At 40.2% G+C, this 106,981-nt stretch overlaps 1 protein-coding gene, 1 long non-coding RNA gene and 1 pseudogene across 5 annotated transcripts; 1 reads left to right on the top strand and 2 right to left on the bottom strand.

Moving 5' to 3' along the window:
• Positions 1 to 762: 762 nt before the first annotated feature.
• LOC124864119 (trinucleotide repeat-containing gene 6A protein-like) lies at positions 763 to 48,522 on the bottom strand. 4 transcript variants are annotated; one of them, XM_047358754.1, is made up of 27 exons: positions 48,203 to 48,522; positions 46,761 to 46,812; positions 37,246 to 37,346; positions 26,417 to 26,727; positions 25,634 to 25,681; positions 18,951 to 20,921; positions 18,667 to 18,838; positions 16,480 to 16,946; positions 16,224 to 16,355; positions 15,669 to 15,821; positions 13,707 to 13,895; positions 13,435 to 13,595; positions 13,191 to 13,268; positions 12,143 to 12,292; positions 11,420 to 11,563; positions 11,049 to 11,162; positions 10,156 to 10,263; positions 9,967 to 10,044; positions 9,675 to 9,849; positions 8,842 to 8,988; positions 8,424 to 8,594; positions 8,201 to 8,341; positions 7,991 to 8,098; positions 7,622 to 7,852; positions 7,207 to 7,277; positions 6,975 to 7,114; positions 763 to 5,983 (listed from the first exon to the last, which is right to left on the bottom strand). In XM_047358754.1, the coding sequence occupies exons 5-27, from the start codon at positions 25,677 to 25,679 to the stop codon at positions 5,635 to 5,637; spliced, it is 5,496 nt and encodes a 1,831-aa protein (XP_047214710.1). In that variant the 5' UTR covers positions 25,680 to 25,681; positions 26,417 to 26,727; positions 37,246 to 37,346; positions 46,761 to 46,812; positions 48,203 to 48,522; the 3' UTR covers positions 763 to 5,634. The 4 variants fall into 4 exon arrangements, with proteins under 4 accessions (XP_047214710.1, XP_047214709.1, XP_047214711.1 ...); XM_047358753.1 differs by having other exon boundaries at positions 26,424 to 26,727; XM_047358755.1 differs by lacking the exon at positions 11,420 to 11,563 and having other exon boundaries at positions 26,424 to 26,727.
• LOC124864122 lies at positions 47,941 to 86,491 on the top strand. The gene is made up of 3 exons (XR_007037265.1): positions 47,941 to 48,289; positions 53,703 to 53,906; positions 86,129 to 86,491. It is a non-coding gene; the product is annotated as an uncharacterized LOC124864122 (long non-coding RNA).
• Positions 77,378 to 100,176, bottom strand: LOC124864121 (annotated as a pseudogene).
• Between the last annotated feature and the right edge of the window lie 6,805 nt (positions 100,177 to 106,981).

Raw genomic sequence — 106,981 nt, 5'->3', positions numbered from 1 at the left:
ACTAAACCAAGAGTCTGGAGAAGCAGAATCCCAATTCCTTCAGGTCCAGTGTGAAGTTTCCACAGTCAGTGAGGATTTGATGATCCATACAATCTCCAGGTTTTGGTTCACCATGTTTTATCAAGTCAAAGAATCACGAGCTTCCCTCAGCAGGACCACAGTGACTGCCTCCAAGCCATGAGAAAGGAGCTTGTGCAAACTTGGACATAATTTTCAGAAGGGCTGATGTTTCTGTATTAAAAAGCATTATTAATGCCAGTGCGTAATATTATTTTTCTGAATTTATGGTTTACAGCTCAAGAAGACAATCTAATAATGAGCAGAATAAGATATTTTTAATAACATATCACACTGAGTGAAATTAATCCAAGTTTCACTTTGAGCTGAATTACTGAAATAAATGAACTGTTCGATATTCCAATTTATTGAAATGCACCTAGGAAATACTTCAAATGGAGTAGACCTCAACTGACTCCATTAATACAGAGGAGCAGACTGTTCCAGACGGTGTAGGAACCCTGGAAATAAAGACACTGAGCTGAGCTTTTTCCTCACTGTTAGTCTTTTATTGAGGGTTGTACCCAAGTTATACAGCTTTGTATGCTGGCTGCAGGAGCCAGAAGGTTACAAACAGTAATCAGTATATGAGTACAGCCAACAGAAGACCTACTAACTACTACTCTACACCTTAATACAGATTCTCATAAGAACACTAAAATCTGGAAAATTAAAAGGAAAAAAAAAAAACAGAACAAACCAAGCAAGAAAGGAAGGAGGATAAAAAGATTAAATGAACCCAAACATATAGAGGAGACATTCATTATTAGAGCACACTGGAGTTGGTTTTCTATACCATGTAATATCAGGCGACTTCGTTTTTTTTTTTCTGTCAATTTATACCCATACAATTAAAGATTGTCCTTCAAAAAGTGCAGATTCCACAGAAGTTAAAATCCTTTGATGAGCCGAGGAAGACATTTGGAAAATGAAAAACAAGGTACTTCCTGTTCGTGGTGTTGGAAAGGATGGCGTCCTCTCAATGATTATAGACACTGTGTACGATTATATTTTCATATATATTATATATAGTTTCAACAGTCTCCCCAAAGCAATGTGCATAATAGGTTTTAAAGGTGATCCAACTACACACTGTGGATTGATAGAATCTATATAAAAAGCCTTGTGGTCATTGTAAAATTTGCAGTTTCACCGGCCAAGCTGGGAAAATAAATGGACTTTTGCAAATCTTAACCTGTCCTCTCCTGCTACAACTGGGCCGACGCCTGCTAGGTAATAAAGGTTTATCAGGGTTTTTTTCTTTTTTTTGTTTTTTACAATATTAGAAGCAGTACAATTCAAAGATGGCACGTGTTTGAGGAACGTTATTGGGAATCCCATCTCAGCTGCTTTTCTACAAAGGGCTAGGGAATTTTTTTAAATTCGATTTTATGTTTTTTTTTAAAATATAATTTAAAGAAAAAACAATAAAACCCAAGGTGGACATGGAAGCCTGGGTTTAACGCTCCACTGCATAGTCTCTCTGAGGAACACCCGCCCTGAAAACCCACCCGCCACCCTAAACCCATCCCACCCATATTTTTGTGCTGGTTAGACTAAAGCTTTTCAGGGTTTCTACATGTGTGGTCATACTAAGTGTAAAACAAAGACAGCAGATTCTCACAGTTTTTATATTGGTTTTTTTCTTCTATATAAAAAATAGCCTTAGCACTTTTGATAGACTGTAGGAGCTGTTGGGTGTGTATTATAATATAATGTAGCATTTAGTCACAGGATAGTTAAGAGAAACACGAGTCACATTATTTGTACTTTAAATATTCAAAAAGTAGTAGAGTATCACCAGCAAACCTCCCTCCTCTCCCACCAATCTCCTTCCTTCTCCCCTCCCCTCTTCTGGCCCTGTCATGAAGCTGCTTGGCAGCTTTGGGGATTGTACATTGCTCATGGTGGTTTTCCTCACATCATCCTTTTGCAAATGTATTTTTTTTTTCTTCAAGCATTTAAACATTGTCCAGCTTTTTAAATACACATATGCACATGTACAGCTAAAAAAAAAAAACAACTATAAGTCAATCCCTTTCCTTCCCTAACTCCCCTCCCTCTTTGATTTGGCATGATAAGATCACTCACACATACATGCGTCTTCACACATACCAACAGTGGATTTAACAAGACAGAAATATAGCACAACTCTGCTGGGAATAAAAATAACATTGTTACTCAAGCATTTTACAGACATTGCTTGTCCCTTCTCTAACAGAGCAGCAATGCTACCTCCTGGGCTGATCAGAGATCAGTTGTCGTCCCACTAACGTTTAAGGTAAGGATACTAAAGTAGGACAAAACCACCCTTAAATCAGCGCTGAAAAAAAAAAAAGGGACATTGCTAAAAATCAGAATGAACAAAGTGATTTTGAACTAGCAGAATGTGAATATGGACAGATCCGGGTTGACTTGCTCCTTTTTCAGACAGTTTTTGGATCCTCTCTCCTGTAACTGAGCTTAGCTTAAAAGGAAAACCTATTTTCAGTCAGGAGCATCTCCTGCCATAATCACCAAACATGGTCAGAACACCCTTCTTGCTCATTAACCCCCCCAATCCAACAACCACGAGGAGCAGCTGCAAATGTTGATCTCTCCCATGCAGAGGAGACTTTGCTGAAGACGCTGAATGGGACAGAGGAGTCAAACCGGACCTTCGCTAAGCCTTTTTTTTAAAAAACCGTTTCAGCTACAATCTTGCAAGGAAAAACTGGGCAGCATCATCTTTAGTCGCAGCTCACGCACACAATAGTTACCCTGTTAATAGATTAACACCTGAAGACACCAAACTAAATCCTCGCCACATGTCTGACCCCCGACTCTGGCATTTCCTCCAATTCGCCCTAGTGCAAAATCCAAGGCTCCTCAGTTTAATCTGTCAACTTAAGTTAACTTAAAAAACAAAAACAGTTCAGATGTTCCATTTGATAACTTCAAGACAAAAAGCAAACACAAATAAGATATATATTTATATTTTATATATATATATATATAGTTTAAGCAAAGATGTGGAATTAGGTAAACTAATATTTTGTATGACTGAATTATTTGGTAGAGAGCGTTCAATACTGACACAAACCACTGTCAAGTCTGGCTAATACTCAAGGTTTATTCACTACATACGCCTCAAAGTTGTTATGTATATATTCATGGTGAAAATAAAAAAATGCACCAAAGCCAATGCTTGTATTACTTCTGAAATAAATTAAAAACCCTATATCGGTGTCGGGGGAGGGGAATAAATGTGTGCACGCCAACACACACGCATAACAGGCTGAACACAGGAAGAGGAAAAAAGAAAAAAAAAAGGACACGAGAAAAGAAAATTAAGGTCCATGGCTTCGCTAATGCTGATCTCTCGCCCAACGTGCTCTGAAGCTTTCGCTTGTCGCGCTCCATTGTGCATCGTAGTAACTCAACAATCACTGGTATATAGGTCAATTTAATATTAACCAAAGTATTTATTTAATCAACATTTACACTCACACTGTTCTCTTTCACACACAAACAAATTCATGACGTCAGAAACTTCAGATGAGTACCCCACCCTTCCCTGACCCAAAGGAGGGGAAGAGAAAAACCAAATAAAAACAGTACAACAATACAATCATATTCTATTTGTAAACAGGTAGAAGCCACTTGACTTGTTGCATCTTCGGACACATTTAGGATCAAGGCAATGAAATGTGGACGACTTTTGCACTGTTAAAATATCTTCAACCAAAATGTGTACGTTTTTCTTTTTTAAACACCATTTGTGGCAATGATTAAAAACAACCAAAAAAAAAAAAAAAAAGAGAACATGTAGTCGTACTTAATGAAACCTTTTAAACATTTTTGAGAGACGGAACAAAAATGAAAAGAAAACCTCTCGGCAGGCCTTGTGAATGCGAGAGGCTACAGTATGCATAGATACAGATCTTGCCTTTTCTCTTGGTTTTTAAAAGTGACGAAACAGAACATTTTACACTCACGATTAAAACAGTCCCCCAAAGTTTTTACAACTATGGAGTGGAGGGGGGAGAGGGGGAGGGCTGGGATAATTTCCAGTCTCTCCTCCGTCCATTCCACTTCCTTTACTGAAAAATGCTCCACCTCCCTCAAAACAAGACAGCATATTGAAAGCAGTGTGTGAACTTCTCCAGCTTTAAAGCAGTTATTTGGCAGAGAAAAAAAAAGACCATTACAAAGTTTGTTTTCAGTGCTAGAAGTTGGATTTTTCTTTCCTACAAGGAGTAGTAGTTTTTTTGTTGTTTTTGTTTTAAATTCAACTACAATAGGCAAGGGGGGAATTGGCTTGATTTCCTGAGAACCATTGCAGGTTATTTAGGAGACAAAAGGAATAGTTTAAATAACCAACGCCATGGCCAAAAAAAAAACACTGATCCGAATTCCCAGAGTTACAACGCAACATCTTCATCCTCAAGAGTTTTTTTTGTTGTTGTTTTTTTTTCTATTTCTTTTTATAATTTTTATATACACTTTTTTGGTTTTGAATTTTTTTTGTAATTTTCATTTTAGTTTATCTTCTCTTTAAAATGAAGAATGAACACACGTTCTGCCTCCTAAGTCTTGTAAACAAGAGGTTGCAGTGTGGCACCTCCAAAAACATTGAAAGCCTATTCTGAAAGTGCTGTTCCCTCCCTGCCCCGCTAGGGGGCAACAGGGAGGGCTTGCTAGATTGGCCCCGCCCACTTTCTTGGAGCGGGAGGGGCTTGCTAGTCCCAGCTGCGGCTACAGTCCTTTGCACTGCAGAGCTCAACTTTCTTTAGTTTTAAAACAAAAATTGGTGCAATACTTTTTAAATGTCACTTTTTCTATCACCAGATAATCATCCTAAGTCAGGTTTTATTCTTTTAACTATCTGTTGATCTTGAACTCCACAACAACGCAGTAAGGTAGGCGTGCCAAGGCAGAGAGGAGCGCACACATACTCATTCACAATGCAATCATATACACACAAAGTACTCGTGCGCGCGCACACACGTACGATAAGGACCTCAATGAGTAAACAGCTACACTGGAAAAACTGGCTGCTCCCTCTATATTGCAGATTATATATACTGAGAAAAAAACCACATTCAGTGCAAAGTTAAAAAAAAGCTCATTCTCCAACATTGTCAGCAAACAAAATGCAAAAAAAAAAAAAAAAAAAAACTAAATGAAATGAAATGAAATTGTTGAAAATAAACGAGTTGGAATTCAAATAAACATGATGAATGAAACAAAATATATATAATAATAATAATAATGAACTTGACTGAAGCTTTTTTCGGTCTGAAAGAGCACTACCTGGAAGCAAATATCCATCCGTTCACATTATAGAATTGGCCTGCATTATTCAAGTATTCCGACTGATATGTTTTTGGGCTAAAACAAAGTGGACATATGTGCAGAAAGAGAAACGTAACTTGTATTCCACAGGGGAGACCCCGTTTTGTTGAATATCTTGTAAGTGAGAAAGAGTCCAACTAGTGCCATTGCATTTCTAACTGTTTACTTTCCATTTTCTTTAGCTGATTATTGATAATTCTCTACTGACCCTTCTTCCAGCCTGTCTGACACACAGGAAGTTCACATGGAGCCTCCGGCCCCCGTCAGGTGATCCACTGGGAGGAAGGAGCTGATTGAAGAGGGGCTGCTGAGCCTCCCTGGCTCACTGCCGCCAGGGTTTCCCCACAGGCTACTGGAATAGTTGGGCCCGCCCCAGAGAGAAGATCTGTGCAGGTCGCCGCTTTTCCACTGGTTCGGTTCAGAAGCGCGGCTGGGAAAGGGGTGAGACTGATCCATTCTGCTTTGAGAAGAACCAATGGCCTGCCAGCCAGAGGAAGGAGTGGCCAATGACTGCCCTTGTGCAAAGAAGCGGCTAATTTCCTCCTCGCTGGCAAACTCAGCCAGTATAGTAGTGTTCCCCAAAACACACCTGTAGAGACACAGAAGATAAGTGCATGTTTGCTCCAACACAACATCATAAATAAAGTAGAGTTGTTAAAAACATTTGAGTATTTCATGTCAGCTGAAATCAAGCTTGGGTGCAAGCCCTCTCATTTATACCAGTTTACAAAAAAGGTCCTCCTACAGCCAATAGCAACGATTTATTTGGAGTAAACAGTTTATAAACCAGCTTGTTATCAATGATCTAACTGCAGTGTGAAACCATTGACTGACTGGTTAACCTCTAGGGGAAATGCTACAAGCTGAGCTAAAAAGGTGAAAAGGAAGGATGCATACAGAAGCGCTAAAACATATGAGGTAAAGAGCTAGTTATTATTTAAGAACATACAGCAGGTATACGGTTTTTTTTTTAAGCATTTTAAAAGATAAAGCTGTGTAGATAAAGGCTGAATTCCAAGAATTTAAATGAAATTGTTAAAAGGAAAAGGTGCAGATTCAGACAATAGAAAACCAATAAGTGTCAGTCTTCCAATTCTACACACTGATGTGTTGAAATATTTAAACATCTTAAACTTTTTCATATTTAGTCATAGCAACCACAAACCTGCACAATACATTTTACCAGGATTTTATTTAGGCTAAAGGACGTAAAATGAAGCCTTTTGCAACCTCTGAAGGGTTTTCTTCCTGTATTTAACTCTAGTTTCTTATTAACTCTGACCAGGTTCCCACAGCATGATGCTGCCGTCACCATGTTTTACCAAGGAGATGGTGTATTTTGGGTATTGTGCACTTTTCTACTCATGACCCATCTCCCCTCTACTTGCCACCCAATGCAATACAGTGTGATTGCAAAGTGAGCATTTGTTAAAAAAAAAAAGAAGAGAGAAAGGTTTTGATAATGTAGATAATCAGGTTTAACAATCATTTCTAAAAAGTCTGTGGCCGAGTGGTTAGCCTTGAATCAGGCCTAAAATAATTTATCCTATTCCGTCTGTGTTGGCGTCTGATTCCCTTACATGTGCAGGCTCTTCTGGGCCTTGGCGGCTTCATCCTTTGAGCTGTAGCAAACCACGGCGTTTCCATGTGGCAGGTTGAGGTGGAATGTGATCAGAGGGCCATGCTGCATGCACAGAGTCCTCAATGTGGAGCCGTCAATCTACGAAACCAAAATAAGCATTTAAGTTAAATTTTGTTCACTTGGAGAATGGTATACCTTTTTATTTGTGCAGCTTTTGTTAGGATTTATACCTGAGGAGTGAGATTTTTCAGAACAAGCCATTGGGTTCTCCCTGAGCTGCTGCTGTCACCCCAACTGGAGCCTGCCAATCAAAGTATGTCATTCAAAATGTCCAAAAAAGTCTAAATAAAGTTTTATTTGGATATGAATAAAACATAATTTACATGGTTACTTAAGATCAAACATCTACAAGGCAAATGTCCTACTGTTCAAAAACAATAATCTTAAAATACTTAAATAATTATGAAGACCAAGTAGTGACAGTATACATATTAGAAGACAAGATCTTTTTTTTTTTCCCCCTGAAGATCAGATTTCTTTATGGTCAAACTCATCTGTGACTGACTAGACACGGTAACTCTGTATTTTGGTGGTGTCTGTTCTGTATCCCAAAAAATAAATCCCAAATACTCCATGTTGTCTCACCAGGTGTGTATCTAGACTCAGTAGAGGTCCAGCCCCCAAGCCTCAGGGCAGAGCCATCCCAGTCAGAGGAGGCAGGGCTGGGCTTCTGGCTAGTGAGGCCAGGTGGTGGTCTGGAGGGGGCTGCTACTGGCAGCGGTTTAGAAGACAGGGGGACCTTCCAAAGCTCATGGGCTAAAGAGGAGTTGGACACAGACCCGCCGCCAGGAGACCACTTTGACTCACTGGGTCTAGCTGCAATGGAAGAGAGTTTAATTTTGTTTAAGAATCAAGAAACGATTGCTGTCTTATCCAAGAAAAGAGTATATTTAAAGAAAAACATCTGTTAGATCCATAAAAGGAAGACATAATGAGTTTGGATCTGAAACACACCTGAAGTGCTTTGTGCTGTACTGGTGAGGGAACCGCTGTGGCTGGAGGCACGAATGGATGACCAGGCACTGTTAGAAGGCATCGTGGTGTTCAGTGATGAGGATGGCCCTGGGAAACAACAGCTACATGTTTTCAGATTGTGTCATCCTATTTACTGAACTTTGCATCATATCTACTATTTGACTAGTTCAATACATTTGTGTGACCTACCGATGTTCCTGTCCCCAAGGAGGTCTGTGTCGCGGACGGTGTTGATGGAAAGGTTGTTGATGACACTACCAGGGGTCACATAAGGGTCAGTCTCAGGGTCGATGTTGGGGTAACCTTTCCAAGGCTCCCCGGGCCGGAACTCTGCAGATAGTTGAACGCAATAATTAGCCGTCATCCTAAATAAACTATTCCAAAGGGTTTCCTAAACTGATGGTGCATTTACCTGGGGGCCAAGTGACAGTATTTCCATGGGGAGGGGGGGAGTTGGCATGGGGTGGCCAGCCATCACCCACTGAGCCCATTGATTGACCAGGAGGACTCAGGGGTGACGGGCCAGGAGACAGGAAATCATAGAAGGGAGAGTCGTCCAGACGGAGTCCAGACGACATAGCACCTGTAGGATAAGCAACACAGGCTTACAGACGCACTCACAAACAAGACAAGGAGATGGTGGTTCTTCAAAATCAGTGCATGTACTATAAATTCTCTCTTTGGGGAGTAAAAATAAATAAATAATCTGAAGGTTTCAGACATTGTCAGTACAATAATGTTTAATATCCATGGCTACAGTAAGAGAATTAAAGGAATTCAATCTGCCCTACTACTGTGTAATTACAAAAAGCACTTAAGGCATCATGTACCAGGTTTGCTGTTCTGCTCCAGGGTGTCAGCAGCCCAAAGTTTCTTCAGTCTGGACTGGGGTGGCTCTTTGTAGCTCACAGCTCCTCCACCAGTACTTCCACCCCCAACACCCATGTCCAGGGTTACATTCTGATTAGAGTTCAAGCCTGGTTGCAAGAGATGGAGGCAGAGGTCAGCAACAGTAACATCACCTTAATAAAACACAGTGGTTTGTAAAAGTATTCACACCTTTTAAACATTCACATTTTTCACGTCAGATATGTTTCAGCTATTCTGCAATCACACATATGTTGAAGCAAGTCCCAACAATGGCTCAAGATCAGTCAAATTGGAAGAAGAGTAATCTGTGACAGATTAATAAATGGATTTAGGTCTGGAACTCACATGGGACTTTGAATGTAGGAAATAAAGTAGAATTTTTGGTCTCATCTGACCAGAGCACCTTTTCTCCACATGCTTGTTGTGTCTCTTTTAAGGTAATTTGCCAATTGGCTTACTTTTAACAATGGCTTTCTTCTTGCCACTCCTACTTAAAGGCCAGAATTGTAGAAGGAATAATAAAAGGCTGTCCTATAGACAGATTCTTCCACCTGAGCTGTGGATCTCTGCAGCTTCTCCAGAATTATCATGGACCACTTCGCTGCTTTTGCGATTAATGCACTCCTTACCTGACCTGTCACAGTTTAGATGGACGTCTAATGTCTTGGTGCGCAAAAACAATGAATAAATAAAAAACCCCAAAATGTGAAAACATTAAGGTTTTTTACTTTATCTGAAATCAGAGAAACAGGGTCGGATAATTTAGAAGAATGACTAGCAGTGGTCAACATGCCAAATGAGAAGTTGCTGAAGGATCCGATAGCGGAAGCATCCTTCTGCAGGTCAGGGGTATTTTGGGACAAGTAGCTATCAGGGTATGTTTTGAGTTGCGAGGCCTGCTTCAACAGGGAGGGATCCAGGTGCTTCGGTGGTTGCATCATTGATGGAGACGAACCAATAGGACGCGTCTGTGGAGAGAAAAAGGAAGGTTAGAGAAATCCAGGAGGAGCAACTTTAAGACATTCTACTTAAATCTGGTGGAACCTGGCTTGATTTTCAGAAATGTCTTGGACTCTAACTCCCACCTGCTCAGTCGGACGACCCACAGGCATGGCTCTCTGGCTTTGAACTTTTTGCTGTTGCTGATGCTGAAGGAGAAGACGCTGCAGACAGATGATGCAGTCAAGATTGTAATTCATCGCAGAACAACAGTCAAACTAATCCTGTAATAACAGTTTGTGCATTTTAACTTGTGCAAGTCTCCACATCTGTACCTGTATCTGGTTGAGCTGGGAGAGTTGGTTGAGGACAGCCACCTGCTGACCAAACAGAGGGTTCAAACCACCATTAGCTCCTGGGTACTTCAACAAAGATGGAGGGACCTGGACCAAAAAAAACAAGACGCAGGTTTAAGTTTAAAAGCCTGTCTGCCAGGGGGCAACAAGATCTCATGGCATGAGATGAGATATAAGCACAGTTAGCCAGCTTGAAGAGAAGTATTAAGTTAAAGTAAAGGGCCACTTTACAGTTTGTGCTTAGTTTGAAATCTGAAGCACGCGAGAGATAAAACCTGAGCTGGATAACGCTACATGAACACAGGTTCTTTACAACACAGATTTATAAAACCTTTATTCCATTTGTGAAAACCAAAACATTACATTTTCAACGCTTTTTGATACTGGGATTAGAATCGGACAAGCAATAAAGCGGATATTTATGGACTGGTCAAAGCTCGCCTTAATTTTTTTATGCTGCAAACAAATTCTTCAAAACACATTTTGTGAAACCTTTATTATATTTGCCAAACAAATGCTTTTGTTTTCCCCCTAATTTGTTAGAACGTCATATTTTTTATGAACCAAATCTTTTCTGTTGTCTCGTCAGCGGGATGTATTAGTTTACCAAGTTTGACATTTGGTGTCAGTTTTTCCTCATTTCAAGCAATAAACTAAAAGAATTAAATAGATTTATACTCATATTTATCATTTTACAAAAACAAGAGGAAAATACAAATTTTTGGCAGGTTAATTTTTAATGATTAGTTATTACTGTAGGGCTCTTTTCTAAATCAGAAAATTTTTTAAAGAAAAATTGCAGCCAAAAGCTCAATAAGCAGTCAGTATGAATGTTTATACTGCTACTGTAGTATTTTGTTGGTTTGTACTACCTGAGAGGGCAAGATGGTTGGAGGCACTTGGTTGCGAAGATTGGGCTGAGGTTGGGACTGGGGGCCTCCTCGGCCCTGTGCTACGCTGCTGCCACCCGACATTGGGTTTACATTCTGAGGGAGAAAAAAAAACACACAATAAAAGAAAAATATAATACTTTACACGATCTACTTAAAACTTTCATTACAAATGATCATTAAGTCACACAATAACATTAACAGTTTGAGGTCTGATCTTTAATGAAGGTCCGGAATTTGTTGAACAATCACCCACAACACCAGCCATGTAATATGCAGACAAAACAGATCTAAAAAATTTAAAAAAAAAGCTTAAACAGAAGAAAACCACCTCATCATCCTTCCACACTCACCTGCGGAGCAGCCCCAGAACTAGAGTGGGAAGGGAATGGTCCAGAGTTGAAACAGGGGATAGGCTGAGCAGAATTGCTAGAGGAAAGGCTCATGCTTTGATTGGAGGAGAACTCATCAGAAGCAGGGCTATCATAAGCAGAAAGCTGCAGAAACAAAGGCCGGGTGCGCGCAGCAAATGGACGCAAGCACAGAGGGACAGGAAGTACATCAGCAGCCAAATGAGCACAGAGAGGAAATGAGAAAAGAAACAAAGTAATTAATTTTGCATAAAGAGAAGGAGGTTGATAGAGAAAACTTTTGGAAACAAGGGTGCAAGACAAAGCAAAGCAAAAATAGATTTAGAAGAAAAAGTAGAACACAAGCAGCGTGGAAAACAAAACGTTTGCACACAGTAGCAAATAGACCTGAAAAGTTAAGCTAGACAAAAAGGAATGAATCTAGCAGCAATCGTGTCGATGCCAACGCCTTACAGGAGGCGGTATATCAAGTCAAATCTGATTATTTTCAAATACTTGCAACAATTACAAGTAATGCTGGGTAGCAACTGAGTCCACACATTTCAAACTAACAACATTTACAGAACAAGTTAAAAAATACAGCAGATCAACTGAAGACATGCAGTGTGTCAGAACAACCACTGAGGGGCACTGCAACTCAAAGAAGACAAAAGTTAACCAGACATACCTCACACTAAAGGCTTGGTAACTAAACAAGCTGCGTACCTTGTCAAAGTAAGGACGCTCAACGACATGGTGTCGAGAAATCGGGTTCTTCCCCATGACTCCATTGTAGTCTCCCATACTGCTCATGTCCATCCGTTTGTCCGTCCCCATGCCGGCTCCTGGCTTCATAGAATCATCAGGAGAGTCTCTCTGTCAGTTTAGAGGCAAAAAGATTTAGCAGTGAGTAAAAGTGTTTCAGACTCTGTTCATAGTTCAATCAAAATATCACAAAACTGTTTTTTTCCTTCACTGATTACATTCAGAAAGATTGTATGCCTCTCGACTCTGAGATTCAAACCTCGTTTTCCAAATGAAAAATGAAAATGTACTTTCATCTGAAAAGAGGACTTCAGGCCACTGAGCAACGGTTCAGTCCCTTATCTCCTTGGCAAAGGTAAGACACTTTTGACATAATCTCGGGTGTTAGGACAATAAATGCGATGGTTGTTGTAAATGTGTGTGGCAGCTCTAACAGCAGTCTACGAGTTGTGTGCCACAATTTTTTTAATGGGCTTTGCTTCACATTTCCATCAAAGTTGTGTTTATTTCTTCCAAACTTTTTTCTACCACAACTTTTCTTTTCACCAAACTTTCCATTTATAGGCTAGGAAACAGCTTTCTGAACCAGCTTCTTTGTCAGTGACATTTTGTGGCATACTCTGCTGACGGATGACTGTCTGGAGTGATTGTGTACAGCATCTCTGGGTTAAGGTTTAACTGGGGCAATATTCTAATTTTACAACAACAAAAAAAACCAAACAAAACACACTTCTGGGTTTTCATTAACTATCAGTCCTAATCGTCCATATATGCAAGTTTCTCTGTAACGAATTACCAAAATAAATAAACTTTTCAAATTTCCTGAAATGCACCTGTATATTAAACCCATTTTGACTCATCTCCTCAGTGTCCAAGTTGTACTAATACTGTGTGATTATTTAACATGGATTAAGATTATTTTACACTAGCTATGAGATCAAGTCAAGAATTTTCAGGCATTCAAAAAGAAACTAACACTGAACTCTGAACAGAATGGGAAGAGGCTTACAGAGAAGGACATGCTGTTGAACTGGTTGATGAAAGGTTTCATCCAAGGATTGTCTTGTTTGTTGACTGGTTTGTTCATCTAAAACAGATTAATACATGTCCCATGTCAAATTGTCAACAAAACGGTAATAAAAAAAAAAAAAAACACAGATTAATAAATTATGTGACCATTCTGAGAATAAAGCATCAAAAGATGAAAGTATTTTGGCCATTTTTAATAAACTTGTGTGTTTAATTCTACAGACCTTGTTGGGACCTTTTTGCTTGTAGTTCCAAGTGTTCTGGTCATGAGATCTGTTGTCTTGTTGGTTGTTGCTCCACATCCCAATCTCTACCTCCTCTTCCTGATCCCACCTGTTGCCCTTGGACACGTCCTCTCTACCCCACGTCTCCATGGGCTTAGGACCTGGAGATAAAAGGGAAAGACGAATAGATGTAGTAACCAGAAACAAACACTTAATGCACAGTATGGTACATGTATACTGCAAAAACCTGTCACAAGTGTAAGAAAACTTACCAGACTTATGCTGGCTGCCCCATCCTGACCCAGACTCTCTGACGTCCTTGCTTGGTCCATCCCAGCCAGTGCAGGTGTCCACGGGCTTCCCCCAGGCAGATGTCCCATTGTCCACTGTCACAGGTGGACCAGCTGAAGGCTCCCCCCAGGAGGAAGAATCCTTTTGCTTGGAATAGGACTCACCCCAACCTGCCAAAGAGGAGGAGGATCTCATATGAACCACTGCATTATTTCTGAGTCCTCTAGAGTAGCTCAGACATTGTTGGTATTTAGAAGGATCTATCTTTGGCTAAACACGGGTAACCTTTGCAATCAGTAAAACCTCTGTGGTCAAGGCAGCATTTTTATTCTGTTTGGACCAATAAATGAAACTAAGGCAGGGTTTTGCTGATCATTTAAATATCTAGCTTTTACATGTATGGGTTCAAAAGGTTCTTGTTACAGCTGACCACACAGGCCAGCAACGTCCTCCTTTCACTGCAGAGGTTCAGGAGGATGCCAGGGATACCTTTGTACAAAAATAGGACTGACCACGGGATAGCCAGAGGTTCCAAAGATCCCCTGCTAAACGTGCATGCAGTTGTAGACTTGTATAAACCTACAAGTATAAAGGCGTATTTTAATATCGCTCCAGACAATTAACATGCTGTGTGAGCAAGGTTTTATCTGCCTATATGCACCACGGCTGCAAGATATAAGAAAACATATGCAATAATGTTAGTAAATGTCAAGATAACGCTATTTAGCTAATGAAATAACTTGTTTGTAGTTTCTTAAGGACTTAACTACATTACCTCTATTTTACCTAACAAAATATTTTGAGTGTGCATTAAACTAGTGTCACCCACATTACATTATAAGCATAGAGAGCCTGAAGGCATGGAATTAACACTGGTAGCAAACATTTTTTTGTTGTCCAAGCAGTTCCTTATGATATGCATATTGCCTACAGTGATATTGTAAGGTACGATATATTGTTCAGCCTGAATATGCACGCCTCGTAGCAGATAAATCACGATTACAAAGTGAGAATCAACCATTTAGATTGTTAAACAATAAAATAAATACAAACAAACATCAGAAAAGCTTGCTTCATTCTTTTGTAAAGAGCCATGCTAATGTATTCTACTCATCTTATAGCTTGTCAGTAACTTTTAACAGCTTCCCTTATCCATGCTGGGGAAAAATAATCCCCACAGCATCATGCTGCCACCACCACCGGGTTTCACTTTTTACAATTTTATTTGTAAGAAATGTTGGTGACCATTTATTTTTTATTTATTTATTTTTTACCACTTCACAATTATGCAATACTTTGTGTTGGTCTTTTCCACATAATAAAAAAATATCATTGATGTTTAGGGATGCTTGCAAAACAATGAGGCTGTAGTAGCTGGTTCACTGAATAATCTCAACAGCCCCATTCCTGCATTTCTCTTTCTCAGGCCCTTTCTACAGAATAGCTTCCTTACGTTGAAAACATTCCCATTACTAAACACAGAAGTCCTCCTCCTCTGCCATTCATCTTCTCTCTTGCTCGTTTCTACTTCAACTCAACAAAGTGTATGTGCAGAATTGGTGGGTGAACCAAAAAAGAAAGAGGTGAATGAGAGAAGAAAATTGACGCTCTTAGCATTCCAAAGGGATGACCCAACTAGGATCAGAAAAAGCTCAGCACAGGCGACACAGTAGTAGGACTGAGAAATAGTTTCTATTGGTTTAGTTCTAACCCATGCATCTCTGAAAACCATGCATGTTGTTGTATGTATTTGTGAATATCTGCACATCTACAAATAATGTCTTTTAAAACAGAGATTTGGTGCAGAACTTTGTTTGTTCTTAACCCTTCGGAATGGGGTTATGGAATGTAAGGCTGTCTATCACATTTGAGGGTTTGCCTCTTGATTATTGAAACGGAAATTTAAAAACTTTATATGTGCGTGTTCACATATTCCAACCTACCTGAACCAGAGGTTTTGTCTTGGTTGTGATGCTGCACAGGCGGCATGGAGTTGTGTGCAGGGTGGGGTTTATTCTGAGAGGGTGGGCCCATGGCTTCCTGGTCTGACTGTGTCGTCCTGTTCCACATATTGACAGAGCCTCCGCTGTATTTACCTGTGAAAAGTAGTACATTTTGTTTTAGGCACAAATATGCAGGCACATTTTGGACATTTTTTTTTTCTCAAAAGATCATACTCAGATGCACATTTCTTTTTAATAACAGTACACTATTGGTTTTCTTGTGCTTTAAATTTACTCTTTCCTGTACAATCTCCTATTCCTTATTTTCTGTTATCACATTTTACCTTGTTTGAATCTGCTTGCTTCCATTTTTTTGGCACTTTGCTTCTGAAACACCTGAATTTCTCCACTCGACAATAAAGGGAATTTCTATTTCTATTCTACAATATTTTTAGTGATCAGTTTATAGCTTTTAGATTCCTTCTAATGTAACCCTATAATTGTTTTTCTTGGGTAAGCATAGGTCTTGTTAAAGAAAGTTCAATATGCCTTTACCAGGATCTCCCCAAGCTGCAGTTCCATCATCGATTTCCATCCTCCGACGGATGGACTCAGGAGAAGGCTCCTCCCACCCAGTTGCAACTTCCTCCTTCAGTCCTACTGGAGGCATTGGGCCTCCAAGCCAGCCTGAAATATCAACAATTTACTTGCATTAGTTTGCTTATTGCTCTAATAATGATATAACTCTATATAATAATATTGCTCTAAGACTTTGATCAATTCTAACAACAATATAACCTGTTATTCCTACCTGTGGATTTGCTGGAACCTGGATTTCCCCTGGATATGTTGGATTCAGGACCTTTAACCCATTCATTAGAAGGTTTAGTGTTGGATTCCCCCCAATTCTGAGCTCCATGGTTGTTCTTCCCCGGCTCACCCCAGCCTTGACTGCTACTTTGAGGGTTGGGTTTGTGTACAGAGTCTCCCCAGTTGGAGCCAGGGTTTGGAGTGCTCTGGTCAGGAGTATTTGATCCTCCACTGCCTACCCAGGTGTTGCTGCTGCTGGTGTTGGTGGTTCGGCTCGGCTCACTCCAACATCCAGAGCCGGACCGGTCGCTGTCCCAGCCCACTGAGCCGGCACCTTTCTGAGGTTCCCCACAGTGGTTGCTGACTCCTGTTCTGGTACAGTCACTGCTGCCCCATCCTTCACTACCGTTTCCACTATTTGTCCCCCAGCCATGCTGCATTTTGGGTGTATTAGTCCATGTCATTGACCTAAGGAAGAAATTGGTTGATGAATTGCAAATCCACAGAACAATATATAAAATCTAAGCATTCACAGGAAAATAGAAGGCAAAAGATGGTTACTGGTATGAGGTCTAAATGGTTTTGGTTTAAAACAATAGTTTTGAAAACAACGTTCCTATTGATTAACAAGCTTTTAACCAGAGATCCTGGTTAAAAAGGGACAAAGTTTCTTATGGAGCAAAAAGTGATGAAGCACTGCCTCTCCCTCACCTTATACTGCACAATGATGGTCAGCTGGCTACAAGAAGGCTCCTATGACATTTATCCCTCTTGTTAAGATAACATTGTTGTGAAACTGCAGTTGGCCAGCTACAAGCAGGATGCCTGCCCCATTGGCTACCAGAGTATATAGCCTTACTAATTAACCAGCTAATATTAGCTTGTTATACTTGTGCATATCCATAAGTAAAATAAACAGTAAGGCAAAAAATTATGAGCAATAAGCAACTGAAAACTAAACAACTGTAATAATCAACATATTTTAGCAACAGTAAGAATAAACGTTGCTAAACTGCTTTATTTAAAAGGAAATTAAGGCTACGTTCACAGTGCAGGTCTTAATGCTCAATTCCGATTTTTTGGTGAAATCCGATTTTTTTGCGTGGTCGTGATCTCCTGTGTGAACGCATTCATACAACTCATGTGTCCCGCATGCACAGTAGACGATGCAATGACGTCACATGAACGTGCTTAGTGTTTGCGGAAGTAAATAAATGTTGGACTGTATCTTGCGAGTTTTAAGTTGTTTTCCAACCGGAGCCAGCACATTAACAACCATGTCCGCCATGGTTGTTGTTTTTCTTCCCGTTTCCGCATAGCAGGACCCAGAGTAGTGACGTTTGTCGAGTATCAATGGCGTACAGGTCGGATGAATGCGACCTGGCCGTACAGACACAGGTTTGAAAAGATCAGATACGTATCGGATTTAGGACCACATATCCAAGTGGCCTGGGTCACATTTGAAAAACTGGATCTGTGTCGTTCAGACTGTCATGAAAAGTTTGGATACAGGTCGCATACAGGCAAAAAAATCAGATTTGGGTCACTTCAAGCTGCAGTGTGAACTAATTAACCTAACCTAAATTGTGTTAAACAGTTTTAGTATTTGTTATACTGTGTATTAAATATTTTTAATCAAGCTTATCCTATTGTGATATTCTCATATTATCCCATGCTTAACACCACTGTTTTAAGGTATGATGTAACTGGTTAAACTCAAAAACAGAAGCAACAATTAACACTGATGCTAACATAAGGTTTAAGCAACCTTATTGTGAACAATATTAAACATTTTCTCCACTTTTTTTTTTTTACACAGGTATAACAAGCTGATAACAGCTGGTTAATATGTCTGGCTTATCTGGTCCAAAGCCAGCCTGCAGTCAACTGCTTATCAGATATTCTGCTCATAAGATTGCGAACGATGACTGCCACTCATTTTGTTCCTTTCAGCCAGCTCATCAGCAGTGCATAGCAACAGGTGGCCTAGTTGCAAGTGCTGCAAAGCTTTATGGTTTGTACATTCACTGAAAATATAGGTTATTTTAGTATTTTCTCTGGCCCGTGATAAATCAGCCGTTAAACCTTAAGAAGAAGAATTCAAGGAACCCTGAAACCAACTTGGTCAGCTCTGACTGTGGTAGTCGGCCCATGTCTGGATATGGCTGAAAACTGTGGCATTAATTACCTGTCATCTTTAACGTTGTTGTTCCAGGTGTTACTGCTGTTACCACCCTTGTAACTGGATCCATCATCCCAGCCACTTCCTCCTTTACTGTCCCAACCGGATGTTTGTTTCTGATCTCCCCAGCCAGAACCTCCACTATCAGGGCCTGAGCTGCTTGGCCCAACTCCCCAACCTGCAGGTACATCCAAGATACAGTGATTAACTTTCAGGCTTTTTGGTTTTATAGCGGAAACAGTTTTACGTCAGGTGTTCCAGATTAAAGACCAGCTTTTTAAAGTTCCTACCTCCAGAGGTCTGGGAGGGAGCTGCCGTTGTTACTGCGCCCCAGTTGGAACCTCTGCTGCTTTGCTTTCTGTCATCCCCTTTAGGACCCTGATTATTTATAGGAGAATTGACATCCCAAGCGGTGTTCTGCCGTATGGGCGTTTGTCCCCATCCAGTGTTGGAAAGAACCCTTGGGTCTACATCGGCCTGAGTTGAGGCTGATATTATTGACGTGGTATGGTTAACTTTCCTGCGGTTTCCTCCTCTAGGCTGGTTGATGTCTCTGTCTGAACTGGATCGACCACCAGAGCTTTCGCAACTTCCTTCACTTCTTCCGGAGCGGCCCCGGCCTCCAGTGACGCCTCCTAGGCCATGACTTCCACCGCCTGCTCCTCCCATCCCCATGGCATCGTCCTCAAGGCTTTTCCACCCATTGTTGGGAGAACTTCTTTTCTGAATTCCTGCATCTGTACTGTTGTTACCAGTAGTTGCTGATCCCCACTCTCCATTTGACATCTTGCTGTTAGAGGTGGAAGAAGACGATGACGAGGAAGAAGAGGATGCGCTGCTCCCCCAGGGGTGAGGAATCCCTGCTGGAGGGCCCATAGTAGTTTGATTTCCATTTCCTGGCGCTTGGCCTATAGGGCCTGGGATTTGATTAGAGCCAACACTCCAGGACAAATTACTTTGAGGCTGGTTTGGGGTATTGGTGGGCCCTTGGTCCCACCGTTGGGCCCCAGTGTTATTGTGGTTATTATTACTCTTAAAAGCAGCACTAGAGGAGATCTGGGGGTTCACAGTGTCTACATTAAGGGGGGCTTTGTCTACAGGATAGGTAGCTGCACCCCAAGGCGTACCAAAAGCCCCAGTACCCAGTAGTGATTCTTCTTGAGGGTTCTGGGGAGCTAATGAGGGGTTTCCATTGGCCTGTGGCACTCCATTTCCTCCTCCAATGGAGCCCCAGGAGCGATCCTCGCTGAGTAGGGGTGAGGCGGTAGAGTCTGGTGGAATAGAGGTCATTGTGGTGTTAGTAGTAGTAGTATTCATCATGATAGTGTTATTTGGTCCATTGGGTTCAGTGTTAAGGTTGGTAGGCTGCAGACTACCATTTCCACTGTTGCTGCCTCCTAACACCTTGCTGCTCGATGTACCATTGTTCACCTCAGTGTCTTCCATCATACTGCTGCTGTCTGGAGCTGCCATGCCACCCCAGCCCATTAAGGGCCCCTGTTGAGGAACCACACCCAATTTGGAAGTCATCCCCTGAGCCTGCGAAGGCCTTTGGCCTTGGCACAACAGGTTTAGGGTTGGATTCTCTGGCCAGGCACCATGGTTGGCATTTGGGTTTAAAATGTTTGGGTTTGACCCTTCATTTATATAAGAGTTGCTTCCACCAATGGTGTTCATGTTGTTGCCTGACTGGGAGCCCCATACACCACTGCTGCCAACTAGCTTGTTGTTGTGGTTACTCATATTATTGCTGCCAATACTGCTGGACCCAGCCATGGAGTAGTGTGAAGACCTGGTGATATTTTCATTATTTGCATTGCTTAAGGTTCCTATGCCTCCAAGCTGACAAATGTTGCCATCTGCATTCACACCAACCATCCTGGTGGATGTCAGAAAGGAGGGGGAAGAAGCTGTAGAGGACACGGAGGAAGAAGTGTTGGCTGACATCATCATCACTGTAGCTGCAGCAAGGCCAAGGTTCTTCTCTGAACCAACTGAAGAGCTAGAATCTGCATCCATGCATTCTGATGCCAATTCTGGATCTGACCCTGAACCACAGCCAGAGGAAGATGAGGAGCAAGAAAATGAAGAGGAGGAGGGAGGCCAGACAGAGGAGCTGGGTGAACAAGTGTTATTGGATTTGTCAGAACGTCCGTCAACTAGGACTTTGCCCCAGTTGCTGTTACTGTCGCTGCTGCACGGGGAGCTAGTGGACCAGGGGGAGGGCTCATACTGCGAATCCAAGCCAGGATGCTCCAAACCTGAGAAGAACAGAAAGAATGCTACATTTATTAAAAAAGGAAATAATACCTAATGTTAAGAAGTGGCATTGAAATATGTACTAAGCTAATCTATTCAAGACAGTAGGGGCTCCTAATCATTAAACCAATAAAGCACTCTGCTTTATTGTCTTCCATAGATGCCTCTGGGTCAAAAACAGACATTAAAATTCCAATAAGGACATGCAATGCATACCTACTAAGTGTTACAATGTACTAGTACTATATACACATTTCTATAGCAAGGGGAAAAAAACTAAACAAATACAGGTCCTTCTCAAAAAATTAGCATATTGTGATAAAGTTCATTATTTTCTATAATGTAATGATGAAAATTTAACATTCATATATTTTAGATTCATTGCACACTAACTGAAATATTTCAGGTCTTTTATTGTCTTAATACGGATGATTTTGGCATACAGCTCATGAAAACCCAAAATTCCTATCTCACAAAATTAGCATATTTCATCCGACCAATAAAAGAAAAGTGTTTTTAATACAAAAAACGTCAACCTTCAAATAATCATGTACAGTTATGCACTCAATACTTGGTCGGGAATCCTTTGGCAGAAATGACTGCTTCAATGCGGCGTGGCATGGAGGCAATCAGCCTGTGGCACTGCTGAGGTCTTAGGGAGGCCCAGGATGCTTCGATAGCGGCCTTTAGCTCATCCAGAGTGTTGGGTCTTGAGTCTCTCAACGTTCTCTTCACAATATCCCACAGATTCTCTATGGGGTTCAGGTCAGGAGAGTTGGCAGGCCAATTGAGCACAGTGATACCATGGTCAGTAAACCATTTACCAGTGGTTTTGGCACTGTGAGCAGGTGCCAGGTCGTGCTGAAAAATGAAATCTTCATCTCCATAAAGCTTTTCAGCAGATGGAAGCAAGAAGTGCTCCAAAATCTCCTGATAGCTAGCTGCATTGACCCTGCCCTTGATAAAACACAGTGGACCAACACCAGCAGCTGACACGGTACCCCAGACCATCACTGACTGCGGGTACTTGACACTGGACTTCTGGCATTTCCTTCTCCCCAGTCTTCCTCCAGACTCTGGCACTTTGATTTCCGAATGACATGCAAAATTTGCTTTCATCCGGAAAAAAGTACTTTGGACCACTGAGCAACAGTCCAGTGCTGCTTCTCTGTAGCCTAGGTCTGGGGAATGCGGCACCTGTAGCCCATTTCCTGCACACGCCTGTGCACGGTGGCTCTGGATGTTTCTACTCCAGACTCAGTCCAGAGCTGTATGCCAAAATCATCCGTATTAAGACAATGAAAGACCTGAAATATTTCAGTTAGTGTGCAATGAATCTAAAATATATGAATGTTAAATTTTCTTCATGACATTATGGAAAATAATGAACTTTATCACAATATGCTAATTTTTTGAGAAGGACCTGTATGTAGCCTCTTTCATTAAAGCATTGGGCCATTTTGCTGCAAAGACGAGTCCCGGTCCAAACTGTCTCTGGCCATTCATAAACTGCCACTTGAGACAGCAAAAGTAACACTTAAGACACTCTAGTCAAATTGTGCAGTTAGAGCTATATTTCCTCCAGACTCATCTTCTGCCACCACTTGTTGGATAGAGGTTGATTTTTGACACATCTGTTAAAAATAAGAATAGAGTGAAGTCTGTCTGTAACGATAGCACAGAAGTCAACACCATTCATCTTGATGCCAGAACTGGTTTGCAAAGGATCTACACTAAAATCTACTTAAACCTTCCATAGGACCATTCCAGGGTGGTCACCAAATCTCTTAAAAGCACAGAGGACTAACAGCATATGATTTCATTCTCCTTTGCTACCTCGCTACTTTCAGAAAACCCACAAAGACAGCTACATTTCCAACTAATTTCTAGCTCAGTTCTTCAAATGTGTCCAGAGATTCTGTTTAAAACAACACTATTAGGGTAGCTTAGTAAAAGATGTGCATCAAGCAATTGCTCCCCAGGCTTCAGTTAGTAACAGTTGGTATATATTAATGTGATACAGAGCTGTTTAACTATGCTACAAACTCAACGATCTTTTCCTGACAACTGATGCTAAATCAAAATCTTCAAGCCAAAACAAGATCAACCAGATCGTCCATTATGGCACACAGCACAAAAGAAACAGACCTCCAATAATACTACAAACATCAGCTGGGTGGATGGTTTTAATTTAACTCCTCATTCACAATCTTATGTTTTGTTATTCTCTCCAAGCTTTAATATGCCAACTGTCCAGAACGTTATTTGCTGCCAAAACTAGGCCTGGACACAGCTGCCACCATTTTGTCTCCACAGCAGGACTCAAAAGCATGCCAAAACGATTCAGTGAGGCAGGCAGGCAGGCGACTGGCTGCTGCTGAAGAGGAGTTGGAGGGCATAGGAAGGATGGCAACTGAGTGGGGAAAGAGAAGGCAGAAGTTGGCAAGGCAGGGGAGGTGAAGGCATCTAAGACTAAGTTCACACTGCAGCTTGAAGTGACCCAAATCTGATTTTTTTGCCTGTATGCGACCTGTATCCAAACTTTTCATGACAGTCTGAACGACACAGATCCAGTTTTTCAAATGTGACCCAGGCCACTTGGATATGTGGTCCTAAATCCGATACGTATCTGATCTTTTCAAACCTGTGTCTGTACGGCCGGGTCGCATTCATCAGACCTGTACGCCATTGATACTCGACAAACGTCACTACTCTGGGTCCTGCTATGCGGAAACGGGAAGAAAAACAACAACCATGGCGGACATGGTTGTTAATGTGCTGGCTCCGGTTGGAAAACAACTTAAAACTCGCAAGATACAGTCCAACATTTATTTACTTCCGCAAACACTAAGCACGTTTCATGTGACGTCATTGCATCGTCTACTGCGCATGCGGGACACATGAGTTGTATGAATGCGTTCACACAGGAGATCACTACAAGTCACAAATATTTGGAAATGTGAACAACCACGCAAAAAAATCGGATTTCACCAAAAAAATCAGAATTGAGCATTAAGACCTGCACTGTGAACGTAGCCTTAGATCATCAGTATTCAGATCTGGCATAGTTTTTAAATTAGATTTCACAGACTATATCCAATTATGCCTTTCTAACCATTAAAACACACCCATTGTGTCTCTGAGGTGACTCCCTAAATCTTCAGGAGGTATATTTACTGTAGTAATTCTGTCAAATTACATCAGTATTTCATTCTCATAGTGGGAAACAAATGTTTGTTACTAAAAGCGAAGTTTAATGAACCCTGATAATTTGACACTAGTGTAATAAAAGCAGTCAAGAGGATTTTTAATGCAACAACTAAGCTGTTTTTAAATCATAATGCAAATGAGAGGGGTAGTCCGTTTTAATAATTACCATCATGAAAACTCAGTTAGAAATGTCATTTTAGAATGAAATGACTTATAAAACCATATTTGGTGATAGCGCTTTTAAAGACTTCAGCTTTGGGGATTGTTCATTTAATGCAGATGCTTCAAGGACAACCAGGAGTCAATTAAATCAAACAGAGGTAGTTTTAACCATGAAAGAGAACAAAGTTAAAATTTGTTTTTTTTTTTTAACTTTATAACAGAGCAAGGAAAGCTTTAATATGCGGAAAAAAACGATCTGGGTAGTTCTCCACCTGTTATATCACGTAGATTTCTTGCACTCCTCCTATAGTAACCAAGGGACTGGTTATACCTGGCAGGACTGCAGGGTAATAATACAAGGCTCTTTGCCTCAAGCAGTTTAATGAAATATCAAGACAGCAAGTAACTTGAGGCAACTTCCTGTAAACCTTCACAATAAAAGCATTAATGAAAATACTACACACACCGACCTTAGAAAAAGCTGATAAACAAAATTCAGTTTCTTTCCGTTTGTAAAAGAAATAAAGGCTTGTGGGTTAACCGAGTGTCCAGACTGCAGGGCAGCTGCCAACCTAGTCAACTCTTGTAAAAACTCAACTCTGGGTGCATCTTTAGTGAAATATTTCCGATATTTACAAATCTGTTGTGGTTGTCCAAAGTAAATTGTGCACAGGTGGAAGTTAGGGCATAGGTTAGTTTTCCTTTTATTTTAACCTCTTCTCACGATAGAACCTTATATGTAAAAGATGTTTTGACTTTTAAACAAATTTTTGAGTTACATTACATCACACTAATACAATAATGTAACAGGGGTTATTCTACTGACTTTTAATCACCTGATTTTAAGCACATTTTAACAAAACTGTGATTTTACTGATGAACGTGGCAAATTTGCACATAATCATGATACAGAATTTTCATACATTGGCTGTTTTTGATGGCGAAGAAGTTCCCAAACCACAGACCGTTTAATGAAGCCGTGCCAAGTTTTCTAGCTGGTGTAGAAAGCCAACAGGACTGGCTACAAGTCAACTAAACACTCCTGGCCGTCTAGATAAGGTTTGCCTTTTTATTTTTTCCATTTAGCGTTCTCCACTTTCTCAAAAAACAGGTCTTGGTTTGCACATCTTACAGTGTTTGCCAGATCTTTCCTTGCACCCTTCAACAATCACTTCCTCGCTTATATATCTCCATAACACCGATAAGAATTGAACACAATGCATCCTCTGTCAAGGTCAAGAACCAGTCCTACAATTTTTAGGCAAACAGTCATCATAGGGCACTACAGGGAAGAAGGGCATGCAGATACAGAGTTCAGAAAGAAGTCATGATGTTGTGTCACCTGTTTGATTAGGGGAATGGCTGACGGAATCCCGAATGGGAGCCATGCCTGGAAACAGAGAGGAAGGAAAGGATCAGACTTTAAGGTGGGATAGAGGCAGAAAACAGAAAAGATGTTAGAAACAGCTGAAGCTCAAATGAAACTCAATGAGAATCAAGAAATGCAGAGAGGCAATGTCAGGAACATTTAAGAGAAGAAAGGCTTGCAGATAAGAATATTAGTTACTTTATGCAGCTAAATTTCCAGTCATCTTTAGTCAGGTTTTATGAGTAAAACACATTTTCAGTTCTGATAAATTACGTTTCTCTGCAAATCAAGTTTTATTATAAACATCATAAAACTTAAATTTTTTTATATTTGTGAATTAGAAAGTTACACGTTCAGTGCAAAATGCTCAAATCAATAAAAGCAAATTGTACCTCAAAGTTCACAAGCTAAATGCTTAGAATAGACACTGTCTACGTCAAGTGTCGATAGCTATGAATTAAGTACATACATTATTATTACTATGCAATTATGAGTAGGTATTACTCTAAAGCAACAGAAGGCTCGTGAAAATTAGTACAATTCCCCAATACTAATGTCTAATAGTAGAACAAAAGTAAGAAAAAGTATTTAGTGAGTTTGAGCTAAAGGAGACATGCATTAGCATTTGGATTCATTTTAATAAATCTGAATGCTAATACATGTCTCCTTTAAGAATGATATCTCTAGCAAACAATGGAGTTACGAAGCATGGTGTCACTGTAAGAAAAGTTCACTAAAAGCTCATTTGCTTCTCACCGTTTACCTTTGAAAGTCACTGGTGGCTGCAGCTCCTGGCAGGACAAGAGGGCGTCCCCGACTTCAGCGGAGAACAGGCGACCTTTGGTTTCCAGGTCGACAACGGGGAGGTCAGTGGTCAAAGATTGGTTAAGCACAGTTTCAAGGGTGTGAGGTGATGAGGCAGAGCTTGTCAGAGCAGGCAGCAGGCCGATCAGCCCCCCTTGGCATTGCTGGGGACTGTGTGTATGTGGGGGGGGTGGGGGTATATGGATGGGGAGGGGAATGCGGTTTTGATTAGGGTCTCTGTCTTGACCAGGTATGCTGTGGCACTGCAAAAACAAGGGAGAAAAACATTGTTTAAACCACATCTATATCCGTAACCTCTTCAACTAATCAGATTCACCAGATACTTCCCTCAGCTAATTCCGCCATCTCTGAATCACCCAAAGCATTTTAAACATCTATCATAAACTTGCGTTTTATTATTGAGATTTCCCTTTGAAATTATTTTGTCGATAACATGCATGAAAACATGCGGAAAAATAAGATGAAATCTTTGGGATTAATAAAGTATTTTTTTATTGAATTGAAATAGAGTCTAAAAAGCAGCAGACTGGCAAACGTTGAAATCTGAACACAAGTTTTCAAAATATTTAAACACTGAAAACCCTGTCCTTATAGCATATTTGATGACCTTTCAGGAATGATCATCGTTACACATCGCTGTTAAACTATCAGACCAAGAGAGAGGAATTAAGGCAACATCAACAGGAGTTAAAGAAAAAAGCTAAACATAAAATGTCATCTTCAGCACAGTTTGAAAATACAAACAAAAAAAGGACTGGAAATACCATCGGCGTGAACAATCTGCATCACCAATCTATATATGGGCTGAGAAGATGAAGAATAACTATGATCTGAAGATGAAGAAGGAATGTAGCAGACAGTTACAAAACTGGCAAAGCTGGATGAACAATGCATGACTGTGCAAGCCTGTAGGAAAGCACTGAAAGGCTTTCAGACTCTTACAGCTCATTTTTAACCAATGCAACTCTTTTCACTCAATGTTGCCATTTCTGCTGCATTTTAATACAAAAAAGCTACAAATATCAACCAACAAACATTTACATGTTCTACATGAACATGAAATCATCATCTCATTACAAAATTCAGTCCTCTTTTCTGCATTATTTATTTTCATACAGAGACAAAATGGGGTTTTCCTAGGTCCAAAAAGATGTACTAGTTCGTTTCCCTCCTCTTGGACTATAACATATAAAACAAATCTGTGCAACTTTATACTGATATAAACGGAAAAAAGATCTACACATTAACAAAAACATATGTGCAATCTTTTCTCTCTTCACATTTCTGGAAAAGGCTCCTCTTTTTGTTACCATGTGCTAAATTACACAATTATTACACCTTTTTTTCCCATTCTCCTGAATAGAAATAAACATTCTGCACAGACGGGGAATGCTTCAGAGCAGGTTCCATCATGTTTACAACAAAGCAGTATGCTCTGGGAGGATTTCAGGGAAATACTTCAAGGGCAGCAATCCGATCACTGAAATGGAAACAAGTTTTGGCACAGAGCTTCAAGCTTCAGGCTACGAGAACACGAAAATAGCCCTAGCTCATACTAACTCTGAAGTGTAAAGGTTCTGTTACTCAGAAGGGCAACGAACATAAAAATGATTGGAATATCTATTAGGAAGAACAGCTAGCATGCAACGGCCCCTGATGTAATTCAGCTACCCCTAAAATTAGTTACTCATTGGGCAACATGTAACTCCGATATTTAGGACTGCATCTGGAGTTTCTGTTCAGCCAAAATGAGTCAGTATTGCTATGTCATGCATCTGAGGGTGTGCAGCAGAACAAGTTCAACAAGGAAACACTGATACCAGCTGAAGTAACAGGTTGGTGGAGTCCATCTGCAGGATCAGACATTGACCGAGGAAGCTGAAGGACATAGAACCACCAGCACTTTGACCTTTGACTTGGATTATAAAAGTCAGGCAACCTTAACCACGTTAAACAAACAAAAGCAACCTCAAAAACGTCCCAGCAGAGTTTAATGTCTATCGGATTATTCAAAATCAAGTTAGACTAAAATTCTCAAGTTGTATATGTTGCCATTATTGGAGAGGCAGGATTGCAACCAAAAACATACAGATTTTACAAAGCTGGAACACAGAGCTCAACTAAATACTGCAAGTCTTATAGGCATCGCTGATTCTATCTGTAGCCTTCAGATTTTAACCCAATCTCAGATTGCCCTTTGAGACAATCGCTTCAAAGCTGTCAACACTGTAATGGCCATGCCAAAGCAGCACAAACATTTCAAGCTAATCATTTCTAATAGAACAAAAATCACAGAATAAAACACGGAGAAAAAAAAGGGACACGCTGCTGAAATCAGCTGTAGAAAGACATCTCTTCAGTCTTAAAAGAAAAAAAAAAAGACGTCTATTTTTGCCTTACTGCCTTTATTTCTTTTTAGACCACAGGTTAAAAAAGGCATGTTAATTTTTTTTTGCCTATTTGGAGAACACAGACCTATTTATACATTTGCAGTTCAAAAAGCAACCAGTATGTCCTTTGGCCAACATAGGAGAACAAACAAACCCATGTGGACAACCACCAAGTGTGCAGCTGCAACACAGCACAGCTGTTTACGACTAACAAAGCTTAAAAACTGCAATATCCAGCCATTTATAGAAAATATAGTAATTCTGGTTAATACAGTGTGGGAAATCATAACCAGTGGAACAAAACCAAGATCTTAACTCGGGCAAATCACTAGTAAATCTGAATGAGTCTCCAGAGTCAAGACATTCACTCTGCAACTCTGGAAATATTATTTAACAAATAAAAAACAAAAATTAACTTGACCAGGCAGTCATGCAAAATGCATAAAGGAAGGGCAAACTCCGGGCCAAACGTTGGAATTTTATTAAAAGAGCTTTTAGCCGTAGGAGCGCCATGAAGGACAATTTTTCATAATTTTGAAACCGTAGTTCTTTAAAAAGCGTGGTGTACCCTAAGACCAGTAACTACAACACAACAAATCTGTTGAACCATATAGCATTAAAACAGGGATCTATTGCCAAACTACAGAATGTGACCAGAACTTATTTCTTATATCTCACCAAAGCGTAGATAAATGGATAGGATCGTTCAGTAGCGGCGCTGTAATCTGACCTAATTTGTTTGATCAAAATAACTTATTAGTTGTAACTATTATTGATTAATTAATTTATTTTCCAATATAAAATTTTTGTAGGCATCAGAGAAGCCTTTTAAAACAATTCATGGTTCTTTAAATGTAAGAGAGCCGTTGTTTCCCCACCATTGTGTTTGATTTATCGGTTACCATGACACCACAGATCTATTTAAAGCTACCTGCTTTCTGGACAAAGAAAAATGACATTTAACATTTCCATCAAAGCACCGCACAGCAAGCCAAGAAAAGCTTGCAAGAATCTTTGAAACAAATCTACTCGCTCTTAAGCGTATTGTTAGGAAATGTCTTACAAATAGGGAATAACTATCCAGTTAGTTTAGCCATCTGTACATGCTTGAAAACCATAAGACTACTCATTAAAAAACCTCCGACATCAAATAGTGGACATAGTAATTTAACATTTTAAAATGTTTTTCTTTTTGAGAACAATCAACTTAAATATGTTTCCTGGTGCTTAATCAGCTCTAGTTATGATGGCGATGTTCTAAAACCACTCCCCATTCCTCTGGGCTTGTCCGAGCAAGATTACATCAGTGTCAGGAGCAGTCTCCCTCGACAAAGCAAATACCTTTTAGCACAAACTCATATTTTAAGATGACAGAATTGCTGGGGAAGTGCAAGAAAACGGATTAATTGAAGGAACATGACATTTAAGAAAATGCAAAGAAGAGCATGGGAGGCCGAACAGAACGGGGACGATTTGAGCACAAGCAGAGTTTATGTCCCAGACGCGACTGTGGGGCTGCAGTAGGTCTGTAATTCTATCAAAACAGCATGACGTGCAGTTACATGTGTAGCTTGGCCGTGTGCAGGACCAGATAAGAACACTTGTCGTAGTTCACTACTGTGACAGCAGCTTTGGGAGGGGGCTCAAGAGGCACCCACACAGAGTTGTCCAAACAGGGGAAATGTGCGCAGAAGTACAGGCCTCGGGTCTCTGGGGATGAGTCATCCACTTGTTTTAACAGTAACCTGCCCACCCACATTTCTGCTTTATCTCCTTCGTCAAAAGTTTAGAATTAGTCAATGTTAATGTTTGTTTTTCCTTCTTGAGATATTTTGAACACTGGAGTGAGTGAATCCCTTTTTTCCCCCTTCTCATACTGTTCCAAGCAAGTCCATTTTCAGCCTATTTTGACATAAATGCAGAAGTTAAAAGTCTGTCCAGGAAACACCTATAGGGCTACACATGCAGTTTTCCTATAGTGGGACCATACAGTCTTCACTAGGGCTGAAACAATTCATTGGATTAACTGATTATTGTCAACTAATTTAGTAAGAGAATAATCTTTAACTGGAGTATACAGAAAAGATGTAAAACATGCTATTTACTAAAAGAACAACCCACCCAGAGCAGTAGCTGGGTCAAAACTGTACAAAAAAATATCCTATTAAGCGACTTTTGTCGACAGTTTAATCGATTAGCAAAATAATCATTAGTTGAAGCCCTAGTCTTCACTATGCAGTACAGTACCTATATTCATTTTACAGCATAAACCTTTTCTGGAAATGGCTGCTTGAAGACTGCTGTGCCTGCTTTATCATGTGAACCTGTGTTAAAACTTTACATTATAATTACAGAGAATATCATATGGAGAAATGCTCATGCATTATAGCTACAGACAGGTGACAAAAAGAAAAAAGAAAAGCAACAGGAGGGTTTAAAAACTCTTTAAGGTCAGAGAAAGTTTTCCGGCCTAAAGTAGTCATGACAGTTTCCTTTTAACAGTAGACGACTCAGTGGAAACTAGGAGCAATACAAATGGAAACCACCACCGCATGACATGGCAACGTACACCAGCAGTCTGAGTAAACACATCTACTACTGCGTCAGGAATACTGCAACACCAATCAGTGTGAAGCAACAAAGAAAAATATTTCAGGTTTGTTTAATTGTTCAATGTGAGCATGCATTTTTCTTCCTTACTGTGTTTTGAGTGTTTGAATGTTTTGAGTCTGACACAGAGTTTAATGTTGAAAAATTACCATAAAATAATTTCATGTATGCCAAGATATTCTTTATATCCAATATTTATAAAAAATCCTAAACAACTAACGTAAAGTTATGCATATAACTACTGTTCCCTGAAGGAGAGTAACGAAGTACAACACATGAGTATGGGATATCACGCCCTGCGTGTCCTGGCTGAAGCCACCTCTAATCATGCCTCCTAGGCAAATGATGTGATGACGACAGGTGACAGGCCCCGCCTGCACTATATACCTGTCCGTCATCATCGTCATTACTCAGTTCGATAGCCGCTATTCACCGAGCCCAGCTGAGCAGCGGGGCAGCAATGTGTTGTACTTCGTTACTCTCCTTCAGGGAACAGTAGTTATATGCATAACTTTACGTTCCCTTTCAGTCGATTCACTCAGTACAACACATGAGTATGGGACATATATAAACGCCCCGCAGAGCAGCCATCAAACCTGGATCATACACTGCATACTAGTGCAGCACTTCAGACCCAGCAGAAAGAACAGAGTGAGCCACAGAAGGGGTTGTCACATCCAAACGATAAAACTTTACAAATGTGTGCGGCGAAGACCAGCTGGCTGCAGCACAAATGTCACTCATGGGCACCCCTCTAAATAGTGCCCAGGAGGTCGCTATGCCCCTGGTGGAGTGAGCCCTCACACCACATGGCATTGGGAGACCCCTGTTGCTGTAAGCCAGAGAAATAGCCTCCACAATCCAGTGGGAGAGTCTTTGTCTGGACAGAGCTTTCCCCCTTGCTGGGTTAGCAATACACACAAACAGTTGATCACACAACCTCACAGACTGAGTACGGTCAACGTAACTACGCAGTGCACGTAAAGGGCACAGGAAGTGTAACCTCCTTTGTTCCTCAGATGCAAAAGGAGGTGGACAAAAACTCGAAAGCTCCATAGTCATGGAGCTGTAGTCCGAAGGTATAACCTTAGGAAGATAAGATGCATTGGGTCGCAAGGTGACATTGGAACCATCAGGTGAAATGTGTATGCAGGTAGGATTTACAGACAAAGCATGGAGGTCTCCAACTCGCTTTGCAGTTGTCAGAGCAAGAAGCAGAGCAAGCTTATATGAAAGGAACTTCACATCTACTGACTCCAAAGGTTCAAATGGAGGGTCACAAAGAGCTTCTAGTACCAATGTGAGATCCCAGGAAGGAAAACTGGGTTTAATCACAGGTCTGAGTCTACGAACCCCCTTTAAGAAGCGTACAGCCAGAGGATGAGCACCTGGTGTGACTCCATTAAAACCAATATGGCAGGCAGAAATGGCAGCCAAGTAGACCTTAATTGTGGAAAAGGAAAGACCTTTATCCAGCAGATCCTGTAAAAACATTAAAACTTCCACCATAGAGCACTGAAATGGAACAATGTGCTTGTCCTCACACCACTGCTCAAAAGCTCACCATTTATAAGCGTATAAGCCTCTAGTGGAGGATGCTCTTGCATTCTGTATTGTTGCCACCACATCAGGGGGGAGGCCTTTGGCTAATAAGCTGGACTTCTCAGCAGGTAAGCATGCAGCTTCCACATCTCTGGGTGTGGATGAAATATCTCCCCCCCTGCCTGAGTGAGGAGATCCCGGCAAACGGGGAGTTGCCACGGCTCTGCTGCCAGCAGGCTGATTATCTCGGAATACCATGACTTTGCAGGCCAACGGGGTACTACCAAAATTAGGGACAGGCCCTGTTTGCGCACCCTCTCTAGTACAGGTAGTATCATTTCCACTGGGGGGAATGCATACAGGAGTACATTGGGCCATGGATGGGCCAGGGCCATCCACTCCCAGCGGAGCATCCTGATCTGTTATGGAAAAGAACAGAGGACAGTGGGTGTTGGCTCTGGTGGCAAAAAGATCTACTGCTGCTGTCCCAAACAGACACCATATTTGTGCCACCACGGAAGGGTGAAGCCTCCACTCTCTCACCCGAGGTCCGCCTCTGGAGAGCAAATCTGCACCCAGATTCAGACGTCCCGGGACGTGAGTAGCTCTGATAGACAGAAAATGTATGCTGCACCACTGTAAGAGGGTGTGAGATAGTTTCAGGAGAGGAAGTGAACGAGTCTCTCCCTGTCTGTTTATGTATGAAATCACAGCGGTGTTGTCTGTCCTGACCAGAACATGTTGGTTTAACAGAACCTGGCAGAAATGTTGCAGAGCCAGCAGAACCGCTAAGAGCTCCAGGTAGTTTATGTGGAGTTTGGATTGTACTAGTGTCCAAACCCCCTTCACGGCCATGCCATCGCACAACGCGCCCCACCCCCTCAGGGAGGCATCCGTGGATACCACCTTGCGAAAGGTTACTCTCCCTATTGGCGAACCTCGGCACAACAGTCCTGGTTCCCGCCAAGGGCTGAGAGCCGACATACAGGCAGTGGTTATCGTTAGCTTTCTGCTGCGGTGACGCCATGCACACAACCGGTGAGAGCGGGTCCACCGCTGGAATGGGCGCATCTTCAGTAGACCGAGCGGTACTACTGCAATCATAGATGCCATCATACCCATCAGCATATTTCCAGACCGAGAAATGAAAATTGCTGACTTGGGATCAGCGAGCTTTTCTGAGAGTTTACCAAAAATCCTAGGGCTTGAATGTGCGACAGAACCCGAGACAGCTGCACTGTCGCCTGTTCTCTGGAACTGGCTATTAAAGCCCAGTCGTCCAGATAAGTTAAAATGCGGACCCCTGTCTCTCTGAGAGGTGCTAGCGCTGCTTCTACACATTTTGTAAATGTGCGAGGCGCTAGAGACAGACCGAAAGGCAGTACGAGGTACTCGTACGCCTTGCCTTCGAAGGCGAATCTCAGAAACTGTCTGTGGTCCGGGTGTATAGCTACGTGAAAGTAAGCGTCTGTCAGGTCGATCGTGGCGAACCAATCGCCCGGGCTGATAGCACTCAGAAGCTGCTTGAGTGTTAACATTTTGAACTTGTATGTTCGGAGATATTTGTTCAGAACTCTCAAGTCCAGGATTGGACGAAGCCCGCCCCCTTTTTTCGGAACAACAAAATAACGGCTGTACCAACCTCTGTTCATGTCCGACTCGGGAACCGCACGGATAGCTCCTTTTGCCAACAGTGTATTTATCTCCTCTCTCAGAACCTCTGCTGCTTGGGCCATTACTGCCGTGTTTACCACGCCAACATAGTGGGGTGGTCTCCGGCGAAACTGTAAACGGTAACCCATAGCAACGGTCCTCTCCACCCAAGGATGGAGTGCGCATGCGCGCCACATATGGAGACGTGAAGCCAGGCGACTGGCCTGCGGCACTGTTGGTGGAACGGTGCTGCCCTCTCCCGATGTGCGAGAGAGGTGCAGCCTCATTTGGCTGTTGCCTGCAGCTCTTTGATTTTGACTTTTTTCATAGAAAAAACTGTCTTTATTGAAACATTTGGAGCATCCATACAAACATTTGGAACAACTGCAGTGCTCAGAAACACATTCAACGCACCCAAACTGGGGGCTTTTAGTGCAAATATATTTGTTGGGAAATTGTGCTTGGGAGACTGTGCGGGGGAAACGCAGCGCCTCTTGGGACTGGGATCCCGAACAACACCAGCAAAACCTCTTTTGGACGGCACCCGCCGACAACTGGCAAACATGTCTCCCTGCTCCCGAAACTCCTGAGTCCCGAGTCCCACAGCTAGGAGGACTGTGTTTTCTTCTTTCGGGACGTCGAGTCCCTCTGGAGCCCCGGAGGAGGACCCCTGCTCCAGGACGTCTTTCGGGGAGCTTGGCTGTGGTTTTGTGGCTGTGCCGTCTGAGGGTTCAAGCTCACGGGTCGCGTCATCCTCTTCGCTGGGGGTGGCGGTACAGCTGGTTTGCGAGTGCCCGAGCTGGATTTGGGTCTCACATCTCGCCTGGGGATGATACTGCGCAGTGCTTCGGTCTGCTTTTTCCTCTGCTCGAATTTCGCCTGTATGGCGTCGAGAGATTGTCCAAACAGCCCGTCAGCTACCACCGGTTCATCCAGGTAGACGGCTCTATCCCTATCCGGGATGTCAGAGAGCGTCAGCCACAGGTGCCTTTGGGCAACCACCGTCGATGCCATCCCTCTGCCCAGTGATAGCGCTGCACAGCAGGATACACGGAGGATGTAGTCAGCGGGGATTCTCACCTCATTCAAGAGTGGCATCACAGGACTCTCCGGCGGTGTTGTGGCTCCAAGCTCCGCCAAGCGCATAGCTTGGTATGTTTGCAGCATGGTAATGGAGCTCAGGGCACGAGCGGTGGTGGCTTGAGCCTTGTAGATTTTCTCCAATTGAGCAGCGGAGAACCTACAGTGCTTAGACGGAAGCGATGTTGGACCACCCACACCGTGATTTTGGGATGGGGCCAGATATGCTGCCAAAGACGCTTCCATAGGCGGAAGATTCACCAGTCCGGCTTTTTCGGCGCCTTCCAGGTCCAGATACTGTCCATAACCCGGTACCGTGACGCAGGTGGACAGTGGTTTGTTCCATGAAGACGTCAACTCAGAGATAAAGTCTGGGAACATGGGTAGATGATGCTTGACTGCGGCCGGCTCCGAGGAGAGATAAAACCCCACGAATCGCGATGGCTTCTCCGCAGGAGGTGGGGATGGCCATTCCACGTCCAGTGTATCAGCTGCACGGCGGCAAAGAGAGAAGAAAGACGTGTCGCCCGGGTCTTTTGGCGCAGCAGCGGCAGCCTGACTCGGCAGAGACTCATCCTCATCATCAGACAGACTATGAACATCCAAAACGATGTCCAGTACGTCCTCTTCTCCCTGAAGGGGTTCTAGCTGAAGCTGAGACCGAGCACCTGCATTATCGGCTAACCCATCAATATACTCCATATGGTCTGCCCAGCTGGAAGCGGGGACTTCGACCGAAAAGCCGTCCTCGTCAGAATCGGACGAAACTGGGTTTCCCGCCTTGGAGAGCAGTGGGTCTCGCCGTGAGACAGCAGCCTCTCCCAGCACCTTTTCGAGGAATTTAACCCGCCTCTCCAGGGTCGAGCAACGAAGCTGGCGACAGAACGCACGTGCTTCGGGCTCCGCCAACGCTCTGCGAGCGTGAACGATCCCGAGACAGACGGGACAAGCCTCATGCTGATCCTTCTCAGCGAGAAGCCGCACCCCTGAGGACAGGGACGAATAGATGACTTCTGCTTCGCTTGTGTTGGCTTTGTGCTCATCCCGAACCACAAAGCCAGACCGAACTGCTTGAAATCAGCGCTTCGCGGGCAGACACGCTTACCAGCAGGCAGCAGTGACTAACTCCAACAAAAGCAGTTGAACTAATTCCAAGTAGCCCTTTGAAAAGAGACACAGAGCTAACCAGCAGCAGCTAGCTAGCCTGACTCAAAGAGGTGTTCTTAGCGAGGTGAAGAGCGTAAGAACTGAGTAATGACGATGATGACGGACAGGTATATAGTGCAGGCGGGGCCTGTCACCTGTCGTCATCACATCATTTGCCTAGGAGGCGTGATTAGAGGTGGCTTCAGCCAGGACACGCAGGGCGTGATATCCCATACTCATGTGTTGTACTGAGTGAATCGACTGAAAGGGAACTGTATACGCTCCCAGTGACAGACATGTGAAATTCTCCCCCCACTTCAACTACAACAGTCTTCTTACCTTTTGTCCAGTCCTGTATCTTACTGGATTCCTTCCTTTTCAAACCAGCCGTCTCTCTCTCTCTCTTCCATCCACTGTTCTTCCCTCTATGGGTGCGTTCCCTGCAGATGACAATGACAAGCTTACTCTCCCACACTTTGAGCCTTATTAGCATTTGAGATTCGCTTTTATTGTAGTTGTGCTGGCTTTAGTTGTTAAATTATTTAGTTCAGTGCTTGGTGTCTTGACTATTTCATAACTAAATTATTATTGACGGGCGCAATTATGTCATCAAAAAGAAAAAATCTTGGTGCCGAAAACATGGCAAAGTCAGACAGCAATTTGGTGCCCAAAAAGAATGCTAAGTTGGTTATTTGGGCATATTTTAGGTTCTATCCAAATGCTAACGGTGAGCCTCAAGACCGAACACAGCCTATTTGCACATTATGCAAATTATGTGTACCTGCGAAGGATAGGCAAACCACAAATTTATTCGCGCACATTCGAGTCCATCACCCCGCCGAGGCCGCAAAACTGCCTCCAACCAGCAGCGCTGCAGGTGCTTCTGGGGGACAGCCACGGGGGCAGCCCACAATATCAGCAGCTTTTGCTAAATCAACTAAATACAGGCCAGGCAGCGAAAGATGGACCAAGTGTACAACAGCTGTTGCAAGATTTCTGGCGAAGGAGTGCGTCCCATTTCAGGCGGTTGAAAGAGAAAGTTTCCAAAAAATGTTGACTACACTGGATGCGCAGTATAAACCGCCTGGGAGGAAATATTTCTCGGAGACTGCTGTGCCAAAACTGTATGAACAGCTGAGAGGGGAAACAGTTAATGAATTAAAAGAGGCCAACTTCATTGCTTTGACTACGGATATGTGGTCAAGCATTAACATGTCTCCTTATATGTCCATAACTGCGCACTATGTCTCAAAAGACTGGACATTAAAATCCAAATGTCTCGAGACAGCTTTTACCCCAGAGAGTCACACCGCGGCGGTGCTAGCTGAAGCACTCCAGGATGGGTTGCAAGCATGGGGAATAGGAGAAGAGAAAGTCGTCTGCATTACAAGCGACAACGAAGCCAACATCGTTGCAGCTGTTCGTAATTTTAAGTGGCCATGGATCAGTTGTTTCGGGCATAATTTGAACTTAGCCGTCAACAATGCCTTGAATAAAGAAAAAAACAAAACGGACCGGGCTTTCGGAGTGTGTCGCCAAATAAATGGAGCCTTTTCACACAGTTGGCAAAGGCGACAGCAACTCAGGAAAGAGCAAGAGCAACAGGGGATAAAGAAACCGCTTTCTTTAATAACTGTAAGTATTAACATATAGCCGTTATCCCACCAAGCGATAAACTCAGTTTCAATCATATGTTTTCTGTTAAAAATGTACAATTTCATCACTAGCTTAGTGTTGCCACTGTATTATTACCAATAATAACATAACATAGATTGGAGGATAGTTTTATCGGTGTCTGCATACAAACATACACACAGAAGACAGCGCATTTAGAAAGTAACAATACGCACATTGCTTTTACTCAACCTTTAACTGCCCTTTGCCCATTATATTTTCTGTTATAAAACAGGATTGTGCAACGCGCTGGGGCAGCAAATATGCCATGACAGAGAGGATCCTCACCCTGCTACCTCACATCAGAAGGGTTTTTGCTGATGACACGAGTGGGCGCAGACTACCAACCATTAGCTGGCAAGATGTAAGCGTGCTGGAGGCTTTCACAGAAGGCCTGAAGTCTGTATCTGAATTTACAGACATCTTGTCAAGTGAGCGTGACGTCACCATCTCATCGCTGCTGCCTCTGCTTCACTTGAATAAAGATACTCTCAAGGAAAAAGAGAGCGATGCCAAACTGACTGCAGCCATTAAACAAACGATCCTGGAGCAACTTGACAGTAGATATGACAACGACAAGATCATCCAGTTAATGCGCACAGCTGCCCTCCTTGACCCGCGGTACAAAGCTACTCACGTGGGCAGTATTGACCTGGACTACATCAGAACCCAGCTGGAGGATGAGATGGTGCTGTTCTGGAAGCAGACTACTTCCGGACCACCTGTGACTGTGCGGGACTCTACGGATGACGACGATGCACCTCCTTTCTCCCAGTCTCAGCCAAGCAAAAAGAAGAAAACACTTGGCAGTCTCCTTGGCACAATAAGACCTGCTTCTGTTGCAACTCCTGAGCAGCGAGCGCAGGCGGAAATGGCGAATTACCTCCAAGAAGAGGTAGTTGATGGAGAAACCAACGCTCTTGAATGGTGGAAAAGGAACAAAAGCCGCTTACCCTTAATGGCAAAAATTGCACAGAAATATTTGTGCATTCCTGCGACCAGCACGCCATCGGAGCGCATTTTCAGTAAAGCAGGGAATGTTGTAACCCGGTACCGCAGTCTGCTAAAGCCAGATAAAGTTAACATGCTTGTTTTTTTGTCAAATAATTTGTAAAAGTAGGTCATATATTTATTTTCATTTGTTTATCATACGCAGGCTGCAATGTTCTATTGTTTAATGTTTTAAGCTTTAAGTTCATTTGAAATAATTTCTTATGAAAGGCAAACCTAAGTAGGCGTCATATTTGAAGTGATTTTATTTTGTGGTAACATTCACATTTTCTAAGAAATTCTACCGTTTAAGCTTTTTTGTTTGTACACATTATTTATTAAAGCCAGTTTATTTCACACTGTAACTCTCGATTTGTAATAAAGTTACTTGTTCAAATGTATGCCTGTCATGGTTTATTCGTTTTGTGACTATATGTGTATACAGCACCATCGGCACCACTTGTGGCGCACAGAGTATATAGCACAAGAAGATGACGAGCGGAGATACGAAGAGGAGCCGCGTTGGCGCTTACTCCAAGAAAAATGAAAGGAAAAAAGAGAAAGGCGTATTTTATTCCCTCTATTGCACAGATCACGGGGATGATGATTAAAACATTTTAAATTACAGAGAAGCGCGCATATAAAATTGATTTTACATCCCCAGCACGGCATTAAATTAATTAATAAAGATCGCCCTTTGAAAAAATAAATCATGATCCAACCCTTCAATCGCCGATAGACGATCCAATCGATAATCACGCCATCCCTATCTATAACCACTTTTGCCACAACAACCCACTCAGAGCAATAATTAGGCAAAAATCGGGTAAAAAAATATTTACATTTGCATTTAAATTGAAAAACCTTCTTTGTCTGCAGTTATGCTCTATCCAAAACTCCTCAAGTGGCACAGCTTTAGCTTCACCTGATTCAAGTTTTGGACAAAAAAAATGTCCTGTTAAGCACCTTTGGCTATCCGATTATTAATCGATTATTTCAAAAAATAGTCCACAGATTAAATCGATAAGCAAAATAATCATTCGTTGCAGTCCTAAAAGAGAAATTGGAAAAATAACAGTAATTCTGAGTTTAGTGCTGAAACAAAAAAAAAACAAACAAAAAACACTAGTTTAAATTAATTAGTTGGGGTAAATAAAGACTCCATATATTGTAAATATATACGACTAAAATAAATGGGTTTTATGGTTTTCTGACTGTTTTTTGTGGATTATTGGCTACAACTACTATAAGGGCAATGTTTTAGTAGTTTATAGGAACAGTAAGACTTTATTTTAAATAAAGTCTTATATTAATAAATAAAATGTTATATTGCCTATTTTTGTCATGAAGGTAGAACATTAAACATACATTTCATACTTTAATGAGTCTTTATTTAGATTTTATTGTTTGACATGCAATAAAAGGCTAAAATGGCTCCAAGATAAATTAAAAGGAAACGAAAAACAAAACTGCCTTTGATTTTTAATAGAAAAGTTGTTTAATGAGGATGGAAAAACCGTGGTTAGTGGCAGCTTTAATTCAAAATGCCAAGAAAACAGACAGGTGTATCCCGACCTTATATGACATCTACCTTTAAGTGGCCCATAAGGTTCTGTTTCTCCCGGTGTGAGTGATAAAGTCTAGATGTTGTGGCTCCGGTGTGTGTGCCATTTAGTGAAACAACTCAGACGTCCCAACCACATTAATTATTATTTGGAATCATTTTAAAATTCTGTGCAATTGCACATCAGCTAATTGAAAACAGACTGTAAAAAATTTTATATATATATATATATATAATAAATCAGGAGTATTTTATTTCAGAATGCATCTATAATATCAAATACATTTTTAAAACACCCTTAACCTGAAAACTGAGCAGCAGCCTTAAACATCATAATAGAAAACTATTTGCCACTGTGATATAAACCCAGTCTGTAGCATAATGCATGGGTTCTGCTAACCTACCAAGTGGTGCATTCTCCATTAAATCCTTGCACTGCTCTACCATAAAGGAAGATCATAATCTGGATGCTATTTGAAAAGGGTTGAAAATAGATGCGGACAGTGTTTATTATACCAAGGTGGTGCAAACAAAACTACTCACATGGAAAGCACATTTAAAGCTCTCAACTAGGAGCATGTTTGTGCCTGTTGGAGGTTATTGCTGGTCTGCCAAGATCCAGACTGGGAAGTCTCACTGAAGCTTAAAAGTGGCAAAAGCTATTCTGGTCAACATGTTTTCAATAATAGTAGAAATCATCTCTTTGCCTTCCGACATAATTCAGCTAGTTACATGTTTTTTGCCTTTATTAACAACCCACATCTGAATAGTCCCCAAGCATGTACTTCCAACCATCAGGAGCTTCAGCAAATGGTTTCACATTAGAACACATGGGGAGCCCCCCTAGTGTGCATACATACACAACAGGCAGCATGTGTTAATGAATGGGTCATCAATCAGCCTTCCGCCAACAAGTACAGTTGAAAGAAGCAAAGCAGAGGAGGCAATAAACCAGTAGAGAATGGGGAAATTTACTTTTTTTTCCCTATTCTACAGCCAGTTTTAATGATTGGCATGATGTTCTAAATTAAAGATCCAGTTTTTTTTATGATAAAATCTGTTTTGATAGAAACTGAAAGAAATTAAAATAGTTAACAATTAATAAGATTCATTTTCCAAAACTGACATAGCCTAAACAGATTTCCCCTGTGGAACATTAAGTAAAAAAAAAAAAAAAAAGTATACTTTCCCAACTAGCAATATATTGATACACAAAATCCACTTTATTGTAGTGTTTATGCCTGTAAAAGTGTTTCAGTCCAGGAAGAGAATAATACCCATTAACACCCAGTGCTGGTCTCAATCTCTTCTACATTGTGTAAAAGGGCTCCACGAACTTCCTGACAGGCAACGTGTATTGTCTGTTTAACTACATTTTAAAGACCACCTTTATCATTGTTATCATCATTGTTAAATGATAAATTATTGTTTTATCGCACAGCGCTATGAACACTACAGTTCAACAGAAAAATATTAAAAGAAGCCTTTCTTGTCAGGCTCAACCGATTACACCTAGCCTTCCTCAGGCATATTTACTTTTCACTTGTTTATTTACCCACACATTAAAAAGGAAGAGAATATTCCTTTAAAATGCACGTCTTCTAGTGCTGTCGGAGGATTTCATTCATCCGCACTAAGTATAACACAGTTAAATCACAGCAATGTTTTTCAATAAAACAAAGCAACTTTCCTCAACTTTGAATAATTCAACTTGAGTTTACATCAGACCACTAAGACTGTTAAAATAAACAGGTAGCTATTTGGAGAGAAATAAACAATACATAGTTTGACAAGTTCTAACTAGGATGGATGTGTGACCTACAATAACCACATCCCAATGTAGATATTCCAGTCATCGGGAAAGATGCTAAATCCCCATTTGGATCTAAACCACAAAATAACACCGACAGAGTTTTGTTGTCATTATGCTACACACAATGCATTGCATTGCTGAAGAGAAACTGGTATTTCCTTTCCAATATTTAAAATGATATTTGGTGTTCAGAGAACCAATAAACCCAGAAAATGACTTCCATATTTTCTAGGAGACAGAAAAAGCCCTGCTGGACAGACTGATATGAACACATATGCAAGATGACAGATTCAAAGATACCTGAATAGAGCAGTTACCTTGAACTATAGATACAACATATCTAGCCTTCAGAGAAAATACCCAGAAATTTGGCACAACAGCTGCTCGCACAGGGCTCTCATAAGAAGCTGACAAGTATGAACAGCAGGGGAGCTATTGAGCAAGTTGCTCTGTGCAAATGAGACAAAAGCTGCAGAACAGAAAATGAGAGATTAGGAAGTGCTGCTATGGTAACAGACGCAGAGTTAAGCATTGCATAACTTTAAAAGTTCTCAGATCACATATATGTGAAATAATGCATCACTTCTTCACCCATTTCTTTTCTTAATTTAAATGAAACGCACCAGGAATCACTTGGAAGCCGACCAGACCAAAGTCACACCTGCCCAAATAAAGAGCACTATCCAAGGAAACAAAGCCTGTTTGAAGTGGACCAAACAGCCCTAGCGTGAAAGCGCCCTTAAATATTTACAAATCAACACCCGTCCCTGATTAACACACATCTCTGAGTGGCTGCGTGGCTAATTTGCACATCATTTGCATTGATTTGCATTAGTGTGTTCTCACAGAGCCTAAACAGTGGAGGCTTCCACCCAGGACAGACATTCCTCCATCAACGGATGATACATATTTTGTCACAACAAACCACCAAATACCAAAGGCTTTTATGAATTTGTAACATGTGACGTTTCCAGGTGAGCTAATCGGTATCTGCTTGGTGGAATCAGAATAAGGGCAGTTCATTTCAGGTCAAGGTAATTGAAGAAAGGAAACATGATACTACAGATGGAAAAACAAACAAATAAATAAATAAAGAGAGAGAGAGAGATAGATAGAAAGAAAGAAAGAACACTGCTGCTTTCAGAGGAGTTAATACATTCTTTTAGATTTAGCATTTAATTTTAACACAAAAAAATTATAAATTTTTAATAGGAGAATCCACATAAAAGTAGATTGCAAAGAATACAAACACATTCTGTGAGATGCAAAAGTGCAGCAGAAGAAAACAAATAAGAAAAAGTGTAAAGTCTTGGCAAAACATTGCTTATTTTTTTCCCCAAAAAGGTGTCCAAGGTGCTGCTGTGATTCCACTACCAGAGACGCTGCAGAGCAAGACGACTCGACAACTTGCTTATGCAAAACTGTCTTTCTGTGGCTCACATCCTGTCTGAGCATGCATGGGTAAACTGCATCAAATTCTCAATTTCTGTGACTTGTTTCAATCTCACAAGCACCTGGGTGTGGTTTGTTGCTCAGAGGGACCATGACCAACTATTTGACTCTCATAGCCACAATGCAGTAAAGCTGCTTATCTTGGCCATTTATGACACTGCAATATCAAAATATAAACATGACATTATCAGCCTGGTGCAATTAGGTTTTTAGAATAATCTAACAGTAAATTAAAAAAACCTAATCTAGAAAACTGTCATGAACCATTGAGCAAAAAAGCTCCCACGTTTTTTTTTTTTTTTTTTTAAGTTTAAACGTTTCGATTTTTTATAATTTTGCATGTTAGATTAGATTATTAATACCTGGAGGGATTGTTTTTTTTCATAGTAGAGTAAAACAATCTGTGCAAACAGAATATAAAACATGATAGAAATATAAAAAACTTAAAAAATTAAAGAAACTATTGGAAACTACAAGTTAGAACAATAAAATGTAAAGTTTAGGTACAGTATCTATAAGAAGCAATCAAAAGAATAAACTGAAGTGCACAAATGCAACAGGGACACTTTTTGGGTAAAACAATCACAAAAAGCAAAAAGAAAAAACGAATTCTGTGTATAAAATTCCCTTCATGTAAAAATGAATACTTTAATGTTATTGCACAAGTATTATCTCCACATAAGTGTAACAGGCTAACATGCCATTTCTTTAATCACATTGCGATGTTGCAACTCCACAGTTCTGACACTGTTGTATGAATACAAGATTATTAGTACATTTAAAATAACCATTGCAACAATGCAGCTGAGCTCAGGGAACAGTAATCCAAGACTGAGAAAAGAAGTGAAAGCTAAAACATTTTAGCACCCTGTTATATTAATAGCACTGTGTCTCCCAACACAGTGGAGCATACTTTCATTCATCTGGAAAGTATGCTCCAGTGCCGGGAAACTATGAAACCCAAAGTAGCTCAGCAATCAAACAAACCTGCATTACAAGATTTACTTAACAAAACAATTTTGCCTGTTAAAATGCCCAGACTAGACCAACAGTTCAACTTCATCTCAAGCAATAAAAAACACATAAATATCAAAAACTCGCTCAGGAAACTGAGAACATAGAGACGATTCATGAAGTAATCTAGGCTCTTAAACACAGAAAGACTAAACTGTTTGGTTGTGAATGAGATGATGATCCACAGCTCCATTGTGTGCCTGCGTGTGGAGCACAAAGAGCTGCACAAACACCCCTCCACACAAAACATTGGGATTCTGGCTTCTCATTTACCAATTTTAAAACAGCAAAGCTTACTCAGCACAAGCAGCCTAGACCAACCCAGACCCACCAATTCAATTCAAACGGAACTGCATGTGCTAGCATAAGCAGGGGTTGCCCATCCCATCCCACCCCAGACACAAACACATACCGCTGTGATGGAACAAAGAAAAGTTCTTCACCACCTAAAGAGAAATGGCTAGAAAGAGGATGCAAGTTTTTGCCTGTTACTATAATGCACATGTACTCATTTAACATCCACCTGACATATAAACTGAAACAAATTTCAGCGCTTTATGGAAGTTTATAATTTTTGTTTCCCTCCTGAACTTCCAATAGGTGCTGGTCATTTTGTGTTTTTGCCCTTTCAGATGTTTGTAGTTTTGCTCAACATGTTTTGGTTATAAGGTGGAGCCATCTGTTTCATACCCAGTCTGACACTCCACAAGTTAAAGTAGTGTTACATAAGCCACTCTAGGGCTGAAACAAATAATCAGATTAATTGGCATTAATCAAATATTGAAATAATCGTCAACTGATTTAGTAATTGAATAATCGTTAATTGGAGTATACAGACTCTAAAACATGCCATTTATTTGTCAATATGCTCTATCCAGAACTCCTCAAGGGGTACAGCTTTAGCTTCCCCTGGTTCAAATTCTGTAAAAAATCTCCTATTAAGCACTTTTTGCTATCTGATTATTAATCGATTCATCACAAAAATAGCCGATTGATTAACCGATTAGCAAAATAATTGTTATTTGCAGTCTTAATCTACTCATCGTCTGTGGAGTTTTTACTAATTCAGATACCATGGTGCATAGATACAAAATGGTTTGTTTACAGTAATAAAAAAGCAACACACAAGTACAAAAGTAGGGATTAAAAGGGGAAATTACAAACAAAATGCTAACATTTGTGAGCTATAGATATCTGAGTACAAGAAAAATGAAGAAAATGTAGGTTAACATCTATAAAATAGTTTGTTTCTGTATCGCTACCAAAAATAATATATCCTCCACCAGGAGTGCTGATTTAAACCTGCTACACTAATGTGGAAGTGTGTGTTAAGGATGGCACACCAACCTGTTAAGATGCTTCAGTTTCTTTGGTGGCAACAGCTTTCGATTCCAAATCTCTGAAATAAATAGAAATAATAAAACATTACTCTTTTAAAAATCTAAAACAACGCTACCACAAACAAACAAAAATGTGTCGTAAAGTTAAATCTTTCCTGATTGCATAAAAATACTGCCTTACTGTGATTAAAAGCCTGTAAGCAAAATGCATGCAAATGGATTTGGCTAAGATTGAGCAACAAGGTATAAAAACACTCATCTCAGTAAACACTGAGATAGTTGTTCTATATGTGAAACGTGAAGATACATTCTCTACAATCCTTTTCAGCCGGAAAAATGTTTCAAGAAGTTATGTGGAAATGCAGGTTTGAACAGCATAACAGGAAAACTCACAACCCAGATCTGTTAAAGGCCTGCGACCGTGAAAGCAATCAGCATACGAAAAAAATGAAAAGATAGAGTGAGTAGGTCAAAGTTACTCGAGTCCTGATCGGCCATTATCTCAGCTGTTGCCCGAGTTAGAGCTTAACCAACATGGCTTCTCCCGAGGATGGGGTTTGTTCAGTGCGTTTAAATGCTACACTCTTCACACAGTATTAATGTACTTTGATGCACGTTAATTACAATTGCAATGGTTGCTACATTTAGGGTTGTTTGCTGGTTAGTGAATATTTTTTAGCTGAATATGACTGAATAGGTACAGGAGCGGGGGTCGGACATTTAGCTGCACATTGCAAGACGTTATCAGCCGACAGAGGGCGTTAAATGCAGATTTAAAAAAGAAAAACATATCCCGCAAGTTAATCATTTTAAACACAAAATCTGTGTACAAAACGTAAACAAACTAAATGAAAAAAACGAGTTTACTTTTACACAACCGTGTTTACAACCCAAGTAGCAAAGATGTGAAACAACAGTCCACTGTAACTGCGTCGTCAAATTAGCATAGCCGCTAATGCTAGAAGCGGCTACCCGATTGAACCGGTGTTATTTCAAACGCAGCCATTGCAGATTCAATTCAATTAAAAAGGAGATTATATTGGATCCATATAAAACAATTTACATGTGAATAAATTCGAAATTTGCAAAAATAGTGTTTTAAAATGCAGAAAAACTTCTGAGAAATGTTCGCACAGCTGTCGAACAAGGGTTAAACTAATACCAACTGGCGCAAGGTTAACGTTAAGATGCCGTTTTATATAAGTGTTTACCCAGAAGATCTAATTTCTGCTTTCCTCTTTATGAAAACTTAACTTTGATTTATTTTACGCGTTTATAAACTGCACAGCAACTAAGCCATCTCGCCATAGGCGTTCAGTACATGAGCTCGCTGGGTTAAAACAGTCATGGCTAACTAAACAACAGCGACCCCCGTCTCTCTGCTCCGCACTCCTCCTGTGCACCAGCTCGACAGAAAGAGACCAAAAAACACCGTAAAAGCAAGCTCACCTCTTTGAAGAATAAAGTGCAACAAAGTGGAAAGGAAAGCCGATTGTAAGGCTAAAGAAATTCAACGCGTTTGCAGCATCTACGAGGGTAAGCATACATCCTGCGTGATCGCCATTTTATTTTTTCGCAGCTCGCTTGTGCTCTGCTTTCCCCTCCGAGCTCTGCGTTTACTTCAGCGGGCAAAGTGTGTGTGTTGTGCTGGAGGAGGGGCAGGAAACATATAACCACTTCCTCTCATTGAGAAGTGAAACACAATTAAAAGTCGCCAAATGGTATCGAGAGACAAACTAGACTAAAAAGGAATGCAAATTTCTGGTAAGGACCCGAAGTCTCTTTAAGAGGCCTATGTGGAAATGAAGCTACTTCTTTAAAAAGCAACACTTTTAAAACAACACACATATAGTTACCACAACACACAATTCCTAGCGCAAATTATACAAATAACAGCAGACCATTATATATATTTTTAATGATGATAATAATGTTGAGGGAAATGCTGTATTTTGAACATAACAAACACAAAAAACTCAATACAAAGAAAAAACAAGTATTTTAAATGTAATAATAATAATATGGTTTAACGGTTTTTACAAAGAAATGCAATAGAAAATTCAATTTTTATATTGCTTTTATTCATAGTAAAAAGCAGGTATTTCTGTTGCTGCTGGTGTTTCAATTTTGATACAAAGAAAAAATATTGATTAAAAAATAACTGCAAGTCCTAATGGCACAGATCTATTTGTCATTCTGCTCTCTTCATAAAATAACACAAGTATAACAAGATATCAGCTAATTAATTAGTTGGGATATTTCAATTCAATTCAGTTTTATTTATATAGCGCCAATTCACAACACATGTTGTCTCAAGGCACTTCACAACAGTCAGGTTCATACATTCCTATTAATCCTAACAATTGAACAGTGCAGTCAGTTAGTTATTTATTCAAATTGGATAAAAAGTTTTTCTATCTAAGGAAACCCAGCAGATTGCATCCAGTCAGTGACTTGTAGCATTCCCTCCTCCCGGATGAGCATGTAGAGACAGTGGACAGTCACTGGCGTTGACTTTGCAGCAATCCCTCATACTGAGCATGCATGTAGCGACAGTGGAGAGGAAAAACTCCCTTTTAACAGGAAGAAACCTCCAGCAGAACCAGGCTCAGTGTGAGCGGCCATCTGCCACGACCGACTGGGGGTTTGAGAGAAAGAACAGAGCAGAGACACAAAAAGAACACAGAAGCACTGATCCAGGAGTACTTTCTATGGGAAGGAAAAGTAAATGTTAATGGATGTAGCTCCTTTAGTCGTTTCACCTAGAAAGAAAGAACAGATCAACTCTGAGCCAGTTTTCAAGGTTAGAGTCTGAAAGAGAGCACATATAATTAGTTACAGTAAAAGCTCAGTCAATTTCCATGTCTAGGAGAGAGAAAGGGTTAAACACTAAAAGACAGGGCCATTTGGGTCATCGGTAGAGGTTGAGCATTAAGTTGTTGCCAGCAGAAGCTCAGACAATGCCCCTCTCCAGAAAGGTGTCACAGGCAGACACAGAGCCAGGCCAGGTGTAGCTTCTAGGAAGAGAAAAGAGAGAACAAGGTTAAAAGCTGAAATAACAGCAAACAATGCAAAATTGGAGAGTAGTGTGAGAATGTAGCGAAGAGGGTGAAAGTGGTCGTTATGTCCTCCAGCAGCCTAAGCCTATAGCAGCATAACTACACAGATAGTTTCAGTTCAGATTATTTAGTTAAACGGCACTTATTTACAACAATGCCGTCTCAAGGCACCCCACAAAGGGTCCCACTGCTGGTCATTGTTATACTAAAAGCCACAATGATTGGGAGACCTCCCTCTGTCAGACTGATTATAACCATTGGAAAAGAGAAGAGGTCATACAGGTAGCAGAAATGGAGGGTGTTTGCACCTCAACCATAACTGAGCCGGTTTATGCTAAACCTGACTCCCCCTTACTCCAACCAACAGGAAGGGAAGAAGACGGAGGTAAAATATAAGGAAGATAGCTCAGGATAAACTAAGCCACTCTAACTATAAGCTTTATCAAAAAGGAAAGTTTTAAGCCTAGCCTTAAAAGTAGACAGGGTGTCTGCCTCATGGACTAAAGCTGGGAGCTGGTTCCACGGGAGAGGAGCCTGATAACTAAAGGATCTGCCTCCCATTCTACTTCTAGAGACTCTAGGAACCACCAGTATTTGCTCACGTACCTAGCCTGTAGTCGGTTGCTTGGCAGACATGCCAAACGACATGCCAATCTTAGCTATAATAGTTTCAGCTAGTTACAGCTGTAAGTGTTGTAGACACTTGGATATCTCCTGCTCTCATTGGATAAAATGTCATTAAGATGTCGATCTAGACAGATCAACATTTTGTCACAGAAAATGTAAATAACTATCAATTCCAAAATAAATTGTATTGTAGCATCTAAAGCTCAGAACTGCCTATACAGAAAGCTTCAATTATCAAACAGAATGCACCTCTTGCACTTTCAAAAATATTATATTTGATATTTTCTGGAAAAGCCAACAATTATTTAGATGTTGACAGTTTAAAGTAGTTTGTCTTTTTTGCAATTGAGGTGATTCTACTATGTAGAAGGGTGGAGTGGTAAAAATCCAAAACAATTTCTGACCTGCAAAATTGTTTATTAAGAAGTCTTCCTGACTGGGCTGATTTAATTTACATGTTCATATCAAACATAAAATATTTAGCTAATTACTAATGATGTATTACTGGTAAAACAAACTTTACATCTGTTCACCTGACTTGTGGGATAGTTATAGTACCTTTGGGGTCCCTTTGTTGATTTGCATTTGCTTAGTTTGCTTATGTCTTGGGCCGACTCTGGCATTGATCATAACCAAAACAACAAAATCAAAGAAACAGGTTTCTGTATATCGTGGTTTGAGTTAGCTTTAGAGATATGTTAAAGAGCTCTGCCATCTGAGTGAAACTTGAAACAGAGCCGCTTAGGAGTAAACTGAGGGGGTTTAAGCATCTGATCCAGATGCCCATTGACTGCCTCCCTTTTCCAGGCTCATACAAACATGAGGAGATCCCTGGGCAGACCCAGAACTTGTTGAGGGGACTATATATCTCTCCTGGTCTGGAAATGCTTTGGGATGTCTCAGGCTGAACTGGGGACACCATAGAAAGGAATATCTGGTGTTCCCTTCTGGAAACTGTCAGGCCCATGAACTAAATGTCAGATAAGCGGAAGACAATAGATGAACATTTTGGCGCCATATCGTTGACTCATTCCATTTTCTTAAAATGTGTTGTGCTATTTGAAATTTAGTTGTGCTTTTGTGTTTTACTGTACTATCTCATGTTCGGTATTGTGGTGCTTTGGACCAGAGTGCAAACACAAACACAAGAAATGCAAAAGTTGCAGAAAATAAATATAATCGATACTAGATACTTAAGAATTCATTATGATGCTGCAGCCAATGATTTTAAAAGAATCTTCGAGCACAGTTGCGGCCAACATTATTTAGATTTGTGGATAATACACATACTATTTCCAGATATGACCGATGGCGTTCCAAAGCTTTCCACTGCCAAGAACAGATTTCTTGGGAAGATAGCTAAACCCTTTATTTATAAAAAAAAGACATTCCTTGGCTTCAAAGTATGCATGCTGGAAAAAAGGAATGTCAAAAATCTGCCACACAATTACAAATAAACCTTGAGAGATTTTTTTAAATCTCTCCTTTGATCACAAGCTCCTCTCTGATATCTGTGTTTGGCTTTTAGTGTTGTGTAAGAAAGAAATTGATAAAAAGACACGAGAAATGCAGAAACAACAGAGAAACAAATAGAGTTTGTGGAATCTGCAAACCTTTTACCACTGAGACAATGCCTGCTGCTGCTGCTGCCTACAGGAGAGAACAGCAGTGTGAGTGTGTGTGTGGACAACAACGACCATTGACCCAGCAATGGTAAAAACAACCCCCAACCTTGTTCGCAAATTACCTCTTATCTGTGTGTGTTTGATTGTGAGGAAGAGCGAGAGGCAGGGTTTGCCTGCTGCCAAGTAATTGTTTTATTTGACCAAGCTTCAAAGACACAAATTAGATTATGTAGTGTATGAAAAAGGTGTTTGCAAGAAAGACTTAAAAAAATATATAGTTAGTTAGATTGATGACAAATTTGTTAAAAATCTAGAATTCAGATGTAATTGACCCAAAAATAAGTAGTTAAAATAACCCATATGAATTATGCTTTATAAAAAAAACAACTAATTAAACAGTTGTTACTTCCTTGTTCTGGTTTATTTTTTCAAGCAGTTGGATCTTCCACGTAGAGTAGCATTTTAGTTTTAGGCATGGCTCAAATAAATCACAACCGAGGGTTAAGGTTGGGTCAGACGTTTATATAAACCAAAGTTACTATATCTTTAAAAAAATTAGGAATCCCTGATTATGCCACGACGTTGCTAGCTTTTGACAGGTTAATTCACAACATATGAGTTAATTAAAAGCACATCTGTGCAAGTATTTATTACCTGAAAAATCCAAGAAATAAGCCAAGATATCAGGAACTGAATTTTGGAAGCCTCACAAGTGTAGTTGAAACAACTTCTAGATGCCTGAAGGTGTTATGTTTATCTTTTAAAATAATTCTGTGCATGTATAAGTAACATGGGAATGTTCTGCCATCATACCATTGAAACTGTGCGCATCAACCCCAAAACAAATACAAACACCTTTTGAAGATGTTGTCAGAAACTGCGAGAGTGTTATAATCCACAGTGAAATTAATCCTGTAGAAACATGGGCTAAAGTGCCCCTTAGAGATAAAGAAGATATTACTCCAACTTCTTCATAAAAAGACAGATTACAGTTTGCAAATGCAGCCAGGGACAAAGATCTTAATTTTTCATGGACATGTAGTGTGGTCTGATGAAACTAAAATTGAAGCATTTGGCTATTTTGGTCATCATTATATTTGAAAGGAAATAGAAGAAAGCTTGTAAACAAGAGAACACAGTCCTAACTGTAAAGCACGGGAGAGACACGTCATGTTGTGTGGATGTTTTACTGTATTAAAGGCTAGTGCACGTCACAAAACAGATGGCATTATGAGTGCAAGGGCTACTCCTCGTGGGACCCGGCTGGGCCAAGCCTGAACGAGAGATGCAAGGCCATCCCCAGAGCAAGTATTGGAGTACCCAGCCTTCTTGGCACACCTGCTGGGGGTGCCGGAAAGTGCTCCCCTTGGAGACTCTCTAGGGTCTTTCAGCAGGAGGACTTCAATGTCCATGTGGGAAATGAAAGTGACAGAGGGGTATGATTGGGAGGAATAGTCTCCCTGACATGAACCGGACTGGTACTTCGTTATTGAACATCTGTGTCCGTCAAAGATAGTCCATAACGAACACTATGTTCAGGCATAAAGGTGTTAATCAGTGCATTTGGCACCAGAATATCTTGGGCATGACTATGTAGTCGTGTCTTCTGACCTTCAGCTGCATGTCTTGGACTCTCAGGTGATGAGTTGGATCTGCTGGCAGAAAAGGAAGCCTGACAGACTCTGCAGGCCCAAGCATCTAGTGAGGGTCTGCTGGGATCATCTGGATGTATTCAACTCCCACCTCTAGGAGATCTTTTACAGATTCCCGGGGAGGCTGGAGACGTTGAGCCCGAGTTGGACAATGTTCTCTACCTATATTGTCGATGCGGCTGCCCATAAGGTAGGGAAGCTCTATTGTTGATTGTTCTCTACCTCTGTTGTACCCTGATACCCTGATACTATCATCAGATGCCCACTAATTTCATAGTTGTAAAAATATCACTACGCAAATATCATTTGTAAGTTTTTGTTTAGTTTTTTTGTAAATAATTTTTATCTTATCTGGGATGTTTTTTGTATGCTGCACATACAGTAGCTAGAAAAGAAAGCATGATGCGCTGACATGATTACTAATCATTTGGGGGCACACTGACATGCACATGCAAACAAAAGTCAAAGCTTACAAGTCAACCAGGAAACAAAATGTCGCATTTTGAGTGAGTGTTCTCTACTTATAAAAGACACAAGGGTTAATGTGTTTTTTTCATACCCTCAAAACAGCTATATTACTTGTTAGCAAGTCATCTTTTGCCAAAACCAGCTTCAATTTTGGATTGGTTACAAATCAGTGTTTCACAAACAACCAACCCCCTACCTTCAGATCCTCCGCCTGCACTAAAGATCTCTGAGGAAGATGTAAATAGGCTCTTTCAGCGCATGAAAACAAAGAAAGCTGGAGGACCTGATAATGTCTCCCCATCATGCCTGAAAGGCTTTGCAAATAAACTCGCTCTGATGTTCAACAAGTCACTGGAGACGTGTGAGGTCCCCTCCTGTTTCAAACGATCCACCATTATCCCGGTGCCCAAGAAACCCACCATCGTAGGATTAAATGACTACTGGCCTATAGCCCTGACGTCTGTGATCATGAAATCCTTTGAGCGGCTGGTGTTGAAGCACCTGAAAGACATCACAGGCCCCCTGCTGGACCCCCTACAGTTTGCTTACCCACTCCTCTTCTCCCTCTATACAAATGACTGCACCTCAGTGGACTGGTCCGTGAAACTTCTGAAGTTTACAGATTCAATTCAATTTAATTTATTTTATTTATATAGCGCCAATTCACCTCACCATCCTCAACAACACCGTGTCGGCTGTGGACCACTTCAGGTTCTTAGGAACCACCATCTCTGAGGACCTGAGATGGTCTTCACACACAGACACTGTTCAGAAGAAGGTCCAGCAGAGACTGTACTTCCTGAGGCAACTCAAGAAGTTCAACCTTCCACAGGAGCTGCTGGTCATCTTCTACACTGCCATCATTCAGTCTGTCCTGTCTTCATCCATCTCAGTGTGGTTTGGCTCATCCACAAAACAGGACAGGTCCAGACTGCAACGAATAATCAGGAATGCAGAGAGAATAATCAGGACTGACCTTCCCTCCATCCAGGACTTATACAGGTCTAGGGTCAGGAAAAGAGCTGCTAAAATCTCTGCAGACTCCACACACCCTGCACATAAACTGTTCAGAGTTTAATCTTCAGGCCGCCGCTGCAGAGCACTGTTCACTAAAATCAGCCGCCAGAGAGACAGTTTCTTCCCCCAGGCTATTTCTCTGTTGAACATTTAATAGAAAACCAAACAACAGCATACAAATGTTGCAAATGCACCTTTTTATTCATATATGTGTATATTTGTATATTGTATATATGTATACTCTTTATTGCAAAAAACAAAAACCAGAGAGCAAAGTGTACCGGAGTCAAATTCCTTGTTTGTATGTACAAACGTGGCAATAAAGCTGATTCTGATTCTGATTCTCCAGTGAGTGCCCACTTGTATTAGGGCTGACTGGTATATTGTAGAAATATGGAAAATATGGAAAAAAAATGCAGATACCCACATATATCAATTTTGGCAGCCAGAGTTAAAGACTGGATTAAACATGACAAAAGAACAAGAAAACCACACAGAAATAGAGAAAATTAAACAGCTTAATGACAAATGGTACATTAGGCAACATTAGGTCTCTGAATATTCAATTTAACCAATAGAAAGATATTCTTTAGAGAATGATAAACAGTTTTATTGGGATCAGAGTCTTTGGTAATGGTCTTTGATGAGGCAGTCACCGGGATAGGTAGGGCAGTGTATACACAGCAAGTTGGCAATTAATCATTAACTCATTTAAAGCCACACATGCTTACTACACACTCAACGGGCGGAAATTAACCCGGTTACCTGGACAAACAATTACACAGGATAGAAGCATATATCCATAGTTACTGGAAGCCAGATGAACCCATACATGACAAAAATAACCAATTGCAGAAACATAAAAAGGCAGATTTTGGTTTGATGAACCTCAGCTGCTTTTCTTTGCAAGAAGCTCAGATAGATTTTAAAGGCCCTACATCTCTTAGCAAAAGTTGAGCTGTACGCTCTCTTGCAGCCCTTTATTGTGCACAAATTCCTAGATGTTATTTTTGTTGTAGTTTGCAATTTAGCCATTATATAACACTAAATCCTGCACTGTCAAACGTTTATGTGTGGCCTTAAATATTTGTATTTATGCATCAGCCTCTATGGATGAAAAACAAAAGAGCACATTTTCCCATAAAGTTTTTCCTATATGGAATGTTATCATCTGTAAAAGTATGTTTCGGTAGGTAAAACTTAAGCTGTGCCCACTCTTGCAGCGCTGTGTGCAGCATACTAATTCTGCACAATTTCCCAGATGATGTGTTGGTTTAGTTTGCAGTTTAACAGCTGGATGGCACACATTTAGCCCTTGATGCATGGTGCGAAATGTTTAATGTGTGTGCGTCCACCTCTATGGCTGCAAAACATACTCAGACAGTCCACATGAAACCAGGTTTGAGAGTTTCCGCAAAACTCTCATGAAGCGGCTGCGAAACCGACTACATTTGCAACAGGCTCCCAGGGTGGTAAAGTTCAAAGTCATGCACCAGCTACAAACCTGTGAGCCTCCCTACCATCTCCCTCAACATGCATGCGCTTCCGCCTCTCTGCCTGCTCAGATGCTTTTCTCCTAAGCTCCCTGCTTGCTTGCATTCTTTTACTCCTAACTTTTGATCTCTTAGCAAAAATTATGGAAATATTGGACTAAAACTACTTCTTACCAGTGAGTCCCAAGGATTGTTATTATTATTTTTTTTATCCCAAAGGATTATGATGTTTTTATAATCGAACTTGAAAGAAGGACAAGTTGAGGCCAGCTAATCAGCACAAAATGCCTCCCTTCACCACAGAGGACTTCAACAAACCTTTACAGAAATTGGCTGTTTTGGAGGTGAAAATCCATTGACTAGAAGTGAATGTGGAGGTGAACATGGGGTACAACGATGATTCAACTCTGCCTGTGATCCCAAACAGTGACAGCCAGCTCAACAACTCAGCCGGCAATCAGAACACTGAGAATAAACCTACCGGCAGACCACCCTGGCATGTTTTAGGCGCATACCCAAAAAATCAGGGTGGATGACTCACTGGAAGATCTCAGCAATTAAATAAAATAGAATGGCCAGAATTACAGAGAAATGCCCCCGTTTCCCCTGGGAAAAGGAGACTTCGACAGCAAGCTGCTGTCACAACAACTGATAGGAGTGAGACAGCTGGAAATAATGGAATTCCCTCCAAAACAGATTTGCTCCACTACAGAATGAAAACCAGGAAAATGATCCATCTTCTGAGAATAATAAAAGGTTTGAGAACAACCTTCCTTCTAAACAGTCTTCTCCTAAATTGCCAGAGAAAAAGAGCCCCACCGGACCAAGAACCCTAATAGTGGGCAACACAGCTGTGGATGGGATTAAAAACTTCTGCAACAAGAAAAACACAGAAGTTATGATTGGTACCAGTAACGTGGTGTCCAATATTTCAGAGAATATTCTTGCAATCACAAAAGAGCGCCCGACCCTCGAACCCCTTATCATACACTGTGGAGCCATGGATGACGTGGCTAAGAAAAAATCAGAAAGACTGAAGGAGGATTTCACTCGTCTTCTGAATATTGTTGGAGGTCTCAATATCAAGGTGTTTCTCAGCGGACCCTTTGCACCAATTTTCTGTGGAGATGAGGTTTTTTCCAGACTTCTGATGATTAATAAGTGGTTGAAAAAAACATGTGCCACCAACATCTTCCAAATGCCGCAGACCTCCACCACCTCCTAATCTATCTCCTCCTAATCAGGACCTTCAAATCACTTCTCTGTGATACAGTCTGGGCCCCAGTGGTAATTCTATCAGAAATGAGCGTAAGTGTAAAAAGTATTTCTGGGAAAATTTGAGTCTTTTGAATATTTGGCTCTCCAGGTAAAGAGCCCGGTCCGAACCATGTTCTTGAATATTTACAGGCCTCCTAAGTCCAAAACAAACTTTTTCAGTGATTTTAATGAGCTTTTATGATATGTGTTGATTATGACTGTTTAATTATTGTGGGAGACATCAACATTCACATGGACAATCCTGAAGACAGAAGTACAATAGATCTATGTGACACTCTTAGAAATGTTGGTTTGACTCAACATGTTAAACAGCAAACGCACAAACAGGGACATATTTTGGACTTGATCATCACTAAAGGTCTAAACATTTCCAAGGTGTCTGTAACTGATGTTGCTCTATCTGACCACTTTTCTGTTATTTTTGTAAGCATCATCCCCAATGACTCAGTTTGCCAAAGAGACATAATAAGAAAACGCATCTTTAAGGACGGTGCTGCTGAAACCTTTAACCAGAATTACTCTGCTACCTCCACTTTGCCCTCTAACACTATAGATGAGCTGGTAGAGAACTTTCATTCTAAAATCTCGGACATAAATGCAGACTGCGGAAAAACCACAGTGCTGGTATTATTGGACCTTAGTGCAACATTTGACACTGTTGATCACTCCATTTTATTAGAGCGCCTGGAAAACCGGGTCGGCCTTTCTGGTACATCACTCAATTAGTTTAAATCCTACTTGAACGACGGGGACTTTTTTGTGTCAGTAGGTAACTTTACATCAGAGACCACAAAAATCACAGGTGGCATTCCCCAAGGGTCCATCTTAGGGCCCCTTCTATTCAATATCTACATGCTCCCCCTAACTCAGATTTTAATAAACAAGAACGTAAGTTATCATAACTATGCAGACGACACACAGCTATATGGTACGATGTCACCAGGTGACTATGAACCCATTCAAGCGCTGTGTAAATGCTTAGAAGAAATCAATGCATGGATGTGCCAAAAATTTCTTCAGCTGAATCAAAACAAAACTGAAGTAATAATCTTTGGACCAAAGGAAGAGCGTTTAAAAGTTAGCACACAGCTTCAGTTAATACAGCTAGAAACCACCAGTCAGGCTCGAAACCTGGGTGTAGTCATGGACTCAGACCTGAACCTTCAGAGCCACATAAAGACAGTAACAAGGTCGGCTGTCTATCACCTAAAGAATATCTCCAGGATTAAAGGACTAATGTCTCAGCAGGACCTTGAAAAATTAATTCATGCGTTCATCTTTAGTAGAATTGATTACTGCAACGGTGTCTTCACAGGTCTGCCTAAAAGTCGCTCAGACAGCTGCAGTTAGTTCTAGTCCTCACTAGAACTAAGAAAGTGGAGCACATCACCCCGGTTCTAAAGTCCCTACACTGGTTCCCTGTAGCTCAGAGAATAGAGTTTAAAATACTTCTGTTAGTCTATAAATCACTGAATGGCTTAGCACCAAAATACATTACAGACTTGTTGTCAGTGTATCAACCACCCAGACCTGTGATTTTTATTTATTTCTTTACCTCTGTCACTGCGTTACTTAATGGTGTGTGATAAGTATTACAACGCCTAATTTGGCACCTCCAGCTTCGGGCGGTTTCATCTTTACGGTCAGCCTTTTCTGTGCGGCTACCATCCATGTGGACATAGTCTAATTCACTTCTGCAGGTTGTTCTAATACATTTTAAACCCCCTACTTGTGTGGCTCTCTGTAAAAGAATGTTTCTGTAAGTAAAGCTTGAGCCTTGCCCACTCTTGCAGCTCCAAGTGCACTACGCACATTATGTAACAACTCCATCATTGTGTTGTTTGTAGTTTACAGTTTACCCACTAGTTATCACTACATCAAGCACATTGAACCTTTAATAGCAAAACAAGTACAGACAGGACTGTGTAAATATTTTGCATTCATGTGTCCATCCCTTAAAAAAAGGGGGAATTATTTCCATCTGGAGATGTAAACAATGATTTTATTTTTTTTTCTGCCAGTGGTTTCTCTGATATATGCCAAAAAAAACCCAGAAGGATGACAATGATTTGGGTGTCAGCAGATTTAAGTGTCATTAGGTGCTTGAGCCGAATGCCCTAGTTCTGGAGTGAAAATAGGGAAAGTGAGGCAAGTGAGTGAAGTTAGTGAGAGAAGATAAAATGAATCAGGGAGATTACGTAAAGGGGGTGCATGAGGAGGACTGGCTGATAGACAGAAGAAGGTCAGAAAAAAGATTTGCATGTCAAGTAGTGATAGGCTTGTCCTGAGTACAGACGTGCGCTGTCATAAGCTGCAGCATTCACAGTGTGGCCTTGTGTGCATGTTGCTTGTGCATAAAGTGTCATATTACATTTCTACTGGTGTCTTCAGTCAGATTACAGCATTTTAGAGGCTTCTTTTATTTCTGTCAGTGTAAGTGCATTAATTATATAACTTGTGTCAAATGAGTTTTAAATATTACAAAAATACAAGTTATCCTTTTGCAAAAACACAATATAGGACCCTTTCTTTCTTATTGAGGATAAAATCAGCTTACTTTTTTCCATTGTTAACCATGAAATAACAGTAATTACCTGGTTCATTTAAATACACATTGACATTCATGAGGTGCTTTGCATTGACCATTTGTGGTCTAATGTGAGGTAAGGTAAGGTAAGTTTATTTATATAGCGCTTTTCAGTAATGAGACACTCAAAGCGCTGTACATACAATTACAATACAATCACAAAGAAAATAAACACAGATACAGACACAGAAAAATAAATGAAATGATACTACAATCCTTCTAAGAAATCTAAAAATCTATGAATCCTTCTGAGAAATCTAAAAATCTCTGGCCAACATTACAATGATACAGATAACATTAATAATCTTTTGGGTTTTACTGATAAGAGCTGGTTTTAAACCAATCTTTCTAAAGAGGTAATTATATCATTAAGTCCTCTATGTAGGGGAAAGCATCTTGTGCTAAGAGAGAATGATCCTTGGGTTTGCTGGTATAAACACAGTTGTAGTCCAACAATGACAGTCATTTGCATCCATTGAAATTTAACTAAGCAATCACTGAGTTCTAACCAAGGAAGCTGAGTCACTGGTGTGAAAACAGCTTTTGTTCAATTTTTTAAGAAACTAGTATTATTTTCCTTTCACTGGTAAATCTAAAAATCTATGAAAAGGAGAATAAATGAAGAAATGAAATCCACATTTAGGTAAAAATAAGGAGCATGGGAAAGCAACACACACAAGCAAAGATTTTGCAGGGGCATGGTGGACTCGTGAGGGTGCCAATATTTAAGTATGATCATGTGTGCAAAGAATTAGACTATCAACACTGACGAAGGGGCCATTGTCCTTGAAAAAGAGATGGGAGTTTTATCAAACAGCCATACAGTTCAGTTCACAGATGAGGTGGGTTGCTGGGGCAGAGTGTCATGTTTACAGAACATCCAGGATAAATGTTTTGATAAGAAGCCTGTGAAGGCCATATCGGGGCCCCTGAATTAGACAAACAAGAAATGTTTTGGTTCAGGCCGGCTGTGATTTTCCGCCTGCCTTCAAAGTCTTACTGGCATTCTCAATTTCAAATCCAAATAGCCAAATTTCTGGTACTTTCAGTAGATCCTGAGCAAATAACTTTCTCCAAGATTAAATCATATCACCTTTGAGTCTGGGAAACGCAGCCAGCCTGCGATCCTGTTCAAGGATCGCATCCAGCTTGCGATTCTGCTCTCTTAACATATCAGTCTGAGTGCTGAAAGCTCTAAAGATCCCTTCAAACATCCCAGGCAGCTTTGGAGTGCTTTGAACAGCTGCCGATGTTTTACAAATCTTTCGATAAGCCAGGTAACCGCCAAACAAACTCCAAAAAGCAGAAATCCTGTTATCAGAAATCCAATCATGTACAAATCTTCCACGTCCTCGACTGACATTGTTGTCAGGCACACAATCTTCCACTGCTGCCAGGAATCCATTGCGTATCCGGAGAAGAACGTCCCGTCTGGACAAGAGGGTTCGCCTTTACCCTGTCTTCCCATCGAGAAAATTTGATCGATTGTATTGAGAGACCAGCTGACCAAATCCATAATGAAAATTAGAAGGATATGCGAACAGCGGCTCTAAGAAAAACATAGACAAAAAGATGAAGCAGGGCAAAAAATGGGGGAGGATCAAGGAGAGAGTGGAAAAGCGTCTGACCCCACCGAGAGCAGAAGAGAAAAGCTGTGGGTGTGTAGAGAGGACAACATGAGGCAGAACCTTAAATGCAAACATTAAGGTGCAGTTGTGGTTGATAAAGGGAAAATAGCTTGCTGGTGTGCGTCACATGGTTTTGAATGTCTGGACTTTCTTTGGTGTACACCATTTATGGGTTTTGGATGTTAGTATAGATCGTACACAATGTTTTACAAATGAGACCTCAGGACTGCAGAACAATTGATAGGGAAATATCTCTAAAATTCAGAGACTCCTGGGTATTTCATTAGCTTCTCTGGCCCGCATGAATTGTTTGCAGGTAAGTTAACAAACCTTATGTTGCCCCATCTATATTCCTCCCGCCGGCAGGGAAAAATAACAAGGCTTTAGTGTGCAGCATATAATCACAGAAACAATCACATGTAAAACTTCTCTCTTCACAACATAAGCATGTTTGCTACACAACTAAGACAAATAGTTCTGATATTAAAGAATATTTGTCCAAGTGTTACATGTTTTTGTGTGTGCATGTGGGAAGATGAAGTGGAAATAAAAAAGACAAATGTCAGCCTATCTTTGGTTTTATCAGATACAGAATTTTTATTTTTTTATTTTTTTATTAAAGTTGCTTCATCTGTTCAGCATTCACTTTTAAAGGTAAAACATCTTCAACATTTCAAATGCAGGCAGGACAAAAGTCACTGCTGGTAATGTTTTCAAAGTAGTGCTATAAAAGTGGAAGAAAAATTATAAATGGTTTTTGAAAATAAATAAATAAAACAAAGCTGGTTCCCCTCTGGGGAGTGAGGCATCTCATGGATTTTAAAAACTACAACTGGCTCTGACTCACATATTTGTAAAAGGTAATTATATCATATATGGTCCCAAAATCATGTCTTTTGCATCACATAGCTCTTTGTGTAGTTTACAAATTTTTTCCCCGGGTGATATACTGTACAAACCTAAACACCCACATATACAACAACTCATCAGCATTGTTTGCATTCCCTTCTCTTTTCTACAAGTTTTACACTCTGCTTCAACATAGGAATGGTGCTGTTTCCCCAACCAGAGGTAAAGGGAAGTACAGCAGGCGATCGTGACCTCATGCTGCAATCTATACCATGCAGACTGAGCTGAGAACCATTGTAATGGACCAAGTCAAAGCTGCCCCTTTGTTTGTGCTGGTAGAGAGGCAGAAAGAGAGCGGAAATGCACTTCAAAGTGGGAAAGCAGAGAAGAGGAGAATGGCTTGATGAGAGGGGAAGAGGTGTCAGAGAAAATAAAGAAGAGGAGAAAAGAGCTGCATCCTCATGGTGAAAGGTTTTATTCCATTAAAGGTTTGGTGCATGCAACTTTAAAGGACTACAATAAAATTCCTTCACTCTTTCCTGTTTGGAAGACCCCAAACTTTGAAATGTAACCCTCAACGGCTTTTTAAGTTAGGAGGATGATGCAAATTTCTCAAAAGAAATAAATGTCATAACTAACATTTTTTTTTTTTTTTTTTTTATATAGATGAAAATAGGCAGGACAGTGTGAGCAGTCTGATGTAAATTGTTTCTGAGCTCAGAATGTTCCAGTGCATTGTGGGGGGAGACTGTGTGTGTTCAGGCTGCCCTGGCATGCTGCCAGTCTCTGGGTGTCTCATTACCACTGTGCCTGCATAAGTGTGCATGTGGGTCTTTGTATCTCTATGTGTGTGTTTGTGTGTGTATGTGAGCACGCTGTGGGAGCATGTCAGTCTGACGGGCGTAACCATGGCAATGCCAGAGCAGGTTCCAGATGTAATGCATCATATTTCTGCATGGAGGAGCTCAGCCATATTCACATACACACACAGATTAGCTTCATCAGGTCTCACTGAAATATCTCTGTTGCCCTTTAAATATTTCCCTATTCCGAGAGGGAAGGTTAGCTGACAGGGAACACACATAAATATGCATACAGTGCCTTGCAGAAATATTTACACCTTTGCACATTTGTGGTCCTTACGACCACAAATGTATGTTTTTTATTGGGATTTAATGTGACAGACCAACACAAGGTAGAACACTATTGTGAAGTGGAAGAGCAAAGAACAACATGGTTTTATTTAGAAATCTAAATCTGAAAAGTGTGGCAATGCATTTATATATTGCCTCCTGTCCTCTGATTACAATAAACAAAATTCACTCCTACCAATTGGCCTTAAAAGGTAACCTTATTAATAAACAGAGTCCACATGTATGTAATTCAGTCTCAGTACAAATCCAGGTGTTCTATGAAGGCCACTGAGGTTTATTGGAGAACATCAGTGAACAAACAAGATCATGAAGACCAAATAACACAACAGACAGATCAGGGAAAAAATGTGGAGAAGTTTTAATATTTGATGGAACATTGTTCAATTACTCATCTAAAAATGTAAAGAGTACAGCACAGTTGTAAATGCACCAATACATAGCTACCCACCTAGACATACAGCTGATTTAGGATCAGAGAAACAATGAAGAGCCTCATGATAACTTTGGAGGAGTTGCAAAGATCAAAGTGGCAGAATCTGTTGGCAACTATCTGTCAACAGCTATTAGCTGGTCACTCCAAAAATCTGACCATTACTGAAAATGGTAAAAAGAAAACCATTGTTCAAAAAGATTCACTTTAAAGTTTGCTATAATCCACATAGGGGACTCAAATAGTACAAATGGTGCTCTGTTCAAAGGAGACTAAGATCAAATCCTTTTTTGTCTACATTCAAAACACAATGAATGGTGGAAGACTAACACTAAACATCACCATCCACACAAGGAAACATGGTGGTGGCAGCATCATGCTTTGGGAATGCTTTCTTTAGCAGCTACATGGAAGCTGGTTGAAATCAATGGAATGGATGGAGCTAAAGACAGGGCAATCCTGTACACTCAAACGTTTTTTTATTTCTCATTTCTTATATTCCCATTTTTATACCATGTATCATCTTCCTCCCTTTTCACAATCGTACACTGCTTTTTGTTGGCCCTTCACATCAAATCCCAATAAAATACATTTAAAATGTATAGTTGTAACATGACAAAATATGAGGTGTGTTGGGGTTGTGAATACTTTTACATTTTCCCACAGAGCAAAAGTACAACATAATGTCAAAATAAAAGTTTTAAAGTTGGGATGTGATTCTTTCATTTTTAAAACTAACCATGCATATAATCTAATTCTAACATTTTTTATAATTGAGTTTTTGACTGTAGTTTTTAAATCTATAATCTAATCAGTTGGCTTTTTGATAAATTATTTGTATTAATGACCAGTGATGGGGAGGAAGCAGAAGAAAAATATCTGTTGAGCAAAAAATGCCTTGCTGAACGTCTGAGACCAAAACTTTGAAAGCACATTGTATTTCCCTGGGCCCATATACCTACACTCAGGCCCTGCTTCCCTATAAACTTCTTTCATTTCATCTCTTCACCCCATCCCGCTTCACTCTTTCTTGCTATCTTGTCCTCTTCATGCAGCAGACCTCCAATAAAACCAAGTTCCTTTGGCAGTTAATGCTTTGAGTGCAGGAGCCCTGTTTATGTGAGAGAACGGAGGGCATGTATAAAACAGGAATATCAAAGTGTCTGTGTGTCACTGGATTAATGTGAGTGTGTAGAGTTTCTATCTACATGACTTATTCATGTCAGCATTGTGTTACAAGCGATCCAAATAAAAATAATCAGGAAGACATATTCCCACCGACTTAAAAACTAAAGAGTTAAATGTGAGATCTTGAGATTTTAAGTTAAAGAAAATATTTAGAAATATGATACATTTATAATCCTGCGATAAGTATTTGCAGGCAAAGGACAATTTTAAAGCTGCTCAGTTTTCCTCAAAAGTCAGGGACCAGATAATTAACATCTCCGTCTTAGGTGTATTTGAGTTGCAAGTTGGAAAACCTGTGGGATTTGGCAACTGTTGGTGTCCAAGATGGGCACTGCAAGCTAATAACAATGTATTTATCTTAACTATGCTGGGACATGTTCACTGCAAGAGGTGGTTCAGTACTCTGTGTGTGAATGAGTTAATAAAATACAAACCTAACCTAGAAGTGAAAATAAAAAGCATATTAGTGCCGCGACCATACATTTTATCTGCATGGTGGCCATCTTGGATTTAAAGACTGAGGACTCATAAAGAACCGCTGACTTCAGGAGGGTAGGATTACCAAGTTCACTGGAAGTCCCGATTTATTTTTTTTTGTCATGGCTCTAAATCTCAGCAAAGTTTAAATACAACAGGTACTTACAAATTATTCTCAAAAGTATACACACTCTGTATATCAGGGGACTGAAGGAGCTGCAGGGATTTTTAAAAAGTACTGATTGTGTTTTACTTGTGGTAGTGATTCCCCTACTCTATACATAGGTAAGGGAGTTGGGTTGTGAGACAGAAGTCTTTTCTTTGAAAGACTTGGTCAACAACCATACTGCGGTAGGCTGATGTGTTTAAACAATGCTCAGTTGGTATTAAAGGACACAAAATGTGGCAATAAAATATTTCCCATACCATTAAACCACCACTACCATCCTGATTCATTAAAAAAAAATGAATCCATGTTTTTTTACACCAAATTCTAACCTTACAATATAAATATTGCAATTTGTGCAGTTCTGGCAAGCCTGTGTGAATTATAGCTACAGTTCCACATCCTAGTGGACTGGAGAAGCACCTGGTGTGATTTTCTGCGACTTCAAGATTTAACTTGTCAAGCAATGTCGCTGTGAACAAACAGAAAGTGAAACTCAACAGAAAAGTTGGGTCAACATAAAACTGAAAGTAAAGGTGTTGAATAAAAAGAATGAAAATAAAACTAAAGTATACTAACAAGAAGAACACAAAATAGACACAAAACCAAAAATGTTGAATGCATTGTTCCCTCGTTATGTTGCATGTTTTATGGATGTTAACAGTAACATGCAAATAAGAAAAAAACCTTTTTGATTATTCATATTTTAGCAAAGCTTTACAGCAGAAAACCTCTTCCTCCTTTCTGTCTGTCTGACTTTATCTCTCTCTCTCTCTCACACACACACACACACAGATGGAAAATCTTGGGGCAACTGTGCTTCTAATTTTATTTTGCTTTCCAGAGGTTTTTATGTTTTTTATTCTTGCACATGCAGAACACAAGTGTGGCATTTGGATGTGATTGTTATTCTCCTAGCCTAATGTTCACCTCAGGCTACTATCAAACAGCGAGCTGAACAGACACTGCCCAGGAGATGGATTTTTATTGTTTTATTTACCTTTTTAGCAGAGATGAGTGATTTTCAATGGGATCCAGATTCTAACGATAAATAAACAACACTGCATTTAATAAGAAACAGAGGAGAAAATAAATGTATTTTTAAAACCTATGTTTTGAACAAGTTCAGATACAGCCAAAACCTGACTAAGCAGGCCAAACTGCTTGACAGTGCTCCCACAATGATATGACACTGAAATGAGTACTGAAAATCAGAACTGCTCACCGAAGTGTTTTAAGTCTGAAAATATCCAACTATATGAATCAGTGGGATGCAAACTTTTTTTAACAGTCAGTTTTTAGTTAGTGTTAATGCCACCATTTTGACCAGGACTCACTAGAAGAAGAGATCTTTTATCTTAGTTTATAGTTTAAACTAATTTAATAATAACAACAATAATAGTTGCTCAAGGGGACCTTCTTGACAAAAAGGTCTTGTTCTGCTTCTTTAGCAAAGCTGTGTGCATCAGAATGTAGCAGGTCTTTTTTTACTCCAATGACAGCAGCCTTATTCCAATGATTCCCACCCATTTCCCTCCACCATGCATGGTAATCAGCTGTTGCCATAGGCGAGCAAATTAAATGCTCACTCAATCTAGGGTACAGAAGGACGTCGACGTCATGCTCACAAATAGCTTTGAAAGTGTGTGTTCATCGCTTGTGAGTGCAAGATCTTCATCTTGTAAAAATATCTTTACTGGTGACTCATTTGAATCTCTCTTTTTTAGACACATGTTTTAGGAGGACATATTCTACACAGATAGAAGTTTTCCTGCTTCAGAAAGTCGTCTCAGCCTCACGCTTGCGACCATAAATAAGGTGTCTAGACAGCCCAGCCGTGGACCTGCCCTCTGGTGGGGGTTCCACATACAGATCAACAGAATGTGGATCATTTTGCGGGTGGATGGTAGGCTGGTAATAAATATGCAGGATCTATGCCCTCCTTGAGAAAAAAAACTGATTCATCCTATTGCCTTACTCTGCTGGCAATACTAATAAAAAAAGCAGAGGGAAAACTGTCTAGGCTGAAGACTCTGCACACCGCAGAGATTTCCCTTAAAATACTTTTTCTCCCATTTGTTTGTTTATTAGGACCCTTCTTTTTTTGTACAGGCTTTCTCGATCTTTTTATGTCCACACATTATTAGCTTTTCCAAACATTCATTATGACTACTTGAAAAGGTTGCTGATTTAAGTTGTACTGGGCACATACTGTAGATTTTGAACTAAAGATGATCAGAGATCCTAAACATCATAAAAGGTGAAAGAGCATTTAGTTTAATCAGATTCCAACTTAAGTGCCATTTGCAATCCACAGTGTCAGCTCATATTTTTGTACAATTTTTACATCCTGCAAGACACCTCTATTGTTTGGATATGACAGTAAGGAATTAAAACCATCTTTTTTGTGTGTGCTTGGTAAAATACATAATTCTAATTTTTAACTACTACTACCATATACTTTTAACAGGAAAAAAAAGCTGAATTGTTACTTCTTCTACTTGAATCCTTGATTTTTAAAAGCTGGATGGCATCTGAAATACAATGCCTTGCAAACATATTCATACCCCTTGCACTTAGTCATATTAGTCATGTCATGAACGTTGGGTTTTTATTGAAATTTTAGGTTATAGATCAATACCAAGTTTTACCTTATTGCAAAGTATAGAATATGATGTATTGTTTTTTTTTTTTTTTTCAAATAATCTTAAAAGTGTGGGATGCATTTATGTGGAAGGCAAACCTCTGCTCAGGTGTCTAAGTTCTTGACCAGCCTTTTTGTCTCTACTAAAGAAAAGAACACACTGCAGGATGCCACCACCAGGTTTCAGAGTGGTGTGTGTGTTCATATTAGCGTGCAGTATGATATTTCTGCCAAAAAAAAGCCTATTATAAGTAAGCAAAGAAGTTCAGGTTTGGTCTCATCTAACTAGAATACCTTTTGCCATTTGTTTGCAGTGGCTCATGGTTTCTGGCAACCTGTAAATAGGACTTCTAATGTCTCTTCTTGCCACTCCAACTTAACGGCCAGATTTGTGGAAGGAACCATAAATAATTGCCTTTTAGACAGATTCTCCGGCCTCTGAAGCCAATTGTTTGCACTGGGTGTTTTTAGGGGTATCAGAGTAAAGAGGCTACATCCCACAGGCTGCATTTCCCTGATGCAAACAATAACAGTGCACTTTATGGCTTTTAGAAATGTCAGCACCCATCTGTTGTTCATGGAATGAAGGCTGCATTACCAACTACATACACAAAATGTAGATTTAATGCAACACAAAACTGAGAAAAAAAAGTGCAATGTTAACCAGTTAGAGGCCACAGTTTGCCAGGTGGTTTGCACTCTCTCAAAAAGAGGTGAGGTTGGATTTAAACCCATTCTTAAACAGGACAACACTGGCCCTTGGCAAAGGCACAGGCTCACAGTCGCTGCAGCTTGAGAGGCTCATTGTTATTCTGCACACAGTTGTGGTCACAGACAGGGCCAGGCAGGCAGAAATCTGGACACACACACACACACACACACAGTAGGGGGTGGCAAGTTGTCAGGACACCTTACAAATGCTAAATTCCAAACCAGATTAAGAAACACAAAAGCGGGTCTAATTTGCATGAACACAATCACTCAAGCTGCAGCACACACATTCCATCAGTTCCAGAGAAACATCTGCCCTCAGCAGACTCCCTCAACACTCATCTCCTATAGAGTATAAAGAACACCTAAACCATCACAAGAGTCTTGGTGTTACCAGTGTTTATGTCTGTTGTTTTGAGTGGTGTTAAAACGAATGCGTCTGGATAGGTACAATCGAAGATCGCTGTCCGACTCTGCATGTCTTAAACTTGACTTTGACTTTCCTAAACAGAAGACCCACGGCTGTCCAAAACAGACCTTTAGACTCGGTGTACGTAATACTGTGATTATGGTATTGATTGCAGTTAACAACCAATTTCCCCACTATTTTTTATCTTTTTCATTATTACGATGTGAACCATCAGCACCACTGTCGCTTAATTTAATGATTAATTTAATGATGATCACTTAGATCCATATCAGACCTAGGATTGAGGACAGTTGAAGCCCATCAAAGTTGCCGAATAAATTATTGGAAAGCATCGTTTTAATGAAATATTGCATCCAAGCAGCCCATTATACTGATGTTGTGATTCAATGTATTCCCCTGGGTACAATCTTCTACTGATCAATGATGAAGGGAATCTTTTCAGGAAATGTTTTTGGGTAGAATTAACTTTGTTTTGACTTGAATGATGAACTATGATTCCTTAAATGGGCAGCACAGTGATAATGCTGTTTGTAGAACTGGGTTTGAATCCTGGCCAGAGCATTTCTCCTCTTTTGCTTTTCATGCATGGGTTCTTTCTGGGTACTCTAGCTTCCTCCCACTGACCTCTCTAATTTGCCCTCAGATGTGAGTTTGTATGGTTGGTTGTCCTGGTGGTCTCTGTGTTGCCCTGTGCTAGGCTGTTGACTTGTCCAGGGTGTATTCAGGACAAGTCACCAGGCTCAGATTGTCCAAATTTACACAGGTAATTCAAGACAGGCAGAGGAATCATTCATACTTGCATGTTCTTTACCCTGCATAGGCAAATGGGATAAAGAACATGGATGGATGGATGATAGTACCTTCAGACCATCTTAATTACCCAAGTAAATTGAAAAACCTACCAATCTATGAAGATTGTGTTAATCTGCCACAATTTATTTGCCTTTGTCCTCCCTTTTTCCTTTTATCAGACTAAATCTGAGAAAAATATGTCACATTTACTGAAAGCTCAAACAATATCCAAACTCACAACCCAAAAACAGGCCACATAATTACCACATAAATGTGCTAAAATGTATAATGTTGTTATTATATAAATTTTGGACAAATTTATGTATAAATACCTGTACACCCTGTAAGAAACCACTCAATAGATACAAGTGCAAAGCTCCCCAAACCGTCCTCACAAGTGTTTGCTGATGTAGAGGACCCTAAACAAGCCAATTTGCATATGTCCACACACGAACACGAACACACACACACACACACACACACACACACACACACACACACACACACACACACACACACACACACACACACACACACACACACTCTTCGGGCAGACCTGGCACTATGCCAGAGCTGAAACACCAGCATTCATCAGTAGCACAAAAGAAGGGAACACGGATGAAAGAAAGAAAGAAAGAAAGAAAGAAAGAAAGAAAGAAAGAAAGAAAGAAAGAAAGAAAGAAAGAAAGAAAGAAAGAAAGAAAGAAAGAAAGAAAGAAAGAAAGAAAGAAAGAAAGAAAGAAAGAAAGAAAGAAAGAAAGAAAGAAAACAGGCACACAAATAAGGAGCAAACAGGAAGGAAGTTGCTGCAGCGGATGTTAGGACAACAGGCTACAACACGAGGCTGAAGTATAAATCTGACAAAGCATACATTGTCTCTGGTTCATGCTACTATGGAAGAGCAGGAGGGATGCTTTTATTGAGTGCTACAGGGCGCACCTCTCTGCCTCCCTGGATCGTTGTGCATCCATCTTATCTATTCTCATATGTGCTTTTCACACATATCTGTTAAATATCATCATTTTCTTTATCATTTCAAATTTGGCTCAAAGCAGAGCCTTTTGTTCCTCTACAGCACTATTGCTGCACAGTTGTTGACTTTTAGCTGGTCGGTCATAAATGGTAACAGTGTGCTACCTTCTGTCTGCTGAGTGTCCCACACCAGAAGTAACACACATTGAAGTGCAAAAGGACAATATTTTCACAATTACAAGCGTTAGAGCAAAACAGTAAAAAGATCGCGTTGAAATTTAATAGCTGAGCCTGAGGATAAAATCAGCAGAGGGTACCTTTTCTTCTGTAAGCGCTGAAGATGCCAGACTGTCTGGAGTGTCCTTGCATCCCTCTGTCGAAGGGTTGGATGACAGCCAAGTCGGGGCATCCCTCACAAACAATTTCCCCTGTTCAGTCCCAGTATCCCTTAGCGCTGGTTTCTTCTCACAGCAATCCAACATGGAAAACACGGAAAGGCACACAGAGGCTGGATCTTTGCCATGTCTTCATGTGGAGAGTCAATGAAGCACAAAACGGTTGGGTAGAAATCAGCAGACAGAGGGCACAACCATCCAAGCTAACATTGGTGAACATGGTTTTTCTTTTGGTGCAAAATAAAATCCTGACTAGGAAGCCACAATGCATAATCTTCCTGTGTCAGTGCATGTTTGTCCTTGCAAAGTCCTGCCTTGGTTTGTGTGATGTGTGAACTCTGCACAAGAAAATAAAGGAGAATATCTGTTGTGTTCAATGAGTGTGTGTTTTCCTGGCGTACAGATTATATGAAGGGCTGTTGCAGCTCACATTCTTTTGGTTCTGCATTCAGGGGCATGTCCAGAAAGTTTTTAAAGGGGATCAGATGGCGGCAACAGATAAACTTGGGTTGGCCAAGTTTATCACCAAGCCAAACAAGCCAACTAAAACACAATTTCATCAGTTTTACTATGCTGTCATTACACATGCACATCTCAACGGGCCATAATATCACTGAAAAGTTTATTTATTTAAGCAAATAAATTTATTTAAGCAACCGAATTCAAAAGTGAAATCCAAAGTCATCACACAGATTGCCATATTTTATGCTTTTATTTGTATTATTTTTGATGATTTATGCCTTGCAGCTAATTAAACCCCAAAATTCAGTTTGTTAGAAAATAAAAATAGTACATGAGGCTAATTCCCAAAAGATTATACTACAAAAATGTCATGTTATTGATGTTATTCGTGTTATTGTTACTACACAATCAACTGACTGACATCCTCCACAAAGAAGGTTAGCTACACAAGATCATTGGTAAAGAAGCTGGCTGTCCACACAGTGTTGAGTGCCAAGCACTACAATTGTTGCATTCATGACATCCTTTTCAGTAGGTCGACATTTATAGCCCTTACAAAAGTATTCATCTCCTTTTTTCATATTTTGTTGCCTCACAACCTGGAATTAAAATTGGTTGTTTGTGAGTTTGCACTTTTTCATTTACAGAACACGCCAAAAACTTTGCAGATGTTTTTTTTTTTTGTAAAGCAAATAGGACAAAAGAACAGAAAACCTCAGCGTGCATAACTGTTACCCCCAAAAGTCAGTACTTTTGTAGAGCCACAGTTTGTGGCAACTACAGCTGCAAGTTGCTTTGGATAAGTCTCTAAAGCTCTTAAAATGTTGGATTGTTTTTCTTGTGAACAGCGATCTTTTTTAAAATTTACATTTCTGCTGCATAAAACTCAATGAATACCTTGGCTGGGCTTATGTTTTGACAATACCACAGCTGTCAAAAATTTTCTCAGAAAAAAAATTGTAATTTAGAAGTTTTATTCTCATATGTCGGATGCATTCTGGACTAAATCCAAACTGAGCACCATTTCCAAGATTCAGAAATACAATAGTAGATCACTAGAAGATTCCTTGGTTTATATTTTTCCAGTCAGAGGATTCATTTAAAATCCAATTATGCTGCTTCTGTCTGAGCTGTCTATTTATGCAGTCAGTACATGGTTGCAATCAGGAAGCATTAGCTCTTATATGATTAAAACAGGCTCCTCCTCCCTTACTCTATCATTCACATAAACGCCTGTTCACTGAACATGACTGCCAAAGAGTAAGTCAGTTATAACTGATTATTCACCATGTTCATGCTCACACATTTTCTCTCAACAGTTCCGACCAAACAGCTCAGTGGATGCATATTTTTCCACTTTGCTGACAAAATGTATAAATGAAAAGAAACTAGTAAGCTATTGATATGGTGCAGCTAATTGTTCTACATATCTGTTCAGATTAATTAAGAGGTTTGAGAATTTGACAGCAACCCCGCACAAAGGAAACTGAAGAAAGTTTTTTTTAATGAACTGAATGCTTTACTTTCTGGGTTTTAGACTGACGTCTCTGTTGTGATGCATTGGTTGGTTAGGCATTCAGGGGTTTGTTGTCTACCACTTCCTTTCACTTGTCCTAAAATGTTTTGCAGTGCCTGTAATTCTATAAACGTTTGGAAAGTTTAATGTGTTTACAGTTTGCAATAATGTAACATGCTAAGGATTTCCTACCTAATTAACCTGTTAAAACATAGTAATCTATTATGAAGTAGATTTACAGAATTACTTTTCAAATTCTATATCAAAGTACAAAAAGGTTTAAAATGAGCACCATTTAAAAAGCTATTTACATGCCAATTTAATTAAGCTAATCACATCTTTAGAAATAAGTTGTGTTAAATGCAGAATGCAAAAGTGCCCACAGACAGACAACATGTGGTGACTGATGTGCTGAAGTGGAGGAGCACCTGCCACCTTAAAACCACATAGTGCCGCTTGGTGTAGTTGCATTTTTAACTCCTGCATTGCTGCTCAGTTTCTTGCTGTTTTTAACCAGATCGGGGACGCTCCTGAGCCAGCATGCAGTGAATCTGAGGAGCTTACCTCATGGTTTTATTCTACGTGTCACAGTTTTGGACTCTGTAGCTCCACTGAAAATCAGGCAGCCTAAAACTAAATCTGGGGCCCTGAGTGAATCACCAGACAGGACAGGAGCACCGTCAAGCTGAGCAAGTGGAAAAAGAACAAACTGCAGGTGACAAAATATTAAAGGAATGCTGGCATCATTTTCAAACAAGTGTAAAAAAAAAAAAAAAAAAGCCAAAAGAAAGCTTTTCTCTGATAGTATCCTGTCATAATCCTGGTGTTTTTTTTCTTTTCATAATTTATTGAAAGGATCACATCAACGAGGGCCTCAATGTCACTTGCTAGTAGTGACCCATCAGTCTCTGTTGTTAACCAGTCTGAGCCTGTGACTGTCATCCTTACATAAGATTGTTGGTCGCTTAAAGCCTGCAGGTTCTCCACATGATGCTGTTTCTCCGATCTTCAGGCCGCCGCTACAGAGCACTGTTTACTAAAACCAGCCGCCACAGAGACAGTTTCTTCCCCCAGGCTGTTTCTCTGTTGAACATTCAATAAAGTACAGAACAACAGCATACAGATGTTGTAAATGCACCTTTTTATTATATATGTGTATATTGTACATTGTAAATATGTATATTCTGTAATGCAATAACAGAACAAAAGAGCAAACTGTACCGGAGTCAAATTCCTTGTTTGTATGTACGAACTTGGCAATAAAGCTGATTCTGATTCTTCTACCTCTCTGCGGGCTTTTGTTCTTACTATTGCTAACAGCAGTTTGTGTAAAGTTTAAAGCATGCTGTTGTTCAACCCTTTTTCTAAAAAAACCTGCTGTAGATCCCAGCTTTTGCTAACTATAGGCCAGTTTCTAAACTATTCTTCATTTCTAAAATTATCAAGAAGGTGGTTTATGATTAGTTAATGGCCTTTTTGGAAGAGCACAATATTTAAGGTTTTCCAATGTGGTTTTAAAACTTTACACAGCATCAAATTAGCTCTTTTAAAAGTTTTTAATGATGTGTTTTTAGCAACTGATTCTGGTGACTGTTGTTTCTGTCCTTTTGGATTTGAAAAATGTTACTCTATTGTTTTTGTAAGTGGGTTATCATCAGGGACACACTAATCGACTGGTTCAGATCATACTAGGAAAATCGAACTTTTCGTGTTAACCTTGGTAGCCACTGGCCACGTATCATCCTCTATCATTTGGTAGTGCCAGAGGCCTCAGTTTTGGGGCACCTTCTTTTTGCTGCTTGGCTCCGTATTGAGGAAGCAGAATGTTCTGTTCTGCTGTTCAGCTGATGATAGATTTATATTCTGCTTAAAAAGAAAGATGTAAACTGCAGCTAAAATGTCTTGAAGACTAAAAGACCTGGATGGCTCTCAACTTTTTAAAGTTCAATGAGAGTAAAACCGTAGTCATGGTTTTAATGACACAGCTAAGACTCCTACTACTAAGTTTGGTTTTTTGGCCCAGTATAAGTTGGCCATTACAAACCTTGAACTTAAAGTGGATGCTGATCCTAAATTTGACAGCCAGATCAGGGCAGTTGTGAAATCAAGTTTTGTTTTTATCATTTAAGGCAGTTGGCTAAAATAAAGCCCATTCTTCCTAGGAGGCACTTGAACAGTAATCCATATCTTCATTACTACTCGGCTGGATTACTGTAATGCACTTTATGTGGGAGTTAGTGGTTCTTCTATTGCCCAGCTCCAGAGAACAAAATGCCGTAGCACGTCTCTTCTCTTGTAATCGCAAATATGAGCACATTTCTCCCGTTTTTGTCTCACTCCACTGGCTGCCTATATGCTTTTGGATTCATTTTAAAGTTGTTTAGGTTAGTTTTCACTGCATGACTGGTGGTGTGTTTTTTTAAAAGTACTTAAAATGTTTGTATTCTGTGTATGTGTAATGGCATTTGTAATTTTAATGTTCTTATGTATTCTGTACAACAGTTTGGTCCTTGTGGTAGTGTAAAGTGCTTTATAAATAAAGCTGGATTGGATTGAATTCATTGTAAAATACAATTTTTATTTTATAATTTTATAAATATTTAAACTTTAGTGTAAATAAACTAAATGTGTACTGTAACAAATGTTTTATTAAATGTCTTGTTTACCAATTTGCTAACTCATAAAAAGGACTCAAGAATTAAAAACAAATAAAACAATATTGCAAGTATGGTTCCTTTTTTTTATTTCCTCCAAACAGGAAATATCAGACCTTTCTCTTGTAAATAATCAACTCAGCAGCAATCTTTAACATTTACAAAATTAAAAAGAAACAAAAAACAACACAGAGTGTGGAAATCATAAATATTCACAGTATCTGTTCTGAATCAATCACAGCTTCTCTTTAGGAATCCTCTACTGGCACCCCCGTGTGAGGCAAATTAAATTCCTGACTCATTTCCTGTCAGAGGATGATCTCATTCATTTCAGGTGTAACAGTACAGGTTCTGTTCATACGTAATGCAGCTGCTGGTGGTTTTCAGTGTGTCAAGCATGTGCATAAGCAACCAACTTAAAATTATTCAAAAACATTCTGAGCCTTGACATTTGATTTTGCACACATTTGTTTTTGTATTGTGTTTAAAGTGCTTTCCTTCACAACTTTTTAGCAAGCCTTTTGGGTTGATGCATGTCAGATATGACAATCTTAATGTGATACAGAAAGTACCCTGGAATAAAAATAAAAAAAACCAATTATTGCAATAAACCCAGACACCTTTTTGGTCAGGAAAGGAAAACATTCAAGTATTTTTGTCTCACAGTAAAGAAAATGTAACAGAGCAGCAACTCTTCTCCATACGCCCTACTTTTGCTGCTTGAAGACTTTTTTGTGTAGCTCTGGTGTGGCCTGTCCTTTTTCTATCAGTATGCTTCTTTACCTTCTCTCTGTTCATCCCTGCTGCTCCTGCGGCTGGCAGATGAACGGACGCTGCTGCTGCTACTGCTGCTGGATCTACGTCGCTCATCTAGTCTTTGGGCCCTTTCCTCCCGACTCCCACTTTCTTGCCCACCCACCACCTCAGAATATTCTCTCTCCCTGTTGCCATCTCCTAAAGTTTTCCTCTCCTTTCCTGGCTTCTCTTCTTTCTGTACCCTGCTCTCAGTTCTGTTTTTGTTTTGCATTAATTCCCAGTCGATTAGGCCTCTGAGAGCCGGCCGGTGGCTTGAAGGAGTGCGTGCCTCTGTCCCTACAGTAGCTGTAAGCAGGTGGTGAGTGTTGAGTCCCTGCAGGTCGATCTTTATAACCGTAGTCTGCTGCTGGACGCTGATAACTATAGTCAAAGTGGTCTTTGTCTTTACTACTAAAGTCCAGGGATGCATCTCTGTGTCTCTTGGCTGCATTTTGATCAGGCATATAGGTATATCTGGAGGATTTTCTGCTGTGACTTGAAAAGCTCTGGACACTCTCTCTTAGCAGTCCTCTGTTCTCTGTATCGTTTGAAACTGACAAATGAGATGAGTGAGACGAGGACAAATTTCACTTTGACACTGGGGCATCCCAGTCTCTCCTTTCCTCTTCCCTCATTCCTTGCTTTGACCTCTCACTCTCTCTTCGTCTTTCGTTTTCCCTTGTTCTCTCTTTGTCCCTCTCTCTCTCACTGTCACAAGAGGGAGCCACAGTAGAGTATGACCCCGATGAAGCAGAGTTTCTTTCCTTCTCCTGGTCTCTGCCTCCCACGGCCACCCTGTTCCTGTCTCTCCCTCTCTCCACTGATCTGAGACTCTTCTGTTCATTGTCTCCCACTGATTCAGTGTTGTTCCTCGTCTCTGATGGCTTAGGCTGAGTCGCTTTAACTTCTCTTGTTGTCACATCTTTTTCAATTTTCCCCCACTTGGAGTGAAGTACCTGAGAAAAAGAAGTCAAGTGTGACTTGTACAGAACAGATCTTTCATCAGAGGATAATATCTAGCACAATGTTTGCTCTGACAGAAGAAGTCGCAGAGAAAGCTTGTTAGATGCAGTCAAAGTGAAATGCCTAAAAGCATTGAGTTGCTGCCATGTGATTGGCTGATTAGAAATTTGCGTTAACAAGCAGTTGGACAGGTGTACCTAATATAGTGGCCGGTGAGTGTATGTGTGTATATATATATATATATATATATATAATCTTTTTCATTTCTAAGCACATAAGGAAGGCAGGTCAGATGAAAAGCAACCTCTCAGAGCTTTCTTTGTTAGGAAAGGCCAGATGATGAAAGATCAAACCTTTTTCCCAAAGCATCAGCTACCAAATCCTGTAAGCTGTGGAGTAGGGCTCTATAGATTAAAACTGAACCCAACAGAGGGAGAAAAAAAGCTAAGCAAAGATCATTTTCAGCATCCACCAATCACAGATTTTGTAGCCATTCCCTGGTTTTATGTAAGGCTCTGACTTGCCTGTACAGATTAACTGTTTTTTTTTTTCAATGAAGATCTACAAATGGCAAAATATCTTTCTTTAGGAAATCAGTAATTGAACTGTCAACAATAAAGAACATTTTTAATATAAACTTGTTTTCTTCAAAAACAACCCAAATTTATAGAGCATCCACAGAAATCTCAAATTAAAATAAAATTCTCCAGGTTATGGGATTTAGACATTTGACTTTTGGGTGAAATTTCAGGATGAAGCTAAAATGAACTTTAACCTTTACAGGTGAACTTAATGTGACCTTTTCTAAACTTTTGAATGGACATGTCCAACAATGTTTCAGTACTTTTTGCACAACTTGCTGTTCTCTAACAAGGAGCCGAATTCACAACAGGTGTTTGACCTATGAATCAACCAATAAATCTCCTGGTTCAATCAGAATCGGTATTTAAACAGACACACCCAACAACTGATTAACATCACCTCGCTAGCGAGGCTTCAAACAAAATGTTCTCAAAAAGAAATGGCCACTGAGCTTAGAGTTTCCCAGAGTGTCATCAGCAGGTTCCAACGGAGATACAGAGAGACTGGAAGCGTCACAGAAAGGCATAGAAATGGACGTCCTTTGAACACATCCCACACTGATCAACTCTTCATTGTGAGCAGTGCCCCGTAGAACCAGATGAAACAAGTTGTTGGTCCGGTCATAATGCAGCGTCTTCTATAACAACAACCCTAACAGCCCCAGTATATTACCTGTGTAGGTTCAGTCTGTGAGACTTTAGCTCGGCCCTTTGACAGATCTTCCAGTAGTTTTTCCCCTGCGGTCATCTCCTGTCTCCCTTCAGTATCACTGCTGTTGGGTAAAGAGGTTTTAATGCATTTACAACAAACACAAACAGATTTATAAATCACTAATACTGTTGTAAAATGAAGTAAACAAAATAGTGCCCTGCAAAAATATTTACACCCCTTAAACTTTTCCACATTGTCACATTAAGTCGAGCTCAAACTGTATGATTATTGGTCCTCTGGTTTCTGTTGTTTCTGTATGACTACTAATTATATTCAATTATATACAATGACAGTCAACCACCAACAAATACCAAGTAGCATCAGAAGTTGTCCACCACTGGAACTCTCTTGTCCTCTTTTTCGGAGTGATGAGTCTACATTTCCTCCTACTAATCCTCTCCCTCTCTTCATCCTAACGTCTGACTGACAACTGCATAAACACCCTAAACTTCTTCATGTACTGTTGGACTGGTATCTGTGTCAGACCTTCCCGGCGTGATTCTGCTGCAGCGACACATTGTACAGTGTGACAGAGGAGATCCTTTCAAGCTGTGAGCCAACCTAGTGTTGGTCCAACACAACGTAGCGCATAATTTGAAAGGAAAATGACACACGGTTTTCTGAAAAGTGTGGCGTGCATTTGAATTCAGGTCCTTCTAATTAGGACCCTCTCAAAATCCAGTGTAACAAATCATCATCGGAAGTCACCTAGAGCTCGGGAAACTTGGAGATTTCTGCCCGATTTTACCACCGATTCCCATTCGGGGGAAGTCTGCATCAGTCTGTACTAGCTGTGGTCACACACAAAAAAAAGTTGTTGGTATAAGATGAAGACTAGAGTCTGCAAAAATCTAAACAGAACCGACCCGACCTCAGGTGCAGTCAAACTGTAGGTAGTGTGAACTGATTACCAACCCAACTGCAAAGGCATGCTACCGACAGCCAAGGAAAAAGAGAGGCTGGGAAACGATTGCAACTATGAGCCCATTTTTCCTAAAAACTTTGCAATGATGCAACATTCTAAACAAACACAAAACAGCAGTAGCCATAATGCAAACTGTCAACTAATTAATCCCAGTGACAAAAAGAAGCAAGATAAAAGAGACAGAGAGACTAGAATACAGTAAATAATAAAGGACCTCATTGAAATAATCCAAATAATTTAGATATTGAACATAAATTAGTAAATGTCTGAAATGTATAAAATAAAGAGCTTTAGTTGGGGCTTAATTTAACTTTTTACTTTTCTTTTCAGTCGGTTGTGGCGGATGATCGTTTACGTTGAGCCTGATTCTGTTAAGAGGGTTTTCCTTTCTGCTGTTGCTACATGCATGCTCAGTATGAGGGATTGCTGCAGCGTTAACGACACAATGCGAGCAATTGTCCACTGTCGCTACATGCTCATCCAGGAGGAGCGAATGCTGCAAGTCACTGACTCGAAGCAATCTGCTTCTTTTTAACCAATGAGAGTAAACATCCAATTCCACTACAACAAATTGAAGTTTCTGGTTTTAATGTGACAAAATGCGAAAAGTTCAATGAACACGTTTGTAGTTGTATAACAAGGTTGAAAGAAAAAGCTAATGAAGTCAAACAAATGTGTAGTCCCTTATTAACTATCATAAATGATAAACATGGAGTAATTCTGACCTGCTGTGTTTTGATGCGTCGTTCTGTCTATCATGGAGGTTTTTTGGTTTGCTTCTCTGTGAGCTTGACCTCACTGCTTTGTCTTCCTTCTGTGCTTCACCTCGGTTTTCTCTGCTTGTACTGCCTTTCTCTACTTGTGTTAGGACCATCTTCTGGTCTCTGCAGCCATCTTTTCCTCTATCTGCCTCTTCTTCCTTTCCTGTCGTTCTCTCCTTCTTGTCTTCCAGTCCTTTCAGTGCACAGTGCCATAAATCTAAGTCCTCCTCCCCTTTCTTGTTTTTCTCCCCATCCTTTTCTTTCTCTCTAGGGATTTTCATAGACACATCCTTATGGTCAACATTGGAGGTAGCTTTGTTTCCTGACTCTTTAATCTGCTGCAAAATAGATGGCTTCTCTTGTGGCAGAAGTCCAGGGCTTGATTCTTTGTTTTCGTTTACTAAAGTTTCTGTATTTTCTTTCTTGAACTTTTCCTCTGTATCACTAGATGGCTCTTTTCTTTCCTGAGTACTAACCCCCGAACTAGAAGAATTCTGTTCAGTCTTCTCGTCCTTCCTTTTCCCATCCAAGTTGATGTTGATACTTATTTTCTTCTGAGAAATCACCTTTATCCCTCCTTCCCAGATGTCTTTTTTAGTCAGAGGCGATCCATTGTTACTTTTCTTCTCTGTACTTTGTGTTCGTCTGTCAGAAGGCTTCAAGGATTCACGTTTAAGGCTGTCGGGCTGTTCTGCAGTTTTAGGTTGGAGTTATTTGTTACTTTTAGTCTTGCTAGGGATATCACTCGGTTTGTTATTTATCTCCTTATCCTGCTTTTTCTTCTTTTTGTCCCGCTCAGGAGTCTTGCTGCCTTCAGGGTGTTGATGTACTTCTGTGCCTAACCTATCTGAATCTGTGCTGGGCTTGGTTTTGTGTTTTCTTTTTCTGTTTTGACAAGAGTCTGAACCTTTGCCTATTCTTGACCCTTGCTCCCTTTCTAAGATTTCCTCTTTGGGTTTTTCTTTTTTGTCTTTGTCTAAACGTCGATTTGGTTTCAGAAGAACTTGGACTAATTTTAAGGAATCGCTAGGAGTTTCTTTGTGTCCTACTGGTGAGCCATCCTTGCAGCTGTTTGGTTCAGTGTTGCGTCTCCTCTTGTCCTGCCTGAGAACATTTATGGAGCTTGAAGAATCGGAGGACACAAACGTCTCTGGCTTCTTCTTTTGCTTATGTTTTAGGAGGCTACAGTCATCAACTTTTTTCTTTATTTGTGGATTGTCATCCGTTATCATTTCTTGAAGATTTATTTCCTCACTGCTCTTTGTTAGAAAGTCTGGTAGACTGCTAACCTTCTCGGTGCCCTTCTCCAAGTTGTCCTTCAACTGAAGCTGGGCTTCTGATGGTGCAGAGGGTCCATCATTGGAAGAATGAGAGGGTGAAGACTGGCTGCCATTGGATTGAGGGGATGAAAAGCTGTCGCTTGAGGGGTGACATATTGGGGAGCAACGGTCATTTGAGGAATGAGAGGAAGAAGAGTGAATGTAAGTGGAATCCTCAGATGTTGGACAACCATCATCCTTTCTGACTGTTTCTCCCCCTTGTTTTAGGTAGATAGAGTCCTGAGTATTTGGTGGTGGTGGAGGAGGAGGAGGAGGGAAAGGCAGCTGGTGAAAATGGCTGATACAGCTACTGAAATATTTTTTATACCATTCTTGGTACTCCTTCTTCCACTGAAGGTAGCATTGCCTCTCCAGCTTCAGACCACTTATATCATTCAAACCCTTAGAACGTGAGGATTTTCTTGCCTCCCTGGATGAGCGCTCCCCTCGCCTCTTTGAGCTGTGGCTGCTTAAAGCTGACCTCTTGCTGTGGTGGCAGTTCTTCCGGCTGCGGTCCGAGGACATCTTGGACCTAGAATGGGAGCCACTAAGAGGTGAAGAAGATGAGGACGGCATGGGAGAGCGAGACCGTTTGTAGCCAAAAGACCTGGAGTGGTTAGAGTGGCTGTGGAAGTCTCTGTGATTGGTGTTAGGAGAGCGATGACTGAGGAAAAAAAAATAAAAAATGGAGTTGGACACCTCTACTCAAAGCAATACATAACGACTGCTGTTCCCTTGCTGGTCTATAGATTCCAAGGTACATCTTTTTCAAAAGGTTAAAGATATTTCTTTTTTTTTTAAAAACAACACTCTTGAACATTAAAAAAAATGTAGAGTTTTATATGTAGCTGGACTTTCTGGAGGTCACACTTAATTAAGTTTGATCAAGTGTTATTTTTTGATGCATTTTGGAGAGCATGCCAAGCTTTCTGTACAACTTGTGGAACTTCATCACATTAGATGTGTTTTGCAGTTCAACATTTGACCAGTACATGAAAACTGAATTATCCTTACGTTTAATATTTCAACAAATTTAGGACTTGAAGTATGTTTAACCGTTTAACCCTACCGTTAAAAAGCAACACTCAAGTAAAGCACACTGTTGGTACAAAAGCTTTCAAAGCTAAAGGAGAATGAGTAAAAACCTGATCCTGCCAGAATTTGATCATAGATGAAAATATTTTTGGCAGATCATCAGCATATTTTAATCCTTCACAATCTAACATAATGCCCACACATAGTTTAGGAGAAAACAAAGTAAACAGAAAACAACCCCCTTCCCGCGCCGAGCAGGAGAAAGAAATACCTTGATCTGGACCGGGAGCGGGAACCAGAACGACTGGATGACCCAGAGTAGGAGCGGGAAGATTTGGATTTGGAGGACTTTGAAACAGAGTGAGAAACGGACCGTTTGTGAGGTGACCTGTGTAACAGAAAAGTGAAAATTTATCGAGGAACCATTTCCAGCATCGGCTTAGAGAATAGATTTGAACAATTTTACAGAAAAGTCTGACTAGCAGCTTTAATATAAGTCACAAATGCTTGTTATATTGGATCAATTTTAGTTATTCGTTTTACAAAGATAAAAGGGTGTCCTCTTTTAAACAAAATCATTTGCGACGCATTTACGCTTCTTCTCTCCAAAGCAAAACGACTAAATTAATATCCTCCAATAGCAGCTGTGGTTTTTGCAGGTTAAAATTATTTGAAAAAAGTTGCAAAAAATATGATCTACTATTAGATTTTCAAAGATGCAAAAAAGGGATATAAATGTTCCTGAGTAAGAATTGTTTGTTAAAAATGAGTGAGTCAGGCTACAGTATTGCATCACTGAAGTGCAAAACATGGCTGCTTGAGATAGGTGTGAAACATCTGAATATTTATGTTACCTTTCCTTTTTCTTTCTTTGAAACCTGTACCACTCCTTAGGGATTAAAACTGGGATAGAGGATGTGGAAGAGGAGGAGCAGAGGGAAGGGATTGGGGCTCCGGGTGGGATCGGAAGCTTCCAGGTGGGTATGGTTGGTGGGTATCCAGGGAAGTAACTGCTGAGAGGCTGGTGGGTGTGAACAAATGTGTGAAAAGGAGGGGAGGGAAAGAGAGGCAAAGGTGTGGCTGGTAATGAAGAGCATGATGATGAAGGGGAGGACGTTTTAGGCTGCTCTAAGCTAGATTCAGTCAAGCTTCCAGCAGGATATGTGGAGGTGGAGCAGATGCTGAGGGGGGGGGAGAGTAAAAAGGTATCAGACTCGGAGGCAGAGCACAGAATCAGAACCAGAGAAATTCTTGAACAAATATGACCATACCTGTCCCTAGAGGATGATCTAGAGGGTCTTGTAGTTGAATCTGTGGATTAGATGAAAAATATAGAACTACTCATTCATTAGAGCTCAGAGTACTCTACTGTGTAATATCTATTTAATCTAATTACCTATGGACACAAGAAAATATCAAAACAAACAAAAGAGATCATAAAACTACAAAAAAAAAAGCAGTTTAGAGAGTTACTGACGTGAAGAGGATTGCCTTTGATTCACACAGTCTGTCTGAAGCTGTTCTGTCCCTTCCATAGAGTTTACCTGAACAGACAGAAACATAAAACTTTATCAGGAACACACAGTATGGTTGTGTTTTATTGACAATGAGTCTCCTCACCTGTGAAATCAGCTGGGATGGAGCATCAGGGGAATCTCTGTCTGAAACCAGGTCAGATGGAGCGACGGTCTCTAAGCTATCATGTGTCTTTTCTAATTCCTCCCTGAGAAAAAATATATATAAACTCATCAGCACCACATGAATACTATCACTTATAATGGAATTACCACTGTTTATTCTAGTAGCACAATCTATCAAGTTTAGGAAAATACAACCTTCAATTACAGAACATTTATTCAGTGGAAAAATATATTAATGTTTAATAAATTCTCAGGTGCCCCCATTATCATTCAAAACACATCTAAGTGAAGCATTTTTTGATTTATACAAGTTGATCAGTTTTCTGAAGTTCTTATTAGTAATCCATAACTTTCTGTTTTTCTGTCTTAGAAATATGACATGACACCGAGGCCCATTTCTTTTAACCAGCTGGTCACAATCCTGGATGAGGACCCATATTTATCTCGCCACCACGCACACTGAGGAGGATTGGAAAGCAAGATGGAAACATCTCGAAAGATCACTGCTGGAGAACTACGGCAAAGAGCAACATCTTGGGGCCACAGAGTCTCCATAATACCCATTAAAAACCATCAACATGCCAGCTGGTTGCTTGGGAATAATTTTAGGATGCATTTGTGTCCCACTGTCACAAACAAACACACAGACATTCCTAATCTCTGCTTGAAGTTTAACTGGAACTGTGGGCTTTGGCCAGATGAAAGCCGGCAGCAAACACTCAAGTACCGGTAAGTATGATCTGAAACGAAGGATGAATTTGTAGAAAGGCACCTCATGCCCACAGGGGGTCTGTGATATTATGACTGGGTTTTTCTTCCAAAGGACCCAGGTAAGCTTGCTTAAAATGCATGATATCATTTACATGTTGAAATACCAGATTTGAAATAACTTTCTGGTGACCTCAACCGGTGGGTCAACAATGGGTTTTTGGGTAGAATAACAATCAAATTACATATGATTAAATCAAGACTGAAATGCTAACCCAGAATAAATACAATAAATCAATCACATTCCATAGCCATCTCAGTAACCACACCAGAAAACCGAGAGGAACCGAAGAGAGCTTAATAGAGGATCCAGGACTCTGGATGATCTAAATAGATAAGGCAAAAAGGCATGGCCACGGATCCCTCTCACTCCATCTCTGCTCCAACCTCATTAGGTGTTACGGAAGTAGTACAGGTACTGTCCCATTTGCATAGGGACATACCAACAACTGTACCACAAGTAAAATCTGTTGGAGATTTTTTGGTGTGGCTGGTTTCAGGTTGTGTGATAAAGCAAACTATAATTTAATCAAAGTTTTTGATCCAAATGAGAAAAAGGAGCAACAACAAATCCAAAAAAAACCAGCAGTCAAGCATGCCAGTAATCCTGTCCATGAACAATGATAAATTGTAATGACCAGTTAGCCAACATGTAAGCAGGGCAAACAATGCCTTCACCACGGAAATACACTCCATTAGAGTACAGGTCATACTGTCCTTTATCAAACATCACTGTTTATGTGTGATAACATACTTGTTGGGTATCACAGCAAGGCTTTGCTCAGGCTGGGGAGAAGTGTTCTCAGAGGAGTTTCCAACAGGGGCAGGCTCTGGAGTTGCAGGGGGCCCATCAGTGCTTTGTGGTAACGATGGGGACGGTTCTGGTTTAGGCTTGTTCACAAGAGACTCCTGATATCCAAACAAGACAAGAACAATTAACTGGATGCAAAACAACTGCAGAAAAGCAAATTTTAGTATTTTGAGAAATTATTCTAACTTCACAAATGTGCCAGATACACACATAAAACTTCATTTCTAAGTATATTAATTACCTGCTCAGCGCAGGGTGACTGGAGAGGTTTCTTGATCTTGTTCTGAACGTTGGGACGGGTCAGAATCAGGACAGGGCTTGGTTTTGGAGCTGTATTCTGAGACTGGGTAGCGACAGACATCGTTCTCTGGCTTAAGCTGCAGCCTAGATCTTTTTTTAAATTGTTAACAGCCTGCGTTGTGTGTTAGAAAAATAGTCAAATTATTGAATTGCATTTGCATACAAGTAGGGAAAAAACATATAGTAAGCCTAGGGTAACAGAGATATTAAAGTATTATATTCAAGTTTTCTGTTAATTTACCTGTCTAATAAATTTATTGGCTATCAAGGTATCAGGGGAGACATCTGATTGGCCACATGTAGGGCACAGATGGTCCTCTGACTCAAGCAAGGTAGTTCGAATACCTGGGGAAGACAAAGATGTTCAGTGGTAAACAACTACTAAATGTTTCGAAACATGGGCTTAGCAGCTTCTATAATTTTGGGGGAGACAAACTGGTTCTTGCTCTGCAGGTATAGATACCACAAATAAAGTTATTTAGCGTGTGTGTGTGTGTGTGTGTGTGACAGAAACTCACAATCGTCACAGTAGCTGTTTCCACAACAGGGTATGACAACAGCATCACTCAGCAGGTCACGGCATATTAAACAAAGGAGTTCATCAGGTATGGGCTCTTCCTTTTCTTCACATTTAGGTTGCTCTTGTAGAATGAAAGGAGGCTTCTCCTTCTTTCCAACAGCATATACCTCACTGTGATCAGAAACGGAAAAAACACTAAATCACTTAATATGACAAAATATCGCAAGACCTTCCATATATAATAAACAGTTCAACCAAAACAAACATTTAAAAACAATGAAACTTTGATGCACACTTACGCATCCATGGCAGGAATTGCATAGCGTCCACAACTGGTCAGCATGACTCCTTTAATATTGGGATCGTCCACCTCAACCATGAAGGAACGAGGGATTCCCGTGCTCTTCTTTATCCGTGGAGGAGCTTCAACATTTTTATCCTGCAGTCAAACACGTTCTTTTACATTTATTGTAAAACATTCAAGCAAGGCTTGTTGTGGAAAAGCAGAACAATGGATACATATTGCTGTGGTTAGCAAACACCCACCCCAGTGTATTTAATCAAACTTTGGAAACCACAAAAAGAAAACAGCAGCCTAAACACATGGTGGCCTGTCAATGTTGTACATCTACACTAATGTCCTCTAAAACGTCGGTAACAAGGCAGCACGGACAGACAAGACTCAACTGAGGTTTTCTGTCAAAAATGCAGAAAACTTCAACACCACCACTCACAAAAACGTCAGCACAGTGGAGGTAGCATCCTGGTCTGTCTGGATTCATATTGCTAGCACTTGTCTTTAACCAGTGGTGCTCAAAGTTAGTCCACAAAAGCAAGTGTCCTACATATAGAGAGGGTAACTAAGCCATTTTTTTCCGGTGTTTTAGAGCTGAGACACATCTTAAAGTGAGCCCCGGCTCAAGGACAGAAGTTGGACATCCCTAGTTAAGGCTCTATGTATTAAGGGTGTTAACGCTAAAATGTCGCAGTCCGGTACGTATTCGGTATGCTCCAATCAAGTAAAATTATTCACTTTCCAAGTAAACCCAAATTGCACATTTTGTCCATAAAACTGCTGGTTTGATCTTCATAGACAATCAATGCGCATATATTTTATTTTATTATAATTTTTAGGTAGTCATTTTATACCTTTGTGTAGAATAGTGCTTGTTAGTTAGGTGAAGGTTTTGGACCAGAATAGTAATTATATCGGGGCTATATGGTTTCAATACATATTCACATATATAAAGAGAAGCGTTTGTGTTTATTTCATGCAAGAGTGATTCATCTATCAAAATAAGGTCAAAGTTCCCCCACTGTTTGGTGAAGCATCTGATTAAGGAGTGACATTTAGCGTGGTTTGGTTAATAATTATCAGTTATTAATGATAATTAACTAATTGTAATTATTAAGTGCTTTGAGCCCATAATCACCAAACCAGAGTGTGGTGATTACTGAAATAATAGTCAACTGATTTAGTAATAGAATAATTCAATTCAAATTCAAAAATACTTATCAATCCCAAAGGGAAATTAAATGATGTTGTAGCTCAGATACAGGTTTCTTCAAAGAACTGTTATAGAAATATATATATATATAAATATATACTTGAGGAGTTCTGGATAGAGCATATCTACAGACAAAGGTTTTTCAGAATATTTGTAAAATGTATTATTTGTACAGCTTTGGCTTAATTTACTCCTCTGAGTGGGTTGTTCTTTCAGCAAATTGCATGTTTTAGAGTCTGTATACTTTAGTTAATGATTATTCAATTACTAAAAACTATTATTTCAATAATCGATTAATTATTATTAACTGTTTCAGCCCTACATAAAACATGAATTAGTATGTTGAAATGAGCTGATGAAAACAAGTCATTTCATTCAGAATCCGTCTCTGAGGATCTAGCGGTGGAAACATTTCCAATCAGCTCCTTCTCAAACTGGTTTTGAAAGTGACTCCACAGAAGGAAAATGCTAAAGCGGGGCTACTCCCCCTGAGAGTTGTAGCTGGTTCAAATCGGTCATTAAGCTAGCGTCGAACTGAAGGTTCACCATTAAGCGTGGTACCCTGCAGACTGTCCTCTGAAGTCCACCTGCAGCTGTTTAATTAACCTCAGGAGGTTTGAACATTTTACTGTCTGCACAGCTACATCAACACTGCTGTTAAAAGACACGCCTCCTTAAGTATGCTCAGGTGAGACTTAGTATAGAAAAAAAAAAGGCTAATAATCGTCGTATTATTAAGGTGCTAGGAAATGTTTTTAAACATTTCCCTTTGACAGGCCAGTCATATCGTTATACACATTTGATTACTGTGCAAGACTAATGCCAGCCAAAGTCCTTTGGTTGGGGAAAAAAGGAAGACCACCACAAAGTTATCCCCCTGGCTAGTTCTTGTATACTAGCCAGAACAGGCCTCTAAAATCTCACAAAAAATAGATCATATACATTTAACTTATCTGCAAATCTGGCCGACATATCCATAAACACTGGAGATGCAGGTCAGTCCAGAGTGCATGACATGCACTTGCCAAACTCACTGGACAGTTCCTGATGTGGTGTCCAGTGTTCCCACAGCGATAACAGGTATAGTTCTCTGGAAGGACAGGGCCAAGCTTAGAGTTCCTACAGAAAAAAGGGAAGCATTAGGGGACGGACATGACACACACCGAATTGTAGGCAGCAATACCAATTCTGGATTAATGGATAAATGAGTTAGTATATTAAAAAAATGCCCTGAAAACATCCCTCACTTCATAATTTCACAGCTGGACTGATTCATCATAACCCTGATCTTATCCTCTTCTGAGACATCCGCTTCTGCCAAGTTAGCCAGCTGCATCTACATTAATGGATGATTTAAAGAATACAAGTAAAGTTGGGTTTATTGCCATTTATTTCAAACTGATACAGAGACCCCACAACCCTACAAAATATTCATGATGAAACCAGGCATACCTTGGAGAAAAACGACAAAGCCCTGGTAGTTCTTGAGTCACTTATCTGGTAAAGTTGGAAAAAAATAGAAGTTTGAATTACACATCAAAATTAAACAACCAAAAAAAAAAGAATGAAATTATAATTTCCTTTGGGATTACTAACGGACCTTTGAATTGAATTAAACCTGCTCTTGTGAACTGACCAGTATTACAATCTAACTGTGGATAGAGTGGCCCCTTTAAAACTACACACTTTGACCTCTACGTAATCCTGAAAACGAACATTTTCTTTGATTTTAGCTTATGCAGCAGCTATTAAAGGTTCATAGTTAATGTCAGTGTCATTTGTGTGAGTGTGTGTATATATATATATATATATATATATATATATATATATATATAAATGACACTATCTTTTTGAAACAAATGCAACAAAATAGGTAAAGAACAAATAAAATATCAAAGTAAATAATGGAAAAATATTGATTGCTCTACAACGATAATTGTGTGCAGGTTTGTCACAGGTAGTCACAGATTGTAATTATGGCTTTATTTGCTTTAGCTTTATTCAAGATAAATGTTTGAGGACGTAAATCCTTACTGGAACGAACAAATTCAGGAAACCTAAATTGTAAATGACATTATATTGTTGGCATACTTTAATTTTTCTTCTTAGCCGACAGGAAATGATGCCTGGTTTCTTAATTTTCGTTTTAATAACCTAAAAAACAGTGGCATGCATTTTCTCAATCCCCCACTTCTCTAATGCTTTCCCACTAACCAAATTAATTAGGTGACTTCTTACCTGCTGTTCTGTGAACGTTTGTTAAAGAACATTAGGCATCAAAGAGCATCATAAGGACCAAAGAAGACAGCAGATATGACAGGAAGAAAGTTTAAAGCAGGAATATTGCATTAAAGAATATCCCAAGCTTTAAACATTTTACGCAGCCCTGTTAAATCCATCGACTGAAAATGGAAACAGCATTGTACCTAGCTAATACATGGCCATTTACATTAACTGGGAGACTGGCCAAGGAGAGCAATAATCAGGGAAGAAGCCAAGAGGTAACTCTGGAGGAGCTGTAGATTTCCATAACCCCAGTGGAAGAAGCTTGATACATGTGGGGTAAACCAACACAGTTAAAACACAGTGGTGGCAGCATCATGCTGAGAGGATCAAAACAAAAACTTCTAATTATTTGTAAAAATGTCTAAACCTAGATTTCCTTTTCCTTCCACTTGACAATCTTGGGCTGACTTTGTAAGATACTTAGTATGTTGTGGATGTAATGTGACCAAGTGTGTAAACATTTAAATGGTATGAATACCTCTGCAAGCCACTGCATCCATGGGCCATCACTACACAGATAACAGTAAAAAACTAAATAAAATAAAGGGCAGGATAAGTTTGTATTCTTGTCCATATTACAACAAAGGTGTTCTTTGGTTTACCTTCAATGCACAGAACATTGAATTAAATGTTTGATTATGAGACAAAGTCAGGTAAATGAACTGTAAAAAGCACTCGGAACGTCACACAAATTATTACAAATTACTTTATTGAGAAAGAAAACAAAAGGTAAAAGGGAAAGCAATCCATGTGAAACTTAAATTATTAAGAAGGGAAGACACTTCACCTACTGAAAAACCAGAGAGAACATTAGGTCAGAGAATATCAATTTATATGTGCACCATTTAAAGGGTTTTATTTTACTCTAAATTAAAAGTGCAACATGAAAAAGGTCACCAATGTAACACTTAGCTTAAGGACTAAAGTTAAGCCTGAATTTCTGATCCTTAAAGCTAAAAAATAAAAAAATCACTTTAATCTTCCTTGATTAGACTTCCTATGTCATTAAGCATTAGCATGAAACGTTTCAATAATATTCTTGCTGATTAAAAGCAAGAAGAGAAAACAGCTCAATAAAAATACCTTTTTAAAAAAAGGATCCAGTGGAGGTGGAACCTTTTTTTGTTTGGAGCTGAGGCAGTTTGTGAGACCGGTGATGGTTGTCAGCAGAGCCATTAACTTCAAACAACGGTTGGGTTTATCAGCTGTGAATAGCTGGCCTTCATGATAATGTCCGACCCACCCGTGGAGCTCTCACGCCCCAAACAGAGATACTGAAAGAGGTTTGACAATGACCAGTGTCTGGTGACACAGCAGCGTGTTTGAATAGCAGCTGAGAGGTTAGCAAAAAGGAAACTAAACTTTCCTGCATATTATTTACAATATTTGCGGTTCCAGGTGTTTTTTTCTTGCAGAAAGAAAACCTAACTATAGCTACTCATTTTTGACAAAAAAAAAGTCTTGATAAATATTTTGCTTGTTATATAATTTGTCGTTTACACCATATAGTTCCTGTTGTGTTGATGTTAAACGTAACATTACTGGTTTAAAATATGTGCTGGGCTACCTACTTTTCTGTGGGATCCAAAGGCATTGGGAATATGGACATCTGATCTTTCTCTGAAAGACAGAAGAAATTATGTTTTAATAAACTGTAAAATGGAGATAAAGAATGTATTTACACTTACCAAGCAAGTGGTAAAAGAAAATCTGCCGCTTAGTTTGAGTGGGTGGGGTGGGGGTGCATATTTGGCTGCCTTTTGAACAAATCAACTGGAGGTCTTCACTCTTCAAATACAAAGTCCATTTTGTCCTCTTCCAGGTAGTTAGTTTTACACAACCACGAACATTTAAAAAGTTCCTGCTTTAAATAAATGAAAAGTGTGCTGCTAAGCGCAATGTCCCTTCACCTTTCAATCCTCACAGTATTTCTAAACAGACAATGTTTTGTTTTAAAAGAGCATTAGAAAATCTAGACATACAGTCAGTGTGAAAACGCAGCAGAACAGCAGCTATCGTCACTGACACACGAGTCCGCTCCAATTACAACCTGATCTATGAAAAACCGCAAAACAACTATAGCTGAAAATTACTGGAAAACAACCAGATATGTTCCATTTAAAGATGCAGCAATCCTAACTACTGTGTTAGTGTTGAAGCAATATCCCGAGTCAGTATAGCAACACAGTCTACGTAATCACACAGATTACAATTTCTGCTAACATTAAACCACATAGCTGATTGATAAATCCTACTTATAATTACCTACCTTAAACCCCATCAGAAAAACCATTTACTAAAGAGTAATTAAACAGACTTTTTGTAACGCTGTTCTCAGAAGCACAATGTTTGGGTGTTTCGTTGTGTGGAGCGGCCTCATTCATTTCCACTAGTTATGGGCCAGTTACTGGTAGGTACACCAAGGTTTTAAAAGGGCAGTAGTTCTGGGGAAAGCATTCAAGTATTTTAAGTGTATTTTATAATGATAATGTTTGGTAAATTGCATAGCAAGCACTAGCCTGAAGGCTGTGTTGTACGGATTCATTCTGTTGCCTTGACCGCTGCATGCCGCATTTGTTACCGCAAACCTGCCACATGTACAAAACAATGTTAATGAAGTAAAAACAGGAAGTACCCATGTGTTTGATGCACACCAACTTTTCTGAATAGTTTTGTTTATTGCTATTCTAAAATCCCCTGTTGAATCTCAGCCTGACTACTGGCATTGAAGGTTTCTCATCAAAAGGGAAGGCATGTAGGCAAACAAGGCTGGTTATTGTCTACTACTGCAGAGATGCCAACATTAATAACAATTTAAGAATTCAACTGCAAAACTCAAACATACACACTTACTTGTGGTTGGTCTTGCTATGTGAACTGGACTTTCCAATGATAGGGATTCTCCTGACTATGACAGAGGAGCCTTTGGGGATGTGAACACCATCTTCTGTGAACTCTGAGGGGGCAAGAGGATCAATATAAATGTTAAAAATACTATTGCTTGTAAAAGAATGAAAGATTTTATTTCTGCCATTTTTAAACACAGGTTTTTGAAATGATTCTGAAACTACAAGCAGAAATGTGTAAGGATAAAAATATTTCACTACCGTTCCCCATGCTCTCCTAGAGGACTGCAATGTGGGTTAAAATACAGGCACATCTCAGTAGAGCGGAATATAATAAAGACAACTTGTTTTACTGATTGAAATCAAAAAGTGACACTCATATCTGTTCATTACACAGATCATTCAAGTCCAACATAGAGTTTCTCAGAAAATTAGATCAAACCAGTTATCTACCTCTATGAGCTTACTGGTAACTATGCCCATGCACAATACAGAAAAAGCAGTCAATACTTGGTTGGACCTCCTTTTGTTTGAATCACTGCATCAATGCAGCGTGGCATGGAGGCTATCAGCCTGGAGCTTTGCTGAGGTGTGATGGAAGCCCACGCTGCTTTCAGTGTGGTCTTCAGCTGGTCTTTGGGGTTGAGTTATCTTCCTCTTGACAGGACCTCCAAGCTCTTGAATAGGCTTTGCTTCGCGGTCTCTCCAGGCGGCAGTTATCCCTGCTGCTCGTCCACCTTTTCTTTTCGCTTATTTTTACATTAAGATTGGAACCAGCACTCTGAACGGTCAATTTCTTTAGCAATGACTTGTTGGGTCCTACCCTTCATGAGAAAGTTGTCAAATTATGGGAAATCTGTGAAGTCAGTCATCAGAATGACTGAAGAGACTGGGTCAAAACAACATTTCTGTGCATTAAAAAAAATGGTCTTATGGAATATTTTAATTTTGAGAATGTGAATTTTTGCCTTTAATTAGCTGAAGACAAAAAATAATCAAAATAACAGAAAAAGACAGTAAAATATAAACACAAAGACAAATCTACGCGGGTTTCACTTTTTGAATTGAATTAATAACTTTTTGATAATATTCAAAGTATTTGAGGTCCAGCTGATTTTACTCATAAATGTGACATTCCTTCAATAAGACCATCCGTCATCAGTTCTCACAGATTGTTTTACGTAAACATGCAACGTAATGTAACCATATTTGTCATCCATGTTTGTTAAGATAGAACAAATACAGGCAAAAGCTATTTATCCATCGTCTATACCCATTAATCCATGCAGAGTCATGGGTGGCTGGGTGGGGCCCATCTCCATCAGTGATTGGAGGAAGGTAGGGGAACAGCCAGGACAGGTCCCTAGTCCATCACATGGCAATGATTTAAAGTAACAAAGAAACCTTACAAGTCTTGTTTTTGGACTGTGGGAGGAAGCCAGAGTACCCTGAGAGAACCCACGCATATAAAAGGAAAGAAAATGCAAACTGCAGGACTGGAACCCAAGACCTTTTTCTGCAAGGTAACAGTGCTTGCAGTACCACTACGCAGCCCAACATATTACATATAAATACATTAAACCAGACATGTCAGTGTTTTTCTTTCCATTTTAAACAGAAATACACTGCTATTGTTTTTCACTGGTATGTATATCTCTAAACATAATGCTTACTGTGATGGTAAATTATTCTGAATAGGGAAATCTTATTTTGCTGAGTTATATATACACACATACAGGGGTTGGACAATGAAACTGAAACACCTGTCATTTTAGTGTGGGAGGTTTCATGGCTAAATTGGACCAGCCTGGCATTGATTGCACATTGGACCAGTAAGACCAGAGTGTGAAGGTTCAATTAGCAGGGTAAGAGCACAGTTTTGCTCAAAATATTGAAATGCACACAACATTATGGGTGACATACCAGAGTTCAAAAGAGGACAAATTGTTGGTGCACGTCTTGCTGGCGCATCAGTGACCAAGACAGCAAGTCTTTGTGATGTATCAAGAGCCACGGTATCCAGGGTAATGTCAGCATACCACCAAGAAGGACGAACCACATCCAACAGGATTAACTGTGGACGCAAGAGGAAGCTGTCTGAAAGGGATGTTCGGGTGCTAACCCGGATTGTATCCAAAAAAACATAAAACCACGGCTGCCCAAATCACGGCAGAATTAAATGTGCACCTCAACTCTCCTGTTTCCACCAGAACTGTCCATCGGGAGCTCCACAGGGTCAATATACACGGCCAGGCTGCTATAGACAAACCTTTGGTCACTCATGCCAATGCCAAACGTCAGTTTCAATGGTGCAAGGAGCACAAATCTTGGGCTGTGGACAATGTGAAACATGTATTGTTCTCTGATGAGTCCACCTTTACTGTTTTCCCCACATCCAGGAGAGTTACGGTGTGGAGAAGCCCCAAAGAAGCGTACCACCCAGATTGTTGCATGCCCAGAGTGAAGCATGGGGGTGGATCAGTGATGGTTTGGGCTGCCATATCATGGCATTCCCTTGGCCCAATACTTCTGCTAGATGGGCGCGTCACTGCCAAGGACTACCGAACCATTCTTGAGGACCATGTGCATCCAATGGTTCAAACATTGTTTCCTGAAGGTGGTGCCGTGTATCAGGATGACAATGCACCAATACACGCAGCAAGACTGGTGAAAGATTGGTTTGATGAACATGAAAGTGAAGTTGAACATCTCCCATGGCCTGCACAGTCACCAGATCTAAATATTATTGAACCACTTTGGGGTGTTTTGGAGGAGCGAGTCAGGAAACGTTTTCCTCCACCAGTATCACGTAGTGACCTGGCCACTATCCTGCAAGAAGACTGGCTTAAAATCCCTCTGACCACTGTGTAGGACTTGTATATGTCATTCCCAAGACGAATTGACTCTGTATTGGCCGCAAAAGGAGGCCCTACACCATACTAATAAATGATTGTGGTCTAAAACCAGGTGTTTCAGTTTCATTGTCCAACCCCTGTATATACGCACATACACACGATCATGTCCTACCCCATTGTTTCCAAGTGTGCCACTAAAAAAAACTGCTAGAAACACAGAAGCAATCTGGACGCTCCAACCATTAGAAATATAATGGGATGAAAATGGGATTCAGCTTAGTTTATATTTGGACTTGGTAAATTAAGGAAGGCTGAAATAGTTTGCCTCTCTATAACATAGATCTATTTGATTAAATTTGCTTTCCTCGGCGAAGTAGTAAGAATGTTTTTTTACTTCTAAATCAGCAGCTTTTGTCCCCAGGAATGAAATTAAGGTTGAAACAAAATTAAAAACAGAAACACCGACAGGAACTCAGAGCACTACACCTTGCACCATAAGGTCCGTGAATATACAGTGCCTTTGGAAAAGTAATCATACCCTTGAACTTTCTCACATTTTCCCATGTTATAACCAAACCTCATCCAACAGACCGACAAAAGATGTAACAGAGTTGTTAAATAATGCAAAGTTTCCAAAGTGTTTTAGAAACTGTAACCCATTTATAATTTCTCTTCCACTTCACAGGATACACCATTGGTCTGTTTCACAAAATCCTAATTTATTCTAACATAGAAGTCTTTAACTGTAAAGAAAGAAAATGGGATAAAGTTAAAAGATGCGAATACCTCAAGACATTGAAGGTCACTCTTTGTATCCTGTCATTGAATCCTGAATCTACTGTTGAAGGGCGTATCTGCCCAGCGTTGGGTCTTTTCTAAGAAAAAGTCATTAAAAGAGCTTATGATGGATTTCCAAACTCATTTGCAGAATGCTGACAGAGACTTCACTGATCAGGTTTAATCTGCACCTTTTTCCTCTCCCATTTGCTTCTGCTACCGCCTTGGATTGTGCCTTTATCTTAAACCATATGTCTGGGGCTGTATTTAAGCCTTTTGGTCATGACTAGTGTCTGCCTTTTTTTTTTTTTTTTTGCCATTTTTAAATCGACATCTCCTGCTGGATGCCAGCGCTGACACCACTTATCTACCCACGTCAGGCCGTTTAATGCATGAGGCGTGAAAGCTGCAGGAATGTTTGCTCATTCATTAAACCTCTTTTGTCCCGGCGTGACTGTTCTGGAGCCCCCAGTCAATCTGAAAAAGAGGTGACGGGAAGTCAGCTCCCATTAGACAGCTGTCAATGCTGGACCACGTGTTTTTTTTTTCAAACTGTAAACCGTCAACCTGTAATTTAACTGTTAAAGAAAAGCAAAAATAAAGCATATGAAACTTCCATTTACATGCATTAGATGTTTTATTTTTTTACCTTCTTTGGTCTGTGCGTTTGTGATCTGCAGGTCGCAGTCCCCGGCTCTAAGCTTCTCCCTGGCCATGATCTGCTTTTTCAAGTCAGTCAGCAAGATGTTCGGCCCGTCAAAAACCACTGTGTCGTAGCTGAGTTTGGAGGAGAACTTATAATGAATATGAGCCATGCTGAAAACAAACTAAACGCCCGATTCTGGAGTGTAATGAAGCTCGGCAGCTGGTTGTCTATCTCCTTTGATTCTACTTGCAAGTGTCAGAGGTGAAGGGGGGGCTAACCGACGTTAGCAGCAGCAGCAGTTTGGCAAAGAGCGTCGGTGGTCTGCCGCTAACAAGCTAGGTCGCTGATTGACTCCAACTGCCGGATTTAAAGTGGGTCTCACAGGATGACATCTCCCGGTTTCAGTCGGAACAGGTGCGGAGACTCAACCCGGACCGCATTCATTCAGTTTCAAGTCTACTTTTAACTTTTATTCGCTCTAATGTCGCTTTCAATCCCGAGGAGAGTTCGCTGACTGAAACCACCAGCTGTTTCCACAAGCAACGGCTCGTCAGCAAAGTGCACGCGCCAGCCCGTGCTGCGTTCACGTAAACTCCGCACAATACGACACCCGATTCTCTGAAACGCGTTTCCCACGTCAGAAGTCTGAGTGAAAACATGCCATAGAGTTTAGAGTAGCTAACGCCTAAACCTATTCAAACTATTATCATATTTCAAAAATGTATATGATTTTCAATTCAACTATTTATCCCGCTAGATTATATAAGCACAAAACAGTATTTAAAGAGGCGCGTTACTTCCCCCTTCCCCTCCCCTCCCCTCCGAAAACACTGGATAACTTTTAAACGCTCATTTTTATCACTTTTAGTTTAAACACAATATTGTTATTTTTAATAACATAAAAAGTACATTTTGCGTTAAAATGTCAACACGGGGCACACTCCAAAACCTGAAGGTCAACAGAACAGAAAAATTAACATATAATAACTTACAATAAAGACTTTACATCGTAATGTAAAAATTTTGAGATCGCAAATATAAAATCACATCATAACTGTGAATATCTCCGTTACAATCCAGTTGTTCACCGGTCTACCAATGTGCCAACTAAAGAATCCACTAGAGGGAGACAAAGCACAATTTATTTTTGGTGTATTGCAAAGACCAGACAGATTAATTCTTGGCATTTATAGAGCAGATGAAACATACGTAGTTATTAAGTTCTATGCATGAAATGTCATGTAAAAGGATTATTACTATTATTACAGACAGCATGACTTTTACGTTTTACTGTTTGACTACAACCACAAACAAATTCTATGGACTGAATTGCCACAAAATAAGATACGGATATTTGTGCTTCGGGGTAGAGGCACTAACTATATATTCATATTTGGTTTATGCTTAAATTAGCTCAGCTCAGTCTTGTTGCTACACTAAAAGCAAAAAAGAGAAAAGGTAAGGCATGTTTGTCAAAGAAAGTTAAAAAAGGAGCAATGACTGTATGAATTAGAGCTTTAATAACATCACCACAGGTGGGGGTGGGGGTGGGGGAGGGGCACCACATAAATACACATGACAACAAAGCATCCAGTTGCTAACGGTAAGCTGGTTGGCTGGATTGAGATAAATGAAGGGGTAGAAAGAACAGATTTGAGAAGTGCATTCTGCTCCCAGCTCTCTTCCTCCTCATTTGCCTCTTTGATTTATCTCTGTCTTTGCTGCCTGCTCTGCTCAGAGGAGGGATTTGCCCTATCTTCCCTAGCTTAGTGCACCATTGTGAAGGCAGTGGGTGGATGGAAAGATGTGGAAAGAAGAAGAGGAGGAGAGGATGAAAGGGAAACAGCTGTTGCCTTTAAACTGATGTTCTTCTTATACTGATATGATAAACGATATGTTCACTGACTCAGCCATCAAAGAGCAGCTTGAAAACAATTACACCCTCGGTTTTGTGTGTGTTTTCTAAGCATGTGTGTGTGGTTATCCATCTGTAATCCAAGCTACAAATGTTTGAAAATGGGTAAAGTGTTGAAGAAAACATGGCAACCTTTATGTCTGGAATGAAAAAAATACAGCGTTCATGAGAGATGTGGAAAAAAGGTAAACTTGTATGATTGTACAGAAAAAGAGTTGTGTCTGTTACAAGAAAATATACAATATGAGGACATGATCACTATTTTGAGTAAAGAGAAGCACAGTTATAAGGTACTATGTACAATGTAGAAAACATTAAAACATGATATGTAACTGTGGACATTTTCTTTCCCTTTATATCCTTGTCAGTATGTGCAATATACCAGAGAAAATAGAAACCATAGCAACAACAATAAACTATACCAGCATATCAGTGATTCATAAGTAAGTCTTTAGACTAAAACCTGTGTCATATTAGATAAATATTATACTTTAATTTTGTTAAGATGCAAAGAGGTAAGCTATTCCATTTTTAATAAGTGAAGGAGTCTTTTTGGAAGAGCTGTCAATAAGGCAGTGTGGACCCCATTAAGTCACTTCAGTCGTCCAATGTGGAATTTAACAGATCATTTTAAGAGAACTGATATTTCTAGTTTTCACTATACTTCACATATGGAGAGAGAGGCTCCTGAACACTTGTTTTATAAACAAGTTAAAAGTAAAACATAACTTAAGAATTCTTCATAGTGGTTTCAGAGACTGAAGTAAATCAATCATGACTCCTATATGTGAAATGTTTTTTTTTTTAATGCAGATATTAGATTAATCTATTGCAATGTGCATTTAGGACAATTGTTTGTCCTGATTTATGATATATAACTATATTACTGGATTTTGCAAAACAATATTAATTAGTGCCTTGCTCCCTAACAATAAAATCAAATGTGACCATGTATAAAGTAAAAATGTCATAGTCAAAGCACAATATCCTGTGGAACTCCATGAACTCCAAGAGTGTGGGATTTCCACTTCAATAAGAGGCAAGAGAACCTTGCAAAGGGTAGCGAGGGCAGCTGAAACGAAAATGAAAGCATCCCTACAATATGTACAAGATCTATGCGCAAGCTACTGCAGGAACAGAGCTCAGAACATTGTTTAGGAACCCTCACACCCTCCTAATAAAGGTTTTGAACTGCTGCCATTAGGAAAATGGTATGTCAACATCAAACGGAGAACCACCAATGTGCTACAAAGGTTTCTTCCTCAAGTTATCAAAATGCTGAACTGCTGTTAAGTTTATTTACTTGATATTATTCTATTAATTTGATTTGATTGATTTATTAAAAAACATACTATATCAGTTACTCTAACAAACTCAAATCTATCTCATAATAATGTCTTAAACCAACAAAAAGCACATTTTTGACATTCATTGATAGTATCCTGGCTTATGTAAGACAACTTTGTGGTTGATCCTTTAAAATATAGCAGTGAGGCTTGACAAATTCAACTACAAATCCATAGTTGGAGACCATGAGAAGACTGGTTGGACCATCTGTGCTGTGATGCTGCTCCAAGGAGCAGCTTTTCTTGGATTTAGACCACGTATCTGAAATCGCCTCTACTAACCCATATTTATCCCCTGTAGATCTGCACTGCTTTCAAACAGAAGCAAGCATGTAAATATTGTAAGACAAACATCGTTCCAGTTTTGAAGAAGTTGAACTTTACCCGTCTTTTACTTTATTAGCATTATATTTATCAGTCCAAGCCTGGTGCTCAAGGCACACTGTCCTGTATGTTTTAGATATTTGACACACCTGATTCAGATGACTGCAGTTCAGCAACAGCCTGTCAATCAGCCATCAATTGAAATCAGGTGTGCTGAAGCAGGGAAACATCTAAACCAGGCAGGCCATTGAGGGGCAGGGTTGGAAAACATTATATTATTTTACTAATTACCTTTGTGAACCAGTAAAATAAAATAATATATAATGTTTTCCAACCCCGCCTCTCGCCCATAGACTGCTAGAGATAGGCACCAGCTTCCCCGCGACCCACTATGGAATAAGCGGTAGAAAATGACTGACTGACTGACCTTTGTGAATCTAAATGTTTTACATACAGTGGCTCTCAAAACATTTGTAATGTGACATTTATCCTTCACAATTCAACTGAAAAACAAGTTTTTTTCAAGAAAAACAAATAAAACAAAGGCTGCATGGTGGTGCAGTTGGTAGCACTGTTGCCTTGCAGCAAGAAGGTCCTGGGTTCAATTCCCAGCCTGGGGTCTTTCTGCATGGAGTTTGCATGTTCTCCCTGTGCATGCGTGGGTTCTCACCGGGTACTCCAGCTTCCTCCCACAGTCCAAAGACATGCCTGTTAGGTTAATTGGTGACTCTAAATTTCCCTTAGGTGTATGAATGAGTGTGTGCATGGTTGTTTGTGTGTTGCCCTGCGATGGACTGGCGATCTGTCCAGGGTGTACCCTGCCTCTCGCCCATAGACTGCTGGAGATAGGCACCAGCTCCCCTGTGACCCACTATGGAATAAGCGGTAGAAAATGACTGACTGACTGAAATAAAACAAATAAAAAAGCTGCAACAATTTTGATGTATAAATCTGCCCACTCTTAAACTAATACTTTGTTCAAATGATTTGCCTCAAATGATCCACCATCATCCCGGTGCCCAAGAAACCCACCATCCTAGGATTAAATGACTACAGGCCTGTAGCCCTGACGTCTGTGGTCATGAAGTCCTTTGAGCGGCTGGTGTTGAAGCACCTGAAAGACATCATAGGCCCCCTGCTGGACCCCCTGCAGTTTGCTTACCGAGCAAACAGGTCGACAGATGATGCTGTTAACTTAGGTCTACACTTCATCCTGCAACACCTCGACCGTCCAGGGACGTACGCCAGGATACTGTTTGTAGTCTTCAGCTCGGCCTTCAACACCATCATACCAGACATCCTCCACCACAAGCTCACCCAGCTCAACGTCCCAGCCTCCACCTGTCAGTGGATCAACAGCTTCCTAAAGGACCGACAGCAGCAGGTGAGACAGGGGAGCATCTTCTCCCGCAGCAGATCAAAAGGTACTATCTTCTCCCTGTACACAAATGACTGCACCTCATCGGACTCGTCCGTGAAACTCCTTAAGTTTGCAGATGACACCACTGTCATTGGTCTGATCCAGGACGGTGATGAGTCTGCATACAGACAGGAGGTGGATCTGCTGGTACACTGGTGTAGTCAGAACTACCTTGAACTGAACCCACTCAAGACTGTGGAAATGGTGGTGGACCTTCGGAGAACACCACACCCATACACCCCCCTCACCATCCTCAACGACACCGTGTCAGCTGTGGACCACTTCAGGTTCCTAGGAACCACCATCTCTGAGGATCTGAGATGGTCTTCCCACATAGACACTGTTCGGAAGAAGGTCCAGCGATAAAAAAACCCCCCAGAGAGCAAAGTGTACCGGAGTCAAATTCCTTGTTTGTATTTATGAACTTGGCAATAAAGCTGATTCAGATTCTGATTGTTAAAGCACCTTTTGGTTCGGTGTTGGCATTCAGTTTTCTTGAGTTCACACCTCATATCAGTTCTAGTGAATCCAATGGACCTGAGATTTCTTGTAGGAATTTTCTGACATTTGCACCTTTAAGCTAAACCCATAGTTTGAAGAGAAATTACAATCAATGAAAACGATCTTGTTGTACATAGGTGTCAGTCAGGAGAAAGGTACAAATAATGTCACAGACTATATGTACACTGCTCAAAAAAATAAAGGGAACACTTAACACACTATAACTTGAGGTAAATCAAACATCTGTGAAATTAAACTGTCCACTTAGGAAGCAACACTGATTAATAATCAATTTCACATGTTGTTGTCCAAATGGAATAGACAACAGGGGGAAATCTTTGGCAATTAGCAAGACAATAAAGGAGTGGTTCTGCAGGTGGGGCCACAGACCACTTCTCTGTACCGATGCTTTCTGGCTGATGTTTTGGTCACTTTTGAATGTTGGTGGTGCTTTCACACTCATGGTAGCATGAGACGGACTCTACAACCCACACAAGTGGCACAGGCCAGTACACCAGGAGACATGGAGGAGGCCGTAGGAGGGCAACAACCCAGGAGCAGGATCGCTACCTCCGCCTTTATGCAAGGAGGAACAGGAGGAGCACTGCCAGAGCCCTGCAAAATGACCTCCAGCAGGCCACAAATGTACATGTGTCTGCACAAACGGTTAGAAACGACTCCATGAGGATGGTATGAAGGCCCAACGTCCACAAATGGAGGTTGTGCTCACAGCCCAACACCGTGTAGGATGCTTGGCATTTCCATTTAAGTATTTTAAGAGGTATATAAAACATTTAATACAATAAAACAATCCAGGCTATTATTATAAACATTTGATAAGTTATAAATATAAAGCAGCATTTCACAATTACAACAATAAAAGAACTGAATATAAATTTGTGTTTTATGCTTTCTATTGATCCTGCCCAACTTCTTTGTCATCTTTTTGTGACCTTTTCTCCTCTTTCCTCCTAGTTATTCCCCTACCTTCCCCTCCCTCAATCTTGTCTTTCTGCTTGAACAACATTCACAGCTCCAAGGCATTTTTTTCACGCTTCAAATAGCCATAGTGTTACTCCACTGCAAGCACACACAGACAGAGGCACTCTCACATGTACATGTATGAGACCATAAAGTGCTCGTTCCTTGAAGTTTGTCCTTATCTGGAAGCTGCAGGGTGTATTTTCTTTTATTAAACCTTTCCAGCTAGACAGAAGCTGATCTGATGACACATTTAGTTTTTTAATTAAGGAAGTAATTAATGAATCAGGGCAAGTCCTGAATGGTTTCTAGTCATTTTGCCATATTTCACAAATGTGTTGTTTATCCTTGTGCTAATCCCTTAGTTTTTCTACTTGGCGCAATGAAGTTAAGACTAGCAAATTTTCTTTTAAAATATTCAGTTTTGAGAAAAATAAGGACACCCTGTTAAATATTAGTTTCTCATTAAGAAATGTTCACATGTTAAAATGTGTAAAAGTTGCACTTAAAAAAATGTTTTTACAAAATAACCAACATTTATCAACAAAAATGTGTATTGTCAATCCGTAAAATGTTATAATATTAGCCCATAATTTACCCTTTTGGCCAAAATAACTTCAGTGAGATGCTTCAAGAAGCCCTCTACAAGTCTCTGACATAAGAAACGTTTGCGTCACTCTCGACTTTCAGCTGTGAGATGTTTGAGGTGTCATGTTAGAAGGTTGTTGTCGAGGACCCAAATGGCAACAGGACAGAGGCAGACACATGATGGGGGTAGCATTTAATAATGAATTGAAGAACTTACTCAAGAAAGCAAGTTGAGAGCAGCAGTGGAAACCATCAAAGAACAATGAAAACCAGGGAGCTTAAATACTGTGGAGGTGTAATAGTGACATGGAAACCAGGTGAGTACAATCGACAGAATGAATGGCAGCTGAGTAGGAAGTGAGGCTAAGGAACTGAGGAGATAGACTAACGATAGGACAGAAACACTAAGTAAACAGAGCTAAATATAGATTACAGACATAACTCAAAATATAAGACCCAAAATACAGAACAAAACAATTCATAAAGTACATATGATCAGGACATGAGGTTTCCTACATGTATGCCTGTTTCATGTTAATGCACAGCACCTCAATGAAATCAACATCTGGACTTTGACATGGCCCATGACTTTCCATTTCCTAATTCTCAGCCAGTCCTCGGCGGATTTACTGGTATTTTTGGTTGATGATTATGTTGCAGTGTCCAGTTCTGCTCAGATTTAAATTATTCTTACAGATAGTCTCGCATTTTCCTCAACCATCCTCTGATAAATATTCCCATTCATGGTGACTAACACTGTCCTCCTGCAGCAAAACATCCCCAAACCACCAAACTTGTATTTCCATGCTTTACAGTTGGTATGGTGTTATT

Source organism: Girardinichthys multiradiatus, chromosome Y (genome assembly GCF_021462225.1).
Source record: "Girardinichthys multiradiatus isolate DD_20200921_A chromosome Y, DD_fGirMul_XY1, whole genome shotgun sequence".
NCBI classification, from domain to species: domain Eukaryota; kingdom Metazoa; phylum Chordata; class Actinopteri; order Cyprinodontiformes; family Goodeidae; genus Girardinichthys; species Girardinichthys multiradiatus.
Note: the sequence above shows the minus strand (reverse complement) of the source record. Positions and strands in the feature narration are given on the sequence as shown.

What these genes read in the sequence shown, in the direction of transcription:
- LOC124864119 (XM_047358754.1), bottom strand. Translation starts at nt 25,679, where the DNA reads ATGGCTCCCATTCGGGATTCCGTCAGCCATTCCCCTAATCAAACAG. An exon ending in AGCGTCCTTACTTTGACAAG is followed by an intron (nt 11,564 to 12,142) that starts GTACGCAGCTTG and finishes TTGTTTCTGCAG; the next exon opens with CTTTCTGCTTATGATAGCCC. An exon ending in CCTTGGGGACAGGAACATCG is followed by an intron (nt 8,099 to 8,200) that starts GTAGGTCACACA and finishes GTTGTTTCCCAG; the next exon opens with GGCCATCCTCATCACTGAAC.